The 144,179-nt window shown below is 43.1% G+C and overlaps 2 long non-coding RNA genes and 1 pseudogene across 2 annotated transcripts; 1 reads left to right on the forward strand and 2 right to left on the reverse strand.

Moving 5' to 3' along the window:
* Positions 1-30,735: 30,735 nt before the first annotated feature.
* LOC113598664 (uncharacterized) lies at positions 30,736-76,901 on the forward strand. The gene is made up of 4 exons (XR_008298315.1): positions 30,736-30,849; positions 32,453-32,609; positions 69,193-69,266; positions 74,320-76,901. It is a non-coding gene; the product is annotated as an uncharacterized LOC113598664 (long non-coding RNA).
* LOC113598663 (uncharacterized) lies at positions 54,412-79,882 on the reverse strand. The gene is made up of 3 exons (XR_003419319.2): positions 79,753-79,882; positions 61,664-61,739; positions 54,412-54,732 (listed from the first exon to the last, which is right to left on the reverse strand). It is a non-coding gene; the product is annotated as an uncharacterized LOC113598663 (long non-coding RNA).
* LOC113598662 (protein BEX5-like) lies at positions 73,511-74,355 on the reverse strand (annotated as a pseudogene).
* Positions 79,883-144,179: the final 64,297 nt, after the last annotated feature.

Here is a 144,179-nt window from a genome sequence, read left to right on the forward strand (position 1 = left end):
ATTATTGGGTAAACATTAAACCAGAATGTGATACATCAGTTAAAGAGATTGCAAAGACAGAAAGAAATCTCACTGTCATGTAATAAAGGGATCCAACCCATTTCATTAGGTGGATTTTGCAATTTGGAATCAGGTAACCAGTAGGCCCTTCTCTTCCCAGGACATCAGGAGATTAGGTGTTATCTTCCCTGATCATTACCTTTCAAAGAGATGGCCCCCAGTTCTGGAGAAAACATTCCTGAGTTGCTAGAGACTGGCCGGAGATTTGTATTTTTGAAAAGGCCAAAGAAAGAAGTTGTGAGAGAAAGGGGACAGGAGAAAGAGTCTCTTCCCTTGTTTTCAACAGGGGGAATTACACTTCTTAAATTGATTTGCTCTTATACATGCTGTCTATAAAAAGAAGATGGTAATAATAATGGTATTTACTCCTTAGAGCTGTTGTAAGGATTATATGGGTTAGAACATGTATACGGTTATTAGATTAATTAAACTGGGGACCGTTAGACTGGTGGCTCTAATGCATAAACACCCCCAAATCTAACCCTGTAAATGCTTCAGGGTTACTAAATGGAAATGCCAAGGACAACCAACCGCAGCCAGTCAGCTGGACTTTAAGCTACAGGCAATCAAATAATTTCTTTCTTTCTTTTTTTTTTTTTTCTTTCCTATCTTCTCTGTATAAGTCTTTCCCATAGTTCTAGTCTGGAGCATGCTCCTGGACACTTCAGATTTGAGGCTGCCCAGTTGGAATTAGTTTTTGCTTAAATAAATTCTTAAAAATCTCAAATTATGCCCAGTTCATCTTTTACCAAAGTTTAGACCCATGTGCAGCACTCAGTAAATGTTTGCTGCTTTAAGACCTTGTGATAGGCAGAAGTTTAAGCTGGCCCCAAGATTGCCACCCCTGGTACACACTTCTTGTATAATTCCCTCTCCTTGAGTGTAGGCAGAACCTCTGAACACGAGGGCACATCCCTCTCATGATGAGGTTACTGATCATCTGGCTTTGAGTTAACTAAAAAGGGGATTATTCGGTGGGTCTGACTAAATCACACAGGCCCATTACAACTGGATCTAGATGTCAGGGACAAAAACAAAACAAAACAAAACAAAAAACAACATCAGAACAATTCAAGGTGACAGAGGGCCTATGGAGGAGGCCACATGGCAAAGAACTACAGAGGGCCTCTAGGAGCCAAGAATAACCCTGGCAGACAACCAGCAAGAGAACAGAGGCCTCAGTCCTACAACCATAAGGAACTGAATTTGCCAGCAATCATATCAACTTGGGGAAAAGGACCCTGACCCACAGAAATGCAGCCTGGCCAATCCTTTACTTCAGTTTGTGAAACCCTGAGCAGAGAAGACCTAGCTCAGGTGGGCCTGGACTTCTGATCTATAGAGACTGTAGGGGTAATAACTAATTGTTGTTTGAAGCCACTCAATTTGCATAATTTGTTACGAGCAATAGGAAACTAATACAATCCTCAAAAAAAAAAAAAAGAAGTAACATTTCACTCTGATGTCACCGATTTAAGTGTCAGAGGAAGGACCTGACCTAGAGCCACCTCTGTCACAAGTTATATGTAAGCAACACCCGAAGTCTGTTTTGGAGGAAGAAAACCTATGAAAAAATGCACTAAACAAACTGACCAGGTGTGAGGCTTTAGGCGAGTCCCTTCAGCTTGGTTTCCCTTCTGTAAAGTTTGTTGTAAGTGGAACCAGATGGCTGCTGTGTTTACTGCTCTTCTGAATTCTCTCAGAATTCCAAACAGTGAGTGCAGAAGAAACAGGGGTGGCTTTGTAATAGGGACCATTTCGTGGCTGAGCAAAGTGGACTGAACATTCTAGCTCCCTTCTAACAAGTGCGCTCTGAGTTCCTGACAGTGTAGATGGGGATTCATTGTGGCAAGCCTCCAAACATGTAGTGGGTTTGGCTCAAAAATATCTTATTTATAGACACTTCTTTCTCTTAGAAGTTTAAATTACTTGAAATACATGTAATTAATCTTTGATTCATTCTTAAGAATAAAGAGGAGCTTTACCTGAAGGTTCTGGAAAACTACTGACAGGCCCAGGAACACGCTCGGGTGCTAGCCAACTCCAAGCAGACAGGAGACTCATATGAAGGTCTTTGGTTTTGGTGGGGGCTCTGAATGGGTTAAAATGAAGACAGCCTAATCTCCACTGAGCTCTCCCAAACATTCTGACTGGGAAGGTGCTGGCATGGGTCCCGGGAATTTGTGTTCTTAGCGAGCACCTACAATGATTCTGAAAGCAGATGGTCTGTGGAACCCTCAAGGAAGTATCACAAGTAGTAAATTAGAGGTTACTAGAGTATCAGAGAGCAGAATCCAACTCCTGTCACTGAACAAAAAAAAATTTCAGTGAAGAAATTATGGAGGAATGGGCAGTGTAAGACTTGCAACAGTGAGAAGCCATCACCACCTACAGGCGGGCTGATGGATCAAGGGGACTGTCACTAAATCCCACTGCGTGATGGGAGCTGATGAGGAAGCCCCCTCCTCCCCCGCCCCGGAGAGGCTGTGGTCAAAGAGGAATGTAGCAACTTGCTAGAGACTCTGCATGGAAGTAAGGACGGTGCAGGGAGGGAGGAAGTGAAATCCAACTGGAAGCCAGCAGCAAGAATCCTGAACGCGTCGTCTCAGGAATTCAAGGGCACAGAACAGGGGAGAGAGGTAGTAAGTGGATAGTATTGGCAGGAGAAGCGATGAAAGATAATCAGCATGTTCTAAATCTCAAGGACAAGATCACAGACATGAAGAATGGCTGGACAATTACAGGAGTGAGTAATTCATCAAAATGAAGCCGTCGATACCACGAAGAGAATCAGTTACAGGAGATGGCCCAGGCCAAGTGCCTGGGACTCATCAGGGGATGTGGAGTAAGAGGAAAGAAGATGGTCTGGCTGGGCTCTGCTGCTTGGGTGCCTGAAAAGTTCATCTGTTGCAGTCAAGACCGAAAACAGCAATAATTACATTTGAATGCACTGGAGCAGCCTTCCAGGGACATTCAGACTGAGTGGCATCATCAGCTTGCAGACAACCATCCAGTGTCTTCCTTTGCTAACATTGCCAAAGCTCACTGCTGCCCTCTGCATAAAACAAGTCAATGTAACTCACATTTAGAGCACTCATAAACGGCCTTGTCATCATGATTAATGAATGAGGGATTTTCTATTTTTCTCACTAGGTTATGACCACAATTGAACAAATTAAAAAACTATGGGTGTGTGTGTGTGTGTGTGTGTGTGTGTGTATAATTGGACCATATATTTCAGCTCATAGTACAGCTGAGATATACTGAGAGAAAGGAATTTCCTTATCTTCTAATTAAACTGGCACTCTTCCCAAGCCCCCACCCATTGGTAAGTAACTGGGAGAAAAGCTAACTGTTCAATCTGATTTAAAACCCTAGTAATTTAAAGAGTCTCTTAGGCCATCTCAAGTCACTACTGGATAAAGCTGCCCAGTGGCTCAGTTAGCCTGGCTTTCCCCACCATGTTACAATCTAGATGAAATGGAAGAGTCTGGGTGTACTCTTGGAAAAGAGCATGGCTTACTGGTTCCCTGTTGTGTTGGTGGGGTACAGACAGACCCCTGACCTCCTGAAGGCTCATGCGTCCTACTGGCAGGAATCTGCACATCTCCAGGGGGCAGCCTCTGTCCAGGTAGTTCTGTTGCCCTCCAGAGCTGAAAGCTGCAGCTGGAGAACTCTGGCTCTCTCAAGTTTGTTTTCAAGAGTATGTCCTTCCTTCCTTCTTCTTTTCTTTTTCCTGGTTTTTTTTTTTAAAGTTTTTTTTTATTTTTTTATTTTTTTGTTTTGAGAGTGAAGGGGAGAGAGAGAGAGAGAGAGAGAGAGAAAGCACACATGCAAGTGTGAGCAGGGGAGGGGCAGAGAGAGAAGGAGAGAAAGAATCCCAAGCAGGCTCCATGCTGTCAGCACAGAGCCTGACGCGGGGTTTGAACCCACGAAACGTGAGATCGTGACCTGAGCCAAAATCAAGAGCTGGACACTTACCCGACTAAGCCACTCGGGTGGCTCAGGACTTGCAGAGTGAGGAACAGGAACATTTCCTACTCACTGACTCTGCTTCTCTTCAATTCTGAAGAGCTACAGAACCCTGAGTTTCTGATGTTTTTCCTTAAGCTTCTTGGCCCGGTTGTCTACTTGCAGCCTTTGCTGGAGGGTCACCTTGCTTTGCCACAGCCGGCCCGTGGCAGGTCCTCTGGCTCTAAACTCAGCATCCTGTGAGGAAAGAGAAAAGGGAGATTCCAGATTGCCAGCTAGACCTTTCCTGTCTACTCATGACCTTCCCCCCTCGTAAATACCTGGATGACCATGATGTGTCCGCGTAGGCCTCCTGTCCTAGGAACTTCTTCAGATCCAAGTGGGCAGGTTGAGCAGCCCCTTACTTGAATGATACCTTCGACTTATCTAAAATATATGTAGTCAATCCTCATTATTTGCTGCTTTTATATTTGTGAATTTGCCTAATCACTAAAACTTGTTTTAACCCCCAAATCAGCCTCTTACACATCCATGGCTGTTTGCAGAGTGGTGAGAAATTTGAGTTGCCTGTTTTGCCCCTTCTCAGCTGGGGTCAAATAGGGTGACACCCGGTCTTACTTCAGGACTCACACTGTCAGCAAGTATTCCTTACATGACCTATTTGGTGCTCAACTTTTCGCATTTTTGTGCTTTGTGTTGGTGATTTTGCTGTTGACAGTGGCCCCTTGAGGACAGTGTTGACGTGCTGTGGATGGCTCCTAAGAGTGAGAAGGCTGCGAAGTGCCTTATGGAGAAATCATAGGTGACAAGGGCTGAATGTTAGTGTCTTCCAAAAGTTATATGCTGAAGCCCTAATCTCCCGTGTGTCTCTATTTGAAGATGGCACATCTAAGAAGGTAATCAAGGTCAAATGAGGTCTTACGGGTGGGCCCTGATTGTTATAAAAAGAGATGAAGGGGGCGCCTGGGTGGCGCAGTCGGTTAAGCGTCCGACTTCAGCCAGGTCATGATCTCGCGGTCCGTGAGCCTGGAGCCTGTTTCCGATTCTGTGTCTCCCTCTCTCTCTGCCCCTCCCCCGTTCATGCTCTGTCTCTCTCTGTCCCAAAAATAAAAATAAACGCTGAAAAAAAAAATAAAATAAAAATTAAAAAAAAAAATAAAAAGAGATGAGGGCTTTCTCTTGTGCACTGTACTCGGGCGAAAGGCTAAGTGAGGGCAAAGTGTCCATCTAAAACCAGGAAGAAAGCTTCCACCAGAAACCTACCATAACCTTGGTCTTTGACTTTCCTGCTTCCAGTACCGTGGGAAATTCAATTTCTTTAAGCTACTCAGTCTGTGGTATTTTGTTACGGCAGCCTGAGTAGAAGCCTGAGATCACCAAGACGGCAATGTGTCAGACTAGCTTCCTCCAGGCGTGTTTTACAGAACCGTTGTCTGTGAGTTCAGTGTTAATGAGCCAATGGTGTCTATTAAATAAGGTGTTCTTAAACAAATAGATACCCACATAAAACAGGGTTATATGTTGATTATTTAATGAAGTAAAAACTTCTGCTCTGTGATAGATGCTGTCAAGACAATGAGAAGATAAGCCACAAAGTGGGAGAAAGATTTGCAAAAGACATTAACTGACAAAGGGCTAATATCCAAAATATACCAACAACTCTTAAAACTCAACGACAAGGGAATGAACAACCTGATTTAAAAATGGACAAAAGACCTGGACGCCTCGGCAAAGAAGGTATGTGGAGGACAAACAAGCCTATGGAAAGATACTCCACGGGTTATGGCATTAAGGAAATGCAAACCAAAACAACCATGAAGGACTACCACATGCCTATTAGAATGGCCCAAATACAGGACAGTGACACCATCAAATGCTGGCGTAGATGTGGAGCTATAGGAACTCTCATTCACTGCTGGTGGAAATGCGAAATGGTGCAGCCGCTGTGGAAGACAGCTTGGCAGTTTCTCATAAAGCTGAAGCTACTCTTACCATACAATTTAGTGGTTACACTCCTTAGTATTTACTCAGATGAGTTGAAAACTTACATCCACACAAAACCCTGCACGTTGGCTGTTTATAGCAGCTGTATTCATAATTACCAAAACTTGGTAACCAAGTTGTCCTTCAGTAGGAGAATAAATACATAAACTGTGTATTCATTAGTCTGCTCCAGCTGCTATGACAAAATACCCCAGACTGGATGGCTTACACACAGATGTTTTTGCCACAGTTCTGGAGGCTAGAAACCCAGGATCAAAGTGCTGGAAAATTTGCTTGCTGGTGAGAGATTTCTTCCTGGCTTGCAGATGGCCAGCTTCTCGTTTTGTCTTCACATGGCTCTTCTTCTGTGTGAGCATGTCTCTGTTTCTTATAAGGACAGTCCCATCGATTGGGGCCCCACCTTTATGACCTCCTGACCTTGGTTAGCCTTAATTACCTTTGTAACGGCCTTGCCTCCAAGTGCTGTCATATGGGGGTTAGAGTTTCAACATATGAATTTCACGGCGGGGGCGGGGGAACATAATTCAGTCCATTACCCTGAGGTCTATCCAGACAATAAAATAGTATTCAGCATTAAAAAGAAATGTGCTATCAAACCAAGAAAAGACAGGGTGGAGGGGAGACTGAAATATATATTACTAAGTGAAAAAAGCCAATCTGAAAAGACGACAGGCTGTATGATTCCAACTATATGAGATTCTGGCAAAGGCAGAACTATGAAGGCAGTGAAAGACGAGTGGTTGCCAGGGGGTCGGGGCAGGGAGATTTTTAGGCAATGAAACGTTTCTGTATGATCCTATAATGGTGGATATGTGTCATTGTTTGTCAAAACCCAGGGAATGTACAATACCAGGGGTGAGCTCTAATATAAACTGTGGACTTCGGATGATTCTGATGTATCAATATAGCTTCATCGATTGTAACAAGTGTACCACTTTGGTGGGGGATGGTCATAGTCCAGGAGACTATGAGTTTGTGGGGTGGGGGGGAGGAATATGGGAGCATTCTGTACTTTCTGCTTTCTGCTCAATTTTGCTGTGCACCTAAAACTGCCCTAAAAGAAACCTACTTGAAAGGAAAAAAGACGCCAGGAGGGGCAAATGGGACACTCATCTGCCTATCGACCTCCCGCACCTTCCTTCCTCCTTTTCTTCTTCCTACTTCTCTGGGGTCAGAGACAGACCCCTTCCCCGCCACACAAACTGGCCTTCGCTAACCAACTTCCTGTTTTTGAAGTACTTTATGTAAAACTCTGGGATCTAGTTGGCCAGGCAGGCTCATTACTAGGCTATCGGGTAAAGACACGGGGACAATCCTTTCTCAAAATGTCGAGCAAGTTTGTAAAGCTAAGGTTACACGGCAAACCCCTATCATGCAAGGCTGGAAGGTGATTATTGTCTCAGCTCTCTTTGAATTCCTTCCCTACTGAACTCCCTAATCTCCTGCCCCTCCCCACTGCCTTCCTCCTCTCTGGATATTCCAGGCCAATGGAGAAAAAAACTGACCTACTGAGAAGGCAGAAAGAGCAAAGTTCATTAATCGTTTGTAACAGGTTGTCCCTGTTTCTCTTGAAAGCCTCATAGCACAGAGCTCCGCACCTTGAACGTGATAGGTGTTCGGTGACAGACGACGCCTGAGTCAGAAGCTGTCAAATAAGAGCCACCGTATGGTTGCCCCGCCTTCAGACTGCAGGCGTTGATTTATATCGTTTCCCTTCCTTCTTCCTCCTTTGATTGTCACACCTTGGTGATCCTATAACCAATATCCCCTTAAGGATAAAGACCCCCAAATGCACAGCCATCTTGGCAACACCTTTCCTATTTTAATTCTCGGGCACTGCCTCTTCCGTGAGCTACCAGCTCTCAAGGAGAGCTTTCTGCTTTAAGGTTTTCATCAAATATCTTCACATACTTCCTTTCACAATGTGGATGGCACTTCAGTAGGTGCCCCTAACAACTTGAAAGGAGAGCGCCCTGTATGGCTTAAATGAAGGAATGGGCACGTTAGAGGCGCCTGAGGGGCTCAGTCAGTTAGGCATCCAGCTTCGGCTCGGGTCATGATCTCATGGTTCGCGGGTTTGAGCCCCGCATCAGGCTTTCTGCTGTCCACACAGAGCCCGCTTCAGGTCCTCTGTCCCCTCTGTGTCTGCCCCTTCCCCAGCGCACGTGCACGCGCTCTTTCATGCTCTCTCTCAAAAATAAACATTACAAAAAAAGAAGAAGAAGAAAGAAAGAAATCAGCATGTCAGACCAGCACAGCCATAGAAAGTAACTCTGTTGAATGCCTGTTGATAAACTTAAGGGAAAGTAGAAAAAAGAAATGTCAAGGAGGAAAGGCATTAACCAGCATGGACCCCGAGAAAAAGTAGACTCGCAAAGGCGTGTGTCCCAGAAGAAGGTACTCTCTCCGTGACGATGTATTTGGTCTGTCTGGCGGGTGTATCTCTGGTATGCAGGTGGGTAAAACAGACTGCAGAACCCAATGCTACTGTGCTCCCGTTACCTTGGTTGTTGCCCATGCCCGCCAGACAGTTTGGTGATAGTATAGCTTGGACTACTCAGGCCACCACGAATACCACACTCTAAATTATCATTCTAGCTTTGTACATCATGTCTTCCAGGCTTTGTTTAAATGAGTCAGCATAGGGGCGCCTGGGTGGCTCAGTCGGTTGAGCGACTTCAGCTCAGGTCACAATCTCGCGGTCCGGGAGTTCGAGCCCCGCGTCGGGCTCTGGGCTGATGGCTCGGAGCCTGGAGCCTGCTTCCGATTCTGTGTCTCCCTCTCTCTCTGCCCCTCCCCCGTTCATGCTCTGTCTCTCTCTGTCTCAAAAATAAATAAATGTTAAAAAAAAAAAAATGAAATGAGTCAGCATCTCAAGTCTGGCCAACCCTGGGACACTTACAAAATCATTTCTGCCCCCCAAGACGGTGAACCAGATTTGGGGAAGTGGTGAGTTCTCCAAGGTAAGTGCTGACTTGTGGGGTCCGTCTGGGGGCCAGTCTCCATCCACATCACTCTCTAGAGATTCTCTACCCTGGGGCGCCTGGGTGGCTCGGTTGATTGAGTGGCTGGCTTCGGCTCAGGTCACGATGTCACGGTTCGGGAGCTCAAGCCCCACGTCGGGCTCCGTGCTGACAGCTCGGAGCCTGGAGCCGGCTTCGGATTCTGTGTCTCCCTCTCTCTCTCTGCGCCTCCCCCGCTCACGCTCTGTCTCTCTCAAAAATAAAATGAAAACATTAAAAAGAAAAAGAAGAGTTATCTGTTATAAAGATTCTCTACCCTGCTTCAGCCTGTTTGGGCTAAGCAACAATTCTTGGGTAATGCACGAGAATGATATTTCCTTTGCTAGATGATTAGAGTGCTTCTCACCGCTGGTTGGAAATACCCGGGGGGCCTTGTTATCCCACAATACTGGACACTTCTGCTTCTGGTGAGACAAAGCTCTTAAGAGCAGTGTTTGTAAAACATTGAGTAAATTCATTAAAAATTTACCAATACTATTACAACTTCAGGCCAAAAGTTTCTGGGAAGTTTGGGTTTAAGAGGAACTTCTACCCCATTGCCACCCCTCCCACCCTGTTTCCCTGTCTAGATCACCCTGGGGGCTGAAGGCTGGTAACGTGGGATTTCTTTTCTAAGTTCTGTTGTTATTGCCTTGTACCAAACAGCAGTGGCATTAGTCAAAGGAGTGGGCTGAAGCTGTTTCACTTCGAGAGCTGGCGGAGGCTGCCATTTCTACCATCAAATTGTACCTATTAATGAGTTTAAAATATGCCTGAGGTCTTGGTGGACTGCCTTGGCCATTTTCTAGCAACTTGTCTTCATTTCTGGACACGTACCAGTGCCCTGCCTACGTTTCCTTTACCCTGGCACCATGAGAACACTCGTACAGAAAGCAGGCTAACTGTTTTCGTTTCTGGAAAAACAGCGCATCATAGCACCATAGCAGCAAAAGTTAACCATGCACGTTTTAAACAGGATTTGGTTTGGAATGTGATAGTGACCCTATAACAAGCTATCAATACTGAGGGGTCCTTCATTTATTATATAACTCAAGTCTGCCTTCTCCTTTTTTTTTTTTTTTTTGATGTTTATTTATTTTTGAGAGAGAGAGAGAATCGAGAGCAGACTCCAGACTCTGAGTTGTCAGCACAGAGCCCGACACAAGGGCTTGAATCCACAAACTGTGAGATTATGACCTGAGCCGAAGTTGGATGCTTAACCAACTGAACCATCCAGGTGCCCCTCAAGTCAGCCGCATTCTTAATATTATGGCTCTGGTTGTGACGTTCAGCCATTCTCCCCAGAGACTTTAGCCGGCCCATTTCTTGTTTTATGCTAGAAATCAGGACCCTATTACATGGATTTCCTTCTGTGATGTAGATGACAATCCAATCCCACGAAAATTGTGAAAACGATCGGAAAAGCTAAATCGTATCTACCTAGCAACTGGCTGTAAACTCTTGTATATTTATAAACAAAAAGTAGCATTTTCAAGAACATTATGTGACAAGTCCTAGCTAGGAAATTTGACATGGCCTGGAGCCATTTTAATAATGGATGTCCGATGTACTCAAACACATACATATTTATACGGGTCAACGTTAGCATTTGGTTAATTAAGAAGTTTTGCCTTATCAATCTCTTTGTCACTTCAGTGGGGAGCTGGCACACAGCAACTTCTCTTAGTTCTGGGCTAGTTATTTGTTCATTTTATTCTTGCTGCCAGTACCCCTATTTCAAACTTCCAGGAGGTCTGAAAGATCTACCAGTTATCAATGCTCCCAAAGATGGGGATTAGAGTGGGGTTCCCTTCCCCTCTCCCTCCACTCCTAATAACCCATCGGTTACTCCAGGACCAGATCCCAGCTCACCGTCAGGGTAATGTTGAAGGTAGTGGTGATATCGATGCACATCTTATTTTTAAGGAAATGCTGAACATCACTGGGGAAAAAGCAGCCGACAACAACCCTTTTATGTTCACAGCTGCTGCCACCTGCAATACCATTAATGTTTAGTCTGATAATTTTCCTAGGCAGGGAAAATCACTTGCCTTCCTCTTCTGTAAGGCACCTAATGCACTGTGCCAAGAGGAGACTTTTTTCCTGCTTTATGAAGTGAATGTATTTACTTATCCTTATTTTACGTAGCTTTAAAAGTTCTTTCTCCAGTCTTCATGGGAATATATGTTTATGAGAGATTGGACCTATTTAATTAGCTCATAAAATGGTACAGAATTTATCATTTCAAAGCTAAGGTTTCATATCAGATGCCTCCTGAAGATTAAGTAATTTTATGCTTGGTGTACTTAAAAAATAAAACTTTATTTTAGGCAATACAAGGGATTTTTAGAAGACGTAAATGTTTTCAGAACAGGCAAGATTAGATTTTTATCCAATATACGGTCTGACAAATGAAACACCTTACATGTTTTCCTAGCCAAAGGCTTACCCAACAGTATAAGTAAGCAAAACAGTGCATGATACCTTTTTTATTGATAGATAGATTTAAAATTTATTTCTGACTTTTGGTTCAGTTCAGAACATGATCAACAGCTTCGGGCCAGCATTTCTAGGCGCAAACTAAATTCTGCTGCAATGAGAGAAAATGAACTTGGGTTTCAGATTAAATTTTATATCTTTGAGTTTTCAGACCGAATGTATGGGTCTAAGAACGAACAGTTCATTTGTCTGCCTCTCTATAACCAGTCTCAAGAAGACTGAGAGGGAGAGGGAGTTGGAAATGATTAAATGGACTCAGTTTTGATTAGTGAGTCAGAGGTCTCAGAAGTCAAATTCAGATCCCCAGCTGAAAGCCATAGGCTGGCGTAGAAGCCAGATCAGATCAGATCAGTCCAGATCTCTGTATTGTTCATCTGGCTGTGTGATAGGCACGCTCTCCACCCTTGACTCAGCCTCAGACGGGGAGACTAGTGTTTCTCATAGGACACAATGCTAGCCCAAATTCTGAAACATGGGGAAAAAAAAAAGAAACAATTCATGCCAGCTTGTTTGGTTTGGGGAACCATTATTGAATATTTAGGATTAGGCATGATATGATATTTGAATGATAACATGTTACGGATCAAAGGAGTAGATATAGTCAATATTAGTCTAGTACTCAATCTCTATATAAGTGACAGTTTAAAAAAAACAAGACGTTCTGTGATTTCTGCCAAGCTCAGTGGTTTGTAACATCTGGCAAGAAGTAGCCCACGTGATTCCAAAACTTGGAATATCACATACGACCACTTAAAAGAAGTAGCTTGCGAAGAAGATGTTTAAGAAGCAGAGGTAGGTAGCTTCTGGGTTTTACAAATAGTTCTACACGGAAGAATGAACAGAAGCAAACCAGAAAGGCTGCTGGTGAGGCAGAGCCCAGGATAGCTTCTACTGCCTGCATATGTCTGCAGCAACACAGGGCATGAACCAACTTCTACTTGGAGAAGCCCGGCCCTGGCTGCTGTCTTTGGCAGGGAAACTGCCAGAGAGATTCTGCCTAGCCTGCTCCTTGGCATTGGTTTGCTGAGCAAGAGGTTTAGGCTCAAGAGAGATGACCAATGAAATGCAGTAAAGTCTGCGATCTTTTGCCATGGGGCCAATACTCAGAGAAAACAGGGCTGTCTTTCCAAGTAGGAAACTGTCTGGGCACCATCTGGGACAGTTTTTGAGGTCCTTCCGCTCTCCATTCTGGCTTCTGGCTGCTGGTGGCAGCCCTGTGTTCTCTCAGGCTGCAGGCTGCAGAGGAACTGCCAGACATAACTAGTTCAGACTGGGTCTGAATTCCCCCAGGAAGTACAGCATTGAGTGTGTGTGTATGTATGTGTTAGGGGAGGGGTGAGGAGGAAGCAGTTATTACCCATCGATATGCCTGAAAGACCTGGTTCCTGGAAAAAAAAAAAAAAAAAGGAATAGGATGGCTTGTCATTTGGGAACTTGGAGAGAGAAATTCTCACTTTGTAGCAAAGCACTGGGCTGTAAATTATGCACGGGTGAGAAATGTGCTTTCCTGCAGCTCTATATGGGTAGTGGTATTTAATAGAGAGAACACAGAAGGCTACATTCTTCTTATTGTTGACTGAATTTCTGTGTTGTAAATATGTAAATATGTACAAATATGTACGTGATGTTGGAAAATAAGCCTTAGCAGAGGAAGTGAAAGTGAAGAAGGGGGTGCTTCCTTTGGAGCAGAATGGTGGGAGGCAGGCAAATGAGCCACCCATCTTCTACCGCCATTAACACACACACACATGCAAATATAAACACAAACATGCATCATTGTCCAAGTGTCTACCTCCCCTATACCACCATCAACATACTTGGTTCATAAGAACCCAAGATTACATGAATATGTCCTTCAAGCTTACAGTTTAATATTCCTCATGATTATTCATTTTATTTGCAATAAAATTCACACATGTTGAACTCAATGAATTTTGGTAAAAAAAAGAAAACTTCCAAGTAACGACCATATCAAGATATAGACCATTTCTATCACCCTGAGAAGTTTTCTATGCTCTCTTGTACTCAGTCTCTCCACCTTACCCCAAGAACCAGGCAGCCATTGATCTACTTTCAGTCTGTGTAAATCAGATTTGCCTATTCTCGATTTCCATATAAATAGAATTATACAGTGTGTACCTCTTCATGTCGTTTACATAGCATGATGCTTTCAAAATGTTAAGATCCATGTTGCCACTTAAATGAGTAGTTCATTGCTTTTTGCTGCAGATTAATACTCCATTGAATGGATATACCACAATTTATCCACTCACCTCTTGATGAACATTTGTGTTGCTTTCAGTTTGGGGCTATTGTGAATGAAGCTTATATGAATATTAGTATTCCAGTGTTGTGTGGACATACATTTTCATTTCTTTTAGATAAATACAAAACAATAATAATAATAATGATAATAATTGTGGGTTATTTGATTTCATTGATTTTACTATGTTGCTTCTGCATTTTCTATTGTGTTAATTTCTGCTCTTTATGATTTCCTTATAATTACTTTGGATTCAATTTACTCTTTGTTTTCTAGCTCACAAGGTAAAAATTTAGAGAACTGAACTTGAGAATTTTCTTATTTTCTACTCCCAAGCTTTCTTAAGATATTATTGATATATAACATTGCAAATTTAAGGTGTACGATGTGATGATTAGATACATGCATACATTGAAAGAATTTTCTTATTTTCTAATGTAAGCAAATAAAACTACAACTTTCCTGTTAGAGACCACTTTGACTTTACCTCGCAAATTTTGATACACAGTGTATACACAATAGTGAAGGACCATAAAAATGACCATGCAAACTGAAATCCTGCAAAGTGATCTTAATAATCAATGGAAAAATTCCAACCATTCTGTGACCTTTAAGATTTTTTTGTCATGGCATTAGAAACTCTGCTACAACTGTGTAGGAAAATGAAAAAAAAAAGTAATGAAACTAATATTTATTGAGTACACTGTAATTTTAACCCTTGGAAGCATTAAACTGTTTATAGTGAAACGCTTTGAGGATTAAAGTGTTTCCTTCTTTATAAAAAACTTAGGAAGTGGATACAGACTTTCAGTTTGGGAAATGAAAAAGTTCTGGAGACGGATGGTTGGCGATGGTTGTACAACAATGAGAATGTACCTAATGCCACTGAACTGTCCCCCTGAGGTGAAATAATGAATTTTGTATTATTTATATATTGCTACGATTGACAGAAAAAGCAAATCAAAAGAGTTTGAACGGTGTTTGCTGCCTTGTCATTGTATAATTTATGACGAGGAGTGATCACTTTTTCTATGCCTCTGTGAATTGTCATTCTCAGAACTTTATAAGTTTGATTCAGCTTCCAACATTTGATATTTTGCACCTTCAATGGTATGAAATATCCAAGAGTCCTTTAATGTAACATTATTTGCCAGGATCCCTTCCTCTGGGGCATCTTTATCCTTTCCATTGTAAGTACATTCCTCATTTATGTCACTTTCACTACATTCCTCGGACTATAAATCTAGAATCTCTCAAAAAGCTGCAATATTAAGATTCCCACATTAGCGATTTCTTCTCTAATCCCATTTGCATTTGATTCAAATTATGCTTCCAACATGACCACATTTTGTTTGTTTGATGTACTTTTATCTCTGTTGGCCGGTTCCTTCTTTGGGTCGTCCATTTTTGTAAAATGTCATGTGATTTATCAGGGGGGACCAAGAAGGAAACAGCATTACTCTGTGTGTGTGCACTGAGTAATAGAGGCACAGCCATAAATCACCAAAGAATTTTGGAAGAAGTGATGTGATTGGCCACTGATCATTTGCATAGTGATTCATGGACTGATAATCTAACAATGAAGTTTATTGAATTACTTACAGTTAATAAACTATGATAACTGAAATGTGGTAACTGAAATGGGAACCATGTTGATGAGGGACCAGTATTATTTATGGTAGCTGAAATCTGTGCATATGAGAACCTGTGCAATGCAAGGATTGCCTGTACTATGTTCTTTCTTTTGACCCATGAGTTATTCAAAAGTGTGTTTCATTTCCAAATATTTGGAGTATTTTCCAGATATCATTTTATATTGCCTTTTATTTTAACTCCATTTTGAGCAAAGGACATAGTCTATATAATTTAAAACCTTTTAAAGGTATTGAGATTTGTTTTATGGCCTAGCATATGGTCTATATTGGCTAATGTTCCTTGTGCACTTGAAAAAACTATGAATTCTGCTGTTATTCAATGTAACGTTCTATTAGGTCAAGTTGGATTATGGCACTGTTAAGGTTTCTAGAACTTTAATGTTTTCTTTTTTAAAAATTTTTTTTTAACGTTTATTTATTTTTGAGACAGAGAGAGACAAAGCATGAATGGGGGAGGGTCAGAGAGAGGGAGATACAGAATCTGAAACAGGCTCCAGGCTCTGAGCTGTCAGCCCAGAGCCCGACGCGGGGCTCGAACTCACGGACCGCGAGATCATGACCTGAGCCCAAGTCAGCCGCTTAACCGACTGAGCCACCCAGGTGCCCCGAACTATTATGTTTTCTATTGACTTTTTCTGTCAAGTGCTGAAAGAGAAGTATTGAAATCTTCAACTGTGGATTTGAATGTTTCAATTCTCAGTCCATCAGTTATTCTTTCACATATTTGGAAGCCGTTGTTTTAAAATTCCTATATGCTAATTTCATTATCTGTGAGGACTCTTTCCAGTGACTGAGTTTCCTCCTGGTTTTAGGTTTTGTTGCTTTGTTTTGCCTATCTAATGACTTTTCATTGAGTGCTACAGGTTATGAATGTTGTGCTGCTGGGTGTTTAGATTTTGTTGTCTTCCTTTAAAGAATGTTGAATATTATTTAGTAGAAAATTACTTGTCATCGATTTGATTTCAGACACTATCTTTGAGCTTTATTAGAAAGGATATAAAGTAGTTTTTAATCTAGAGATAATTTAGTCTCGCTCCTGAGACATGACCGTTCTGTGGTCTCTACTGAATGCACTGGGTATTCAGTGAGGCCTCTTCACCCCAGCTGGTAAGAACTCAACTTTCTCCCAGATCTTTATTAGCTCAGGAAATTGTTCAGCTTATAGTATTCAAGCACCTGTTCTAATAGCAACCCAACCTACCCTGCATAGATTAGTATTCAGACAAGGGGTGTTAGTATTCAGGTTTAAGGGCATCCTTGAAGCTGTAGTTTAACCTCTTTTTCTCTGGAGCTTTGACAGATACCTCAGTCTTCCCAATCTCCTACATCTGTCTCCTCTATTCAGAGAGACCACTGCCTGAATTCCCCCTTCCTGTGGTTTGAAAATTGCTTCCATGCAAAAATCTGGAAGAATCAGAGGGTCACCTGGTTTGTTTCTTTTCTCTCAGTGGCATCTAATATTTATAGGATAAAGTTCTGGCTCCTTTACATAGTGGCATTGTAAGTAGATTTATTTTTCCTCCCCAGTGTTTCAGACTTTTTCCTCAGTAGCCTTTATATTATGAAGACCCAACCCCAGGGAAGAAGAAAACATAAACAGTTGAATAAACTGTTTCAACAGTTGAATAAACTGTTCAACAACAGTTGAATAAACAACAAATAAAAACTTTGCTCAGCATTGAATTTAGATGCTAAACTTGGTTAGAAGACAAGAGTCTTAGAAATCAGGCTTTCAGGAGACAGAGTTTCCTGAGAAATCCCACAGTTTGCTTTCTACTTGTCAAGAACTAAACTTAGAGGGTTTACTACAAAGTAGATCATAGATCTGGGGAAAATGTGGGATAGGAGGAAGTTCCCTTCTCACAGTAGAAGAAAAGCCCTGATGAGGTTGGGTCGGGGGATAATGGGGAGAAGGCCAGGAAAGAGGAGAATCCTCTGGCTTCTTGCATCAGGGTCAGAACCTGGGGTGGTAGTGGGGGTAAGGGAATGCAGGCAGTTGTGAGGGAACGGGAGAATGTTCTAGAACTTTGTTTTCCCAGGGATACCTAGAGAGAATGCAGTCCTTCCAGACAAGCAGGTAGTGGGACTGATGTTCTACCTGCATGCCTGGGTGACTGAGGGAAGGGCGAGGAGAGTGAACCTCATAACAGCCTTACGGAGCTCTGCACACTTGGGCAAAGTCAGAGAGCAGTACCCAGGTTCCGAGGTAGAAGAGTGTGAGGTCACCGAAAGGGTCGGCTGCTAGAGTCTGATAATGCCCAGGGCGTCAGACCCCAATACCTTCATAGATCTTGGCACCCTGTGACAAGGACCGTCACGTTGCACAGCAGCAAAAGCCACCAGTAAAGAGGTTTACACCTGGAGAGGATGCAGGTGAGTCTGCAGTGCGTAGGGGACAGGAGAGTCACCTTCCTTAATACAGGACAACATATGATTCCTGTCCCTCCCCCTAAAAATTAGAAAAGAGTCCGCGAAGAGGGATGTGGAGAAGAATCTCTCAGTAACCAGGTATTTACTCTTAAGAGGATTATGTCTGAGCTGGACAGTGACGGAGATAAAATATGTGACTTTGGATGAAAAAACCTTACATTGAGCTGAGCAATGTGGAAAAGGAAAGACTCTTCCTCCACCCTCTTAGGTTTTTAGCTCTTCTTGCAAATTAGACTAACAAAAAACACCAACAAAAGACAAATCAGACTGACAAAAGACACCAACAGTTCATGCAAATTTTACCTGCCATAGGAGCCTTCCCAGAAGACAAAGACCCAGAGAAAGAAATAGGTCCTGGAGCTTACATATCACCTTAACAAAGAACAGTAAAGTGGTGGAGATGGGACAAAACAAAGGAAAGAAGTTTTGGGCTTCTGGGGGTGGTAAATTGTGACAAAGTGACTAGGAAGTATCTGAGGATAACTAATGGACAATCAGGGTTATTTTAGTTAGGTTTATTTGTACGGACGTATCTTGGCATGGACTCCCCATCTCCAGTCACAAGAATGTTCTCTTCCTGGTACAGCAAGGGTACCTTTTTTGCTGGAAATTTAGCTTGGATTTTAGCCAGGTGAGGCGGGGTCAGAGAGTCCTTCCTGCCCCTGCTGTTTCTAAATTGCCTTCAGCTCAAAATAGTCACTATGCCAAAGTGGGATATTTTGGGGTATTCTGATCCCCTTCAGGTACATTGAATATAATGGAACAAAGTCTCTGCTCCAGGTCGAATGTGAGACTTTCGGCAGCGAGTCAATTTTAGAAATAAAATCGATTATGTTCCTGCACGTATCTGCCTTGTAACTGCTCGATTTTTACCTATTATAAAGGTCAAAAATAACACAAGCAAAGCACTCTTTGTGATGTAGTGCTTCTTACCACCTGTCCTTTAGTCTCCAGTATCACTAAACTGCTGCCTACCATTGTCTTTGGTTGACCGGTGTCACCACTCTGTGATCTGCGTCTGCTACCCACAGTAGTAGTCCGTTCTTCAAAGGCTGGAAACAGATCTCACTCACCCTGGCATTCCCAGAACCTAGCCCAACGTGTCTGCTGGGTGACTGAAAAAGACCTAAATACCTTCCTCTGGAAACTTGTCCTAGGACCTGAGATTCTTCCGCCGGAAACTCTGCACTGAGTTATAGGGCAAACTCCTTAGTGCTCATTATTCCATTGTTAGGTGTGATAGTGCCTTATCACAAATAAATTCAGCTGAGTAGGGCTGGAGACCAGGGCTCCACAGGAAGGAAATAAATGAAAAGGGGCTCTATGGGGCACTGAAGGGAAGACGGTTTCTCTGGAGCAGCCAGGGTAAGGCTGCTTAAGGAAGCTCAGGGCAGCGTGAAGAAACTGAAGCGACTGGTAGGGAGTGGGAGGTGGGGTAAGGATGGCTTCATGGACATGTGACCAATACATTTGCACAGGCCCCCACACTTAAGAGACCCCATCTTGCTTTAATCCTTTACTACGTCCATTTCGAAAGACTTAATAATGTTTACTTTAAAAAAATTTTTTTTTTGACGTATTTTTGAGAGACAGAGACAGAGCACGAGCAGGGGAGGCACAGAGAGAGAAGGAAACACAGAATCCGAAGCAGGCTCCAGGCTCTGAGTGGTCAGCACAGAGCCCGACGCGGGGCTCGAACTCACGAACCGGGAGATCATGACCTGAGCTGAAGTCGGACGCTCAACCGACTGAGCCACCCGGGCGCCCCAATACTTAATAATTTTTAAACAAAGGACATTGTGTTTTCATTTTGCATTGGACCCCCTAAATTACGTATCTGGTCCTGGTTGAGGGATACCAAATGGAAGGAAAGAGCACAGAGAGAGAAGACGAGAAGAGGCATAAGAGGCGTTATTCCACCTTCGTGGCCTGAGGTCAAGCTACCAGCCAGTGAGATGGCCAGGAGGGCTGAAGCGGCAGAGAAACTTGAGTGGCCACCCACCAGTGTTTCATGTGTCTCATACTTAGAGGTGGGCTTCTGAGCCATCGGAACCCATGGGACTCTCTCACTTGCTTCATTTAGTCCTGGGTTTACAGCCCCTTTTCCTGCGGTGGCACTTCCGTAACACCTTCCAGGTTGTATCACTGGTGGCTCAGGCTTCCTTCCTTTGAAGGACACCCAAGAGTTGGATGTCGTTTGCTGTCATTCTCAGTGACCTTAGTGACACTCGAGGAGGTAGCCAGACACAAAGGTTCCAAAGACTGGAGTGTATGTCAAGAAACAGTGATGGGAGTGATGCTGGAGATCATATGATAAATTAATCATTAAGCCGGGCATCTTCATTTTTTTTTTGTTTTTTGAATAATCAGTGGTTACAGCCTGCTGAGAAAACAATCACAATCATTACTAGCGTATCTGAGAACCTGTAAAACACGCTCCTGGTTGACACACTGCGGTCAGGAGTGGGCCCCTATCCCTTTTGCATAATTTGAGACGAAAGATGACAATCTGATGTATCTAATGCATTTCCTCAGTGAATTCATCATTAGCGTTATCATCTTCCTTTCCAGGTGAGAGTTCTTCACGTACAACTCGGCAGACACTTGTGTCTTTATGTGTCTTTTTTTCTTTCCTTCAGTACAGCCCGGACCGAAAACTGATTGAATGCCGCATTCTTCATCTATAGCTAAACTAGAAAATGACAAGCCTTGCCCAAAGGAAAGTCCCCTCTTTGTCATTTTTATGAACATCTTTATAAGCCTTTAATGTATTTGGCTTCTGTGCTAGACTTAAAGCAAATCTGAAGATAATCCTTGTCCTCAGGGCAGAAATATTATATCTAGAACACACAGGAGGACACACACAAATACCTCCTCACTGCTGAGGGGAAGCTGTCAACTGCAGATACAGAATACCCGGGAGTGGTGTTATAGAAATCTATTACGCTACAAACATAATGCACTGAAGATCAAATGAGCTTTTAGTTTGAATCTGAAGGAGCAAGACAGGGACTGCGATTTTGCTAATGTTCAAATTAAGCCACGAGACGTCCGAGTGACCTAAGTGAGAACACAGCACTGATGGCCGAGGGGAACTCCTATTCATCGCTTATGTAGTGCTTTGCGCCATGTCCTTGCGAACAGTCTCCGATTTAGTCTGTACTAAACAGGTCGCATCACTGGCACTGAATTGATACCTGTTTAATGGTAAAGAATACAAATTTAAATCCTGTGCTCTCAAATAGAAATGTCATTTGGGCTATTTTATTTTATTTTTGGTTTATTTTATTTGAAGGAGACAGAGAGAGCACGCGCGCATGAGTGGGGGAGAGCGGCAGAGGGAGAAAGAGAGAAAGAATCCTAAGCAGGCTCCATGCCCAGGGCAGAGCCTGACACAGGGCTTGATCCCATGACCCTGGGATCACAACCTGGGCCAAAATCAAGAGTCTGAAGCTTAATGGACTGAGCCACTCAGGAGCCTCTGGGCTCTTTTTGTCCTGTAGAAATCATTAAGTAAATGTCACCAGAATGAATGATGTCTTCTTTCATCAGCCTTCTCCAGTCACTATCTCCCTCTGCTCAGGGTCCCTCCCTTTAGATGGCAAGGGAGGAGGAGGTCGCTGCAGGGTTGCTCCAACCTGGAGTTGGGTCTTCGTTGTCCAAAGAGGTAACTGGACACATCAATGCTTAGAAGCTGTTTTATCCATCCTCTCCCACCCCAATAGGATGGTCTTTTAGCTTTGGCTTAAACAGTACAGGAAAAGATAACTCACCATTTCCTGGAATAGCCTATTCAACTTTTGAAATAAACATTTTAAGAGAGTTATTCCATATGTTGAATTAAATATCTGTCTCTCTTTTTAATTCCTATACACTGGCTTTCAACTTCTGGAGGGCATTCTATATCCTTTATATCTTTCTTTTGTAAATGTTTGTTTATTTGGGGGGGGGGGAAGACAGAGAATCCCAAGCAGGCTGTGCACTGTCAGCGCAAAGCACGACACGAGGCTCGATCCCCCAAACTATGAGATCATGACCTGAGCCGAAATCAAGAATCAGATGCTTAACCATCTGGGCTACCCAGGTGCCCCTCTGCTTTATATCTCTAGCCCTGAGCACTGGCCTGACAAAAAACAATGTTTGTGTAACAGTGGAAAACTGGAAAGGGTCCAGGTTATGAATAAGCGGGGAAGTTGGGATGCTGTACCAGTCACAGAGATGATGCTTAGAACAAGAGGTGCAGATTGTGGGGGAGGCTGAAAAGTTTGGGTTTGATAACATTGGTAATCCCAGTTATGAATCACAAACTGGAAAAGTCCAGTAGGCTATGAGGATTGAGAAGAAAGGGACAAAAACTAAGGAACAGATTAAATCATTCACGACAAGCCTATAGTGATAGGAGAGAAAAATGAGAGAATTTTAGTCCAACTGCAGTCATGTTAATAGGTTACAAATAAGTTAACAGGGTTATGACATTATATTAGTTAATGAGATAAAGGATATGTAATAAGATGAAGGATGCTGTTATGCTAGCAAATCAGTGAGAAAGAGCTGAAATGTAAAATCTGCATGAATGACTGATGTGGAAGTAAAATAGAGCCTAAGTGGGAGAAAGAGTAGGTGTTAGCAGCAGTTGGCCTGAACCTGACGTCTAGCTGCATGATGGACATTAGCAGGTTATGAGATGATGAGAGTTACATCCTCATATTTCACAGATGATAATAATTTGCTTGAAGTGAGAGAGAGAGAAAGAGAGAGAGAAAGCTGTTAAGGTGGGATTTCTTTGACTCTTGCGCTTTATTGCTTCCCTGAGATGTCATGCTATTTTCCTGGAACTGGAGTCAGAACACCCTGGAAAGGCATCAGTTGACAGGATTTAGGAAACGTCTACTGATTTGCAATAAGCCTGGCTCAGTGCCTGGCCTGGTATGAGCAATTGGATGGATGGATGGAAGGATAGTATCCATCCTTTTAAGGATGTCTCTTAAGGCTTTTAAGATTGTCAAAGAATTAAAATATGGACTTAATGATCATTTCCCATCACTCAGATAGCCCTTTGGACCGAGCCACAGATCTTTAGTAAGCATCCTGGGGAGAGGGACTCCAAATAAAATCTCAAGGACAGTTCTCAAAAATGATGCAGGCCTGGAGAACATGGCTTTGCATCTTTTCATGTGAATGAGGCTGGCACTCAAGTTGGGGAGAAGGGTTTTTCTCATTTTATCAACGTTCAGACCCTGGCAACTTTGGCTTAGCGTTCCCTGCACACGAACACTGCAGGTTCTTAGAGTCTTTGGCTCAGTTTGTCACCTTTTCTTCTACAGAGCATTGATGAGGGATAAATCAGAGGGCCATTACTGGCAGGTGGTCGTAGTGTCTCTGGAAGGTGACTTCACAGAGTTGCAAAATGTACACATTACTTCCAAAATATGCAAAGAACATATAACTTCCATTCCTAGAACTGATTTGAACTTTCACAAGAGTCCCCGCTCCTTGGTAGTAGATACCGGGAAAAATTGTGAAAGTCTTTGAAAAGGGCAAAAAAGATAAGTATCCTATTTAGTAAACTCTTCTAGGTTACATCTGCCTTTCGTTGACCTTGAGCTACTTTACAACTCTGGCAAACTGTAGAACACCAATGACAATGCTTATGTTTTTTGCAAGTTGTGTCTGGTGGAGAGGCACTTACCTATTGCCCTGTAGATGTTGACCAATTTTTGGCATTCGTTTCATTCGGTATTCATATTCATCAGTCTTCCTGATGGCCTGTACTTGTGTGTGTGAATTCTCTTTTAAATCAGCTGTAAAATCTTGCCAGTTTCCTTATAACTTGAGTTAATAAAATCTTTCACATGGGAGAATCATAGTTTTATCCTTTAAAAATAATCTTCTAACATAAAGGGAAACTGACTAAGCTTGACGTTTTATGACATTGCTACTTCTGGCTTAGGCTGTTTTAGGCAGCTGCTCAGTCTTTTTTTATATCACGTTCCACCTCTTGCTCCTTGCCATCTTGAAAGCACATCATCTTGATGTGAGGGGGACAAGGCACATATGACTTGTGGTGGGGGAGGAGAGACAAGATCTGAGGGCCACGTGGTGTCTGTGTGGTCATTTGTCCACCATCCTGTCATCTCTCACAGAAGACTGTGGACCCAGTCGTATACTCTGTCTTCATCCTTAACACAGGTCTTTGTGTCCCTCTACATGGCACATGGAAACTTCTAGTTGCAGTGCATGTTTGGGTAGTCCGTGAGAAATGTGGAGTGCCATCCTTTATTTATTTACCAGTTCTGTGGTGTGGTTCCTTCTCCATGCTGACATGACTATATCCCAGACCCAGAATGATCTCAGTCTTTCCTATTCTCATGTGTGTATTTCTACCATTAAAGCATTGACGTCTAAGTCTGAACCTTCTGCCCTTCCTCTGTCTTTCTTCCCCTTCCTATCATCCATGAAGACCAAATGAACAGGCATTCTACTTCCTCTTGCTGTTTGATAGACCCTTCCCCCACACCGTGCCCTCTGAAGTGTCACTCACTCTCCCCCTTTTTCCCCTGAACTGTCATGACAGAATGGTCGTTCTATGCATGACATATGGAGAAAGGGAATGAAAAACCCATTGATTTAGTAGCTTCAAAACATCATCACTCTTGTATAGGATGTTGGGGTTCTCAAAACCAGAAACCATCACTGAAAAACAGCCCGTTGAAGAGAGAAAATGTGGAAACCAGAAAATAGATGAGAAGGTTGCTTGAACAAGGACAGCACTCTCTGGGACACCACCTGTGAGCTTGAATAATGCAATATCTTTATAAATACATTGGCATAAAAGGCAATCATTTTGAACCACCATCAAAAAAAGTATCACTTTTATTTTGGGACTTTATGCTTCTATAAACCCATAGTGGCCCCTAGGGATAACTGCATTTAAAAAAATCTGCTTTCAAACCACATGCTTAATAATAGCTTTAGGAAATTTGCCAAGAGTAAACATTAACTCACTCATCTGTATAACTCAGTTTCTACCTTCTCTACTTTCAAAAAGAGAAAACACACATTTTAATACTTCAACTTTTTTCAACTCCTCCTATTGCCCCTAACACCAAAAAAAAAGTGTGAACCAATAATTTTAATATTATATGGATTCTCAAAAGGCAAATTATATTCTCAAGAAGTATGAATTTCCATGAGCTTTTGACTACTCAGAAGAAGTATGAATTTAGATGCAATGTGTTGAGAAGGCTCTAAGATTTCTGGAGTGTATCTTTTTCTTTTCCTCTAAAGCCAGGGCATATATTGTGACCATGGGACAGCAGTTTTTGGCTGTGGGCAGGAGCTATGACAGCACATCCTCAGACAATTCTGTCCGTATGTGCAGGTTAAATGACTCCTTATAGAATTTGACAGAAAAAAAAAAAAAGGTTGTGACAATGGAAATACATAATTGAGACAGTATATGATTCTTCAGTGTAACATAATCAGGATTAACCCAGATATAATTTCCTATGAATTATGTGACCTTATAAAATAAACTTTTATACACGCACACACACACACTTAGTCATCCTGGAAATAAGTGCTTGGCTGTCTCTTCATGTAGAATATACATGTGGGACTCATTCTCAGAGGAAGTCCGTGGCTAATGGTTCATACCATTTTTTTTTATATGCTTCTTACCATTAATGGTAGACAGAGACACAAAAGTACTAGTTCCTCAGTAGCTCATGCTGAACCAACAAGCTCAGTCCCGGTCCTATAAAATATATACAAATTTATCTTTATTGATTATATCCACATATGTTCATATATATCACATACACAACTGTCTCTCCATATAAAAACAGTAATTCAGAAATCTTTCTTATTTGAAAACATGGAATATCTGTCGTCATCCTCTCACATTTATGAGAACCCACTCTCTGAGCCAAAGATGGAAAGGACGGAAACCCCGTGATCCAGGAGAATGTATTCTAGTTGGACATTGGCTTATTCTCATGGAATTTGGGTCAATGCATATTTTTTTTATTTTTAAATTTTTTTTAATGTTTACTTATTTTTGAGAGGGAGAGACAGAGTGTGAGCAGGGGAGGGGCAGAGAGAGAGGGGGGGAGATACAGAATCCGAAGCAGGCTCCAGGCTCTGAGCTGTTAGTACAGAGCCCGATGCAGGGCTTGAACTCATGAGCCATGGGATCATGAACTGAGCCGAAGTCGGATGCTTAACAGATTGAGCCACCCAGGCGCCCCTGGGTCAATACATATTTGTAGTTCTTTGACCTCAGATCTCTGATCCACTGCACCAAATACAAAATAATCTCAGCCCATAGGCCCTGGGTGAGCTCTGTCTTCTGGAAGCCATGTTGGGATCGCTGATGTTTTGCAGTCATCATAAATCGCTTTCCTTTTTGAGACTCTTTGTCAATTCTGTCGAGTACACTCACTCTCCACAGCTCACTGCTTTGTATGCCAGAGGATGCCGACTCTAATTGTCTGTTCCTCACCCAACGATGTCTTTACCACTTGCCAAACTTAAGAAGCGCTCAATTTGACCTCCCATGAGAACTCTAAATGTCACGGTCCTTATTTTCTCAAACACTGAGTTGCTTCAGTGTCATCTTCAGGGAAACTCCGTGAACTCCCCGCTGATCACATTGATATTAGTGTTGGTGATGGTGGCCCCTGTTATGGCTGTTGTTCGGCTGTCATGAGACCAGGGTCCACTGCGGCTGAACACTCCTCCTTAGACAGCCTCATGTTGAATCCACAGGAGATGTAGAAGCAAACAGGTGAAGGAAGCCCCGGATTTGGACACATATGCTACCGACCTTTGGGACCCATATCACTTCAGGTGTAGGGAGTATCTGTCTCCTGACGATACTTCAGACCTAGAGTTGTCTTGGATGACTGGTCAACTGTGGTGGAGGGGGAAGAAACAAAACAAAACACCTTTTCTCAGTCCTCCTAGGTTTTCTGGCCCCAAACCTGCAAATTAGAGTGACACTAAGACAAAAACAGAGTTTATTGAGGTGTGCATGGCACCTACATGTGGGAGCATCCGTGATGAGTCACTCAGAGGGGTGGTTGGAACTGGGCTTCTCTAGCATCTTCATAAAGAACGATAACTTTGTAGAGAAGAGATAGGATGAAGGAAAAAGGGTTTAGGCGATTAGGGGTGGCAAACTGTGGTGAGGTAAGTTTTTTCTTGTGTCTGCTTCTTCCCAGCTGCCTTCAGCTTAAAATAGTCCTTAGGTCAAAGTGGCAGATTTGGGCACGGCATATTCTGATCTCCTGCACCACCGAGGAGGAGGCAAGCAGCGTAAGGACAGTTCTGTTTTGTTCTGAGTTTTACGCGAGAAGCACAAACTCCAGTGGGAGAAGGAAATGAAGGTGTTGCCTTGAAGATTTCTGCTCTTGTGTTGGCAGGCCATGTAGACAGCATGACGCTGACTAGCATTCACCGAACGTTTGCCACTTGCCAGGGCCTGTACTCAGGACTTGATACGCATTAGATCACTTAATCCTCAAAATAACCCTTGAAGGCACTACCGTTCTCAATTCTTTTTGTGGATGAGCCCCTGGAGCTGCAAATGAATTCATTTGTCCAGGGTCCAGCGTTGGGGATGGTGCTAGGCTTAGAACCCTGATGGTCCCTGCATGAAAGCCCAGGCAGGTAAGGCTCCCAGAGCATGGTGTCACGGGCACTATTTACAGCCCCTTTGTGGGCACCGGTCAACAGGGCAAACTTGCAGGACTGTGACCAGTCCCGTGCAGGGAACCGCAAGGTGGAACTCAGGTATGCCAGACTCCAGAACCCGCTTCCTTCTTGTCAGCTCCGCACTGCCCCTCCGTGAGAAGCCTCAGCCCTTCTTGTGGTGATGTCCTTCCAGACTTGGAAGTGGCAGCCATCTTAAGCATGATACTACCCCCTTCCTCCTCTCAGCTTAGGATACTGATGATGTGTTTGCTACGGGTTGTTCTCCTTTGCCACCCCTCCCCCCGTTGTCCTCTATACACGATCTGTACTTGCTTGTTTCCATCTTGACATCCTTCCACTGAGCTCCTGACTTAAGCCCTACTGAGTCTTGTGTTCCGGGCACCTAGCACGGCCTGGCACGGAGCGTGCTCTGAGGACGCAGCTGGTGACCGAGGAAGGAATGACAGTGGATCACGTGTTGCCCTCCCAGATACCGGCTGTGGTCATAAACGTGATAAACTAGAGGAGGGACTGAGGGTGATGTGTCGAGGGAAAACCTTGGACCCTGGGGCATCTCTGATCGTCTCCCGCCTCAGAGAGGCGTTCTCTAGAAAAGCAGTCAGGAAACCTCCTTGTAGGGGCCTGACGCTGGTGCAGCCGCGCAAACAGAAGGGGTCTCATGGCTGTTTTGTGTCCCAGAGCGACTCTGGCTGCAGCAACTCCTCAGGCAGGGCAGGTGCCGGCCTTCTCCCGCTCTCTGGCTTCCCCACCACCGTCAGACCCTTTTCCTTCTGTAGAAAGAGCATAATAGTAGGAGTCCAGAAAGAAAAGTCTATCCACACACCCCTGGCTCGCTGTGGGAAATTAGAAGTCACTGTGTGCTTCCCTGAGCATTCATTCTGTCACCTCTACAGTGGAAATTGTCATCTACAGCCTGCCTACCCCATCAGGTTCTACAGATGAGAAAAGACTGTAAAAATGAAAGTCCTTTGTAAACCAAAGCGCTCTGCTTGTCTAAGGTATTAGCCCCGTCTGCACACTCAGTCTTCCCAGGGTGGTTTCGGTGCACAGACGCACCTCTGGTACATCTCAGGAGATTCCTGCCAGACCTGGTACTCAGGTGCCATTTACTTGTCCCCGGGTTCTAAGACACCCTAGGAGATTCTCCTTATGTAAAGCCTCTTCTAAAATCTGTCTCTCTGAGGCTTCCAGTTTTTGGCATCCGTAAAATGAGCGTCTGATGTGACTCTAGGCCTGTAAGTAAAAACCACATCCCTCTTATCTCTGTTCTGAGAAGGAGGTCAAGTTACAACTCCTGTGAGAAGGGAACTTCTTGGTTCCTGTTCTCGCTGAGGCATAAACTGCTAAACCACCCCCAGAGGTACATGATGGGGCTAACCAAGGGGGTCACCCCGGTAACACACATGCAAAAGAGCAGGTGGCTGCATTGCCGTTCAGTGATTTGGGAGCAGAGAAAGCAATTCCTTTACGACAGTGCGGGGCGAAGGGGCCTGGAAGAAAGGGCCCGGGAGGCTAGAGAAGGGGCGGGAAGCGAGAGGAGAGAGAGGACGGGGACGCCGAGCCAGGAGGGAGGCTTGATGGTGTCGTGGGGCCTGTCTGGGCTGGGATCCTGGGAGCAGTCAGTCAGCAGAAGGGAGCGTGGCTGCTCGGGTTCTGCTTGTGCCCGTTTTACTCCCGATTCCCGTTAGTAGGGACTTCCTCTCACTGCTTTTTCTGCCTTTAGGTGTCATGTTTCAACTGTATAAAAATTGATATATTTTTTTTTTGGCTAGTGGGATGGGAGGCAAGCAGAAGCATCCTTGCTCCAAATGGAGGCTCTACTGCGAAGAAGGCTCACGCTACGTGTTACCACCTTTGGGTTCTCTGGGTGGGGAGAGGTTGTTGGAAGAGCGCTAACTCGTCCAGAAAGTGCAAGCCTCACCAGCTATGTGTTTGACAAGGGCTTTGTTATCCGTCCCCGTCCCTGGGAACCTGAGATTGCACTGTGTTTGGTTCATTATTTCTCCTTGGCCCAGTATAAGGCCCTAGGCTGCGATGAGGTCTCTGACCCTGAAGCCAGTCTGAAGACGTAGAAGAAAAAGAAAAAAAACCCGCTAATATTTCAATTTTATGAGGGGTTTTGGAAAGTTCTAAACCAACGACTGATTTTTATTTTTTATTTTTTTCACAAAAGGGATTGAATCTCAGAGAAAGGACTGTCACATAAGGCTGAACAGGTTGTTGACTGCTCAGTTCTAGGGTCATTAGAGACTTTTTTTCCCCCCCACTGGGGTTAGGACAGTGTCCTGAGGAAGGGAAGCCTCTGCCTGGTGTGCCTGGGGACACCGTGGGGACTAGAAGCTGTGTTGCTCCGGGGGAAAAAAACATCAGCTTATTCAAGTATTAAAAAGATGGGAAACATTCCCTACACACTGCCTTCTTCTTAGCTGGCTGAGGTCGTTCAGACTAGGCTTTAGTAACATTTACTAAGAATTTTCTACATAGGTACCATTGTCATCCCCATTTCACACCTGGGGAAAAGGAGATGCAAAGAGACCAAGCAATTTTCTAAAGGTTACGCAGCTAGAAAACGGCAGAACCCTAATTTGAACCTAGGTAGTCTGGCTCGAACGCCTACAGGCTTAATCGCCTGGGTTATCAAGACCGTATCTTCGTCTTAGTAAGGGCATCATTAACCCAGAGGAGCCTCTGGTGAAATAAGTGGGGAGGAATGTGGATAATCCCCGAGGACTCCTGCCTTATTCTAAATTGTCCGGCAAAGAGAATACAATAAGGAGGCATGTGGGACTGTACCCCTTACCCTCACTGCCTTACTTGTTGCTCCAGACTTGGTCTTGCTTTCATGTTTTGTAAGCACGGCCATAGTATCAGTGAATATAGAGGTTTCCCCCCTTACACTCAGTTTGCTTACAATGCTGGACATAATAGTTCTGTATAAATAACTACTGAGTCTCCAAAGTGCCTTCACACTGATTTCCGCATTTGAACTTTCATAACAACCTAGGTAAGGAGAGCATTCTTATGCCACATTACAAACAGGAAACTGAAGCTCAGAGAATTTCCAGGGGGACGGAGGTCAAGGTAGTTCTCAGTCCTGGTGTTTTGGTTCTTAATTCTATGTTCTTTATACTATATTCTGTAAGGACATCAATACTGATGGGTATGTGTATACGTGACAATATGAGCGTTTTAAATTTTATTTTGATTGAAAACTGTAGTTTTGAAGAACACAAGTGAGGATCTCTGGGTGAGTTTTGTCATGTTTCTGGGGGTAACGCAGGTCCAGCCTGTGGGGACTTGTTGGTGACACTGGCTTTGGGGTGATTTGACATTGCTGCCATCAGGACCCACCGGGAAGTGAAATTTCCCACTCCACCTAGTCATTGATCTTATGTGCTTATGTGACCATTTCCCCCAATTGCAAGGCGCATTATTTTGCAGCCCTGGTGGGACCTTTGTGAAATTTCCCCATTTTCTCTCAAGGCATTTCAGGTTAGTCATTACCCTGTGCATTGACTTTTGTGATTGCATATACATTGTTCTCAATAGCACTAAGAGAAATTTCCACAGAGGAAGCCTGCAGCCAGACGGCAAATGCCTGCAATGCCCGGGCATGCGAGTGACTAAGCAGTCAAGATGTGTTTAAAGTATAATCTTCAAGCAGGAACTTGAAACTCCCTGGAGACTTCCATGTCTGTGCTATTTCTGCACACCCCTCCAATTTGCTATGGTCATTTTCGTTAAAAAGCTGGAAGGCTTAATATTAGAAAGCACACATATTATTAGGGATGAAAAAGCAAACGTTGTTACCTTCCCAGTTGGCAGTGTCTTGATCATTAACTGATCTTCCCCCTCACCCCCCTCAATTTTACGAAATGCGCTTGGCTGCCTACTTTTTGTCTCACATCCAACCACATATTCCTGAAAAAACACACAAACAAAAATGCCATGTAGTCCTTTCATAACGTCATTTCTTCTCCAAGAATTCATTGGATTGGGGCTCATTTGTACTCCAGTGGAAGATGTCCAAGGAAACTTCCAGAGAATTCAGGAAATGCTGTTTTCGTTACTAAAGAAATACTAATTCAGCATTACGTGTTTTTTGTTTGAAGTGATTTATACATTATTTAGTCACCATAAAAGAGCATGTTTCTTCTCTGACAAGGACGCCTCTTTGTGACCCAGAGTAAATCACTTAAGGTATCTCCCTCCAAAGTCCTCAGCTGCAAAAAAAAAAAAAAAAAAAGAAAAAAGAAAAAAAAAAAGGTGCCAGGCATGTTGAATTGATTATGTGATAAGGAAGGTGACTGAGTTCTTGGGTATAACATATCCTGAATCTCAAAAGCCATATACGTACAACATAATTAGTAATACTCTGTAGCATTTGGTGTAACCTAGCGAATTAATGACCTTGAATTATTATGACTCATCTGCTGCATTGTTTTCAGTAAAGTCATTCTCAAAAATGAAAGTAACATGAAATAAAGCGTTGGCCCAACATTTTGACCACATAGCAAACTGAAAGAGGACTAAAGGAAAAATCTTCTTCGGTGGTGGATGTGGTTTCAGTAGACACAAAATAACCAAAAGGGCAATAGGCAGGGAAGACATTCTAAGTGCCTGCGAGACTCCACTTCCTCGGAGAGCCCCACTTTGCCCAACTTATGCAAGTCCTATGAGGTGGACCAGCTTATCTGCGCGGACACGCAGAAAACCCTGAGGAGGCATGGGTGGGAAATCTTTGGGGGAAGAGAAGTGCCAGGGACCAGGAAAGGAAATGATTTTAGAATCCAATATGCTGAGGAGAGGAGCTGATGCCTTAGGGCAAAACTTTTGTTTTCTTCCTTCAGAGCTTGATGTATCCATCAAGTTCATCCATCAAGTTCATGACGAGCAACCCCCGAACTCAGTCGCGTGCTCCATGGACCCGAATATCCTGTACTCTTGCATCTAGGCAACGATTCTTCTTCAAAAAGGAGATTTAAAACCCAGAACGCATTGAGCATGGTGAGTGAAAACAAACAACACAAAGTGTTCTGTAGCAGCCCTGTGACCCACTGTTAAGGGAACCAAAACCCACAAGCACAAGACACGAGTCATTATGAGGCAAACAACAGTCGGTGACCTCAGAAGCTATTCTTGTGTAGCGGCAGCTGGCCCACTGCCCACTGCTGTGAATGACCCACCATGCTCAGTGCCTGTTCTTGCTTCCCTAGCTCTTGTCACGAGTGGGGAAAGCATGTGGGTGTGCACATATGTTTGCTTTGTGTATTAATTCCAATTTCTTCCTCATGTTGTACGTCAGGAATGAGAAATAGTCTAGGAAGCGTTCCTGAAACCCAACTCTGCCCACCCTCCCACACATACAGAGTAAATCAAGAGAGACATCAAGTATAAAATATTAATACTTGTTAAAATCCAAGAGACTTGTGTGGAGAAGAATATTCATTACCATTTGCACTTTGTTGAGGGTCTAATGTATTCACCTTATTTATTTCAAATTAACTTCTTTGTGTTCTTTTTAGAGAGAGAGAGTGCAAGCGGGGAGAGAATCTTAAGCTCCAGGCTCAGTGCCCAGCCCAAGGCAGGGCTCGAGGCCATGACCCTGGGATGATGACCTGAGTGGAAATCAAGAGTTGGACACTAGCCACCGACAGAGCCACCCAGGTGCCCCTAAAATTAACAAGTAGCATTCCTTTAAATATTCACATACTGGGGCGCCTGGGTGGCTCAGTCGGTTAAGCATCCGACTTCGGCTCAGGTCACGATCTAGCGGTCCCTGAGTTCGAGCCCCACGTAGGGCTCTGTGCTGACAGTTTAGGGCCTGGAGCCTGTTTCGGATTCTGTGTCTGCCTCTTTTTCTGGCTCTCTCCCATTCATGCTCTGTCTCTCTCTGTCTCAAAAATAAATAAACGTTAAAAAAAATTAAAAAAAAATATTCACATACTTACTGTCCAAATAAATAAAAATATAACTCCTTCACCTGTTACACATTGATTATGAGCTTAAATGTATCTAAAATCACATGTCAGGTCTATCAAATTTTCTTAGTAACTCTTTGTAGTAGGCTTATTTTTGACCACCCAAAGATTTCAGGTCCTAATTCCTAGAACCTAAATGTAACCTTGCAAAGAAAAAGGATCTTTGCTGACTTAGTTGAATGTCTTGATACAGGGAGATTATCATGGATTATCTGGCTGGGACTTAATCCAATCACAAGTGTCCTTATAGGGGAAAGACAGTGGGAGAGCTGACAGACACACAGAAGAGGAGGAGCCCATGTGACCACAGTGGCAGAGATTGGAGTGATGTGGTTACGTGTCAAGGAATGCCTAGAGCCAGCAGAAGCTGGAGGGGGCAAGGGCTACATCGTCTCCTAGAGGTCCTGGAGGCAGCCAGACCTTGATTTCAGACTTCTGTCCTCCTCCAGAACTGTAAGCGAACCCATTTCTATTGTTTTAAGTTTGTGGCGATTTGTCATGCAGACACAGGAAACTAATATACTATTTACCACCTTAGGAAGCAAACAGCACAACGCAAAATGTCACTGTGGTTACAAAACTATTTAAAAACCTTCTCGTTATTCCTGATTTAAAAAGTTCAGTGGATTTGATGTTGCTTCTTAATCTTATTATTTAAGGTTTTTAAGAAGTCTGCCTTCCTAGGTTCTCAGCCATTGTACTGTCCCAAAGATTTCCAGATCAATGGAAACTTTCTTCACTTGGGTGGGTCCTTGAACCTGGTTGTACAGCCCATGGTGATTCAAACCTGAGCCACTCTTCAGACTGAGATCCTTCTGTGGCAGTGCTCTCTGGTTTCATCCGAGGAGCTTAATCACCCTTCCTATTGAGTTTAGTGGGAGGGGGTTCCTATTCTTTCCTTTCTCTTTCTCTTTTCTCTCTTTCTTTCTTTCTTCCTTCCTTTCTTTTCTTTCTTTCTTTCTTTCTTTCTTTCTTTCTTTCTTTCTTTCTTTTTTCTTTTTTGCAACCTGAGGTCTTTAAATTCTTATTGCCTATAACTATAATATAATGACATCATCTATAGGATGACTATATATGTCTTACAGGTACTTCATTATGCTAGTAAGGAAAATCCAGCAGATTCATTTTCTTGGGTAGGCAGTTAGCTCTCTTTTTAATGATCTGAGAATGCCCCTGTTTTTTGTTTTTTGCTTTTTGTTTCAACTTTTTTTAATGTCTATTTATTTTTGAGGGAGAGAGAGAGCGCGAGCGGGGCAGGGGCAGAGAGAGAGGGAGACACAGAATCCGAAGCAGCCTCCAGGCTCTGAGCTGTCGGCACAGAGCCTGACATGGGGCTCAAACCCATCAACCGTGAGATCATGACCCGAGCTGAAGCCGGACGCTCAGCCAGCTGAGCCACCAGGCACCCCTTGCCCCCGTTGAGATTGTTCCTGAGCTGATTATTATACATGCCTCCTTGCTCTCAACCATTTCTACCTAGTGGTTGGGTGAGACCAGGGGCAGTGAGTGATCCTTTTCCTGCCACTGATACAGCTCCAGGACTCCCTGAAAGGTCTACAGTTTTATCCTCCTGGTCCTCGTTACCCTCCTACGCAGTCACTAAAGATGTAAACATACTCCACTGTATATATGCACCACCCGCAAGGGGCGGGGGGGGGGGGGATTGGGTCTGTGACTGGAGGCCTTTCTCCTGCTCTGCATTCTCAGTGTGTGGACTCTGCTTGTGGGTCTTGCTTCATGGATTACAGATGTCTTGCTCCAGATGTTGTGCAGGAAGAAGCACGATGGGCAACTGTGCCCTGTGGCTACCCCTCCGTCATGAAGGCAAAAGCTTTCCCAAAATGTGCTCCCCCAACAGAGCAGACTTCCCAGTACCTCTCACTGGCCAAAAGTTTGTCATATGACCTGCTGGTTTCAAAGGAGACCGGGCACGGGTGTTTAGAGTTTCTAGTCTCTACTTGAGTAAGGCGAGCAAGGAGGGAAGGGTTGGGAAGGGTGATGGGTTAGCCAGCTTCCCACCTGCCGCACAGCTTCTCTGTGCATGTTGGCTTTATGCTTCTCTCTATAGACAGACCTCCTTCTTCTGCTTCATCATTTGTTTGGCTAAAAATGTCCACCTTAGCTCTAGAGAAGCCCCCAGCCCAGAGGCCTGCTTCTCAGTTTGTGATTTGTGGCATTCCCGTCTTAGACTCACTGGGGATACTTGCTAAAAGTATCCTGTAGGGGCGTCTGGGTGGTTCAGTCGGTTGAGCTTCTGACTCCGGCTCAGGTCACGATCTCGCGGTCCATGAGTTCGAGCCCCACGTCGGGCTCTGTGCTGATAGCTCAGAGCCTGGAGCTTGTTTCGGATTCTGTGTCTCCCTCTCTCTCTGGCCCTCCCCCCTCTCATGCTCTGTCTCTCTCTGTCTCAAAAATGAATAAACATTAAAAATAAAAAAAAATTTTTTTTAAAGTATCCTGTGCTTCAAACCTGCTGCAGATACACCCTGAAGATCACAGATCCTGAAGATCAAGTATTTTTCAGCTCCAGACCCAAAGATATGGTTTTAGAGCTTGGGAATCTCACATGATTCTTATGTACATTAAACTTTGAGAGCCAATGAACTAGAGTCCTTGTGTCCCAGTTCCAGACCCGTGGGAGAGGGCTCCAGGTTGGCCTGTTTGGGTTCTGTATGTATAACCCTTCATCCAATCAGTCAAGGGTGCCATTAGAAGGCAGGCGGGCTCAGGGCCCACGGCACCGACCTCCCATCAGTGACCTTAGGAATAATCTCTCTAGGGAGCATGGGCGGGGCAAGAAAGGTGACTCTGTGAACTTCTCCGCTGTGGGGCTCCCCGTTCCCAGCAGGCAATTTCTCCTTTCATGGGAGCCCTCTGCTGACCTCAGGTACGCGTCTCACCCAGCAGGTTTCTGCTTATGAGGCTCTGGCACTGCCTCTGGCCCAGCGTCCCACCCTCCCCTCTGTGCTGTGGAGGCCAGCTCACCTCCCCTCCTCCCTAACCATTGCCTCATCATTCCTGGCCTCACTCATTGTCGCTCAACTTTGAAATGCCATGCAGCTTTCAGCCGGTGTATCGTAACTCAGGCCACGCAGCCATTTCCAAATGTACAGCTGCAAATCAAATATGAAGAAGTGTAACATTTTGAATTCTTGTGTGATTAAACTCAGCTCAGTTCCATTTGTCAACTTCATTTGTCCTGATAACTGATAACCTAAAGCTGTTAATAGTTCCACATTAAAGTAGCTCCTTACTTCCAGTTTAAGATGTTGCTTCTTTTTGTAAGGAGGCAGTCATAGTCAGAGTTTCCCCCCCTTTTATGCCCTAGGAGTGACCTCAGTGTGTAGGGGGCTTAGAAATAATCTGGGTTTGGGGGTGCCTGGGTGGTGCAGTCGGTTAAGCATCTGACTTTGGCTCAGGTCATGATCTCACGGTCCGTGAGTTCAAGTCCCGTGTCGGGCTCTGTGGTGACAGCTCAGAGCCGGGAGCCTGCTTCGGATTCTGGGTCTCCCTCTCTCTCTGTCTCTCCCCCGCTGCTCATGCTCTCTCTGTCTCTCTCAGTCAAAGATAAATAAACATTAAAAGTAATAATAATAATAATAATCTGGGATTTTATGCAGTCCTTTGCCTTTGACGGCCACTGTGCAGTCATGCTCTGGGCTCTGGAGAACTATGGCTTGCATCCTTAAGGCATCTCCCCTCCTGCCTGGCCTTTGATGTGGAAGGCTAGCTGTGCTGTTGAGGACTCTGGGCTCTGACCTGACCCCCATCAACCATGAAGCCAACACTGCTGTGTCCTCCTGCCCTGCTCCTAGACCTCTCGTGACTTACCAGCTCCCATACTCCCTCTACACCCCTGCCTGGGTATTCAAAACTCTCAATTGCCTCTCCTTATTCTTCAGTGCCATGCAGGACTTTGCAAGGCTGTGCTAAGGCCTGTCTGCTCAGACACATCCCCCCATCATTGCCTGTCTGGATCCAAGAGCCAAACTGCTTCAACGTCTTTCAAATTCAAAGCTTTTCTATGAGACTCGCTGTCCTCTTGGGCTCTGCCTTGGAAGGTGCTTTTGGAAGTCTCTTAAACCTAACAAGTGTCTTTTACCACGTTCCACATAAGGTCTGACCGCCAGAGGGACCAGATTTTGCCATCAGTTACGTTATTCTTATTAAGTACCCTGTCTTAATCATCTCTGAATCTCTTCCTCTGGCTCACTGGTAAATCTTCATTTCCTTTTTGGATGGAAAGGTAGATACATCGACTGGCATTCCTTACTATTCTGTGGAAGTTAGTCCAAACCAAGTGCTCGTTCCACCAAACTTGGTTCTTGATCCCGAAAGCTCAGCTCTTAGAATTCCATGGAACCCATTTGTTTGTTTGTTTGTTTGTTTATTTTGAGAAATCTAGTTCTTATAAGTAAGTAGCCCTTTGGCTTTCAGATGATTGTGCATGCTGTGCGTTTAAGAAACCCAGTTAGAAATTTCACAAACTCCTTTGACTTGGGATGATTTGTTCTCCCCTGAGAGTAGTTCACCTAGAAGGTGTCACCAGTGCTGGCAACATGTAGGAGAAAAGCAACCAAGAGCGCAGATCAAAATGCACACACACTGTTGTCCCTTTCACGCAGTCAGTTACATTGCCTTTGCCTGTGTCTCATGTGTGTTAAGCGAGTCGCTCATAAACTAGATGCTCCCTGATGGCAGCACCGGGATCCTACCAGAGAAGAACAGAGGAGTCTAACTCAAATCAGTTTGTCGTAATGCCTGCCAGGCCAGCTTGGATAGCATTGGATGTGTCAAGAAAAATAAAACTCCGTGGGTGTTTCTCTCTCTCTTTTTTCCTTCCAGAAGAAGGGATTTTAACTACACCTATCCCAAGATGTGAACCAGTGAAGCAGCACTTTATCTAGAATCAAGGACACTGTGCTTGCTGTATGGGTTTTGTCGGTATGGAAACCGTGTTTCTGATACTGCAACGGAATCATCACTTGCTTCTATCACGTTTTGCTGACCACAGGCAAATCATAGTTTTACTGAGCCAACCCTTGTGTGTCAATAAGAGTAGCTTAAGAGTCAGTTACATAAAAGTTTTCAAGATCTAATTTCCTGAAAACCAGTGAATATCTCTTGTTATTGGGCTCAAACTTTTTTTTCAATTTAGCAAAACTGAATTGGACACTTCACATGATGCACTTTACATTATACCTGATACAAATATTATCTCCCAGGAGTGCTCCTGATCTCCAGCCTGTGTGTCTACCTGTCTCCTTGGCATCTCTACTTATATGTTCGACGATCCTGACATCAACCATGCCAACCCTCCTCTTTACTGTCATAATAATGGCATTACTGTTCAGTCTGTGGCTCAAGTCTAGGATCTGGGAATCAACCCAGATCTCTTTCATTCCTTCACATCAATTCCTTGGAAGTCAGCTCTCCCTCCCAAATAGAGCCTTAATCCAACCACATCTCACCCCCTCTACTGCTACTAGGCTAGTCCAAGAAGCCACTGTGTCTTAACTGAACTGCTCCAATAGCCTCCTAACTGGTCTGCTTGCTTTCCACCCTCTCTCCACCCACAGACACTCCCCTTCATTCTTCATACATCACACAGAATCCTCTTTTTAAAGACTATATTTAATAATATCACTCACCCTCCCATTTAAGTCCCTCCCATAATTTCCTACTATAATTAGAATAAAATACAAACTTTGTTAGGGCCCAAGGACTTCCCTGAGATCGTCCTGCCAATATCTTGGATCTAATCTTGTACCCCTTGTCCCATCACTCATTGGCCTTTAATTTGTCTCTGGAGAATGCAAAATTTGTTCTCGTTTCACAGCTTTTCTTTTTGCCATTTCCTTTGGTTGGAATGCTTTTTCTCAAGATCTCAACATACTCCAGCTTCCTTTTTCATCAGAAAAGACTCAGAGACGATGTGACCTCTTTAGAGAATCCTTCCCTGACTACTTAGCTAGACTAACTACCCTTTGCTGCAAGATACCTTCTATTACTCTGATATTTTTTTAATAGGAAATATCACTCCCTGAATCTCCCTCCTACCTCTCCTTCTTCCCTCTCTCCTTGTCTTCCTCCCTTCCTTCTCCTCCTTCTTCATTGGCTATTTGATCCCACCACAACGCACATGTCACCAAAACAAAGATCTCTTCCATTCGTCACCGTAATTTTAGCACCTAGAATAGTGTCTGGAGCATTGTAGGTGCTCACTGTAAATACCATTTATTGAGTGACTTCTGTGTACCCGGCACTGTTGTAGTTTCCTTAGACATCTATCCCTATTTCTCAAAGCAAGCTTTCAAAGATTTAAATGTGAATAAGTTGAAGCACAGAGAAGTGATGTGACACAGTTAGTGTTAAACTAAGTTGAATCCAGGTCTATCTGATTTCAAACTCCATGCTTTAAAAACAATTTTTTTTTAATTCAACATTGCTTCACTCTACTTGATTTTCAGGTTCCACATTGGTGACCAAGCATCATTGTGTTTGTTTTTCATATTTGATTTTGCCAAATGATTGCCTTTATACAGCTACTGATATCTGGTGTCATTTTGGCTAAGATTGATATGAATACATTTGTGCATCTTTTGGATTATTTGCCTTCAAAGGTACAAGACAATTTTTAATCAAATACAATGACACTGATGTTAACTCGTATGGAAATGAATTTTTTTTCTGAGATATTAGTAGATATTAATAATTGTAATTTATCTTCCTTAATCGATTTCTTTGGGGCTGGCTCTTTTACAGAGAGGATATCAGCTTGTATACTTGCTTCCTCCTTTCTCCACGTAGTTTTTAATTTTCAATTTCAATGCATACAGAGCATCAACTTACAGACGTCAGGTCCTTTTTTTAAAAAAAAATGGGTGTGGGTAGCGAGAGGAGGTAAGAGTATCAACCAAAATGAGCACGTGCATTTGGAAGCGTCCTGGCAACCGAGAGATGTCATTCTGAACGTCGTAAAGACAAACAACAAGGGTGGGAGAAATGCCTGTGGTGAGTCAGGAGGACAGCGAGCACGGGGCTGACTGGACCGAGGGCAGGCGTTCCTGACTGGGGTTTCGTGTACCAGGTGTACCTTTACGTCCCTACGTGCTGGGGCAAATCCAGACGCTGCCGAGGATGACCCGAGATTGGTGGGGCCAAGTGCAGATTTCGGTCCACAGACCTCCTCCTGCCCCTCTCCCTGCCTTCAAATACCCATAGACTCCCCAGTATCTTCTCAGTTTACTGCTTTCTGCCACAAGCCGGGGGACGATACCCGGGAGCCCGGGTCCCAGCAGCCCAGTGGTGCCTGAATTAGCTGTTGTTATCTCTTGAGGGGAAGGGGCACCAGAAAACATTGAATGAGGAAATATGCAAGACCTAAGACTCAGTCTTTAGTTTGAATAAAACTATGAGGCCACACCATGGGCTCCCCAGGTACCCCCACTCCAGCTTCTTGACCATACAGCTGACCCATTTCCTTTGCCATCTGTCTTCCTTCTTTAAGGTCATCTTCTTGGGACCAGATCGCACTCCTTTCCCTGCGCTTCCTGAGGCTACTGTGAGCTACCCTCGCCCTGTCCTAACCCACCCACCCATCAGCCTGTCCTGACTCTCTCAGGTTCCTGTCGCTTGGGACCTCGTATCTCCAGCCTTGTCTCTTTCTGTCAGTGCATGAAAGGAAATCAGCCTGCCCATCTGTACTTTTTCAGTGAAGCCCACCTTCCTTTTACACCATGCCACTCCCATCCTTGCCATTAGGTTTTAAAAACATAAAAACTAGTTCCCTACCATCAACAACGCTTACGCACCTCCCCGATCAGCAAATATTAAAGGTCTACTGAAGTGGGGTTTCAGCGCCCTTTGCCAAAGAAATTTTATTTCATGCATAGGGTATGATGCAAAAAGAAAAAAAAAAAAGAGTGTGGATAGTTCCCTATCTCTACTTTACAGTTTCAAAGCCTCAAGAAGTTAAAATTTACCTATATTTGGTGCTCAGTCTATACTGACAGAAACTCTGCACCATCGAAAAGTGTTGCAAACCGTGAAGTTCTGCTCAAAGAGGTTTTTCTTTTTTCCTCCAGGTAGTTAGGTCAGATAATAACCTAACAAAAATATTTAACTACTTTCATTTTTATCTATTGAAAGTAAACGCCAATGTGTATTGATCTGCTGTGTTAAAGAGTGTATGCGAATAATTATAGTTCCTATGTAGTAACTTTAAATTGTATAATTTTTTAGTTCCAAAAGGAAAAAAAAAAGTTGTTTAAAAGTTAATAGAAAGGGTAAAATTCACCCTACGTAAGTTATTTTCTATATTTCTAGACATTTCGGGTGACAGGCTTTTTAAAAAAAATGTCATAAAAGTGTTGTGAAAGAATATTTTTATATTTCATGAATCTTGATTATTTTTACAGTGTCACAGTGTATCATATTGCATGGTTGGAAGCAATGTATTTGTTATGTAAAACAAGGCTATATTTTCCAGAGTAATATCTCTATTAAGCACAAATATAATTTCCCTCAGCAAGTCCAGAGAACATTCTGGTAGGTTAGTCTGCTTTTTGTCATACCTTGATGAGCATTTTCCTAGGACAGTAAATATTCCTTGAAAACCTGATGTGTGATGACTGTATACTACGTGATTAAACACTGTTCCTGATTTTGTTGCTGTCTCATGAGATTTGGGTTGTTTCTTATCTTTCCATATTAAAAAAAATAGCATTATGATTTCTTGAGTTCTTTTTTAACGTTTATATCTTTTTGAGAGACAGAGAGCCAGAGCCTGAGCAGGGTGAGGGGCAGAGAGAGGGAGACACAGAATCCGAAGCAGGCTCCAGGCTCTGAGCTGTCCACGCAGAGAGCGACACGGGGCTCGAAGCCGCAAACTGCAAGATCTTGACATGAGCTGAAGTCAGACGTTCAACCCACTGAGCCACCCAGGCGCCCCAAGACCAAGTTTGGGGGTTTTAGATTTCCTGACAGATTTAGCCTACTGCTTCTTTACTTCCTGGCTAAGAGCTGGGCCATCTGACCACAACTGGGTCAGGATGGGTAGAAACAGGAACAGCTGGGCACTGAGTGGCCAAGGCCAAGCTGGAGGGGAGGTCCAGCTACTTTCCTTGATTACTCTTCCGCTCCGGGCCTATTTTTCCCATTGGGTAACGATTCTCCCCCTTCTTCCTTAGATCAGTCCTCATCTGGTACTACCGTTTGATAGTACCAGATGGTTCCTTTCAGTTCCAGTTCTCAAATTTCTCTTCAAGTAGCTGCATAGACAACTGTGATATTGTGATTTATAATAAGAAATGGACATTTAGTCTTTGACCCCATTCCAGACACAGAGCTCATAAAACTCTAGGAATTTTTAAAGCGTGAAAGTGATAGAGTTGTCGTTTGTTATGTTAATGCGGGGGTGTTTGGCAAGCACCTCAGGATGGGAGCAGGTTGCCTGGGGAACCAACCAACTTAGCAATGAGAAGTTTGGAACTCAGTCCTATTGGCTCTGACCTCCAGTGAGGGGAGAGAGGCTAGAACCAATGGCCAATGATTTAATCAGTCATGCCTTTGTAATGAAGCCTCCATAAAAACCCAAAAGGACATGGCTCAGAGAGTGTCGGTGTTGGTGAACACACATAGATTTGAGGAGAGTGGTGTGCCTGGAGAGTTCATGGAAGCTCTATGCCCTTTCCCCATACCTTGCTTCATGCGTCTGTTCCATCTGGCTGTCCCTGAGTTATGTTCTTTCATAAGAAACCAGTAGTCTAGTAAGTAAGATATTTCTGAGTTCTGTGACCTGCTCTAGCAAATCAATTGAACCCAAGGATGAGGTTGTTGGAACCCCCAATCTGTGGCCAGGCAGAAGCACAGGTGACAACCTGACAACCCAAGTGGGGATGGGCGGAGTCTTGTAGAACTGAATCTTTAACCTGTGCAATCTGACACCGCTTCCAGGCAGACAGCATCAGACTTGAGTTGAATCGCAGGACACCTAGCTGGTGTCCTACAGAGAACTGCTCGGTGACATGGGGAAGAAAGCCACACGCTAAAATCAGTTGGAATCAGAATCTTAACAACCTAGACTTGTTTCAGCACCACAGTCCCTGTTGGGCTTTCACGTTCCACCCCCAGAACTGGATCCTGACCTGGCACCTGGTTCCTGCTCTCTGCCAAGAGCTTCTGGATACCTACTAACCCTGTCTGCCTCCCAGACCTGGGAGTTTCTTCACAGTGCCTCCATCACTGTAATCAACTCCTGTATGCTAGGGTTCCTTCTCCAAATGTCCTTTCTCTGAAAAGCAGAGCTCTCTTCTAGTGTCTGCAACTGTATCCATTCTGTAAGTACTTGCCCCATGCCCGTGATGAGGGCCAGCTCCTCCTGTTACGAATCATCCCTTCTAATCCTGGCTCCTCTTTACTCTGTTGTCCTGTGACCCTGCCTCTCTGTGCCTCTACTGCATCGTTATGTGGAGATAATAACAGCGCTTGCCTCCTAGAGTTAGGAGATGGCAGTAAATTAACATGCGCAAACAGCTCAGAAAGTTGCTCTATACTTCAGTGTTTAATGCATCTTAGCTCCATACTTAAGTGTTTAATGCATCTTAGCTTTATTATCTTAGCAAATTTCTCTCCAAGCTCGCTTATCACCAGGGATGAAATTCAGGCTGCTCTTTCCTTGAAGTCCCACTACAGGGACAAAGTGAGGCAGGGGAAAGTTCTTGGACTGCTGCTTCTCTTTCTAGGACATCACAAATGGCCCAACAGCCCTCCTGCCAAATTCAGAGCCAGCAGTCAATAGTATTTCCCTTTTATCTTTTTTAAAACAAGGTCCTAGGGGCGCCTGGGTGGCTCAGTCGGCTAAACGTCCGACTTAGGCTCAGGTCATGATCTTATCCGTGAGTTCGAGCCCCACATCGGACTCTGTTGTTGCCAGCTCAGAGCCTGAAGCCTGCTTCAGATTCTGTGGCTCCATCTCTCTCTGACCCTCCCCCGTTCACGCTCTGTCTCTCTCTGTCTCAAAAATAAATATTAAAAAAAAATAAAAAATAAATAAATAAAACAAGTCCTTAAAAGAAATATTGACTTCTGAATTGTACACAATAGGGCTCTAATGGGTGTTTGTTAAAGGGAGCATTCCATGTGTAGAAAGGGCTTGCTTTGAGCTGTATCTCTTTTAGTCTCATGTTCCAGGCTCAATGTGAGGTAAGACGAGGCTGGGAAAAGTATGTCAAAATTCAGTGTGTTATATAACTCTCAAGAGGTGGACCACAGAAAACTGAATGCTGACAAATTCATAGAAACAGAATAGAATGGTGGTTGCCAGGGCCTGAGGGTGGGGGAAATGGAGAGACATTGGTCAAAGCGTACAAATGTTTAGCTTTAAGATGATTAAGTTCTGGGGCTCAGTATTCACTGTGGTGACTATAGTTAATAATATGTATCGTATACTTGAAAAGTTGCTAAGAGAGATCTTAAACGTTCTTACCACACAGAAAAAAAAAATTGTAATACTGTCAGGTGATGGATGTGCTAACTAAATCTTACCATGGTCGTCATTTTGCAGCATACATGGGTATCAAATCATAATACTGAACACCTTACACTTACACATTATATGTCAATTCTATATCTCACGAAAGCTGGGAGATCGAGGAAGGTGTGCTAAGAATGCTTCACAGGTGGGCCAGCAAGTTGTGATCCAATTTCCGAATTTATTGATTGCAAAATCAGTTTCTTTGTGTAACGTCTTTTAGTGACCGGTTCTCATTTCTGACTTGTTTCACCTTGGTTAGAGCCTATGAATCCTTCATATGTGTGCTTAAAGTCTTGTGCTGAATGAGAAAAAAAAAAAAAAAAGCTTGCCGCTGGAAGATTCTAAAAATGGGCGGGAGAGATCCTTCAAGTATATATTAAGCATGATTGGAAGTCCCACAATGCAGGTGACACGAATTGGAAATAACAAGGAAGCGTGTCAAGTGGAAAAACCATGGGTTAATTCTAATCTTCCCATTGTGCCAGCTCTGAGGCGTCACCAGAAATAGCTGTGGGTCCTGGAAGCTGTGGTCATAGTCTGAATATGCCATGAACACGGGAGGAAATGGGGATGAGGAGGCCGGTTATGCCTCATTCCCTTCCAGCCCCCCTTACGTACACAGGAAGTAATAGCCAGGACTGTCATCTTTTAGGACAAAGGATGATGATGTAAAAAGAGTCTGAAACATAAAGATTGCAGATGATCATCCATAAGTCATGTAAACTGACTGCTTGACCCTTCATCTGATTTACTTTTTAAACCTGAACATCTCATTGTGTGACTTCCTTGCCTGTATATCCCCTTCTGTGCCCTGAGAATGAGACACACTCTTTTTCCCCAGCTAGTCTTCGGGGACCCCGAGTTATTTTTGAATGGTTCTAAATCCAGTTTAAACACAGAAAAAGGGAAGGTCTTAGAAAACAAGTATTTTTGTTTGGTTTCCTTTTTTACAAAAATAGAATACATCAAGGTAAGCTAAACAATGGACTTAAGAGATCCCTTTCAGATCATGTTCATTCTGATAACGTAAAAGTTGGCGACTCTTATGCCCTCACTTTGATGCTGATGTTTGTACATGTAATAATACATTTAAATAGTTGGTGTTTGTTAGCTATTCTTATGCATAATTTCATCAACCACTTTTTAAAAACATATTTTCCCTTACATTTGGAACATCTTTCACTAACCATCAAGTTAATAAATTGAAGGTTTTGAAGTTTTCTTCATAAATGTCATTAAATTTTAAATAATTGCTTTCATATATACATCCCTTTAGGATTTTCAGAATACTATTAAAATAGTTGCTTTTGATAGATATCGTATTCAAGGCAGTAGCACCTAATGTGTTTTTAACATCTGAATTCTTGCGGAGTAATTTTCTGGATTATTTCCCTTTCATTCCTTTGAGAATTTATACAGGCAACCCGTGCTTTGTATGTGTTGTGTTAACTGCAACTCATTTGTATCGGAACCGTGAGGAGTGAGGGCTGCTTTATGTTTGTTTGTTTGTTTGTTTGAACCTCATCAGGGTTCAAACATCACTTTTGGGAGACTAGAACACCTTGGTATTCTGATAGTAGTGTCGTTTTTCTCTAAAATTATTGAGAAATTATTGAGATTGCCTTTTACAGACGTATATTTCCTCTGTTAGTACCAGCCGCTGGCGATGCTTCCAGTGCAGGACAAACACAAAAGGATCTCTGTGCAGCTCAATGTTCCCACCAAGTTGTTCGGCTAGAATTCTGGTCCTTGGTCCAGTTCTTCCCAGCGTTCATGAAAAGAGCAAGGAGAATCCCCTAAGTGACCCGTTGTGTCCCACATGGTCTTGCGGGTTCCCAGCCACTGATGTAGCAGCCAACTATTTTCAAGGAGTCTGGTGAACCTGTACCACTATCCCCAGACCCTCCTTAGCAGTAACCTGACACCCGTGTCAGCATGTGCCCCAAACTCACCCATGCTCGACTCCCTAGTTCCCCCCATCCCTGGCCCTTGGCAATTTATTCATCTGTACTGAGAAAAATGGAAGATACTATTAGTGTGTACCTCATAGGGTTGTTTCAAGGGGGTAATGAAATGCCTACAGTGCACTTTGTGTTTTGCAAACACACAGTAATTATTCAGTGTTAGCACTTATTATTGTCCCATAGAGGATAATTCTGAGGCTTGAAGCCCTACTCTTAGGAGACATTAACTTTCACTTTTCAAGAGCCTTTGAAGCCTCCATTCTAATCTGACCTGGGCCACTGTATCAGTTTCCTGTAGCTGCTGTAACAAATTACCATAAATTTGGTGGCTTAAATTAGCATGGATTGATTACCTTATAGTCTGGAGGTCAGAAGTCCAACAATCCAGGAGCCAGTAGGGCTGCGTTCCTCCAGAAGGCTCGAGGGGAGAACCCATTTCCCTTCCTTGTTCAGCTTCTAGAGGCTCTGATCTTCCTTGGTTTGTGGCCCTTTCCTTCATCTTCAAAGCCAACAGCACAGCATCTTCACATGTCCTCCTTTGTCTCTGTGCACCTGCTACCATGATCCTATCTCTTGACCTATGACCCTGACACTGCTGCTTTTCTCTTCTCGGGAACACTGGGCCCACCTTGATAGCATGATAATCACCCCATCTCTCCATCACAAGATCACAGGTTTGGAACATGAGGATGTAGCCATAATTGGGGGTCCATTATTCCACCTACTAGTGCCACTTTTCAGATTTAATCTGATTTCTCATTTTTAATATAACCCAAATACTAGGTGACACTGAAGTGTTGAACTCAGCCAACTCAACTCTCAAAGCCATTCCTTGCTAGGGTTGTTTACACATTATCAGGTATCAGAAAGATCCAGACAAGAACTCTGGCAGATGTTGTGAGTTGGCTGATCCATCACCCATTTCTAACACTTTTCTCCTTTTATTTCCTCTACTCAAAAGTCTAGGGGTACCTGGGTGGCTCAGTTGGTTAAGCATCCAACTCTTAATCTCAGCTCAGGTCATGATCTCACGGTTTGTGAGTTTGACCCTGCATCAGACTCTCTGCTGTCAGTATGGAGCCCACTCCATATACTCTGTCCCATTTCATGCTCTCTCTCTCTCTCTCTCTCTCTAAAAAATAATAAATAAATATTTTTTAAAAAGTCCATACTTCCTTGGAATGGCCAAGCAGCACAGTTTTTGCCAATCAGATATAAGTAAAAATCTGTTGTGAATTTTGAGAAACTTTGCTTGCATCATTAAAAAGGACATATATCTCCCTTTTGGGGGATGTAAATCTGATAGTTGGAGCTTCAGCAGCCATCTTGTAATTATGAGGAAAAAGCAGGGCTAGGGAATCACAGAAACATTGGCCCTTCCATTGTTGCATTACTGACACAACTTCAGTAACCACACTAGCAACTTCTGTTATGTAAGAATAAGTCAACTCATATTTTGTCTAGCCACTGTATTTAGGTTCTCTGTTACTCGTGGTTGACCAAACATAATACCAGCTTAAAAAAATTACCTAGCCTAACCATAAATGCCTCATCCCGCAGAAGCCATATGGAAACCTGACAACAGTGGGAATAAACACTAATAATATTATAATGGATAATGAACTTATGCTATTATATGATGATTTTTAGACTTATTAATGGAAAACCCCTCTTTTGAGTGAAATGAATAACTTCACAGAACCAGAATCAAATTGTTGGCTAATGTAAGCTGGCCAAGGAGACCTTGCCAAGTATTTTTCTTTTCAAAAACATCTCCCATTCTTGCTTTTAATCTTAGCTCCTGCTTGTCCTTAAACTCCTTATTTCTGTAATAAATGATAATTTTCTGCCTCTGTTTATACTAGACTTGGTTTACTTATTTTCTCACTAGTGTTTTTTTGGGGGGTCGTTGAATTTTGTTCCTTTCAGTTCTGAAACGTCAAGGTTCTGTATCACTGCAGAAGAAAAACCTTTGTTTTTAAAAGCTAAAATACTTCTCTCAGAGGGGTTTTCCAGAAGAACTGAGTGGTGTACTCAGGAGTGCAAATTAGAGGGAAACCCCTTAGCTTCTCTTATCCCCCAATGGCAGCCAGTTTCCATGAAGCGTTGATTACAGACTCCATAAAAGTATGTGCCCATCTTCTGACCTCTGAAGACACAGACAATAAGCCAGAAGGATGCATAATCAGCAGCATGTATATAGGATTATGTGGAATGTGGGATGCTTAGTGAGAACCAGAAAAAGTAGAGAGAAGGTAAGAGAAAGAGGTTCAGTTGTTAGCCGGTCTTAGCAGAAGATTTAGTCTTTATAGAAAACTCTACAGTCTTATCTGAAACACATTAGTGGTGCATCTGGATGACTCAGTGGGTCGGGCTCACAACTCTTGATTTCGGCTTGGGCCATGGTCCTAAGGTTGTGGGACTGAGTCCCGCATAGCGTGGAGCCCTCTTAAGATTCTCTCTTTCTTCCTCTGCCCCTCTCCTCCACTTGTGCTCGCTCTTTATCTTTAAAAAAAAAAAAAAAATTAAAAGTAAGTAAATAAATAAAGTAAAACACGTTAGTTAAATTATTAGAACTGTTCCCAATGTAATTCTTTAATGCTAGAAAACTCGTAGAAAATTCTATAATTTTAGGTATTTCTACCCTGAAATACATACATATATACATATACATATGTGTGTGTGTGTGTGTGTGTGTGTGTGTAATTTTAAGATGCTGTAGATTTTATAAAGCACCATCAATTTAAATGCAGCTTTTGTGTGTGTAAGGAAAAAAAGCAAATCACCTTGAATGGACAAACCAATTCTTACACAGACTACTTTCGGAGAGACTTAAAGTATGCAAAGCAAAGATTTTGGTCTTTGAAGGAAAGTCATTCTTTTGGCTCCTTCAGGAGAGATCCGAGCTCAGATTCCTCACTTGGAATGTGAGGAATGGGGGTGGGGTGTTGGGGGGTTGCTAGGGAGAAAGGCCAGGAGAATTATGAGAAAAAAAGATCAGATCCCAACTTGGTAGATACTTACAACAAATGTAAAACTTGGTTGTCTTCAGAGAACAATAGAATTTCCTGAACAGGTTTTACTTATCCTGGTTCATTTGAAGATATTGTGAAAAGATGAAGACCTTTTATGGCTCATGGGAAAACACCCAGGATAATCAGGAATGTAAGTTTGGGTTCTAACTTTACAACTAATTTATGGTGTGACAGGAGCACATTATTTAAGCTTCCTGGCCTATAATATTCTTTTGGAAAGTTAACACAATAGACCTTTGGTCTCCCACAAAATATCGGAGCCACCGGGAGCATAGAGATGGATTTCTTCAGGATTATACAGTGAGTTATGGGCTGGAGTGAGACAGGGGAGGTCCCCCCCTTGCAACAGAGTGGCCTCAAGGCCTTGGCTGGTGAAATGCAACTACTGGGGCCGGGGGCAGCAGGTGCTGGGGGCAGGAGATGGCACCAGACACCTACCACCAATCTTCGAGCTCCTTAAAGACAGCCCACCAGGCAAAGGGGCTGATGAGGAGTGAGGGCAAAACCCTGGGAAGACCATGAAGACTAGCAGAGGCTGGGGGCGCCTGGGCGGCTCAGTCGGTTAAGCATCCGACTCCTGATTTCGGTTCAGGTCACCGTCTCACCATTTGTGAGTTTGAGCCCTGCATGGAGCTCTGCGCTGCCAGCGTAGAGCCTGCTTGGGAATCTCTGTCTCCCTTGCTCTCTGCCCCTCGCTCTCTCTCTCTCTCAAAAATAAACATTAAAAGAAAGAAAAAAAAAAAACTAGCAGAGGCTGAAAGTAGTGAAGCACCTCCCTTTCCAAACTGCGTGACAAGGACAGGTGGTGAAAGCCAAGTGGTCAGTTTGTCTCTGCCTTTAAGCCTTAGTTTCCTGCCTATCCTGTCTTCATGGTTTGCTCTGAGGCACCAGTAAGCATGTTAACCTCATCCAGTCTGCTATGTGATAGAGCAGTGTGCAAGGAGAGTTTTAAGATTGCAAAGTGGCCAAAATGTGAGAAAATATAACAAACTGAATGTAGGAGGGGTGTGTGGAATCTACATATGCAAATGGAATGAATCTTAAAATAGCAAAGAGGGGTACCTGTGTGGCTCAGTCCGTTAAGCATCTGACTTTGGCTCAGGTCTGACTTCAGCTCAGATCATGATCTCACAGTTCATGGGTTCGAGCCCTGCATCTGACTGCTATCAGCACAGAGCCTGCTTCAGATCCTCTGTCCCCTTCTCTCTCTACCCCTTCCCCACTTGTTCTCTCTCTCTCTCTTTCAAAAAATAAATAAACCTTTCAAAATAAAATAGAAGAATTATGGAGAAGAAAGATTTATCATAGAACACAAGCTTATCAGTGTCCCATGCCAAGCAATCAACGGTGATCACATGTTTTCTACTTACAAATAAATAGACTTAAGAAGGATCCTTTAGAACATAATCTAATCATAGAACAGGACCTTTTGTTCTCATTCTAGAATGGTGTTTGTTCAAAATATAGGTCACACTCACAAGTGTGTCATAAAATCAATTAGTGGGTCATGCGTAGCAACTTTTCTCTCTGATAGAGTAAAGTAGAAGATATCGGATTATATCACACAAAGTAAGTTCTGTGAACTTGAGTTTCAGGTGGGTGTGTGCTTGTGTGTGCTGGGGCATGATGTAAAATATAGTTTTTACTATGGGAAACTGTCAATAAAAATTAAAAAAAAAAGATCCTGGTGTGACATTACATGAGGCTTTCAGAAATTTGGGGGCAAACTCTGAGTTATGGGTTGAATTGTACTCCTCAAAAATATACATTGAAGCCCTAACCCCCAAGACGTATGAATGTGACCGTGTTTATATATAGTGTCTTTGCAGACCTAACATAGGTTGATACAGTAGGGAACAATTTAAACATAACGGGGATTTCACATTTGATTATGTACAATTTATTCTGGAAGAAACCCTAAAAGAGTGCATAAAACTGCACTGGCAGAATCGAACTGCGTAAGAAAACTCAAACTACAGGCACGCACCTCAGACACCTACCTGAGCCACATCAGTTCACTGTGTATTAGGATCCGTCCTCATTCGTGTCTGTCATTGCACCTTACCTGACTGATTTCAGAAAACTTTCTTTCTATAACATGACACTAACTCCCAAGCTACAACCCCTTTCACAAGCAAAGTTCATCTTTGTCAAGGTAAAGTACCGTGTTTATTGTAGTATTCATGCGTGTCTTATCCATTTCACGTGTGTGAAACTGTGCTACTGTTTTTAGCAGGCTCTCCTTTTTGTAAATGCACCAATGACGTGTGTGAGTTTTGCGCCCCAGTCACATTTGTCACTTAAGCCCCGTGGTTGTCACTGTGGGATTTTGCAGGGCACGGTGATTTTTAGGAATGCTATGTTGTGTCATAGCAGAACTGAGTGTATGGTATTAAAACTGTGATAATGGATGAGATCATCCAGTGGGTGAGTAGAGAAGAGGGCAAGGGTTGAGTCCAGGGGCACTCCAGCCTTAACAGATAGAAAGGAGGAGCCAGTGAAGGAACCATTTTGTGAGATAGGAAGAAACTCAAGAGACATGGTGTTCTAGAAGCCAAGTGAAGGCAGTGTTTCAAGGAAAGGTCTAATCAATTGCATCCAGTGCTGCAGAGAAATCAAGAAACAAGAGCACTGACTGAGAAGTCACCACTGAATTTAGTAATTTGGTGGCAGAGTGGGGAAAAGCCTAACTGGAGAGAATATATTTTTTGAATAATCATGAAATAAATTTTATTTGATTTTAACACAAGTCTTTTTCAAGTGAGTTCTGCCACTAACATGCACATTTATGTCTTGTATGGTGTCTCATAGAGCAAGTTCTGCTTACAATTTTTAGTATCGCTATGGAGTCCCTCCTAAAGGTCTGACAGTGGGGCAGAAGCACTGTTTAAGGGAGCAGATTCTACAATTAAGACAGACTTTGTTGTACATTTCAGTGTCACTACTTACTAGTGATCTGACGTAAGCCTTACTTCAGATTTGCAAAGTGAGGTTCATATCCTACCGTGGTCATTGTCAGGACTGGGTAAGGGAAGTGCTTAGCATGGCATCTGACATAAGGATGCCTCATAAATGCTATTATTAATGTTTTTTTTTTACAATGATCTATGTAATGTTTGGCCTTGAATTTACAATGAAGTTGGGGGGATAAGACACAAAAAAATTAAATAAGCATAAATGAATAGAACCAAAGTAACCAGGGAAAGTGATACTTCCAACAGGACTGAAAGGAGGAAGAGCAGTGAGAAGGGTCCCCTGGGCTTGCTGTGCACTGCTACTCTGTAAAACCATAGCCACATGTCCTTGGTTGGTCCTCATACCACACTGTGATGAGGCATTCTCCCCAGCCCAAGCGTGAGAAGACCAACACTCTAGTAGGCTCATACCCTCCTCCAGGTCCCCGGTTAACAGGAGTGAGTGAGCTCATCTCAAATCCACGCTTGCGGAGACAGAGTGGAGCAGCAGAGAGGTACGGGGCTACGTCTCCACTCTCCGCCATATGCAAACACTAACAAGACAACAAAACAAAACCTGTGGCAAGCAAAGCTTCATTTTAGCCTGATATTTCCTCTAAAGAACGACATCTAAGAAACAAACCCAAGGGAAGCCTGTGGCATATTCTTACCCTGGACCTTTTCTTCTTCTGGTAGGGTTAATCATATGGTGGAGCAGAGTTCCAGGGAAGGCACGGAAGGAGGACAGGTGGAAATGAACAGCAAGTGTGTATAAAGGGGTGCTTACAGGAGACAAACACCGTGGTGTCTATTTCCCAACCTGGCTGATCCACACATTTACTCTGCAGTGGACGGTGTACCTGTAGTCCTGGTTGCTGTGTGGCTCCTGTTGGGGTAACTAATGGGGGGGGGCAGGTATTTGGATTTTAGGATATCTCCAGACTAGTTGAGCCTCTCAACTCAAGCTGGCAGAACATGGGTGACTGGTGCCCTGCAGCGTGTGGTTCAAGGAGTGGCTTATATCTCTCTCCTCTCATTGGCCATTAAGGGTTCTTAAAGTGCTTCCTTAAGCAGAGAGTAGAGTCTAACTGGAAAAGATAGGCTGTGCCCCTGGGCATCATGTTAGCTAATTGTGAAGCTAGACGCTCAGTCTCCCCATGTACTCTCAGTGGGTAAAGGCCATGGCCTTGAAGGATAAACCCATGACAGGTATGTTTTGATGGGCCGAGGGAAAATGGAACATGAAACTTTGTAGAGCTCCGTGGGACTTGGAAGGAGAGCCTTGATCAAGGTGTGTACTAGTTTCCCAAGGCTGTCATAACAAATGACCACAACTGGGTGACCTAACCTACAGAAATTTATTCTCTCACAGTTCTGGAGGAGGCTAGAAATGTGAGATCAGGTGTCGGCAGGGTGGGTTCCTTCTGGGCGTTCGGAGAGAGAATCTGTTCCATGCCTCTCTCCTATCTGCTGGTGGATGGCTGGAAATCTTTGGTTTCCCTTGGCTTATAGGTGTATCTCTCTGCCTTCATATTCCAAGGCTGTTTCTCCCGCATCTCTGTGTCTGTGTCGTTTCCTCTCTTCTTACAAGGACATCAGTGATATTGGATTAAAGCCCTGTCCTACTCCATAATGATCTCATCTTAACAATGATCTATATCTGCAAAAAAAACCCATTTCGAAATAGGGTGACATTCTGAGATTCCAAAAAAGAATATAAATGTTCCAGCCCTTACAAGAGGGGAGCATAAAACCATTAGGAGTTACTGTCTGTGAGAGAACAGAGAGGAAAGGAGAAGAAGGAGTCTCTGAAGGAAGGCTTGAAAGGACACAGAATACCAGTGAAGCAGGACAGAGTTATAATAGGAAGCACATGTACCATTTGGGGCAGCAGAGATTTTAAAGAAGGAACCATTTACAGTCAGCGGTGGGGTTAAGTAAAAACAAACAAAACAAGAGGGTGACGAAGAGCTCCAGAGCTAGCACAAGCAGGACGCCATTTCCACTAGCCCTCTTGCCCTCCTCCTTCCTCCCACTACCACAGAGAAGGGTTCCATGCGGGCTTCTACCAGCTTCTCTGCCGCTGACCTGCTCTGCGATGCCTCTCTTATCCTGTGCTGAGGTTTCTCCGATGCAGCGGCTGGGCTGCCTGGCACTCAGGTATGCCCAGCCTGGAGATGGGGAGTTAGTGCTAGGGTGCCACCCTTGAGGAGGGGGGAGTGGAAGCCAGTTGATGCCCACTTCTCTATTTCTTCCCTAGCTGACTGCTCTGGGATACATTCCATAAGATTCCTCAGAAGATTCTGAGGGATTGAGCACCAACTGACAACAGCGGTGGCCAATTCAAGAATTTATCCTTGTGTTGGGGTTTACTTCCTTCGCCTTCACTCGCCCCGCCTCTCACAACTGCCCCCTGAGATACATGTTCAAGCAAACACACAGGTACGCAGCCTTCATTTCAGGCTCTTCTCTAAGGGAACCCCAGGCTGAGCAACCACTGTCAGCCAGCGAATTCAAGGAGGTTGAGGGATTTCTTGGAAACAGTGAGAGAAAAGGGGGGTGGGACGGGAGGGAAGGATGGAGAGAGAGAAAGGGAGAACAGAGGAGGAAGAGAGGAAGAGAGAGGGAGGAGGAGAGAGAGGAGAGAGACAGAAAGAGAGCTGAAGCCGAAGAAGGCAAACTGTAGTCCTCTGAGCAGGAATACAGTCTCTGCCAACCCTCAGGCCAGTGGGCAGCTGGGAGGAAAAATACAAAGTACAAGCGCCTGCCACCTACTGCCCCCTGCCAGAGACTTCTGTGGCTGAACCAATTCCCAGAGGGGGAGGAAGGGTCAGCCTTCATGCAGTTCATAGAGGTCAGCCTCCCAGGGCACAGAATAGGTGAGAAGGATAGGAGATAGAACTGGAAGCAGAATTGCCAGCACAACCACGTCTGCCCACACCCCAGTTTTCTCTCCTGACAGAAGAGAAATTCTTACAGAATTGGCCACAACATCGATATCTTCACAAAGCTGTCTTTTCAAAGTGGTAAATACTTCTAGGATGAGGTTGCTCTTGCAACCACGCAGAAATAACGTGTTGGCTACACATAATTTTGGTTTATCGCCATTGAGCATAATCGTCATAATAAACGCGGTCATCATCTGGATTTAGCAGCCTCGTTTGTATGAAGACAAGTGTGAACCTGCATTCAGAACATCCCCTGGTTCAAAGCTGAGCGCTGCTACTAACAAAAATTGGGCCCTAGAACGAGTTTCCTTAACCCTCCGAGTCTCGGTGTCCTCATCTGCAAAATAGGATTAAAATATCTACCCCACCTCACAAAATTTTTGTGGGGATTCAGTGAAAGAAGATATTGCAAATGGTGGCAAATGGACTTCGCTTGGGAGCAAAGAAGAAGGGACTTCTTGTCACAGGGCTCATCCTCAGCTGTGTTGAAAAAAACGTTCCATGAGAAGCTATGACTTACGTGTTAAGGAAAGAATGTACTCTGTCTCAGGTGTAATTCATCTTGTATCTAAAAATGCATGATTCTATGAAATACAGCATACTTATTTCTCTCTCTCTCTTTTGTCCTTTGAGGAAAGTATACCCATTTCTTTTGAAGTAGCACTACTATATAAAGGAAACGCACCTTTCTTGCCTTGTAAACAATTTTTCCCATTATTTTGTTCCTCTTTCCCAAACAGGACTTTTTTAGTGGGAATGAAGATAGAAGAAAAAGAGTTTAATGAAAAGACAAACATGGATACAAATTTATGATCATACTCACCTTCTTTTTTTTAAAAAAAAAGGAAAAATAATGAAGTTAAAGCAAATTGGATCACAAAGAAAAAATCAGATGTATTATGAAAATAATAATGTTTATGTTTTCTCTCTGGATTATGTAGTCATTAAACCATATATTTCATTTGTTGACTATTTTGCGGTTATCACTCTGTTTATAAAAATGATTGCCAATTTCAAGCCTCATTCCAGAGAATGAGCCAGAGGGCATTGGGATAGGTGCGCACTAATCCTAAAACTGTGTTTGAACATGAGAGCTGGTTCTCCTTAGCAGGACTCAGGTGTTACAACCAAGGCTTAAGCCACAACAGAATTAGAAAACTATCCTTACATGGAAATCTTTTCTCAGAGGGCATATATTTTGAATCTCTGTTTTCAATGAACAGAGCAAGCAGGGGCTGTGAAATGCATTTTCAGTTGGGGAGAGGGAAAGGGGCTTGTGGAAGGTGGCTAGTTAAGGGATGAATTAAATCTTTCCTTTAAAAAAAATAAATCAGAAAATCCATGTTTGGACCAGGCATTAGGAATACTATAGCCTTTGGTGCTCGGTCAATGGGAAATTTTAATCATAGATCCTTGGGAAATTGACCAGACTACTCATTGTCCCACAGTAGATGTCAAGTATCTACCTGTCATAGAATTTCCTCCACCTGTTAGAATTTGGATGCCACTCTTTGGGGAGAGGTGGGCCTCAGGTAGCACTCTCTCAGATGGTGCAAGTGCAGGGTGGGTTCTTGGCAGTGAGCATCTCCTTGTATTTTGCCTCTTATGTGCCTTGCTGTCCTCACCCTAGTGTTAGCCCTGAGAGGCACCCGACAAGGTCTGAGGGGTCTGAGAGTTAGTCAATATAACAATTCGGGCATCTCCCAGGCACGTGCAGATCTGGGAGAGCACACTGGCTTGGGTGCTGCAAGAGCTCCAGTAAAGAGAAAATGCTGGTTGCTATGCCTCAACCTCAGTCAGCTGTGTAAAGTGACAGTTTACTCCTCTGACCAAAATGTATCTAGAATGTTAGAAAGCACCTGTGCCTGATGCATCTCCCAAAGTCAGTCTAGGCTGGTCTGCCTGCCTGTGTGAGCAGCTGAGAATGTATTTTCAAAGCTGTCTAGTGACTATTGCTCAAGTGGCTTACAGATGTCTGGGTTGGTCCTCTGGTAGATTCTCTCTGGAGCATTCTCTCTAATTCTGACCTTCTATCCCTACTCCAGGGATCTTGAGACCCACCTCTCTATTCTGTTTGGGGATGTGGCAATGACAGTTGATATTCTTCTGGTCAGAATGCCCAGATGCTGGTTCTCAGCTGTGTCTTCTCCATTGTAGGGGATGAAATTGTTCTTGGAAGAGTTTTAGGACCTGATGTCCTCACTTATTGGATTTTGCATATTTAGACAAAGATTTTCCTTATGATTCCCAGATATGGCTCCTTCTCCTCTACTCCCCAAAGCACCTGGCTAATATCTGTTTATTGCTTTCTCTGCCCTGTATCCACAGTGCCTAGTGTATACATCTTGGCCTCACCAGACTATGGGTCCCACAAGTCCAAGGACAATGTCTTATTTAGCTCTGATTCTCCACAGCAGGTAATCCAGCACCTGAGGGTTGAGATGTGTCCCAGAAAGAATTCTTAAATGAATCAATGGGTAAATAATTGAATTTATTACTCTGGAAGGGAATTCATCAAAAATTTTGCTTCTTTTTTAAGTATTTTTTAAAAATTTATTTATTTTTGAGAGAGAGAATGCGAGCAGAGGAAGAGAGAGAGAGGGAGCCACAGAATCTGAAGCAGGTTCCAGGCTCTGAGTTGTCAGCACAGAGACTGACACGGGGCTCAAACTCAAGAACCATGAGATCATGACCTGAGCTGAAGTCAGACCTGAGCCACCCAGGCACCCCCAAAATTTTTGCTCCTAATTGGACAGAAAAGTATTCTTCTTGGTTCTCAAGCTTCTCTGTACTCATCAAAGTACTGCATTTGGAAGGTGTTGTGGTAACTGAGTGATGGCCAGAGGAAGCATGAAAACAGATGCTGGAAAGAAACATTACTGTGAGTCAAGCTTAGGTATTTGTTTAGATAATAAGGGGTAATGCCAGAGTTAGTAATGAGGGAGACTAGACACTTTAAAAAGTACAAAATGAAGAAATAATTGCTAGTTGGGATCCTGCTGCTTTAGAATGTCCGTGAAAATGTTTAGCAAATTGTATTTATGTGGGATCAGATCCCTAGACTCTATTATTCCAAATATATTGTAAAATTGTTATGACTCAGGATCGCGTATCCATGTGGTTGATCCAGGAATGTCATGATGTGATAGAATGATTCCTCAACGTGCCCCTCTACCATTGTCTGGTAGGTTGTTTTTGAATGAGGCATTTAAATTATAGATCAATTTTTGTATAGAAAACAAACAGAATAGGGTAAGTGATGCCTATGATCTTTCCAATCTCTAAAATGTTACAATTTTATACTTTTAGGTGGTTTTGAAAAAGACACAATTATTCAGAGTGCTCTTTATGGGGGAAAAAAAAGATCCATACATACTCTTTTCCGTGAATATAATTTAAATATTTCAATGTAATATGGTATATGTTCAATGACTCATTTGAAAATATTAATATTTTAATAAAGAATATGTTAATGAAATCTCAAAATGTATGAACCGTTTAATTAATTTTTAACCTTTTTTTAAGTTTATTTTTGAGACGGAATGGGGAGAGAGGCAGAGAGAGGATCTCAAGCAGTCTCTGTGCTGTCAGTGCAGAGCCCGATGTAGGGCCTGATCCCACTAACGGTGAGATCATGACCGGAGCTGAAACCAAAAGTCGGATGCTTAACCGACTAAGCTACCCAGGTACCCAAAAACATGTTTGTTTGTTTTTTTTAATGTTTACCTACTTTTGACAAAGAGCAGGGGAGGGGCAGAAAGAGAGAGGGAGACACAGGATCTGAAGTAGGGGCTTTGCTGACAGCAGAGAGCCCAATGAGGGGCTGGAGCCCACGAATTGTGAGACCACGACTTGAGCTGAAGTCAGATGCTTAACCAACTGAGCCACCCAGGCACCCCTGGACTCTTTCTTAACACAGTATCTGCATTTTTCTCAAAAACAAAACAAAAATACTTTCTACTTGAAACTCCACATCATGATGATATTCCCCTTACAGTTTGCTGAATGACATTTTGTTAGGGCTGATAGGAGGGGGTTACTCCCACAGTCCTGGAGTCATAGAAGCTGCCTGATGGGAAAAGTGATATGCATGTCACAGAGCATAAGTAGGGAAAGGATGGGAGGGGAAGAGTCATCCCTCATATTTGACTCCTTCCACAGTAATTTTCTTCCTACCACCACTTCTGTGGAGCCAGAGGAAGCACAAACGAGACAGAAGTGACTTACTTATGTATTACACACAAATTGGAAACCAACGGTTGCCCTATCCTTTCTGGCTCCAATTATTTCCCCAGCGCTCCCAGTTGTGAAATGGGGTGACCTTACATCAGACCCAGAAGAATTTTGGCACCAGCTTAAAGCTCCTGATGAAAATAGAATTCTTTTTGCTTTACAAAAGTATATTAATTATGTATATAAAATAATTCTTTATGGTCTGACTTGAGCATTAAATCCCATCGATGCATCACATGCTACATTCTTTGGTTCAGCAAAAGTGTGTTAAAAAATGAGATTTTGCAACTTTCTAAGTGGGTTTAATAATGAGGAAGGTGGTAAGGGCTGGCTTTTCTCTGGTTTAAATTAAAACAGTTTCTGATAAAGACAAACCAAACTTCCCTCCTCTGTGTTTCTCTTCTTTTTTTTTTTTTTTTTTAAAGTTTATTTATTTTTGAGAGAGACAGAGACAGCGCAAGTCGGGGAGAGGCAGGGAGAGAAAAAGGCAGAATCCCAAGCAGGCTCCCCACTGTCAGCATGGAGCCTGATATGGCGGCTCAAACTCATGAAACCATGAGATTATGACCTGGGCCGAAACCGAGATTCGAACACTTAACTGACTGAGCCACCCAGGTGCCCCCATGTTTCTCCTCTTTCATAGCTTTGGGTCCTTCCAAAATATCTATCATCTCAGAATAGGGTAAGATGTCTTGAGAATGCCCTACACAGAGGAAACCACCTTTTTGGTGGTGCATTCATGATCGCCATGCAAAGATATTTCTATGGGGTGAGGTCTCCTTGATTGAAACCATAATCTTATGTTCTTTCCTATCTCTGATTAGCCACAATTCATTTCCAGGGAATTGTGCAACCGATCCAGGATTTTATTTCAGAGAGAGCCTGGGCTATGCATATATTCTTTGTGGACACATTGGCCCTGAAATCCCAGAAAGTCCAGAGATGAGTCATCGGCAATATGGTTGCCCTGGTACACGAAACTGTGATCAAAGTCGTGTTATCTGGTGTGTTATCAGAGTGTAGATGAGGTGTAGGTGGCAGATGGAGGAAGAAGGCGATTTGACGAATGACAGCTATTAAATTGAAACCAGGGAGGAGCAGCTCTCAACTGTGGGCCAATCTATACCACCATGTGAGGAGGGACGCTGTGTTGGCAGTAACAAGCTGGCAGGGTCAAGGAAATGAAGTCCTTTGGAAGTGTCAAGGTTGGCCAGAGTTCCCTCCGAGTAATAAAATCTTTACTGCACTGTCAGTGCTCATTGGAGACAGAAAGGAGATGTTGAGTCAGTGCCCAGAGAAAAGCAGAATCAATTCTGTACACACTTTTGGCTAACACAGACCATCCCTGAATGCATAGCCAGCCCCCTGCTTGAGAAAAATCACACCTGCGCCTCTACCTCTCCGACTTACTTGTATCTTCTACCAACTTCATGACGAGTTTGGTTTCTTCATCTTGTAACACAATGTATTTTTCTCCTTTATTTCTCTGGCGGAGAAAAATACGGAGAATTAGAAAGAAAAGGAGTATCTCCACTTTTCCTTCAGATGCAGTCCTAACGCTGCTCTTGAAAAAGGCAAGCGTGGAAAAAAAAAAAAAAAAAGTACCCAGCCTGTGCAAGTTTTTGTTTTAGTTTTGTCGTCTTCGTGGATGTGTTTAATAGCGAGGTACTTTGTGCGGGCTTGCAAAGTCACCGTATTGGGCGGAAGGAAACTTGTACTGCTCTTCCCTAGGTTGGTCCTGTCCAGCTGAGGAAGGGCACACTGTTAGGAGAGGCATAATGACACTCACACCTTCTTGTGAGTTCCATTACTGTCACTAGCTACTCCTTCAGCTCTAGGCTATCTTTCAAATGCGTGCTCAAACACAGCCTTCTCAGAAATCCTTTTTTCATACATATTCGCTACTGTCCCACCCTCACCCCCAAGGAATCACTTTCCTTGCACTATTTCTAGACTTTGTGCATATCTCACTCTACTGAAACCATTGATCTACCTTGTTTTCATGTCTCTCACACGAGAGTGTGAACCCCTACGGGGAATAGATGCTATCTTGCCTAACAGTGAAAGGCAAATAGTAGGGACCAAATAAATGTATGTTTGACTGACTGACTGGCTGCAGTCCTTACCATGGGGCACACAGGCAGGGCAGGAGCTTACTGTTCTCTGAGTACAGGATCTATCACACCAATATTTTATTTATTTTCTGGCTCGGTACATTTCCCTTAAAGCCAGTTCCGGTCTATTGTGAAATGTCTTTCTCATGAGCCGCTTCCCCCTCCATCATGTTAACACATATACACACATAGTCCAGGCAGAAGGTTTCTTTGTGGATGGGGAAATGAAAATACCATATTGCATTAGTTCTAAAACAGAGATTTTTTTTTCACCTTTTGAATTGAAATTAGGGAGTTTTTGCCAATCGATGGCATCTTACAGCTATGATTGGCAGTGCTTTTTGGAATCAGACCCAAAATGATGCATCTTTCAATGATGGCTTCTTAGATTTGTTAAAATATTGTACTTATGGAAAAAGCTGTACCAGGGGCCAAGCCAGCCAGAATTTATATGGTAAATTCTGGATATGTTCCGAATGCTACATTAAAAACAAACCAAAAACCGACTTTTCCAGAATAAAGTGAGAGGATCAGACTTAAGGATCAGCAAGCAAGGATCATGTGACACTCATGGTTACATCTCTGGCATCTGATCTAGTACGTGCCTGGAACATATACATACTTACTGCATAAAGTTAATTGATAATAGTTTTGAGTATCCACTCTGTTTTAGTCAGTGGATTTTAAGTGCTTTTTATGTTTAAGCTCATTTAATACTCAGGATATCACTCTGTGTGGGACCATGATCCCCATTTTTCAGATGCATAGAGTGAGGCTGAGGGCCGGAAGGTAATGTGCCCTATGTGCTATAAAGAGTACGCGGCAAAGCTATGGCTGGACCCCAGCTTCATTTGCCATCAAAAGCCATGCTTTTGTGCTCTATGCAGTGCTTTCGTCCCAGTAAATATTGATTTTGAATAAGTGATATTTCTACTGGTGGTCATTTGCTTGGTCAGTTGTCAGTTCTCAACTTTCTGTCCAAATTGTCCACTTTCCTGGGCCCCATATACTCCACTAGTCATCAAATGACTATCCTGGATCTAACATTTTGATGAATATTGTTTGGTGTAATAAACAGTCCATTGGAAAAATATTTCCTTTATTTAATGATTATAGGCAAAATCCTATCAAAACCCAAATGCTCTAAGAGCCATTTGTGATTATGATGTGGTTGTATTTCACAAACGCAATATTGCGGAGGTAAGATAAATTCATTTTGGGGGTGCCTGGGTGGCTCAGTGGGTTAAGCATCTGACTCTTGATTTCAGCTCTGGTCATGATCTCACGGTTTGTAAGATCAGGCCCCAAGTTGGGCTCTTCATTGACAGTGTGGAGCCTGCTTGGGATTTTCTCTCTTTCTCTCTCTCTCTCTCTCTCTCTCTCTCTCTCTCTCTCCCACACACACTCTTGCTCATGCTCACTCTCTCTCTCAAATAAATAAACTTAAAAAAAATTTTCAAGAAAAAGTCATTTTGTAAGTAGTAGGAAAAAAAAAACCCCACAATCTCTCTTTCGTAGGATTGCCATCCTTGAGGTCGTGTAGAAAAAAATTAAATTCGGTGGGCTTTGATTGATGTCATCTTTAGGGCCTGAGACCTGTTTTTCTGACACCGAGACACTCAAGCATAATATTAAGAAAATCCTGAGGAAATTCACTTCAGGTACAAAAGATTCTGCTAGACCACCGTTTCCTCTTTGTAGTCATTGCAGAGCTCAGAATGAAGGGTGGTGCCCTGGCCTGGCCACCATGCTGGGCAATGGAAGAAGCACGGGTCTAGGACCAAGCTCAAATGTGCACCCGTTTCTTGGAGGGCCTGTTCAAACACAGATTGGGTCCAGCAAATGGCTACCTGTTGTATCCATTTTGTTTGTTTGTTTTTGAGAAAGAGACGGACAGACAAACAGAGCCTGAGTTGGGGAGGGGCAGAGAGAGAGGGAGACACAGAATCCAAAGCAGGCTCCAGGCTCTCAGCTGGCAGCACAGAGCCCAGTATGGGCTCGAACCCACTAATTGTGAGATCATGACCTGAGCCCAAGTCGACACTTAACCCACTGAGCCAGCCACGTGCCCCTGTTGTATCCATTTTCTAAGACTTGTGTGAAAAGAAATGAAACTAACATGTTTGCAAATTACTTAAAAACCTATTATTGTTGGTATTACTAATATTATTGTGAAAGAAGCTATAGATTTATGTCACCCCAGACAGCAGCTGGCAGAATTTTTGAGTTATACAAGGCCGAGGGGTAAAAGTTCAGATAATTCAAAATGAATGTTGTGCCCTAAAATAGCACATAGGGGCCTTGGGAGCCAGCCTGGAATATAAGCGGTAAGGACACGGGCTCTGTTCTACTCATATGTGTTCAAATCCTGTTTCCCGTCTGGAAAATCGGAATGGGAGCAGTTACCTTGCAGGCTTGCCGAGAGGGCTATTTAAGAGAATGCATTTAAAGAAGCAGCACATGGGGCGCCTGGGTGGCTCAGTCGGTTAAGTGTCCGACTTCAGCTCAGGTCATGATCTCACGGTTCATGGGTTCGAGCCCCGCATCCGTCTCTGTGCTGACAGCTCAGGGCCTGGAGCCTGCTTCAGAATCTGTGTCTTCCTCTCTTTGCCCCTCCCCCACTGATGCTCACTCTCTCTCTCAAAAATAAACAAACATTTAAAAATTAAAATAATAATAATAAATAAAGAAGCAGCACAGTGCCTGCCATACAGTAGGCACTCTGTAAATATTGGCCAATATTTAGATTTCAGGTTGGTAACACAGCCATTAAGCTGTTCCATGGAAGCAGCCAGTTCCTTGATCCTGAAAGTCCATATTCTAACTACGCTGCTTTGAACAAGCAGTTGGACTCACTGACCTCTAAGGTTACTTCCAACTAAGACTCTGATGTCAGCACAAAGCAGGCAAATCTGGCCAGTTGCCAGCAACCAGGACTGTTTTCCTCAGTCTATAACCGACAGCTTTACCACTCACGTCTTGGCCCTGCCCCATCCCATAATCGTCAAGCAGACTTTCTGGAACTCCCTAGCAGGCAAAGCACTAACAATAGAAAACTTAAAATGACACAAAGACTGGTGTTCACAGCTCTTCACTTCCCCCCCTTGGGTTATGTGACAATTGAATCAAGTCTAAACCAGAGAACGTGTGACAGTGCAATGAGCTCTTCACGAACAAATGCCAGATAAGCTTCAGCAATGTGCTCCGGGTGGGTGGAACTTCCAGGCTTGCAAAACCCTGTAGTTGATGGAGGCAACAACTGGAGCACAATTGCTGACCAAGTCGTGGAACCTGATGCCGTGTCATGGGGCTGGAATGCGGCTCGTGGTACCCTGTTGGGCAGACTTTCCTTTTATACCTCATGCAGATTAGAAGTTATTCACTGAGGCTGTATGTCTTCTTGCACAGCACAGGGACCAACACTCTGCCCATTCAACCTGACATCACAAGTGATATGGGCGGGTAGGGCGTCCTTGAACATGCAAGCCCATTTCAGTGATGGCAAGTGACTGATTCAACAAACTTGGGAGAGAATTTGCTCAGTTTCCATCACTCTCTTTCTCACTGGGTTTAGGGTGACTGGGTGGGTCACGGGACAGGCAAGGAAAGATGACGGTAAAACATTTCAGTTTGATCTGACAGCATTAGTTGCCTCTTCTGACATTCCTTGGACAGCAAATACAAAAAATATAATTCTTTACGGGAATGCCTATTTTAAAATCTTTTTCCTAATTTTAAGTTGGGAGTGAGAGCATTTTTTTTTCTTAAGGAAATATTTCATATGATTGACAGATGATGCACTATCCATTTTTTAGACAATTTTTTTTTTTCCCGACTCCTGGTAAACCTTTAACTTTTCTGTTTCTCTCTGCATCTGGGTCCCAGTTACCTCCAATTCTGAGAACTTTTTCTCACTTTCTTCAAAGCTCTCAGCCTCTAGAGTACTGACTTCCTTTCCATATGATTCATTGGCAGCCTTCACGGTGACTTCCACATTCATAATCTTCCAGTCAGACGAGCACTGTTTTCATTCTATCTCAGCCACACCCCAGCAAGGCCATGTCTTACACTTGGCCACAACTCAGATATGCTTCACTTCCAGGATGGCAAATTCTGAAATCCCTCTTTTTTTCTCAAAGCCCATTCCTTCCTCTCTCCCTCTCCCCCTCTGCTTTTCCTTTCATCTCCGTTGAGACCTCTAGCTCATGATGCTTACCTACTCTACCTATCCATCACCTGGATTTGGTTTCATTGCAGCAACCTGAACCCATTGGCTTATCACATCAATTCAGCATCACCCATGATTCCCTCTGTGATACCCTTTCCATTCTTGCTGGCTCTCTAGAGAGCACTTGCAGGGATCTCCCACCTGGTCTCTCTTTCTTCCAATCTGCTCTGTTCTAATCCATATTAGTTACCCCTTCTAAAATGCTCATCCTGATTTTAAAGCCCTGAGAAAACTTGTGTAACTCTTACCCTCCACAACCTTCTAGTTTTTCTTCCAAATCTTGCTCATGCTTTTTTTTCATCTCCACCGGAAAGATACCGTCTATTGTATTAAAGTCCATCTCAAATAACACGTCTGATTCATCCACCTTCATTTGGTCACTTCTTAATGTTATGTTTCTTTGCTAGCGGCAATGGTCTGCATATTTATCTCCTTGCAGTGTGATTCAGGCTAAGGCACATGAGCGCTGGATTTAGAGAGAGATCCAGATGAAGACCCCAGCTGTACTACTTACTGTATGTATTAGTTTTAAGATCTTGGGCGAGTCTTTCCATTTGCCAAGACCACACTTCCTCCTCCAAAAAGGGGATAGTACCACCTACTTGGTGGGATGGTAATAATGATTCAATTAGAACAAAAGACTGCCATATAAGAGTCACTCAAGAAATATTATTTCTTCCATTCTTCCCCATTCCTTGTGTCTTTGAAGTAGAAGACCACGTCTTACTCATTTTGTTTCCCTTGAAATGTCAACAGAGTTTGGCCTTTCATGGGCCATAAGTAAATAGTCACTGAATTCCCATGTCTATATCATGCGTCCTTTTTTGTTGTGAAGGTTGGAGCTCCAGAGACAATGCATTTTTTTATCTGCATTCCGTTTCCTACTTAATTTTGGTATGTTTATTTACTTTGTTATTTTTTTAAGTAGGCTCCTTGCCCAGTATGGAGCCCAATGCAGGGCTTGAACTCATGACACTGAGATCAAGACCTGAGCTGAGATCAAGAGTAGGACGCTTAACTGACTGAGCCACCCAGGCACCCCCATTTTGATAAGTTTAAAGCAGAATATTCTTTTTGTCTTAATTTTTAAATGTTTATTTATTTTTGAGAAAGAGAGACAGAGAGTGAGCAGGGGAGGGGCAGAGAGAGAGAGGGAGACACAGAATCTGAAGCAGGTGCCAGGCTCCAAGCTGTCAGCACAGAGCCTGATGCAGGGCTCGAACTCACGAACCGTGAGATCATGACCTGAGCTGAAGTCAGATGCTTAACCAACTGAGCCACCCAGGTGCCCCTAAAGCAGAATATTCCTTATATGCTGAGCAGACACTTAATTATACCAAATTTCCCTACCGTGGATAATTCTATCTGCTCTATTGAGAAAGACCTGTGGCTAGGTGCCCTATGTCTGGCCTGGAGTAAGGAGACTTTTGTGTTTGTGTGAAGAAAGCTCAGTCATAATAATGATATCTGAGAATCTTCCTCTTGGGGTGATTGACTCAGCATGATCCAGTATGGTTGTGACCCATCATGCCCTCTCCCACATGTGGAGCTAATATGAAATGAGTTGGGAAAACTGATTCACATCCTCCTATGCAGAGGGACCCTGTTACAAAAATCTAATAATACTACAGAATTCCTGGCAAAATAAGTGCTTCCCTGGGGAAAGGCAAGGCTCCCGGCTCAATGCTTATTAAAGGTATTGTGATGTAGTAGAAAGCTCATTGACCTTGGATTGGAAAGGCCTTCACTCGATCTCAGCTCTACCACATATTAGCTGTGGAACCTCATATAGGTTACTTGGGCCTCTCTTGTCTGTACGATGATAGCACACTACATCACAAGTTGTCATGACACACCTGGAAGCAAGCACCCAGTGGCATGCACGGCATAACCAGAAAGAACAACTGACAAACGCTAGTAAAAACATCAAAGAGCATAGAGAGATTTTTCATTTAAAAAAGACCTAGCACCATTTGTAGACGTAAGTAGGACCTATTGTGCTGTCAGCGACTACCCATGTGCATGGTTCATGTGTCAACTTGGCTGGGCTTTGATGCCGAGACATTCAGCCAAACACCAGTCTAGATGTCACTGTGAAGGTATATTTTAGCTTTTACATCAGTAGACTTGGAGGAAAGCAGATTTACTCCCCATTGCGTGTAGGCGTTGTCCAATCTGTCAAGACCTTAAGAAGAAAAGATTGAGGAATTCTACTGGCAGGCTGCTTTCAGACTAGAGCTCCCATGTCAGTTCTTCCCTGGTCTCCAGCCTGCTGACCTGCTCTGCAGATTTGGGACTTGCCAGACCTCACAACTGTGTGAGCCAGTTCCTTAAAATAAATCTCTATGTAGATACACCTCCTATCGGTTCTATTTCTCTTACACAGCCCGCCCTGTTCACTAGGTGGTCATTAAGTGTCAGGAACTATATCCAACTCATCTTTATATCCTCAGCACCTAGCCCAGTGCCAGATATATGGTAAATATTCATGCTTATTGAGCTGAAAAAGAATAGCTCGCATTCATATACTATTTTGTAAAAATCGTTACACTAATCGATGGCTCTACTTAGTTCTTCATTCTTCAAATATTTTTCAGATGACCACGCTTAATGCTGATGGTGCAGAAAGACAAGACAGAATGGCTCTTCTCTGGCAGTTGTTTAACGGTGGGTTGGAGTGAATGGGGCTGGTGCATAAATGGAGGGTAAAACTGGACACTTGGGACCCAGCGTATCCAGGCGAGAGAGCATGAGCTCCTGGTGTAAAGCAGGGGCAACTGGAAGAAAGAGGAAGGGATGAATTCAAGAGAGAACTAGGATATGGAAATAGTGAGAAACAGGAGAGCAAGGTGTCTCCCATGACTCCCGGTTTCTGTCTGAGAAGACGTGGGAGGAGCAGAATTTCTCATCAGCTCATCTGATCCTAACATTCGTCAACATCACAAAACACAACCCCTTCCTTCGAGGGATGCAGACACTGAGGCTGAGAGGGAACAGATCAACTGCTCCAAGCCTCATAAATCAGGAGCTGGCAGAGTTGGTATCAGAATCGCAGGCCATACCGTCTGGCTATGATGCCCTCTCTTCAGCTTCCATTATGCAGCCTGGCAAACCCCCTGGGCAGTGAGGAGTCAGGAAGGGCCTTGGAGCATCCCTGTGACTTCTCTATGGTATCACCTCACTCCCTTGAGTGGTCAGATAGCAAACCAGCCTGCCGCCCTATCTGGATGTACAACTGAACTTCATAAACGACCCAGGAGTCATTCACTTCCTTTCCAAGAAGCTACAGAGAGTGAAGCAGATTTGCTGTGCTTTCAGTTGGTTGTCCTAGATGGGAAAAGGAGGGACATTTATTTGCAGTCAGAGAGGGAGAATGTGAATTGGTAAAAACGAAAGTACATTTTCCCCCAAAGCGTGAGGTCATCCTCTTCCTATTTTTAATTCAGAAGTGCCCTACATGGAATCAGTGTTCCCTTTCAAGTAAATGACAACATTTGACTGGTTGTCCTTCAAAGCCTGCCCACCCATCCCCTTCCTGCTCTCTCTGCTGACCACAGTTATTAACCCCGGCAGCATGAATCAAGGAATTCTAGCAACCTGAGCCCTCTCCGTAACCTGGCAGTTGTCCAGCAACTGGTAAGGAGAGAATTGCTTTCTCTTTCTTGCTCTGAGATGGACCTGGAAGCGGGAACCAGGAACCCAAACCCACCTCTGGTCTCCCACATCATTTTCCAAGTCCCTCTTTGTCTGCCTCTCAGCTCTCATTGTCTTGACTGTCTTAACATGGCCCCTAAGTTGAGGTGACCCACAGACTGCTAACCTGTCTTCGAGGGCACCTGTTCACGTAGCTTGACCTTTGCCTGGGTCTCAGTTTCTGATTTTTTTTTTTCTTTTTTGACAATGCTGCTGCCCCCAGACCAGGTGGGCTCATGTTTAATTCATCTCAGGGCTAATTCTAGCCAGGTTAGGGAAGGGGCATGGCAACTTTGGCCTCTCACCCCAGGCCTTCCTGCTGTCATGGTGACTAAGGAATGGTGGGGGACAATGGTTTGTGTCCCCCTCCCTGCCCCAAGTTTGGGGCAGTCATGCCAGCCTCCAGCACCTGTTCCCAAAGAGCATCCTCATAGGACACACTAATGGCAGAAACACAGGTGCGAGGCCAGTGGGAAAGAGGCATGGAGATGCCTTGCAAGCAGGCAAGGAGAAACATGCAAGCATCAGGATGCTCCTTTCCCTCACTTGCAAGGGTCAGGATTGATCCTAATACCTGGTATATGCCGGTTATTCCACTATCTTCCAGGTGGGCACACCAAGACTGACGTCCCACAGCAGAGAGGTCCAGTGCCTCTGAGTCTTCGCTCCTGCTGTTCCCTCCGTGTGACTTGTGCTGCCTTCTTATCATTACCTCAGTTTCTGAATTCTTATCTAAGCCCTCCAGGACACTTATTTTTCCAGCACCTCCCCCCACTCCCTGTCTTGCAGGACTGCCCTCCCGTTAACCACTTAGCACAGTGGCAGAGTGGTTACCAGGTGATTCAAGTGGAATTTAGAGCTCTGCAAAACACAAGTGCTCAACAGGTGTCAGGTCTTTTGACTCCTGCTTGACTCTGAGCCTTGCTCATCCTGGAGGTTTACTTCATGCACCATTTGGGACATCTTCAAACTGGGGTTTCAGGCAGCCCTCGCCATCCTAGAATGAGTCTCGGATGGGGGGCTAAATCTGAGGTCGGCTGGGCTCTGACCCAACACCTGACTTATTCCAGTGGGAGGGTAGTTCTAAGGCCAGGCCTCGGCCCCTACCCCCACCCCAGCCAAGTTCAGCTGTGATTTGAGAATCATGACTTCCTGGGTCTCAAGGGGATGGCAATCAGATCTTTGCCAGATGGCGAGGCAGCTGGATGCTACTTTTGCATAAAATCACTACAGAGTCTGTAACCATTAGAACTACCATTTTCATGGAAGCCAGCTCAACCTTGTTAATTGAGCAAATTTGGAGCAGCTCCAAACATCCATCCAGTTGATGAAATTGGTGCTCTCCAAGCATGCCACATCATTTTGAGTCCAAATTCAAAGTTTAATCTCCATTGGTGGTTTCCTGAGAATTGTCGTCCTGAGCATTGGGAGACGGCACAGGAAATATCGACGATCACCCCTTCATCATCAGATTGTGATTTGTGAACTAACATTCCTGGCCAGAAAAAGTTGGAAGAGGCTAAAACTGTCTCTTAGCTCACATTTTTTTTGCAATTTAAAATCAATGATATAATTAGATTTCCGTATCCTACTGCTTAATCCTTTGTTTAGATTTCATGCTTTCAATTATTCGTAACACCTTGGGTTTCCAGTTTGGGCAATTAAGAGTTGCCACCTTGCACAGGAGACTCCCGATGTCCCTGGTGGAAGGTCACGGTGATGCCTAGGAGCCTAGGCTGAGTCCCACTCCACTGGCTTCCAGAGCTCTGCTTGCCCTTGGGTGTTTGCTGTCGGCTGGGCTGTGTTGCATAAGGTCAGAGCCTGGAGCTGCCACATCCACAGCTCTGTCCCCAGCACTGACTCAGTGCCTGGCACTCGGAAACTGCAGAATAAATATTTATTGAGTGAATGCCTCGAGAGCAATCAGCGGCTGTGTAATGGAGTTCTCTGTCCTTTTCTACAGCAAATGGATCTCAAAGGTCAGGAATGAGAAGATGAAAACGGAATTGAAGCAGATTAAATCAAGGCACAACACTGTCACCCATGGTACATGTACATCTGCACCCAGGGTTCTGCTCAGAGAACCCTCACAGAGCTTCTTTCTCTCTGCGCCACCTTTTTAAAATCTTTATTTATTTGCAGGGAGGGGGGGCAGAGAGACAAAGGGGGAGACCCAGAATCCAAAGCAGGCTCCAGGCTCTGAGCTGTCAACACAGAGCCTGATGCAGGGCTTAAACTCATGAACCGTGAGATCATGACCTGAGCCAAAGTCGGCCACTTGACCAACCGAGCCACCCAGGTGCCCCTCTCTCTGCTTTTAAAAGAAAACTGGACAGTCTCCTGAAGTTCCAAAGTCGAGTGGAAAAAAAAAGAAAAGCAGTGGAGAGAGGGGAGTTCAGAAGGAAAAGTCCAAACACCCTCTTCCCTATAGTAATATTAAAAACAGTAAAAACAATAAGGCTAAATTGTATGCAAGCACTTTCCATGTGTCAGGAACTGTACTGTACATTTATTATTTTATTAATCTTCGCAACAAGCTTATGAGACAGATATTATTATCATGCCTATTTGTGGATGAAAAATAGGAGCTTGAAGAATTTGAATAATTTGCTGAAGCTGGTAGTTAGGGAAGCTGGAATCCACCCCAGGTTTGTCTGAGTTTAGCCACAGCCACATAAATGTTGTGTCTTTGTCCTTTGCTGGTTTCAGTATTTAAGAACAATGTGCAAGTCTCATGAGTTGTTTCACTCAGAACACCTGGCTCAGGGTCATGCATATCATGTGAAGATAGTAAATATTTGTTGATTTGGAAGTAGAGATAGTCAAAAGGCACTAGGATAGGGTTATCACACTTGAAAATAAGCACACATGAAAGGAAATTCCAAAGCCAACCAAGGGAAAGCAGTGGTAAGTGGTCTTGCAGCTCACAAAAGACACAATGTATCATTAAAGGTGTTTGGAATTCTTAGCATTAAGTCAAAAGAGTATTTTAAAGTGGCTCCAATGTGTCTCCCTGCTTAAGTTTTTCTTTCCATTGGTTGTATGGACTGAATTGTGTCCCCCTGAAATTTATATGTTGAAGTCTCACCCTCAACGTGACTCTATTTGCAAACGGAGAATTCAGGGAGGTAATTCAGGTTCAGTAAGATAGAAGGGTGGGACCCTAATGCAATAAGAAGAGGAAATACACCTCTCTCTCTCTCTCTCTTTTTTTAGATTACTTTTTAAACTGCTTTATTACCTTTACAGCATGTAATAAACATCTTTTCCTGCAAGTTGATGAAACTTCCCTGCTGACAGAAAAACTTCCAGAGTAAGGCAAAATGGAATCTCTAATCAGAAAAATGACATAACACCATAGGTTCACATCAAGAAAATGCAACTTCGGGAAGCAGGGGGGTTATTATTACTAATCTCAGCATTGGAGGCATAAGGCAAAACTCATCATGATGGTCACGGTGAGGGGGATCTCCTATAAGAATGGGCAAACTGTACCTCAACTGAAGCTCCCTGATTTCCTCCTTAGCTGCCTCATGTCATCCGTGAAAAGTTCCGTATCATCTGTGTCTCCATCTGTCATGTCAACGTTATTGACAAGCTTGTTGGGCATATCCTCTCTACCATCATGGGCAGGTGGGGCCAAATCCACTCTAATATTTCCTCCAGGCTCCTGGCCTTCACCACCTCCCAAAGGGTGGGCTTCTTCTTCATTCTGCACTGGAGCCTGCCTTTCTCCTTCTCTTTCCCGGAGGACATTTTCCATGTTGAAACTTTTTTCCTGCTTACTTTTCCTGCAGGGATCCAACAGAGTCTTTCTCTCTTAGCCTTGAAATCTGCTGTGCCAATGGACCTGAATTTCTTGAATGCAAATGGACGACTTGCTGGGCGGGGGAGTCAAAACCACTTGCTGGATGGTGACGTGGTTTATTTATAAGGAATTTCAACATGGCTGGGACCCAACAGCTCACTCTCCTTTCTCTGCCCACCATTTTTATCAACACCTCTCTTTTTCTCTCTGCTTAAACACAGAGAAGGACATGTGAGGAGACAGTAAGAAGATTGGTCATCTACAAGAAAAAGCGAGGTCTCACCAGGAACTGAATTTTCTAGCACCTTGATCTTGGACTTTCAGCCTCCAGAATGGTGACAGAATACATTTATGTTGCTGAAACCTCCCAGTCAGTGGTACTTATTATGACAGTCTAAGCAGACTAATATAACAGACCACCCTACATTGTGTTATCAGAATTATATGCATACAACAATAAACTCATCTCATGCTTTAAAAATCTTCAAGGTCCCCCATTGACTTGTAAGTCCAAACTCTTTAGCTTGGAACCTGAGGCCATCCTCCGTGTCACTCTTGTAGCAGCCTGCCCAGGCTGCAGTCCTTTACCACCTTGTTTTTAGCAAACATTCAGCGATTTTGCTGTCCTCAAGACACATCTGGCATTTTCTGAAGATGCAGTGAAGAAGGGCGGTGCCTTGGGGGGCGGGGGGCACATGAGTTGCATGTTAGGGGACAGCAGGATGTGACGGAGAGGAGCCATGTTGCAGACACGGTTATTTCCTGCCTTTCTTCCTTGTCAACAGTCCTCACTGAGTTTGGGGGACATGATAGGCCCAGGTGCTGAGTGAATACTAATGCATAAGCTAGGAGTTAGCAAGCTTGTTTCATAAAGGGCCAGGTGAAGGTAAACATTTTAGGCTTTATGGGCCATCTGGTCTTTGTTACAGCTCAGCCTTTCTAGCATGAAAGAGGTCATACGTCCTACATAAACAAATGAGCATGGCTGTGTTCCAATAAAACTTTATTTCTAATAGCCAGTGGGTTAGATTTGGCCTGTGGGCCATGGTTTTTCAGCCAGTTCCCGATGTGCCAATCCCTGAGCACTGACATTGTTGATCTGAGTCAAATCTGGAACTGCTTTCAGATTTTCCTGTGATATGAAAGCGGGAAAATTGCATTTTTTAAAAGTCTTGCTGTTGAAATTGTAGGTTTTAAACCAATAGAATCAGCACCACCTGGGAGCTTGTTAGGAATGCAGAATCTGGGCCTGGGTGGCTCAGTCGGTTAAGTGTCCAGCTTCAGCTCAGGTCATGATCTCATGCCTCATGGGTTTGATATCCACATTGGGCTGTGCGCTGACAGCGCAGAGCCTGGAACCTGCTTTGGATTCTGTGTCTCCCTCTCTCTCTCTGCTCCTCCCCCACTTGTGCCCTGTCTCACACACTCGCTCTCTCTCTCAAAAACAAATAAACTTAAAAAAAATGCAGAATCTCAGGCCTCACTTCAGACCTCCTAAATCAGAATGTGCATTTTAATAAGAAGCTCTGGTGATTGGAAGATACATCACAGCTTGAGAAGCACTGGTTGAAGCCACTGTTGATGGAACGTTCTATTCCTTGCAGCTGAAAGCATTCCTAACTTACACCAACAAGCAGGAACCACATCATGAACAATCTTATATACTTTGCTAAGGACTTTGATGTTTTAAGCAGGGAGTGAGAGGATACATTTTTTGGGCATAGGTCTTCTTTCTTACGGAACAATGAACTCCTAAAAGATACAGCGTGTACCAAAGAAACAACTCCTGTAACTGGTTCTACGCTACAAAGCCCACCAAGTAGGCCCTCCACCACTGGCGCACCGTCTGATGGAATTCAAAAGCAGTTTCTTCTGTAAGACCTGTTCTCCTGTCTATAACCCACTGCTCTGGGACCTGGAAGGATGCTCTGCTTCTGGTATATTCTTAGGGCTCAAAAGTGGCTGTGGGCTGTAACTCTGGGATTACAGTTTGGAACCTGAGTCTGTGACCTGCAGTTATTTACATTCAACACTGCCACCACTCAGCTTGGTTCATTTACTCTCTGAATGTGTACTCACCTCTTCCCTAAGACTATAAGCTACTTCACTGGAGGCTATCATATTTTCGGATTTTTGCATTCCTTCCACAAGTGAAAAATGAGAGTCAAAGATCTAAATATTATCAACTCTTCTGCAAGCTAAGTCTTATTTATATTCTTTATGTTGAAGCTCCAGCACAACCCAGGAATTCTTTGATAAAGAATTAAGTACAAACATTTGCTTTTAGGGCTGCCCCATTTATCAAGTCACTACATCCTCCTGTGGTTTGTTTATGAAGTGCTACAATCCAAACACACACCACCTACAGCCCACTTGCACAGTATGTGTGCCTGTGCTAACACGTGAATAGCACATCATAGTCAGATTTGTATAAACAGCACCTCGCTTCATCCACAAAAGACCCTAGGAATGGGTAAATTAATATCCCCATATTACCGATAACGAAACTGAGGTACAAAGTATGGATGTACCTAGTGTAAGATCACACAGCTAGAAATCTGGTGGCAGTAGGAGAGGGGTGAGAATCCAAACCCAGAGTCTGTGCTCTGAACTGCTAAGCATTGTTCCCATGAACAGAGCTCTGGTAAGTCAAAGGCCAACGTCTCATTGCCTTATTTTCTTTCCACCTGCAGGCATCTTCAGCTAGGATTTACATGTGATAAATAATTTATCCTAAGCCCAGAGACAATGAAAATAAAGTGTTAGAGCCACTGACTCCACGGTCAAGTTCGGTGAATGACAATGTCCATATTTACCCTTCCTCAGTAGGAGCTAATGAGTTCATCTATCAGTATTAAATCTGAGGAAGTACTTTATTTATTTATATTTTTGAGAGAGAGCAGGGGAGAGTGTGTGAGTGTGAGCAGGGGAAGGGTAGACAGAGGGAGACAGAGGATCCAAAGTAGGCCCCGTGCTGTGAGCTCAGAGCCCGATGCGGGGCTCAAACTCACGACCCTGAGATCAGGACCTGAGCCGAAATCAAGAGTTGGCCGCTTAACCAAGTAAGCCAGCCAGGTGCCCCAATCCCCATAACTGGGGAAATACCTTTAACATCAAGTTAGGAGGGATTACTTTTTCTTTCTCTTAGCAGTTAAATTAGAGTAGAAAGTTTTTCGCCATCGTTTAAGAGTCTACAGGAAAGATTGTGGAAGGAGTGCCTGCAAATACAATCTTATTAATCTGTCTAAATTCCAGAGGCTTTCTGGCAAAGCCTGTGACCACATCCAAACAGTTAAAGTAAAGCACAGAACATGAAGCCTAGAGGTGGTGGTTTATCTCCGGATTATTCTGATCGTTGGTCCCAATTCCTGTAAGAATTCAGCTCGTGGCTTCCCCTGGCTCTGCCATTTTCTAAATCAATATGACCTCAGAAAAGGCACGGATCATCTCCAACAAAGGCTTTTCCTCTCCAGGAGATTAGAGCAATGACTTTGTGCCGAGCAAGTTAACACCAGAGGATGTGTGCCTTATGTGTGCCTTAAGATTTCATAATTGTACCTAAAGATTGCTTTCTTCACTCCTGACATCCGTTTTGGCCTCTTCCCCACTCTTTCTCTTGTCTCTCTTCCTTTTCCTGTCTTTTGTTCCTCGTCTGCCATCACCCAGTTGCTCAGACTGGGAACCCGGAACTATTTTTTTTCTGAATGCAATGAATAACCAGTCCTGCAGATGAGACCTCCAAAGTAGATTTCACAGCTACTTCCCTTCTTCTTTACGACTTTCCTCCAGTCCAGCCATCGTCATTTCTCCATGTGAATGTCAACCCCTGGAGACACCTGGTGATACCACCTGGACTGCTGCAGGGCCTTTCATTCAACTCCTGCTGCTCACTCCTCCTCAGCCATCCTTTCTTCATACAAAGTCAAAGTGGCATGCCCCACTCCATTGTCCGGTTGGCCTCAGAATACCATCCAAATCCATGTGGGATCTGGCTTTTCTCCAGCCTCAATGAGACCTCTCACTGCACACTAGCCAGACCAAGCTTCCAACTGTTCTTGCAGTGGGCCAAGTTCTTCTCCATTTCACAGACTTCTCTTCTGTTTTTGGCTCTGCAAGAAATCCCCCCACTTACCTACACACCCATCACATCCTTTAGGTCTTTGCTCAAATATGACTTCCTTCAAGAGGCCTTTCTAAACTTACACGCCAGCTTCCTATGCTCTTCACCCTTGTCTCCCTAGAATTCTTCATAGAATTCCTTTGTGTTTGTACATTTATGTATTTATCTCTGGCCTTTCGCGACAGATTGTAACCACCATGAGGTCATGGACCATAACCTTTTGGTTGATGACTCAGCATTGGGTCAGGTCTATGGTAGGTAAGGCCTTGGTTATTATTTGTCGAGTAAGCAAATCAACATAATCTGCAATACATGCACATCTCATGAACTACAAAATGGGTGTGTCTCTGGAAAACAAAAGAAGAAGTTCATGGGTTCTCAAAGATAAATGATAATTTAGTGGTGAGCTCTGGTGGGCCACCCACACATTAATACAAGACTTGATTCTGTGAAATGAATAACAGTAATGGAAATATTAGTATGTTTGAGGAAGCATGTGGGAAAATCACTTTAAAAAAGATGTCGAGGGGCACCTGGGTGGCTCAGTTGGTTAAGTGTCTGACTTCAACTCAGGTCATGATCTCACAGTTCGTGGGTTCGAGCCCCGTGCTGGGCTCTGTGCTGACAGCTCATAGCCTAGAGCCTGCTTTGGATTCTGTCTCTGCTTGTCTCTCTGTCCCTCTCTCTCTCTCTCTCAAAAATAAATAATAAACCATTTTTGAAAAAAGAAAAGAAGATGTTGATGTATATACCAATATCTAGCACAAACACAAACATTTTTATGATGATTTGCTCCAGCAATGTCACATGTGTGCATTCCAGTGACATAATCCAACTTCCTCCATGCTACTAGTGGAGCAGAAGCAAGTGTGAGATATCGACCCTCCCAGACCTACGACATGAGATTTTTCTAGCCTAGGAAAATTGCCCACGTGTCAGGGGTACTCTTATATACACAGCCATTATAGCCAGAACATTGGACATCTCTTCCTCTGGGTACCAGTGTCTGGAACAAAACAGTTTAAGGCACGAAGCTAACGTTAATTTTACCTACTTGTTCACATATAAACATGTTAGTGGTTAAAGAGAAGAATATGAAAATCCTAGACTTAAAATTAACCCTTTACTACCAAGTAACATTTCCCATAGCATTCCTCAATAATGTTATTTTTCAATGCATAGCCCATTTTCTAAGTACTTTTATATCTAATGTAACCTGATTCTGGCCGGAGACTCTGGAAACCCTATTTTCCCTGTGCCACCTCCCTGTAGGGTTCTGCCCAAAGGGATCCTGGAGAGAGGCGGGAAGGCAGGAGCGGGGCGAAGGGACTTGGTCCCCCCAGTTTGCTTCTTGCCCCTGGCAGCACCAGCGGCTCTTCACTCAGGCAGTGGCCCTTGGTTCCAACCTCCAGCATCTTCCACTGCCCCACGCAGCCTCGTTGCTCCCACCCAGGAAGGTCAGCAAGGTACGGGCAGTGCTCCCTCTTCGAGGGTTTTAAATGCCACTTTATAACCCCACAAAGCTGTCTTACTCACTTGAAGATAGGGTCATACTGCAGCAATTTTGCGAGGTGCAGCGAGCGGGTATCTAATCCAGTGACTGCTAGAAGCAGGAACGAAACATGGTTTCCAACTGCGCAATGCGCGTGCGCAGAGAGGGCCCCGCGACGCCCGTCCGCCCGCAACGTGACCACGGAGCGGCTGCAGCCGTTTCCCGCTACGCAATGCGCATGCGCAGAGATGGACCGGCGATGCCAGTCTGCCCGCAACGTGACCACGGAGCTGCCTGGGGAGCTGCCTGCCGGCCAGACACGGCTTCGGAGCCCAGCGCGCCTGTCCCACGGTGAGCTGCAGGTGCCATAAATCTCCCGCCGCGCTTCTCCGCAAAAACTACTGGGAGATTTTGCAAGTGCAGCGCACAAGTGTGCGTGAGGGTACCGGACTAGCATAGCCGTAGTCAGTTTTTAAGGCGGTTATCCCGCTGATTCCAGATGAACTGACAAGAGCACGGAGTTCAGGGGGAGATTTCAAAGACAATTGTGGATTCTGGGAAATAGGGCCATAGGACTTCTAAGGGTTTGTGAACCCCGATTGTATTTATTAAGTGCTTGTGCAGCGCTTACCCTGTCAGCACTGCTCTGAGCACTTTACAACTCTCGGCTTAGTTATCCTCCTAAGCATGTCATGAGGTGGGTACCCGCTGGCATCCCCCTCCCCACGTGTCCTTCCCTTCCGCCCCCTCCTCGTGCAGCCCACTCCCCACACCCCCTCTTCACACGCTCTTCCCCGTGCGCCCCCACCCGGTGTACCCCCCTTTCCCATGCCCCCTTCTCCCTGCACCCCCTCCCTCCGCGCACCCCCCCTCCCTATATACTCCTCTCTGTAAATTCTTCTCAGGGGGTGAAAGAAACAGCGTCAGCTTAGAAACATGACCTAGCTTCAAGTGATTCCTGGCTGGAACAGCTCACTTCCCGTGTGACTTCGGGCAGGTTATTGAAGTTTCAGCCCCTTCCTTAGTAAAATGATACTACTCCCCAGTTTTCTGCTCCCACAGCTAATGGCATCTCCATCCCAGGGACCGAGGCCTAAAGCCTGGGATGCAAGAAGGACTCCTCTCTTTCTCACTCCCACCCCCAATCCAGTACCGAACCCTGTCGGTTCTACTTCCAAAACGTCTAGAATCTCGTCACTTCTCATTACCTCTGCTGCTACCTCCTTGTGGGAGCCACCGTCATTTTTGCCTGGGTCACTACAGTTCTCTCCCAACCGGCCGCCATGCTCTGTCCCTGTTCCTGTCCACTCGGTGCAGCCAGACTGATCCTGTGAAAATGTTCATTGAACCACTCCCGTATCCAAAAATCTCCAATGGAAAGCATTTTAGAGTGAAAGCCAACGGTGTTACAAGGACATGGCGGGCCTTGTAGGGATGCCCCTGCCACCTGTCACCTTGTCCCCCCACAGGCCAGCGCACTCCTGGCTGGCCACACCGGCCTCCTTGCTGTTTGGCTGCTCCTGTTTCCAGAGCTTGCCAGTAAAGCTTGCGGCTGGACTCCTTGCACGTCTGGTTCCCGTGTCTGCAATCCGCTTCCTCAGGATTTCTGCCTGTCTTGCTCTCCTGAGTCCTTCAAGTCTTTGCTCCGCTGTCGCATTCTCACTCAGACCTTTCCTGATCACTCTATTTGAAGTCCTCCCCCTCCCCTCTTTGCTCTATTTCTGATGCTGTAGCACTTTTCATCCTTGTCACATGGGAAATTATTTCATGGCCACGACAGCCTCTAAATCCACAACTAGGCAAGCTCTCCTGGAAAGGCTCGCAGATCCAATTAGGATGATTGAATCACATGGTTTATTAAATCAATTGAAACTCACACAAAGAATGATGGGGTTCCTTTACATGCTTCACACAGCACATGGTTAGAAAAACCATAGTACCTGGGTCCACAGCGACACCGATACTCAAGATGTCTGTTTCTCTCTCTCTCCCTCACTACCGCACCCTGATAGTTACCAGGGCCAGGGTTGACTTTGATCATGGGGTCTCAGCAGACAGACGGGGTGTTTGGAAGTATTACATGGCCCTGGCTGTTGCTTGTCAACCAGCCTTCTGAGCAGCAAGGATTTTGTGTTCTTTGGGCAAAGGTCACTTAGGGCCAGAACACATTACCTAGCTGTGTGGCCAAATTAAGAACTCACGAATACTGAGTATCGTTCGCGTATTTTAGTATCGTGACTATCAGGTATCCTGGCCCTGCTGTTTCTTTGTATCTGTGTTCTACTTCATCTTTCTAACACACCTCGCTTACCACTAATTTTCTCATTTATATATGCTCACATATGAGTTCCCTCCGTATCAGTTGTTTTCTTCTACTGCTGAATTGAATATCCTAAACAACATGGCAGATGCACCTTACAGCCTTCCAATGGGTCTCATGGTTTGGCTCTTTATTTTGTTTATCATCTGTCTCACCCAACTGGGACAGACGTGCCATGAACAGAGAATTTGTCATCTGTGTTTCTCAACCAATGTGTCTCAGCACCTGCACGTGCACCTGGTACAAAGTAAAGACTTAAAAACTGAAGGTGGAAATACGGATACAATTCTGAAAACCATGACGATAAAGTGAAACAAGGTGTGAACTGCACTAGAACGGGAGGGACAGTGAGTTGGAAGAGGAAGAGATGAAGAAAGTGAAAGCCAGGTCCCGCAGCCCCTGTCCTGCCGGATGCCAATCCCTCTCCCGGCTGGGGTGTGGGCGTCATCGTGCTTATTCTGAAACTGGGGACATCGCCTCCCCTGGAAATGGTCACATTTATTTCTTTGCTCTCCAAGTGGCTTTTCCTTTGCCCACCTCACTCTCAGTCACACTAGCTGTAATCATGCATCTTGAAGTAATTCAATGAAGCAACTGTCCCAGTTGTCCTGAGACTTCAAAGCCATTGTGACGACTGGTACTTAAAGCCGTCGAGGTATTGCAGGTATTGCAGCCTCGAGCGCCCAGGGCCATAGGCCTCGTGTTAGAATGTTCTGCCGTTATAACAAAATACTACAGACTGGGTGGCTTACGCAAGAGACATTTGTTCTTCACGGTTCTGGAGGCTGGGAGGTTCAAGATCAGTGTGCTGACTGATACGGTTCTGGTGAGGACTCTCTTCCCGGTGTGTGCTCCTCGCTGTGTGCTCACATGGTCTTTCCTGTGTGTGTGCAGCGGGGAGCTCTCTCCCTTTGCCTATAAGGCCATCAGCCCTGTTGGATTAGGGCCCCACCCATATGGCCTCATTTCATCTTAATCACCTCCTAAAGACTCTGTCTCCAAATACAGTCACATTGGGAGTCAAGACTTCAACATAGGAATTTGTGGGGGCACTGAGTTCAGGCCATAGAAGGCCTGATTTCTGCTGAGCAAAGTATCTTTTTTGATGTTACTTATCAACTTAAAAATTATGCATTTCCTGTGAAATCCACAGTTAATCCTTTGCAACTCCTGTCCTGCTTCACCCATTTCATTGCCTACTTCCTTTAGAGATTTAAGTTTTGATCCTTGGCCTATAGGTTTAGCCAGCAGCTAGATTTTCCCAGAATGAAATTTAGGACATACGACATCACAAGTATGAATGTGCTTATGGATGAATACGACAAAATGCCTGAGGTTAGGATTGTTCTGGAAAAGCATGGATATATGTATAACAGTGATGATAAATGATAAATGACAATTCTCTGTTTCTATACCCCAGTGGTTTGGGGAGAGCTTAATTTAGCTTGCTGTTTAATGCCTCTCACATTCAACCAAAATCTACTTGTTAAATTAAATTTTTGGATAGCGAGGAGCTTATCGGTGTTGGACTATAGAAAATACACAGGTTGACAGCTGACACAGCTTTCCGCGGCAGAATTTGTCAAGTTTTCTTTGGCCATGATCCAAAGCAAGAAATTAAACCTTAGAACTCTGTATACAGAGATGCACCCTGATCTATTCTAATTCGAATTCTCTTCTCTTTTCTATTCTATTCTTCTACAATGCCTGTTATGGCTTACCTAGTTGGTTTCCAAAACAGGAGTCAATTGCAACTGATATTTTAAAAAACACTGTCCTAGTGGACCAGTCCACTAGGCTTTGGTTTCCTTTTTGCTAAGAAATATTTTGGTTAACCTGAAGGTTTTTTCTGTTTGTTTTTTTTTTTTTTTTTTTTTTTTTTGCTGTTGTTGTTGTTGTTAAAATACATATAGATACTAGTCTTGGCTAGAATCTGGAGAAAATGATTTCATCCTCTTGGACACTTGTCTCCTGAAACTTTTTTGGCCACAGATCAGAAATTTTCGGAACTGGAAGTGGTCAGGTCAGTATGCATCACTCGAATTCTTGTGCTCATGTGAAAGCTCCCAGTGTCTGGTAATAGGGACCCTAGAGAGGTAAATCACAAAAATGGGTTTTTCTGACTTTTGACTTTTCTGAACATAACTAGTCTTCAACTTAGTTTGCTAACAGCCTACTTGCCAAGATCTCATTCTCCCTTAAATAGCTCACAGTGTGGTTTTTGTTTTATTTTGTCTCTCATTTCCTCCCTGTTTTTTCCAGGTCACAGTACCACTGTTGACTTGGTGATTGTGGTTTGAGGTCACCAAGAAGCTTAATCTAGTGAGGGAGGACAAAAACCCCAAGATTTTATTGCACACTCAAATCTCCATCTGATGACAAGGAGAGCTTCAGAGGAGCTCAAGAACTTGTAGAATTTTCAGTGGACTTACCTAGAGAAAATTAAGGTTGAATCCGCTAGTTGGTGAAGAAAGGTGGATCACGTGCTGCCATCTATGGGCGATACTGTGAAACAGCAGAGTTTAAGTGTTGGCAATTTTTAATGCCACTTGTTTTTACAAAATCCTGTTTTGAAGGGGACTATAATTAGTTTCACTTATTTTCCAATATTTTATTTCCCAGGCAGCTTGGCTTCAAGCTAAAGCATCTGTAGATGGGAATGACCCATCTTTCACCCTCATGAAGCTCGCCTGTAAAGTAGACCAAAGGGAAGGGGGAGTTCCCAGTCCGTCTCATTACTGTCCAAGTCGCCACACTTCCCCTTGAGGACGGTTTGAGGGGAGGCGAGACTGTCTGCTTCTGTCAGAGAGATTTCAAAGAACATACTGTTCCCGTGCTTTAGATCTTTCTGATTGCTTCATGGGTCTCCTGAGATGACCAAATGTTATGTGCAAAAGGCAGCTTTAAAGCAAAACAAAATATTCCCGCCCTCTTTGGAAGCGTGTTGATTCTAAACACTGCACCATTGTGAATAGGTTTATTTATTAGTGAGGGAAACCAGACATCAGGGCCCTGCTGCTTCCATATTTAAAGGGTCCCTGTTCATTAAAAAAAAAAAAAAATGAAGACATACCCAAGTAGAGTTAACAAAATTGTACATCCGGAATGTTTACACTGGAATATCATTATCATTCTTACGGAAAAACGCAATGCAATTTGTGTTAACCATTACATAAGTGTAAGATTTATTTCCAATATTAATTCATAAAGCACTATAGCAATAGAATGAATTGCTATTGCCATGGAATGCAAATTTAAAGCAGAGGGCTAAGCCCTTAACTCAATACAAGGATACATCAGTGAACAGAGCACACTAAAATCCCTGACTCTAGAGCGTACGTTCTAGTGGAGAGGGAGGGGATACACAGTGGATAGATTAAGTTAACTGTGTATATAGCATGGGAAATAAGTGCTATAGAAAAAATAGGGTGCAAGGAATGGAGATCGGGAATGTGTGTGGGGTTGAAGGTTGTAGTTTTGAGTCGTGCAGTCATGGTACTCCTTGTGGAGCTGGCATTTGAGCAGGGACTTACAGTTCCTGATGAGTTAGCCATGTGGGTATAAGAAGGAGCATTCCAGACAGGGGAAACGAGCAGCTTGTGCAAAGGCCCTGAGGCAGTATTCTGAGGTGTGTGTGTGGGGTGGGGGAATGGGGACTAAGCGGAAATGAAGTTGGAGAGAAATGCTGGGAGGGTGGCTTGGGGTGGCTCGTGGGCTTTTACTTTTTCACTTTGGCTTTTATTCGTGAGTGCAATGGGGAAATCATTGAAGGCTTTGAGCAAATGAGGAATATAATCTGATATAGCTTTTAGAAGAATTATGCTAGCTGCTAGTTTGGAAACAGGCCGTTGGGAGTGAGGGCAGACACCAGGCATGGTTAAGAGATGAGTGGAGTAGCCCAGGAGGGGGATTCTGGGGCTCGCACTGGGCTCACAGGGGAGGTGATAAGAAGACACCTGATTCTGGATATAATCTGAAGATGGAACCAACAAGGTTTATGGATGTAGATCTGTTGTGAGAAGTGAGAAAGGGAGGGGCAAGGATGACCCGAGGCTGTGGGCCTGAGCACTGGAAGTTTGAGCTGGCGTCAACGAAAATGGGGAGGACTGAGCATAAAGTAAGTTTCTGGGAACATACCACAGCTTCTCTTGGTCCTTTCAGGGGGTTTTGGGGATATATGAACAGCCTCACTGGGTCATACAATCAAGAGTCTAAATTTACAGCTTTTTGGGACACCTAGATGGCTTAGTAGGTTAAGTGGCTGACTCCTGATTGCAGCTTAGGTCATGATTTCACCGTTTGTAAGAGCCAGCCCCCTGTCCGTGAGATCGTGCCCCGTGTCAGACTCTGTGCTGACAGCATGGAGCCTCCTTGGGATTATCTCTCTCTCTCTGCCCCTCCTCCTGCTCCTGCATGAGCTCTCTCTCTCAAAATAAATAAATAAACATTTTTTTAAGTTGTTTTTTTGTTTGTTTTTTTTTGTTTTTGTTTGTTTTTTTTTTTTTAGTAAATAAATCGACAGCTTTTTGGCTGCAAAGGCTTCCTCTGTGAGAAGGCCTTCCTAACCCCATCTTCACAGAAAGTCTCCCCGGTTCCATCATGACTAGCAGGTGTCCTTCGTAGACTCCTTCACACTTTGTACTTCTTCACACTGTACACTGTAGTTATGATTTTATATTTGTGTGATTATTTGCTTAATTTCTATTTCCCTTACAAGGCTCTAAGTGCCATGCGTATGGGGAGTGTGTCTGTTTCTCCTTCCAATCCCATTCCCGCCTGCTCAACAGGCCTGGCACATGATAATCTTCCAAGAAATATTAGTTGAAGAAAGGATAGATCACAGTGAGATTTTAGGGGCCTTACAAGACGCTCAGGAGTCCAGAATTTTTAAGCCCTCGAACTGTCCAACTACCCTCAGTTTATTTAACTACCCAGACTGCTTTAGGTCATGGACTTTTAGGTGCTAAACACAGGCAGTAGTGGAGTGGGCCCTGTTCTAAGAGGCGGCTGTTCTGGGAGGGGGAAGGCACAGGGCCTGGGTACATGCATCCTGAAGGAACAAATTTGCTTTGCCTACCTTGCCTCTGTGCCCCAGCCATTTGCTCTCGTTCCTTCTCCTGCGGCATGGTCTGGATAGTTTGCTCACCAACGATTCCACTGTTGGAGGTGTCAAGGGGGAAGGGCACAAGCTGACTCTGCCCCCCCCCCCCCATGGTCCTGCTCCCAGGGCAACATGGACCTGGCCTGGGCTCCGGGTCACTTATGCTTCTTCCCATGGATTTTGGAGCCAGAGAGAAGATGGGAGGTCCATAGACTCCCAATAAGGAACATACCTCCTCGCTCTCCTCTGTCTCAAAGTTCACACCTTCCTTATTTTCCACACTGTATGTTACAGGTCCTCTGACTCTTAATTTCCTTCTCACTCCCAGATTTACTCTAAGGCAGGGTTTTTGAACTTCAACACTATCGACATCTGGGGCTGGATAAGTCTTTATTGTGGCTTGGGGGACAGTTGTGTGGTGTACAATGTTTAGCAGCATCTCTGGGCTTTATGCTACAGGTGTCAACAACACTTTCTTTCTCAGTTGTGACAGCCAAAAATGTCTCCAGACATTGCTAACTGTCACCTGGGGGGTAACATTAACCCCAGTAGACAGCACTGGTCTAATGTGTGGCTATATTTTGTAGAATGCCTTGTGACCCCCTGCTCTGGAAGGCCTCACTGCTCTTGCCCTCCCTTGACCCATCTCCTCAAGTAATCCTGTTCTGTTGATGATGCTCGATCAGAAGGATGGTTCTGGCCTCTCTCTCCACCAACCACTTCATCCTGCAGCCCTCAGAGCTGCCCTTATAATCTTCCACATCCCAGCTTTCTGATGGGTTTTGGAAGCAAGGGTAGTGCTGCTCTTTTAGACGTTGTCTGAACCTTCACCCCTGTAATAATCATGTTTTTATTGTCTGTATTCAGTATTTCCCTTGTTAACTTAAGAAATGATTTTTTGTTGATTATAATACTGATGATGGAAAGCTCACAAAAGTTGTTAGATGCCAAAATAATCTTTGGCAGAAAAGCCTGGGAAACTCCCGAGTCAGTGGGAAAATTACTGGGTTTTGTACGATATGACAAGCCATCACGAATCCTGGGAAGGGGGTTGTTAGCTGGTCTGCAAATGGGGAAACTGATGAAACACAATTTGTTATGAATAGTTACATGAAATGTGTGGTTCAGTAGAGATAGAAACAGATCTCAGCTTTCCAGACTATAATCGGAGAAAGAGGAGCTCGGAGAAACTTAGAGCCCAAGGGCCCTCCAGAAATCAACAGAAGTCCCTCATTCAGGAAATAACAGAACATCGGGCCAAGAGAATAATTGCTTTGCCCAAGGGATGTAAATAGCACTGGAGTCTAGATTTGAACTCAGATCTCTCAGTTCTCTGTTCTGAATTGTTGTGATGTTTCCTCAATCCACAGCAAAATGAGAAAAATCAGGACAATTTAGAAAGGTTTTTGTAAATGTGAATTACTTAGATTCTAAAAACTGTCCTTTATCTTGAGATGTATGCCCTTTAGGCCCTTCTACGTGTGTGTGTGTGTGTGTGTGTGTGTGTGTGTGTGTGTGAGAGAGAGAGAGAGAGAGAGAGAGAGAAAGAGAGAGAGAGAGAGAGGGAGAGAATGTTGTCTCTACTAATAAATAGTGGCTCTAGATGTATTTGGAGTTTTGGGGGTTTTCTTAATTCCCTTATTTTGGCAATTCCAAAGCAATTTACCATACCACCCCTTTAAAACAACAACAACAAAAATCTGGGAAGCACTGACATAGAGTCCTTGTATCCAGAGAACAGTTGAGTTTCTTAGGTTTTCCTGGAGTGCAGGGCAGGGTATACAGGCCTATTGGGTGAAAGAAAATGAAGCCCCCCAGGTGGGCAATCCCTATAAACAATGCTGTCCAACAACCCAGACCTGGCCTTCTCTGGAATCACCCTTCTTCCTTCCCTTCACCCCCTCTCAGTGGATCAGAACTTTCTGGAGTCCTTCAGCAAGACTCCTGACATGGCGCCCCTCTGGGCCACCAAGATGGCTGTATCAGGTCTGACCAGACTCTTCCGTGTATCTGGCTGGAGTGCGTGTGCTTTGGACTCTGGGCCACCCCTTGTTCTTTCTGGCTGTGACTTCCTCTAGAATGCAAAAGGTTTAGGATATTAGTTCTCCAATTTTCTTAAGCCCTCTGCTTGAGAAAAGACTACCAAAATCCAGGGAAAAACTTTGTGATCCTTCTAGATGTCGTACAATAACTTCCCCTTTGTATCCTTCGCCTCTAGCTCGTTCCTGCCCCTGGGAAATGGGGTGGGGGGGGCGGGGAAAGTTACCAGAAAAGCTTCATCAGGCTTGACTCCCCACCAAAATGTCCTGGAGTACCAGGTTGACCCGACTATTCAGATTCCACATTTACATCTTAACAGAGGTTTCTGAAAATGCCAAACAATTACTCTCAAGAGGTGAATGAAATGGCAGGCTGGCCGCCCACCCCCCACCAGGCCGCAGTTAGCTGGGGATCAGCGCACCATAAGCCTGTGAGTGTCCTTCAAATCATGCGGCCTCAGCCGCCAACCAGCACAGAAGGAAGGATATGAAAGGTTTTAAAAGAGGAAGGTGAAGGCGGCATGTCTCTGAGATCTGCAAGTTTTCAAAGGAAAAGGAAACCGAAAAAGGAAAGAAATACGTGGTCACCATTTATCTCTATAGCCTCATCGTCGAGTTGAATTTCTATCCACCCATCCCACTGTGTAAGGGGCCAGATAGCTCTTCCCTGGGTAGACTGTTCTAGTAAAGTGACATCTGGGCAAGGATGAAGCTGCCTTTATAGATCGGCTATTACTTAGACTGCTGCAGGTGGTCTCACATGCCCCCCCACCACCACCCCAGGAAAACGAATGCAACCCCAGGAAGCAGCAGCTGCGAGAGGGGAGAAGGGAGCTAGCAATTATTGAGCAGCTTCGTGAGGGAGGCCACACTGAGGAGCTGTGCATGTGCTTTTCTCATTTTATCTTCCTGGCAATCTCACGGCGGGAGTATGATTACCCTCACTTCACACATGAGGGGATGGCTGCATAGAGAAGTTAGGTAACTTGCCCCGTCACAGGGCTCAAGGAGGACAGAACCCACGTGCAGACCCAGACCTTCCTATCTCCAATCTTCGCACAAGATGCGGGGCATCTGGTCATCCAATGCATTGGAGAAATGGGGAAGGGGACTGTGGTTTCTGAGCCATGTTGGGACACAGAGAGATTCAGGATGGAAATACTCCATTGGAGCCCATGCAAAGGTGGACGTTTGATGAGAGTGTATTTCTAACAGTTCCTGGAGTCAAGAAACATGTAAAATTGTTTGCATGATGTCTTTGTTACAGAACTACTCCCTAGTTGCCTCATAATTCCATTTCAGATCATTATTATCAACTAGTGTCAGAGATATACACGTTTAAAGGTAGAAAAAAGTAATGTCGACATTTTTAAAAAGACATCAAATCTTCGGGAGCCAACATGGGCCATTTTGTGACAGCTCAGGAAATCCGCTGGCTTCTGCTTCGGATCTGAAGATTGTTTACATTCCAGTGGAATTCCTGGGAAAGTCCAGACCTCTCGGTGTTTTGAAAACAATGGCTTATGGAGATCAACCTCCCAGCTGCAGCCTCTGGGCAGGAGGGAAGGGCCAAGAGGGTCCCTCTGGGCGGTGGATGGCAGGTTTGCCTCTGGTAGGCAGACTCCTGCCCGATGAGCCACAGCTGGGTTCAGAAGATCATTGCTACACCCCTGGTCCCCAATGGCCATAAGTGCTGATAATTCCTACACATTTCCAGAGTCGCAGCCTTTCCTGGACAGACTAAATACTTCTAAGGTGCAGCTACCTTTTGTTCCCTAAGTGGTCCTGGAATTGGAACCAACCGTAGTTTACCTTCAGCGGCACTAAATCCTTCCTTCTACAGAAGAGGAAACTGAGGCCCTGAGGAATGTAATACATTTGTTAAAAATTATATCGTTGGAGCCAAGCTTTATTTGTTTATTCACCACATATTAATCAAACTCTGTACTATGTGTAGGGAAAGAGCATCATCTAAACTCACAGTGTCTGTTAGTAAAGGAGGGATGGAGAAGGTCTATGGTGCAGTTTTGTTTAGTTATTCTGTATTTATATAGTGAAGGGAACCTGAATATCCGTGTCATGTTCATTGTAACTATGAGAGGCCAAATAGGAAATATCGTCCCTCATGCCAGGGTTGATTCACGGATGGTCTGGTCAAGCGGATGTGAAGGGAAATTTGCTGTGCGTTTTGGGAACGATTTTTCTTCCCCAAAGGTTGTCATCTGTGGATGCAAAGCATTGAACCAGGGGCCAGCCTCTTGACACACGGTGGCCAACAGAGAAGAGAGGTGGAGAAAAAAAAAAACCTAAGACCCTGAGGACATCATGGGACTACTGAAAAACAAACTGGGAGGCCCCGCAACGTTTGGTGATGTGTGAGCTAATAAAATTATTGATGAAACCCGTTGAGTTGAATTTTCTCCTACTTGCAACTGAAAGCATCCTTCAACGATACTTGAAGTTTTAGGGGCCAGGTCATGACTAGAGTTTCCATCTAAGGAGTTTTGTTTTCTCTTAAGGCAGTGGGGGGATGGGAGATTTGAAGACGGTGAAGAATCTGAAAGCAGCACCTTAAGGAAAATCAGAAGGACGCTAAGGGACCTAAGACATGACGGCAGCAACCTCCCCACTCAGGTCACCTCTCTCCAGCTGTGCTCAGCAGCCCCAGAACAGCCCGGGATAAGACAGGTCATTACAGGGAGCAAGGTTTGGGGTTTTTCCAGGTGGGTGCTGCTCCTTGCCTTCCTCTTTATTATCTTCCAGACATCAGTTCAGCTCAATATTAACACATGTCTACCATGTACGAGCCACTCCTAAGTTTCCATAAAACTAGAAGAATATTCTTGTGACTTCCAGGTTGGCCCAGATAAATTCAGAAGCTCTCACCCCAGATCTCTGACTTCATGGCATTAAATGATCTTCAACTGGGGCGCCTAGGTGGCTCAGTCGGTTGAGCACCCGACTTCAGCTCAGGTCATGATCTCATGGTCCATGAGTTCGAGCCCTGCATCGGGCTCTGTGCTGACAACTCAGAGCCTGGAGCTTGCTTCAGATTCTGTGTCTCCTCTCTCTGCACCTCCCCTGCTCACACTCTGTCTCTCTCTCTCAAAAATAAATAAACATTAAAAAAAATTTTTTTTAAATGATCTTTGACTGTGAGATTATATATTGTCAAAATGGAAAAAAAAAGAAAAAAGTCACATGAAAAAGAAAATGTCTCTGCAGGCTATTTTTAAATGTCTTTGGGTTAAAAGCAAAGGCAAATGGTGATCAGATGCCTTAGGTTTACTTTAAAAACACAAGACCGCCCAGTGTGGATACACTCATTCATTTATTCCGTACTCCAGCACTGAGTGTCCCCCAGGAAATGAGTTTGGGTGTTATGAACACCGGCTTGCTTTTTTGGAAGTCAAATGGAGGAAACAGTTAAAAGCTAATATTTACAGCAAAATCCAGAATTTACTCATGGCAAAGGGAGTCGTAAGGGCAGTGCCAGCTCCTCTTTGGATCAGAGGTGGGATAGGTCTGGTATATGGCCAGGGAGGTTTGTACAGGAGTCCTAGTAGACATTCTATAGGTGGGAAGGGTCGGCGGCACATTTTGTGCGGCAGAAGCCTGCCTGAAGGCCAGGGACCCGGAGAAGCCTGGCCTGTTTGGGGGCTGCTAGTAGTGTTCTGGTGCTGGAACCAGGAGGGGAGTTTAGGAGGACAAAGATCAGGGTCATTTGAGAAGCTTAGATTCTGCTGGAAAGAGGGAGCCACTGAGGGGCTAAGGAAGGCAGGTAATGCCGTCAGATTTATTTCTGGGAAAAGCAACCTGTGATAGCACAGAGGCTGAAGGGGGCACAGGGTCTGAAGAGTAAGGGAAAAACAGGCAAGTGTTTCGACTCGTGAGATAGGCATTATAACAGGAATAGAATTCAAATTTTAAAACAGAATAGAGCCTGGCGTTTAAGGAACAGAGTCTATAGACCATCACATTTGGATTTACAAGTTCAAAGCTTATTTCCGAATCCTTTGTCAAGTTGGAATAGGCCTTGTGCTTTCTTGGACTGCTGATGCCTGGCAGACATACAGTCCAGTGACCAAAAGAAATTTTTGAATAAGATTACGTTAATCCTTGAGTTAAGTGATTTAAGCCACGCACCCTCCCCCCCAACAACAAAAAACCTGTGAAAAAGATCCAAATGCACAACCAAAACCACTCCTACAACAGTTCCTTTTCGTCTGAAACATGCTTCCCACACACTCTGCCTCCAGCCTGTGCTAAATCTCTCCATCCTCAGCCCCATATCGCTCGTCTCTCTTGACCATTCCATGCCCTCCCTCTGCATCTGCTTCTATCACGTCTCCTATCAGAGAGACCCCATCTTTGAGGGGTTGGGAAAGCTGGAGAGGGAGGGGATAGCACCAGTGATGAATAGATCCTGGGAGAACAGGAGAAGGCTGGGGTTACTCCCACGTTAATGATTTCTGAGCCAGCATGGTACTTTCTGTCTTTAAACTTGTATTGTTTTGTCAGACTTCAGTCATCAATATGGAATAAAAATTGAGACAATTATCTGAGTAATTCTGAAAAAGGGAAGAGAGTTCAGCTTGAATCATTCATTGATATTTTTCTTCTTCTTCTTCTTTTTAATAGACTTTATTTTCTAGAGCAGCTTACAGCACATTTATTTTAACAGAGCAGAAACGAGCACTCAACGTTCAGGAAAGTTCTGACTTAAGCAGAACCTTGCTACAAAAGATTTTATGGGTCACAAAATTTCCTCAGAAACAAACTGTGAAATGACCTTAATGCTACCCTATGGGCTTCATTGGATTCATTGACATGATGATTATAGTGCAGCTTGAAGCTAAGATTCATTGAGATTTAAGTCTGTGCCAGGCCAGTTCTGAGGGCTCTACTTGTATTAATTCACTTACTTCTCACAACCACCCAAGTATTGTCATTTTGTAGCTGAAAACCTAGGGAACTCAGCTAGTAATTGGTGGAGCGAGTGAGGGCTCAAATCCAAGGCTCTGAGCTGTCAGCACAGAGCCCGATGCGGGGCTCGAACTCACAAGCCGCGAGATCATGACCTGAGCCGAAGTTGGACGCTTAACCGACTTAGCCACCCAGGTGCCCCCAAAGCCCAATTTTAACCACTAATTTCGCTGGTCTTGTGCAGGAATGTTGAACTTGTATTTATCCCTGGGACGTGCCCTCTTGGGTAGAAGCATAAGGAATATGGGGTCTGCGTGCTAAGGTGCTGTGTAACTCAGGAGGTTAAGCCATGAGATACGAAGGGAAGGAGACTGGAGGTCCTGGATGGTAAATGCAGCTTATGAATCCCGTTATCTAGAGTCAGAGCATTTCTGTCTTATATTACTTCTGTTAAGTACTCTTCTAGAAGAGTTTGAGGCACTAGGCCCTGTTTTTTGCATAGACAAGAATGTAAAGGAGAGAATAATGCTACCAGAGGCTATTGCTGCCAGAGGCTATTGTGATCCAGTGAGGATTAAAAGAAACTTCCCAAGAAGAGGAACAAGTCAGAGCTAGAGTCCAGTTGTGTCTTCGGATGTAGGATGTTTATTCCACTGCTAATATTAGAATGTCTGGATATATCCTTATAACATGACTGGGGATGGGAGATGGGGGGTAAGCAAGTTGGGTTTTTTTTTGTTTTTTGATTTTTTTCAAAAGGCACAGTATAGCCACCAGAAACTAAAAAGGGTTTTGTGCAATGAAAAACAAGGCCTAAAGCTGCTAAGCTATGAGACTCTGTATCTCCTCCACTCACTACCTCTCTTCAGCGCTCTCATGTTAATATTAAGATTCACATTAATGCTCTCAATGTCTTCTGTTTGTCTTTCCTTTCCTGAGTCACTGGTCCCATGCATCACTAAACTGTCCAGTGTAGTGGCCCTTGGGTATGCACGGCTGGTCATAAACTTCCCATCAGCCTAATATAAAGTAAATACTCCATAAAAGTCAATAAATTCATAAGCAACATCAAAACAACATGAGAAAGAAAGAATGAACATTGAACAATCAGCTCAAAATGGCTTTCCCAAAGTTTTTCTAAGTATCCTAAAAATATCAGGGGGTGGGGAAAATTATTTCCTGTCTTTCTCATCGCCAAGGGATTTTCTCTCATACGCAGCTCATTGGCAGCGGCTTCCCCGACTTTCTGAGACCAAGTAGCCGCAAGCGTAGACCAAAGAGCATACACTGAAGGTAAGAGACAACTTTAATCAGGCATAGGCAGTCCCAGAGTCTTCCCTCAGTGGGGATAAAGAGACTGAAAGCATCTCCGCTCCAACTCCAAGGCATTCCCTTCTGCCTTCATATTTCTTGGAGCGGAGTTTCTCAGGCATATTTTCACCCACACAAAGATACTGACGTTTGTTCTTGACCTTTCTACTTCAGTTCTTTCCAAGTGAGTTTCCACATTTTTACTGCTGTGAGATACCGGGCTTATCATTCTGCTTCCATCTATTCTGGTCACCACTTGGCATGGGATGGTGGGGAGTTCCATGCCCGTTTCCTACAAGGCTCTGGTGTGTTGCCACCTCAGTTCAACTGATGTAGCCCTTGAACAAAACATTCCATCCAGCTTTGACCTTTGTCCACTGATTCAGTGTGCCTTCCTCTACCTCCTAAAATTTGAGCATGGAACTATTTCCTTGTTTTGTAGACATTCGAGCCACCACAGATGAAAGGTCTGTCTCCACATCTGTGCTGCCGAATAAATATGGAGTTCTAATATGCCGTTATTGATACCTTCCAAACAACATATGAGCTTGGCCGTCTAGTGTTGTGGGGGAAAAGCCCCCCAAACACAAAATATGACTCAAAGAGACTGAAGAGTGAATGAAAACGAGGAAGGCACTCTGATGTGGGAGATAGGTTCATCAGTAGAAATGGAATTCACACTTTAAAAATACAATGGACCCTGGCATTTTGGAAACAGAACATATAGAGCATTACATTTCAAATTGCAAACTTGAGAAGTCACTTCTGGATCCTTGACCAAACTGGAGTCCATTTTGTGTCTTCTGGGAAGGGTGACATTGTTGCCAAAATACAGTCTAGTGACCAAGACCTTTTGAATCTTTGCTTAAAACTGCAAACTGAGGGGGCGCCTGGGTGGCTCAGTCGGTTAAGCGGCCGACTTCGGCTCAGGTCATGATCTCGCAGTCCGTGAGTTCGAGCCCCGCGTCGGGCTGTGTGCTGACAGCTCAGAGCCTGGAGCCTGTTTCAGATTCTGTGTCTCCCTCTCTCTGACCCTCCCCCGTTCATGCTTTGTCTCTCTCTGTCTCAAAAATAAATAAACGTTAAAAAAAAATTAAAAAAAAAAAACTGTAAATTGAGGGGCACCTGGGTGGCTCAGTCAGTTAAGCATCTGACTCCTAATTTCTGCTCAGGTCATGATCTCATGGTTCCTGAATTCAAACCCAGTACAGAGCCTGTGTGGGATTCTGTCTCTCTCCCTCTCTCTCTACCCCTTCCTTGCTCATTCTCTCTCTCTCTCTATCTCAAAATAAATATAAATAAACTTTTAAAAAGCATGTAAATTGTGTGGGGCTGGCGTGCAGAGACTTGCCTTAAAGATATTTGATAGAGAATCTGCAAACAAAAAAAGCTCATTAAAAATCTCATCTTTCTTCAAAGGTCACTTTACATTGGCACTTAATCAGGCAAAACCAAGCATACCTCCTCTTGGAATGACCAGAAAGGATATATAGGAGATATCTATCTATCTATCTATCTATCTATCTATCTATCTCATCTATCATCATATATATAGATATACATATATGATGGATATAATATGTCCAGCAGTGGATAAGGCCTGACTTAAAAAAAAATATCCAGGGGCGCCTGGGTGGCTCAGTCGGTTGAGCATCTGACTTCAGCTCAGGTCATGAACTCACGGTCCATGAGTTCAAGCCCCACGTCGGGCTCTGTGCTGACAGCTCAGAGCCTGGACCCTGTTTCAGATTCTGTGTCTCCCTCTCTCTCTGACCCTCCCCCACTCATGCTCTGTCTCTCTCTGTCTCAAAAATAAATACACGTTAAAAAAATTTTTTTAATAAATAAATAAAAATATTTAAAAAATTCCAGAGAAACAAACTTGGGTTAATAATGAAGTTTAGAGTGGCCTTATTTCAACAGGCTGTCTCTCAAGACTGAAGGACTTGCTGAGTGATGGGAGCATGTGCTCCCTACCTGTGTTTCCTACTTCCTTCCCTGTCACCTGGGTGAGGCACACTCAGGCCAGAAATGGATAAGAATATTTTGCCCAATGGGGAGGTTTAGTTCAAGGCATCTTAGGAGAGGTGGCCTAAGCTGTCCAGATCAGCCCCACCTTAAAGAAGACACAGCAATAGGTAGAAAATGAACCAGAGAATGAGTAAAGACAAAGTGAGATATGTAGTAATGGATATTTAATGCAAATGGTTATCCCCATTCAAACCCAAAAGTATAGACATTTTTAACTGGAGGAAGTAAGGAAAGTCAAAGAAGCATTTGAGGAAGTGAAAGGTTTCGGCTTAGCCCTGAATCTGGAAATGAAGGAGCACTAGTGATTATGAGGAGTGCCACCCAAAATTGCTGACCTCAAATTGGTCCCTCTTTATTCCAGACATTGTTGAAGGAACCCTGGTTTAGCTTCTCCATTACAGTTTTCCATCCAGATTCCTCAGAGTTCTCCAGAATGAGAAAAAAAGTATGCCTGTCGTGTAAAAGATGATGTTGCAGCACGGGAAGATAAACATAAGAAGAGCTAAATCCAAGGAGCTGAAAATGTTTTCCATTTTCTTTTTTTTAAGTGTTAATAGTTATGAACACCTGACCAGATGGAGAAAATGACCCGGGTGGCAAAAGCAGCCGAGGCAAGATGTGGCAAGGATGGGGGATTTCTGCTATACAGACAGCTAGATTCAGCCAAGCTAACAGCCAAGCCTGGTAAGTCTTTGACTTACCTGGCTGGACGTTGAGTCCAAGCCAAAGGAACAGAAAACTAGGAGAGGAACTTCTACCTTGAATGAATTATGAAAAACGAGTGAGAACAGGTTAGTGAACTGAAGTAAGAAGGCTAAGAGCAAAGAGCATACACATCTTCTGAGTTCACAAGACACTTAAAATACATCATCTCATTTACCCATCTTGCTGACTGTAAGATGTAATGTGGCCTCATGAGGTAAGGCGTGAGTATCTCCACTTGGCCTCAGAGAGATTAAGGAACTGGCCCGTGGTCACCCAGTTAGTTTGAGTGGGTGCAAGCATGGAGGAGAGCCCTGACTCAGAGTTCAAGCCTCCTCCACTATCACATTGCTTCCTTGAGAACCTTGAGAAAAAAATATCCAAGTCCCCTGAAGAGTGTCAGGCATCTGAACTACATCTGGGAAAACACTTCAGAAAGAATTCAGTTAAAGGCTGGTGTGGGCCTATGACTTCAATCACAAACACGAAGTGACATAAAATGTTTGGGTGACAAACAATCTCTGCAAATAACCCAGCCTGAGTAAAGCTGGAGAGGTCAGCAAAGGATTGATGTGACTCTCAAGGAGCTCAGCTCAGATTTTAGAAAGATACAGAGAAAAGGTAGAAAAACTCCCAGTTAGGGAGAAACACACAAGTGAGGTTACATCCAGCATCTGGAATACCGAAGTTTGGCAAGAACTTAGTCTGGCGAAAAGTGCTGAATTGCAAAGTGGTGGGGGAGGGGGGCATCTGGGGCTGTACTCAAAGCAGGAAGTAGGACAAGGAAGGCAAAGACCTGTTCCAGAAGCAGATGGTGCAGTGTCAATAGGAAACTTGGAGAAAAACAAACTGTTCTACTCCTATTTCACTTCCATTGTCTTCATCAACGAGAGTAATCTTCAGACCTGCAATGTTGAACCAAACTCTGGTAAAAGACTTGAAACCCAGCTGCCTTAAGTAAGCTTAAGTCTCTTGGCTTAGATTAAAGAACTGCCTGAGAGAAGTCTCCAGAAAGATCACACTGCTATATTAATCTGAGACAGTGAAGAAATCGCACAGGCCTCACAAAAGTGGGGTTCAGCATATGCAATTTTGATCTTCAAACAGGAGGAAAGTGAAGTCCATGAACCATTATCTGGCAAGCTTGCCCAGGACAGATCAGGAATCAGTGTAGATTCACCACAAATGAGCCATGCTGGACTCACTTCATTTATTCGTAGAGTTCTTACTTGAATAGACCAATTGAAGGCTGTTGGCAAAGAATATAATAGTCTTTAATACCCTTGAAGATGAAAAGGAAAATTGGGGGCTAAAATATTATCAATTAAGTACATTTCTAACTGATAAGGGGCCATAGCCAGGGAAATGCTGCTCATAAAACCGTGTAATCCTGGAGAGAGGTCTCCAGGAGCTTTCATCCTCCACCTTATCCTATTATCCATTTCTGTTTCAATTAATATGGGTTCAGCTGGCCTCTTAAGTAAAGTTTCAGATGACTGAAGATTGAGAAGGATGACAAACACTAGATGTCAGATTAGAGTTCAAAAAGAACTTGACGGGCTAGAACAATGAATCCAACAAAGAAACATGCAAATATGGTTAACACTTGGATTCCAAGGTGAGCTTCACAGATGTGCAAGTCCAAACAGTAGCATATGCAAAGAATACCTCTGGGGATTTTGTCGACTCAAAATGAATGAAGAGTATGAAGGAGGTGCCAAAACTTAGACTGTCATCTCTGGTTGCATTAGTAGAATACAGTCCCTAGGACGATGAAGTTAACAGTCTCTCTGTTCTGCTCAGGTTTGACTGCACTTCACGAAGGGTGTTCAGTTCTGGGTGCACTCTCCAAAAAGGATAGCGACTATTGGGAGCATGGCCAGAAAAGAGGAATGGAGATAGGAAATGAGAAACAATTAAAGGAACTGAAAATTTGGCCTGGAGAAGAAAAGGTGATAAAGAATAGGGTTTCTTCTCTATAGTCCTAGAAGGTGGAACCAAGGCCAGCTACGTAGACTTTGGGCAAATTGTCAGGAAAAATGTTCTAATAACTATAGATGCTCAGCACACAAGTGGTCTGGCTCACAAAGCTGGGTGCTTCCCCTCACTCTTACTCTTGAAATACAGGTTGGACAATCACTTGCCAAGGAGGAGGAGACAAGAGATTCTTGTCTGAAGGTTACATCAGCCCTGGTGGCTGCTCATCTAGCCTTTATCTTGAACACTTCTTGGGAGAGATCACCACCTAATGATATCGCCTAAACATTTAAATAAGAGCTTATTAAATATCGCTTTCACTTTTTAGATTACTACAGAGCCTCAATAACTGCTATAATGCTTTTCAGAATTTGGAAATGTCCCTTGGATTGGATCTAGGATGAATTCCTCCCTCCATTTTTTTGCTGCAGCTCCTCACTCACCCCATCATCTCTTGCCCAGAATACAGCAATTCTTTCCTGAATATACTCTCCCAGACTTTATTTTTATGTCCCCTTCAATGTTCACTCCCCACGCTGTCCACCGTATTCTTTCTTAAAAATGTATTTTTTCAAGTCAGTACCATCTGTAAGATCTTTCATGACGCATTTTCTTCAACAAATTCCTGGCATAATAAGGTGAGGTAGAAGGGAAGGGAGATGATTGGCTACTGTGTAATCAAAGAGACTTAAAAGGCCTAACCACAAAATGCAGGATTTGGACCTTGCTTAGAAATTGATTGGTACACAACTACTCCAGATGTTTTTATACGTCATGATAGAAATCTTTGGATTCATTTCTTAAGCTCCCCCACCCCCGACCACCACCACACAAGAAACCATCCCATTTTACCTTTCCCAATAAGCAATCTAACACACATAGTCCCTATCTTTATAAAAAGATGCAGACTGGAAGCACTAATCGAACTCATCCATCTGACTGATCACTTGAGAACACAGTGGAAGAGGTGACCATCTGCATGGGCCATTGCCCTATAGTGATCTATCCCAATTAAGACACAGTCTTTCAGTAGAGAAGTGGTATGGTCCACTCTTGGTTATCTGCTAATAGATGGAAGCTGATGCAAATGTAATTAATTGATGAATACTTTGCCTAGTGTGTTCTACTCTCTTAACAATGTCTAAAGACCTGGCTATAAAAGAGTCTTAAACAGCAGGGAGATAAGAAGCAGGCTTTGAGAAATGTCTGGGAGAAGATTTGGTGGTGAACTTGGAATCTTGAATTCTTTTTCTTTTGACAACTGTTCCTAAATTACTTCTTCTAAATTATTTATCCTGAGCTAATAGCTTTATCCTCCCCCCCAGGAAGGTTTATATTGGAATTTTCTCTCTACAGGTGACTGAAATTATGATGTTTAAGTTCTGGAGCTGTGGGATGGTTCTCCAAGTACCCAAGAGGCAGAAGAGACTATAAAACAGGTGGCTTGAGAGAAGCAGAGGGAGATATGGAAAGGGAAGCCTTGGGGCTTTCTTAACCTTGTTACGGTGGCTTCCAGAAGCCTGGTTGCCTCTTGGAGTTCTTAAGATACACCTTTATTCTTATAATAAACTCTCCCTTATTGGCAATAGAAACTAAAAGAAAAACTAAAGTGAGACCTGATCATTAACATCTTCCAAGCTCTTACTTCTATGAAAACTCTCCTGATTACATTAGCCCGAGCAAAGCTATCTTCCCAATCCATATGGATATTTATCATCTCCTCCACTCACTGAACTTTTCCGTGAACTGCTTGAATTGTAAGTTATACTTATATATCCGCAAGTAGGATAGACATTATTTGAGCGAAGGAATTAATGTCTTTTGCTCTTTTGTATTCCCTACTGCACTAAGCAAAGCATATGGTAGACCCCCCAATAAGTATTTATTGATTTATGAGACTCATTCATCCCCAGCAGTTCAAACTCTCCTGTTGTCAAGTAATTGAAATCACCCTGACTTGGGATAAAACAATAGAGCTTACATAGGCAAAAAAAATTTTAAAAATGGGACACTTAGTAATAACTGCAGGGGGGATCCTAGATTACATGCCATTTTAGGAACAGTTTTAAAAGACCCCCAAAAGAGTGTGTAAGCCTGGATTGGTCACCCTAAGATGTTAACATAGTAAGCCAGCTTAACAAATGTAATTAGTTGGGGCCCACTCACGCGTGCTATATAATTTGCCTAGTGAGTTGCCTTATTTTCATGTGTTGACAGTTATCTATGCTGAGCTTTTCCCTATTTACATCACCCAGAAAAATAAAGAACTTATTGTACGAGTACAGGTTTGGGGAAGTCTTGACTTGGCAGGCAGTCTCCTGTTGTGAAAAAGATTTAGGGGCTTTAACTGAGTTCGCGCTTAATGTGAGTCAAGGGCTTGCTTTAATTCTTTAAAAGACTCGTGCAATCTTAGACCAACCTAGGCAAAGAATCACGTTAACTGGGAGTCGGGTATTTTGGTTTTCTAGAAGTCCAATCGCTTGCATGGTGTTGGATTTTTGCTATCTCAAATCATCCAAGGTCTCTCCTTTGACCCCATTAGTGACCCCTTAAATAGTCCCTTCCACATAGCACAGCTCACTCATTAGGAAACTCTTTAGTATTTTAAGCTTTATCTACTATCTATTTTTCTGGCTTTTCCACCTATAGAGCTTAATTCTACCCAGTGACTCACATAAACCAAATCTCACTCTCCTCCTTCATTGTAATGGGAACATGTCTATCATACCCCCCCACACACCCCCAGCCCTGGACTTAACATCTCCCCTGTTCTCTCTTTTTCTTTAAGACTTTATTTTTTGGAGCAGTTTTAGGTTTACAACAGAATTGAGAGGACAGCACAGAGATTTCTTATATACTCTTGCCCCCGACACATGAATAGCCTCCCCCACTATCAACGTTCCCCGCCAGAGAGGTACATCTGTTATAACTGATGAACCTACACTGACACATCAGAATCATCCAAGGTCCATAGTTTACTTTGAGTCCACTGTTGTTGTTATACATTCTATAGGTTTGGACAAATACATGTCCATCAGGTAATGGATATCATAATACCATCCAGAATATTTTCACTGCTCTAAAAATCCTCTGTGTTCTGCCTACTCATCTCCCCGCTGCCCCTTCCCTCCTAACCCCCCCAGAAATTACCAATCTTTTTACCGTCTCCATAATTTTGTCTTTTCTAGAATGTAGTATATAGTTGGGATAATGAAGTATGTGGTCTTTCCACTTAGTTATATGCATTTAAGCCTCATCCCTGTCTTTTCATGGCTTGATAGCCCATTTCTTTTTAGTGTTAACTAACATTCCATTGTTTGGAGGTACCACAGATTATGTATCCATTTACCTTCAGAAATACATCTTGGTCGCTTCTAAGTTAGGAATAAAGCTGCTATAAAAATCCATATGCAGGTGCTTGTGTGGATATAAGTTTTTTAACTCCTGTGAGTGAATACCAAGGAGTATGATGGCTAGATCGTATGGTAAGACTATGTTCCCTCTTGTGACAGACCACCAAACTATGCTCCAAAGTGGCTGTATCATTTTTCATTCCCAGCAGCAATGCACGAGAGTTTCTATCGTTCCGCATCCTTGGCAGCACTTGGTGTTGTTGTTGGTCTCGACTTCAGCCATTTTATTTTATTTTATTTATTTTTTAATTGATTGTCAAGTTGGCTAACATAGAGTGTATACAGAGCGCTCTTGGTCTTGGGAGTAGATTCCTGTGGTTCATCGCTTACATACGATACCCAGTGCTCATCCCAACCAGCTCCCTCCTCAATGCCCATCACCCATTTTCCCCTCCCCCCGGCCCCCCCTCCCTCAACCCTCAGTTTGTTCTTTGTATTTAAGAGTCTCTTATGGTTTGCCTCTCTCCTTCTCTGTGTGTAACTATTTTTTCCCCTTCCCTTCCCCCATGGTCATTTTAATAGGTGTGTGGTAGTATTCCAGTTCTCCTAAAGAATTCTCTAAGCCAAGCAATTTCCAGGTCCCCCACTGTTCTGCTTGCCATTCTTACAAAGCTCTATTTTATGAAGAAACTGAGGTTCAGAGAAATGTTATTTGCTCAAAATAAAAAAAAAAACTGGTCAGCATCAGAGCTGAAATTTGTACTCATTGTTATTTGCAATAAATTGAATCACACTGTAGTGATTTTTTGTTTTACTGTGAATGGTGCTATACTGTAAAACATCAGGAATTACAGTCTATAGAAAGAAGGTCAGACAATGTCTAAAATTTCTGTATCATTCAGATGAAAGCATACCTGCCATGAGACCGAAAGGACTGAACAGATTTGAAAGGAATCAGTATTGTTTCTGTTTTTAAGTTAATGAAAATGATTGTTTTTGAAGAATATGCTAAGTTTATGCTAAGCATAAGAATGGAATATGCTTCTCTTATGCTAAAATATGCTGAGCTTTCCCAGAGTTAAGAAATCCAAAGCAGATAATAAGCATATCAAATTTTTAACATCTGATGCTCAGATTTAAGATGGTCATACATATCCCCTGTATACTTGGGAACTTGTTTTTTTATCTGAACTTTCTCAAGAATATAAACAATGTGTATAGTCCTGAGAAATAGCTTCATACTATACTTCATTTTTATTTAAGAGAGCAAAATGCGTGTAGTGATCGACACTTGCGTTTATTGTAACCGTTAAGCTTTATGAATCGTCAAGTAAACTTTACCAAGAATCCTGGAAATGAGTGATTCTGATTTGACTGATTTCTCCCTGAGGTTAGTTCTAGGTCACTGTATTCTGAGCCTTTATGCCGCTTAGTCATGATGGGAATTATAGTTGACCTGGATTTCCCCATTGACATTTCCACTCGATTAGCCCTGAAATATAAAGTGTATGAATTCTGTTTCATTCTAAACTTAAGTAGCAGGAAACTTCTGCTTTTCTTCCCAAACACTCCTTCAAATTTATAGAAGTCAGAAGTCCCAGTAGAATCACACAACAGATGTTTCTGGCATATGATTCATTCACCCATAGGGGCTCTGTGGCCACCAGGATAGGAATTTTTCATAGGTTGCCCAGTACCGCTTAACAAATTAGAGCCACTAACTAATTCAAACTAATTGGACAAAGAACAGTGTGAATTAATACAATCCTTTAATCATATAGTTAAGAAAACTTTTTAACTGTGATAATTTCACACTTGGAGAAAAATTATAAGAATAATTCATGAAAATTCACATCTTTTTAGCCAGATTTCCAAATTGTTTATATTTGTGCCACATTTGTTTTATCATTCTCTTTATTTGTGCATGTTTTTATTCTTTATTTTTTTTCCTGAGCATTTTGAGGGGTTATTCTTCTATACTTCCCTTTACCTCATATTACTTTCTGAGAATTTCCTAAGAACAAGGGCATTTTCTTTCATAATCACAGTACAGTCATCAAGTGTGGGACATTTAACATTGATGCAATAGTTTTATCTAATCTACCATTCATATTTTTTCAATTACCCTAATAATGTTCTTTATAACATTTTTTCCCCCAGGATCTAATACAGGACCATGTACCACATGTAGTTGTCTTTTTAGTTTCTTTAAATCTGGAACAGTTCTGCAGTCTTAGTCTTTTCTTTGCCTTTCATGACAAAGGCTAATAATTTTATAGAATGTTTCTCCATTTTGGTTTGCTGATGTCTCCTTGTGATTAGGTTCAGGCTACACATCCCTTGCCAGAAAACTACGTAAATGTTGATGTGTCCTCTCAGATATTCTAAGTATGAGATATCTATTTGCCCCTCATTCTTGATGTCAGTGTTGATCACTTGATTAGACTGTTATCCATTTTCTCCATTGTAGTTCCTATTTTCTCCCTTGCAGCTAGTAAGCAATTAGCAGGGAGGAGACCCTTTAGGCCCGTCCAAATATCCTACTCTTCATTATACTTTCCTTCCCAAACTTGATGATTTTTGCCCTAATCAATATCTGCTATGATGGTTGTAAAAGGTTGATGTGACATGTCCACCCGGTCCCTCCACATTTATTAGTAGGTGTTATTCAATAAGAAATGCCTTCTCTCTCTCTCTCTCCACCCCCCGCTTCGTTACCCCCTCTCCCTCCCTTTCATCTATCTAGCTATTATTAATACAGATCTATAGGTTCCAGTTTTATTCCAGGGGCTATAATCCATTCCTGTCACTGTTCATTTTAACACTAAAGTTGTCTCTGATTTGGCAGTTTGGTGCCCCTTTAAGCCGGCTCCTGGATGCTTTTAACATGCTCCCATAATTTTTTTTTTTTTAATGTTTATTTATTTTTGAGAGAGAGAGAGAGAGAGAGAGAGAGAACGGGAGTCCGGGAAAGGCAGAGAGACAGGGAGACACAGAATCTGAAGCAGGCTCCAGGCTCTGAGCTGTCAGCACAGAGCCCGACGCGGGCCTCAAACCCATGAACTGTGAAATCATGACCTGAGCCGAAGTCGGTCACTTAACCGACTGAGCCACCCAGGCGCCCCACTCCCATAATTATCTTTAAAACACTTTCATGGTTTCTAGTTCAAACAAGCTGTTCCAGACTCCTCATGTACCTTCCCTGCCCAGTACCAGACTTGGCCATTTCTTCAAGGACCTCTGCTTCCTTTTAATGGGAAATTGTATTTAGAAACCGAGGTCTTAGCCCTACATCTTCTCATTGCTACTGGGGTGACTTTGTCTCTGGGCCCTTTCAGGGGACAAAGCTGGGAAACTATAGGTGCGCATGCACATACACACTCACACAGACACACACATGGTGGTTGTGTGTGTGTGTGTATATATATATATGTGTGTGTGTATATATATATATATATATATATACACATATATATATAATAGAAATATTATATATATATATATATATATATATATATAATAGAAATTCTGACATTGCACTGGTGCCATCAATATCCATCCTGCTCTATGAGGTCCTTCACTGCCGTCCTCTGCTCCATCGTTTTATCTCCTTTCTTCTACAGTGAGAATGTTGACCTCCAACACCATCAACACACTGACTCATCTTCCCAGGGCTAGACCCCACACAAAATCATCTCAAAAGTGCTGTACCCAAATCACCCAAATTCTATTGCTTACCAAATAGAATCAAAGGAAATTAAGATGTATTTGCTGTGGTTCTTCACTTTTCCTCAGAGTAACAGTATACGTTCAAAGTACTGTGGTCTCAAGTGACTTGAATTTGTTCTTCCCCTGCCACCCCTTTCAACGGCGTCACGGTACCTACCCATCTCCTGAAGGCTCACTCACAGAAGTGCTGCTTCGTTCCCTCTCACATCCCTGGTTCCCCTTCACCTCTGGTAGGTAACCATTTTCATTGCTTGCTGGTTTTTCCTTCCTGTGTTTCTTGTCCCCCCAATAAGCAGATTCATGTGTTCTCTTACTTCTTTTTGTTACATAAAAGGTAGTGTATTGTAAGTACTCTATTCTTGCAATTTGTTTTTAAAAAAAACTTAAAGTTGGGGCGCCTGGGTGGCTCAGTCAGGTAAGCATCTGACTTATGCTCAGGTCATGATCTCATGGTTCATGAGTTCGAGCCCCATGTTGGGCTGTGTGCTGACAGCTCAGAGCCTGGAGCCTGCTTCGGATTCTGTGTCTTCCTCTCTGTCTGCCCCTCCCCTGCTCACACTCTGTCTCTCTCTCTCTCTCTTAAAAACAAATAAACATTTAAAAAAAAAGTAATGTCTCTGGAGTTTGTAATAGGATGATGATGATGATGATGATAGTGATATACTACTCCATTGGGTGAAGTACTCCTAGGAGTTCAGGCCGTTCTCAATATTTTGTTATTGCAAATAATGCTGCAATTAAGAACATTGTACCGTGTATTTTCATAATTCAAAGGTTTACTTTCATGGTAAATTCCTAGAGGGAGGATTCCTGTGCTTTTGTTAGATACTGACAAATTCCCTCTCATGGGAGTGAATCATTTTGTATCTCCACCATCAAGATACGTGAGTGCATATTTCCTTATAGTCTTGTCAATAATGTGCATTGTCAAGCTTTTGACTGTTTGCCAATCTGATGGGTGAGAAATTGTATCTCTGTGCGGTTTCAGTTTAAATTCCTTATGAGTGAGGCCATGCTTTTATCTTTTCTGGGGATGGTTCTTGTCTTTGCCCATTTTAAAACAAGATTTTCAGTGTTTCCTCAAATTTTCAAAGTTCTTTATATATTAGTTATATATATTATATTATATATAGTTGCATATATATTAGTTATATATATATATATATACTATATATACTATATATCTATATATATCTATATATATACTATATATATCTATATATATATATATAGATATAGATAGGGGTGCCTGGGTGATTCAGTCGGGTAAGCATCCAACTTCAGTTCAGGTCATGACCTCATGGTTCATGAGTTCAAGGCCCGCATCAGGCTCTGTGCTGACAGCTCAGAGCCTGGAGCCTGCTTCAGATTCTGTGTCTCCCTCTCTCTCTACCCCTCCCCTGCTGGTGCTATGTCTCTATCTGTCAAAAATAAGATAGATAAACATTAAAAAAAAAGATATAGATATATATTAACCCATTATCTGTGATAAGTATTTTCTACCAATTTGTTATTTGTCCCTTACTTTGCTTATGGTTTTTGCCATTTAAAAGCATTTTACCAGTCAAATGTGTTAAGCACTTCTCTTGCATCTGGATTTGGGGTGATAATTAGAAATCTTACACCTACACTTAAAGTTTGGAAGCATTCATTCATGTTTTCTTTTACTATTTGTATATTTACATTTTTTTTTTTTTTTACATTTACAACTCCAATCCATTTGGAGCTTATTCTTGTATACCTAAGGAATGGATATGCTTTTACCTGTGGAATCTAAAAACTCCAAACTCATAAAAATAGAGTAGCATGATGGTTACCAGAGATTGGGAGGTGAAAGAGTTGAGGATCCATGGTTCAAGGGTAAACTGGGAACTAGCAGATAAAGAAATACTGAGGAACAAATGTACAGATAGGGATTAGAGTCAACAACGTTGTATTATAAAACTTCAAAGTTGCTTAGAGTCTAGATCTTTATTGTTCCCATCCCCTCACACACAAAATGATGATTATGTGATATGACACAGGTGTTAGCTAATGCTGCAGTGGTAATCATATAACAATATATAAATGTATCAAATCAATGCATTGTGCACCTTAAAGTTACACAACGTTATACATCAATTATACTTCGATTTAACAATTAAAAAAATTAAAAAAAATTAAAAACCTCAAAAAAAATGGACATAATTTTATCTTTTCTCCCCCAAATGCTTCAGTACCTTTAAAAAGTCCATTGGTATCCCCAGAGGTTTAAGATACCATCATCGTCATATTCTAGATTACCGTGTGAAATGGGTCTGTCTGTGGACTTTGTATTTTATTCCGTCTGTTCACGTAACAGTGCCACACTGTTTCCAACATAAGGGCTTTATGTTTTAATATCTGGCTAATCTCTCCATCCCTCCACTTTCCTCCCACACCATAGCTCTTCCTTTTCAGTGTTTTCCTGGCAAGTTTGTTTTTCCACATGGACTCCAGTAGTAACCTGTCCAGCTACAAAAGAAAAAAAGCTTCTTTTGTTGGAATTGCATTCAATCTATAAATTGTTTTAGGGAGAACTGACATCTAAATACCATTGAAACATTCTTTTTTTTTTTTTTTTCTTTTTAAGCTTATTTATTTATTTTGAGGAGGGGCGGGGCAGAGAGAGGGAGAGAGAGAATCCCACTCAGGCTCCGCATGGTCGGTGCAGAGCCGGACGTGGGGCATGAACCCACGAACAGAATTGTTGAGGTCATGACCTGAGCCAAAACCAAGAGTCTGACGCTCAACCAATTCAGCCACCCAGGCGCCCTGAGGAATAGCTTTGAAATGAATGAAAATGGCTTGCATTGTGTTACAGGGTATATTTAGAAATGTACCACTCTCAGAGAGTCGTGGTCTTCTCCAGCCTCAAGTATGAACACCCAGGCAGACTGAACTACATTAGCTATTTGAATCAATTACCGCTCTTATGGATGCAGTAATATTGACGAAAAAGGATCATGTGTTGTAGGAAAGACTCTGAAATCAGAAAGACTTGACTTGAACAAGTTGGGGACAGAGAGATATATAGAATCCAGTCAGAAAGCTAGAACCTGACGCCAGACAGGACAATAAAAGGAGACGATTAGAATTCCTATTCCCCCATCTCCCAGCCCACGCCCAAGAAAGGAAAAAAAAAAAGAAAAGAAAAAAAAAACCCACCCTGTTTATATGATGTCGTATAATCACACATGAAACAAAGGAAAGTGCTGAAAGGGACCTTATGCAACAACCCCAAGGCAATCTGAGACACTGAAGAGACAGCATGTTTCACATTCCCCTGGTGTGAAGGCATTAGAGTCACTTTACAACCTGGGTTCAGCCAACACACCAGTTCCGTCTCCTCCTTTCCCACGACAGACCAACACATTATTAGAAATTTTTTTTTTTTTTTTGGTTACATGTAACAGAAATTAAACAAACCCGTCAACACAAAAAGGGCATTAAGAAAACTCATGGAATCCAAGGAAGAGGTCAAACTCCCCAACCCCTGGAATATCCAGGAACTTCCAAAATGGGAAGTTCCATCCGAGGCCATTAACGTGGCTCAGCTTCCCAACAAGCCTTAGTTCTAAATTCCAAAATCTTGAGAAGAATCCAAAAGACCCAACCAGTATTTCCCTTAGACTCGGGCATGGCAGCCCTCTGCCCTGGGCTCCAGGCTGCCGGAGGTCCCGCACCGCACAAAACGTGAGACCTGAGCACACTAAAGGACATGCGGTCTATCCCTGGGATCCCGCTTGGTGTGGGGAAGATTTGAGTAGCTCTTGCATGTAGGAAAGCGAGAGGACTGCTTAGCTTGTCAAATCCTTCTTCCCAGGTACCTCAGATAAAATAGATCTCTCTAAAACGAAACGCTGTTTCCCAGGAGCGTTGACCATCTTGGTCTCATCTCTCTTCAGGCCACCATTTGTGGTTCCTGAGGCACTCCTGATTTGCCACTGTTAGGAACAGTGGTCTATAGCAATAGAGCCACGCAGAGGCAACACTTTGCAATGCTGAGCAATTCACATTACTTTAAAACTTGCATCAATGTAGATCTGTAACATCACTTAAGCATAGTACTGTCTTCCCACTGGCAACTATTTGCACATTGGATGGGTAAAGCGCAGTTTTATTTTTATAGAAGGTTAAGAATTCAATAAAGTCACAAAACTTTTTAAATTGGCTATGATTTAATTAATTTTGATTAAAATTATGACACCAAATTAATTACAGTTTGTGTCTTGCTTTTGAATTTGTATAGATGATTTAGAACACTTTAAAAAGAACTTTCGGGGGAAAACTTATGTTTTACAAGTTTTTTCTTTAATGTGTATTTATTTTTGAGAAAGAAAGAGACAGAGTGAGAGCAGGGGTGGTGCAGACACACACACACACACACACACACACACAGAATCCCAAGCAGGCTCCAGGCTCTGAGCTGTCAGCACAGAGCCCAACGCAGGGCTCAAACTCACAAGCCGAGAGATCATGACCCGAGCCGCAGTTAGACGCTTAACTGACTGAGCCACCCAGGCACCCCTGTTCTATAAGTTTTATAAGAATACTTCTAAGCTATCCTATGTCTAGTTATTTTTTTTACATGTATTTTGTTGCAATTTTGGATGAAAATATGATAAAATTACATTTCATTTTTAATTCTTTGGGTCTTAGGAATAACTACAAGTCAAAATTATGAAAGAAGTAAAAAATATAAAAGCAAATTCAAAATAGAAACTAGAAATAAAAAACTTGCAAAAAACTTTCCTTAAAACTCTAAAATTCATTGGGGCGCCTGGGTGGCGCAGTCGGTTAAGCGTCCGACTTCAGCCAGGTCACAATTTCGCGGTCAGTGAGTTCGAGCCCCGCGTCAGGCTCTGGGCTGATGGCTCAAAGCCTGGAGCCTGTTTCCAATTCTGTGTCTCCCTGTCTCTCTGCCCCTCCCCCGTTCATGCTCTGTCTCTCTCTGTCCCAAAAATAAATAAATGTTGAAAAAAAAATTTAAAAAAAACTCTAAAATTCACATTAAAATTGAGAACATATGTTAAATAATTCACATAAAACTTTTGAATGAGATATTACAAATATATTTATTGAAGCTTTAATAACTGATCAAAACAAGAAAATGAACAGGAACTTTGTTCCAGTCAAATCCAGAACTTGAATGCATCAGATGGGATTCTTGCAACTAAAGAATATTCAAGAATTCATATTGGTAAAAATGAAGATTCTTTACTAAGTGAAGATTTGCAAAGATAATGACTCACATCAACACCACCACCCAGAAACACCAAATGCAACTCCATGTTTCCATTTAAAAGATGAAAAACTGACATCCCTGAATCTGCCAATTGGATGTGAAAGAGGAAATCTCTGGGGCTTTACTGTTTATTAATCATGATATTGGGAAATGATCCAGGCAGCTTTTTGACAGTGTGAGAATGTTTCTTGCAAAACTTACTCTGATGCAAAAAAATTGTTTTGAGATTACATTGCTTGAACTGCGCAGAGAATTTAATATTTTATTTTGTATCAAAATTCTTTCAACAGGAAAAGGAATCTGTGGAAACTGGCTTTTATATTCTAATTTCAAAGACAAGCGGTTATGTTCCTTCTGTCAAAGGCTTCACATCCAATCTTCATGATTAACTTTACAATGAAGGTGTTTGTTGCTGTTGTTGTTTTTAATGTTTATTTTTGAGAGAGAGAGAGAGAGAGAGAGAGAGAGAGTGAGAGCACCAGAGAGGCACAGAATCCAAAGCAGGCTCTAGGCTCTGAGTTAATGACATGGGGCTCCAACTCACAAGCCGTGAGATCATGACCTGAGCTGAAGTTGGATGCTTAACCGACTGAGCCACCTAGGCGCCCCAAGGTATTTGTTGTTAAAAACACTTAAGGTCACAATCAAAAGAATACAAAATGTCTGTTGTGCATAAATATACAAACATGCACAAAACAAAACGTGCGAGAACTTTTTGTTTAAACAGCAAAAAATTGGTACTATTTAGCAAAGAAATTAACACTGATATAGGATGTTAGTATGGTATGTGCATTTTTTTTTAAGTTTACTTATTTATCTATTTAGAGGTGGGGGAAGGGGCAGAGAGAGAGGGAGAGAGAATCCTAAGCAGGCTCTGGCAGCGTAGAGCCCAGTGCAGGGCTCAAACCCATGAACCCTAAGGTCATGACAAGCCAAAACCAAGAGTGGGACACTTAACTAACTGAGCCATCCAAGCACCTCAGCCTGGTGTTTTTAATCTTTTTTTTAATGTTTATTTAGTTTTGAGAGACAGAGCACGAGCAGGGGAGGGGTGGAGAAAGAGGGAGAGACAGAATCCAAAGCAGGCTCTGGGCTCTGAGCTGTCAGGACAGAGCCCGACGCGGGGCTCGAACCCATGAACTGTGAGATCATGACCTGAGCTGAAGTTGGACACTTAACCGACTGAGCCACCCAGGCACCCCAGTATTATTCTTTTAAACACACCATGCTGGAGGTGTGGCTCAGTCGGTTGAGTGTCCAACTTCAGCTCAGGTCATGATCCCACAGTTCGTGGATTCGAGCCCCGCGTCGGGCTCTGTGCTGACAGCTCAGAGCCCGGAGCCTGCTTCGGATTCTGTGTCACCCTCTTTCTCCGCCCCTCCCCTGCTCTCGCTCTCTCTGTCTCTCAAAAGTAAGTAAACATCTAAAAAGAAATTTAATTAAAAAAATAATACTATGCATTCAATATGTACCCTGAGCTTTTCATAGCAAAAACAAGTACAACATTTACCGAAAGTAATTTAAAGAAAACTTCTAATTTTATTGCAGATGATTTAGAAATTTTATGCCATAGATCATGATGAATGAACATGTAAGCTTAATAAAAAAAGAAGAAACTCAAAAGAGGTTTTAAAATCTTGTATGTATGATAAAGTGGGAAAGATTATCCCCCAAATCAAAATCTAACAGTACGACGTTCAATGACATTGTTATCAGAAACAAAATTCATGTTGAAAATAATTTTATTGTAGGAATTTTGAACTACCAAAATAAAAAACACGAAAACTGAAATTAAAGACTGTTTAATTTGTTTTATATATTTTGGAAAGGGTGTGAGTTTTAAATGAAGGCGTTAAAAAAAACACCACTTTCTGCTTATGACTTACAGTGGCTGTGGTTTGCACAGTCCCACCTTGCTCTCTGAGTAGGCAGTATTGTTTTGGACCCCATGTGCCAATGTTAAATCACACCTTTTGTTAAAAACAAACAAATAAAAATCAATAACACAATTTTCCGTGTTAGGTATTAATCTGAAAGATTTTCAAGGCAAATCTATGAAAATGGCATCATCATGGTTGGCTTAAAAAGCAAGTATGCAAACCAGAATTTGGCCCAAATTCTAGGAGAATTCATGGTACCACATAGCGGCACAGTGTGAATTTATCACTTGAGATGTCATTTGTACTGTGTCAGTAGCTCAGTAGTGATGACATTCCGTGGAACAATTTGATTACGATAATAAATATTTTCTGGGCCCGCCCTTCAAATATAACCTCACCACTGCATGCAATGAGAATGTCAGCAGTTAAATTCTGTCAGCAATTAGATTTCATTTAGGCAAAATGTATGAGGTACCCAAGAAGAGGAAAGCAAACTAACTGGAAGATTCGAAATAAGAAGAAATCAATCTTTGAGGAAGAATGAATTAATCTTAAATTTGGCTGTTTGGTATGTACTACAATTTGCTACTAACCATGTTAGCAAAAGCTTATAAGAAACTCAAAAGAAGTATTTGGACCACTGTTAAATAATCAATAGTATATATATTTTTAATTTAGAGACAATGTTTGGTTTTTTTTCCCCTGAGTTGAAACGGCACATAAGCTAAACAACAAAAGTAGCACTCCAGTAATGAAAAGGGAAATTGAGCATGTTTATCCACGAAAGAGAGGATTCCTGTACCTCCAGCCTCCAAACCAATTTCTATACAGATTATTTTCTCAACATATTATAGGTTCAGTTATAGTCTTGATTAAAGAGAGAGTTCAATAAGTTGAGCAAAAAGTTAATTGCTATTTTCATCTTTTATACCATTACAACGTGGAAATTTTGTAAAGAAGAAAATCTTAAGAGCTATCCTATGGATCTTGCGGTAAGAGACCATGAACATTATACAAGTGATAGTCACATGTAAAATTAAAGTAGTATATTATAATAGGGGTGCCTGGGTGGCTCAGTCGGTTGAGTGTCTGACTCTTGATTTTGGCTCAGGTCATGATCCCAGGGTCGTGGGATTGAACCCTGCATGGGGCTCTGTGCTGAGCCTGGAGCCTGCTTGGGATTCTCTCTCTCTCTCTCTCTCTCTCTCTCTCTTTCTCCCCCTCCCTCTCCGCCCCTCTCCTCTGCTCATGCTCTCTCTAAAAATAATAATAAAATTTTTTAAAATAATAAACAATAGTTTATACTAGATTCTTTGATTATGGTAATTTATTACATGTAGCTCCATTACAATGATTAAACACCATATGTATGGCAATTATATTGCAATTTTTTTCAAGTTAAAAAATCATATGTAACTTTTATTATTTATTCTCAATCTGACTATTGCTTTAAGATTTTGTCAATAATTCCTGTTGCTAATGCCTCCAGAGAGTAAAGTTGAGCCAAACTGAAACTAATTAAAACAGAACTATAATGATGCAAAAAATATCATGCATTACTGCTGATAGAATACAAATTTTGTGAAAATCTGAATCATAACAACATATCATTAACTTGAATAAAATCGAAGGAAAGAAAAATATATTTTATGAAACGAACATGTATTAAATCATTAATTTATGTGTCATTTTATTGATCATCCAAACATAGCTGGTCCATCAACTAAATGTATTGACATGCATAATAGTACCCAGTACAATTGTCTCTAATTTTTGCCAACACTCAATTGTATAAAGATTGTAGCTTTTATATACATGTGTATCTTTAAAATGCTATTGGTATGAAGGTATGTATCTGTTCTTTTTTTTTAATGTTTATTTTATTTTTGAGAAAGAGAGAGAGAGAGACAGAGCATGGTTGGGGAAGGGCAGAGAAAGAGGGAGACACAGAATCTGAAGCAGGCTCTAGGCTCTGATCTGTCAGTACAGAGCCCGACGAGGGGCTCAAACCCATGAGCCATGAGATCATGACCTGAGCCAAAGTTGGACGCATCACCGACTGAGCCACCCATGCCCCGCGAGTATGTATCTATTCTAATAGGTGAGGATAGGGGAAGATGTCATATAATATAAGCATGGTTACCAGGGGACCAACCCAGTACATCTGGGAGCATTTCCCAGAACGAGTGAGGTCATTGTAAGCTAATACGATACCCTCAATAAGTTCATTTCATTTTGTGCTAGACATTTTGGTGTCCCTATTTTTTCATTCATGCTATGTATTCTGCCTGGAGTGTCCTCATCCATGTTCTCTGCCTGGAAAACTTTCTATCCTTCAAGTTCCAGTTAGAGTGAACTCCTGGGAGGCTTCCCTATCCCTCGTTCACATGGTTTGTCCTGTATCCCTTTGATATATCTCTATTATACCTCTCCTCTTGGTGTATCAAGTATTTTCTGCATGCTGGTCCAGGCCAACAAAGCATAAGCTTTTCACGAATAACGACCACGACTTTTTCATGTTTGCTGCCCTGACATCTAGCTCAGAGCCTTATACATAGAATGTACTTAAACATTAATTGAATGAATGCATGAATTCACAGATAGATTAGACTTCTGACAATTTCAGAGAATATGTACTCATATTACATATTACTATTTTCTTTCATATATTGACATCAAAGATTGTAGTCTTCGATATAGTTCCTTTACATCTTAATGTATCAGGAGGAGTTTTCTCAGCCCATTGACATCAAAATTAAAAATGCTTTACATTCTTGTTCCTGCTAAATGTTAACAATATCCGAGCCTAAGTAAGTTATGGGTCAAATGAGACATGTGAGGTTTCAGAATTTGATGAGCCTTTTTCTAATTGAGTTTTTAAATGACAATTGCAGTAATGCTAATCATAACAGATGAAAACAACACAAAAGGCTGTAAAATAAAAAATGAAAATCCCTTGCCTTCTCTCTATATTCCAGGAGGGAACTACATTTAACAGTTTTCTGGGTTTCCTTCCAGATACCCAGGTATTTTTGACTTTTTTTTTTTTTTACACACATACAACCACTCACAGGTCATTCTTTTTTTTTTTTTTTTTTCTTTTTCTTTCCTTTCCGATTTTTTTCCCCAGCCAAACTGGGATTGCTGTCCCTACTGTTCTACAACTTGTTTTCATCTCATAAAATTGTTGTAGTGTGGACACCCCACTAGACAGTCTTTTAAGAGTGCTCTTCAAGATATTTCGATATTGCATAGCAAGATATTTTAAGAGTTTTGAATATGCAATTATAGGCACTTAATGGAAACAGCACTCTATTATTTCAACTGAACCTCACACAGAAATCTCATATTTGTTTTCTTGGACAGTCTCTTGAAATGTTGGTGTGGTCTTGAAATTCCTGATTATCAAAGCTCAAGTCTCACTGTGACATCACTCGGGAAGTCCAGGCTTATCCAACTTTTCCATGGGCAGAAATTGCCCTGGGGATTTCAGATTCACCTCATTTGGAAAATTCAGAAAATTATGTAGAAGTCCCATCAAGAAAACCTTTGATTTAAAAGCTAATTAAGAGTCATTTATTAACTTTCTCATACATTTTTTTAAAGGGACATATGTACATATAAGCATTTCTTTTAAATATAAAAAAGGCTCAGGGATCAAAATCACTTTTCTTCCCCAATTAGTTTGGCAAAGAGTTAAGCCACAGTAAACAAGCTACCATATTTCTAAATAAATATGGGATATTCAGTTTCATTTAGAAGTTTTTTTCAGTATTTTATTTTGGTTTGCTTGAGGTCAAATTACAATTTCAACCAAAATTATAATCTTTTTACCAAAGATTATTTGGTCCATTTCATTCACATTAAACAAATATAGTTTCTCAAGTGTATTTCTCAGGTATATTTTAGGATGTAGGCGAGATAAACGTTTCCCTCGACCCTTTTACGGTCCCTAGCTGGGCATGAAAATTAAATCGACAAAGATTAACAAGAGAAAAACATACAGATTTTACTGAATTTGTGCAGGCATACAGAAACCTTCACAAGAAGATGAAAACCTGAAGAAGTGACCAGAGCAGGAAATTTTCATATCGTATAGACAAAGAAATAATAAATTTGTGAAGGATCCAGAAGACAAAGAGGTTTGGGCTAGGGATCGTAAAATGAAGAAGAAATAACAAGGTTTGTTTATACAGCTTTCTCAGCCCAATTCCCTGTGTTTGGTGATAAGGATGTCTCCCTTCCTCCTGGTGGTGGGAGCTTGCACATAGGAGATTTATCTCCTGCTTTCAGAGGAACAAGGTGGGTAGAGAGAGGTCAGAGTGACCTTCCTGCTTCTGCTGTTTTCTCAAATTCCTTCAGCCTAAGATATTCAGTGTGGCAAGGTGCCATATTTGGGGGATAGCATGTTCTGAACCCCATCAAGGGCAACCTGTGAGGTGTCTCCCCCAATAATTCAGAAACTAGCTATGACCCCCCCCCCATTCCCCCCTCAGAATTAAACTATGAAGACAAGACAGTATGGACCATAACAGAAAGAAGAAAAGTTTGACTGAAAATATTAGCACATCTAAAGGAAGAACGTGTTACATAAAAGCTTTGCCATCCTTCACCTTCTCCCCAGGGAAAGATAAGGAAGGGCCTAGGAGCAGTGGAAGGAAAGGAAAAGAGTAAGGGTCGAAGGCCAACTCGAGGGGATCTATCCTGGCCTGATGCTCTCAAACATGGGAATCACCAGCTATCTTGCTCTCGTTGTCTATTTCTGTGCTTGCCCAGCTAACTCAGATCGTCAGTCATCCGCGATCCTGCTGAGAAAGTACAAATTAGCTTGGACTGAGAAAGTAAACATATGGCCAGCCATTCATCAAGTTGGGCTAACAGACACGAGAGAGCCAGCTGCAAAGTTTATGGGAAACAACATTCCTCCCAAGGACATGCCGCAGCTGTAAAGTGTCATGCAACCTTCTTGTTGGAGTGACCACTGCTTCTTTATTCACTGAGAAGCATTCTTCTCTAATATCATAGGTATCAGAAATATTGTGGTTGGAATTAATCAGTAAGGAGGAAGCAGTCCATTTTGCCTAGAGGATCTCAGTCATTTTGATACAGCGAAGCTGCCTCGATTTCCAACCCAGATGCGAGGGGTGTCTGGACACAATATTCCACATCTATCTGAACTTTGTTGTGTCCAGAGAAACAGTGCTGCAGTTCCACATCATAGTCCAAACTCGATGGTGAGCCTTTCCTCACAGCCCTGAACTTAATGTGCACCTTAATTCCACTGTTTCGCATATCCTGTAATAACTCAGCTCTGCCTTCAATGGCTGAGATGTTTCATAGTTCCTCTGGAGTCCAGCCTCTCACATTACAGTGCTTTTACATTGTGAGAAATGTGATTTTTTTTTTTTTTTTTTTTAGATGTCAGATCTGTTCCTGTTGGTCTTGGGCTGATGAGCTAAGACGTCCCGTAGGTCTGCCATAGTAGAGAATGTTCCATGGGAGCATTCATATTTCTCACCGCATGTTAGTTCTTTTTAGCTTCTTAAAATTTCAGTTCTTGCCCATTAGTGAGTCTAGCCCAGGAGATAGATCTGTTATTAGGAAACAAGAAAATGAATTTTTAATCCTGCGTCACAGCTAAGGGCCTCCCTATAGCATCAAATTAGTCACAAACAAGCAGCTTGTGGGTATGTTAGAAGATAGCCCCAGAGACCATCTTGTATGAACAAGACCTCTAACTTCTGCACATTCCAGATTGTTCCCGTTTCTTTTGATAACCATAACGTTACCTACAGACGTACTTTGGCTCACTAAGCTTCAGAGACTTGACAGAATTTTTGTCGAGGAAGTATGAGAATCGACACTTTAAATTTTTTTTGGAGCGGGGGAAGTACTTTATGTTTTGGAAATCAATTCATTAAAAAGCAGTTTTAAACAGAGAAAGTGATTTGCAAAGCATTCTTCCTTCCAGGTTTTCTCCAAATATGAGATCTCTCAGAGTGGTTTTTTGTTTTTGTTTTTTGTTTTTTTTGAGAGAGAGAGAGAGTGAGCACATGCATTGGCGAAAGGCAGGGGGAGAGGGAGAGAAAAGAGAATCTCAAGCAGGCTCCTTGCCCACCACAGATTCCACCCTGGGGCTTGATCTCATGACCTGAGATCATGACTGGAGGCAAAATCAAAAGTTGGCTGCTTAACTAAGCACCTGAGCCACACAGACGCCCCTGGATTTTTTTCAAACTGGCCTCTGCTGAGTGCTTTGGTTCTGTGGAGGCGTTGCAGGGGCTGCTGTGGGGCTGATATGAGCCCTGGCTTTACACTAAGCAGCTTATCCAAGAGTTTGCCTGAATAATATGCTTAGCTAGTGAAAAATAAAGTTTAGAAATCACTGCCTTAGAGCCTTTGATAACCATCCATCCAGTTTGTAAAGTAGGGTGCACTGGTTTTAGAATCACAGGAGCCATCAATGCTCCCAGTTGCCGTTTTTGGGGGGGGCGGAATGTGCTTCTTGAGAATTTTGGCTTTGAATAAGCGGTTGGGAGCTGACTGGGCTTAGAGCTCAGCTCAAATCTTTCTGACCTACTTAAGTTGGCTTGCAAGAAAAACAAGATACCAGAGTGAAGTTCCATTTCTATCCAACAGAGGGCAGTAGTGCAAATGTTAACTTGGACATGAGAGAGCCCCGAAGGATGGAGGGCTGAGGACAGGCTTGGTCTATTTAGATTTGCCCAGAATAAAGCAGGTAACCACATTGTTTTGAACACTTCCCAGAACCTGGGCTCATTCTTTTCTTACCTTTCATCCATCAGTCTTCTAACAAAGCTGGGGTCCTTTTTGTTTTCGAAGTGAGCATTCTGCCTTTGAGAGCCAGGTTAGTAGCTATTCAGGAGGCCCCTGGACTCTGATGGGCCCGGAAGCCCTGATGTGATTGCTCTCTCCTGGGCTCTGGGAAGCCTGGAACTTCTCTGGAAGACCGGTAGGGGACTGGGCGGGCCCTTGCACGTGGTGTGACCAGCTCACACTGTTTAAACCTCTGAGCTCCAGCTCAGCCCTGAAACTAGCATGGAATTTGCACAGCTGGTGATCTCCATCTAACAACAGAGAGCGTCATCAGCTAAACAACCTGTTTGTGTGTTTCAACTGTAAAATATCCTGGAACACAAAAACAAAATTCAAAACTTTTTTTTCTAACATTGACATCATGCTTTAATTTGACCCATTTCTTCTAAAAGCACTCCATAAGAAAGCGAAAAGCTTTCTCAAATACATCCGGCAGGTCAGGCTTTCTTCTCTTTGGCTTAGGACTGTATCAATGCCTCCTACTAGTGCCCAGTGTATATTCCTGAGCACACTGCTGCCCTCAACAAAGCTGGGGTCCTGGTAGCAACTGAGAAGTGACAGAAGGGATAGTGGGAAAGTAACTAACAGCACATGCCACAAAGCTATAGAATTCCTCTAGCATAAAGTGAATCACATGAATCAATGGTGGCATAAAAATAATTTTTTAGTTGTTGTTAATATCATGGGGATTACTCACTAATTCGACAGATATTTATTTTAATTTTTTTTAACATTTATTTATTTTCAAGAGACAGAGACAGAGTGCCAGTGGGGGGGGGGGGGGGGGGCGGGGGCAGAGAGAAAGGGAGACACAGAATCCGAAGCAGGCTCCAGGCTCTGAGCTATCAGCGCAGAGCCCGATGCGGGGCTCAAACCCACTGACTGTGAGATCATGACCTGAGCTGAAGTCGGACACTTAACCGACTGAGCCACCCAGGTGCACCTTCAACAAATATTTTTTAAACATCTGAAATGTTCTAAGTCTATGAATTCTACTTTGACCCATTTTGATTGTGGATTCCAGACAATCTAACTGAATTCAACCATGAAGATATGTCTTGCTACCCTTTGATGGTATACTACATTGGTCAAACCAGACGATCATTTGGAAAGTCATGATGGATGAAATAAAACACACGCATAAACAAAGATGTGAAGTAATCAGGTTAAAACAGTTTCCCCATTTACTGGGTCAATTAAAGACCAAAAAGCCTTTTTTAAAAACAAATTGTCTTGAGACTGAGATTCAAGGTTAAAAGGAAAGGACTTTCTCCCTCGTAATCTTTGGCGGTGAAACAAAGGGATGGGTTGGAATTTCACAGAATTAATATGATAGCTCTTGTTCTCTGATCACTAATGAATAACCTGGATGAAATAAACCTCTCTTCTTTGCCAAGGTGCTTTTCATCCCTTTTGATGAACTAATAATCATTTACCTACAGCAATGCAGACTTATTGGCACAGAAATGTGATTCATATTCAGAAAGAACAGCGCATTAAAAATAGGAACAGCAAGGAGGGGACTAAACAGATGGTGTTCCAGGACCGTCAGCTCTCTCTGACGTACAAATTTAATCCTCTATTGTCATAACCGTCAAGGGACTATCCAAATCCTTGATTTTACTGGAATTCAGTTGTATTGACTGTTCACAAATAAATGGGTCATTGGCTGAAGATGAAAAATCTTTTGTACTATGGTGAAGACTTTTACTATGAAGTACCTTTATCAGGATTCAATCTGCCTCAGAGATTAGAATAGTAGGAAAGAGCAATAGAAAATTACCAAAGAGGCCAGGATTCCAGATTTCACTCTCATTGTTATCTGAATCTCTGGCTCGATTAAGTCTCTCACAGATGCGCTATGATTGGAGGGTAAAGGGTCATTTCCCACAAACCCCTGTCCAGTCTTACAGTGCTCTTATCACTGGAGTCCTTGATGGAGGGTGGAGTCTGGGGCCAGAAGAGTTCAAGGGGGTGGGGGGTGACAAGTCACCAAGTGAGCTTTTTAAAGATACCGGTGTCTGACCCCTGACTACTTAGTGAATTCGGTCAGTTTCATCATCTAAAAGGATACTAATTTTAAAGACAATTATAAATTCATTAATTGATTGAAACATAGACTCCTTGGGTCGCCTGGGTGGCTCAGTAGGTTAAGCATTTGACTTCGGCTCAGGTCATGATCTCACAGTTCGCGTGTTCTAGCCCCACATGGGGCTCTGTGCTGACAGCTCGGAGCCTGGAGCCTGCTTCAGATTCTGTCTCCCTCTCTCTGCCCCTTCCCCACTCATGCTCTGTCTCTCTCTCTCTCTCTCTCAAAAATAAATAAACATTAAAAATATTTTTTTTTAAATAGAAAGAAACATAGACTCCGTTAAGTATATAGCCCCCTTCTATAACATCCCTGGAAAGCAGTTATGAAAATATTGAATGCCAGCACCCACAGGAATTTAATCATTTCCCAAAGTAACTCATTTAATTTTCTAGCAAATGTAATTGTTTGGGATATTTTAAATAAACATGTATTTTTTTAAATAAACATGTTCTTATTTAAATTAAAACGTTTAATTTTAAATAAACATGCTTTTTAAATTTTTAAATAAACATGTATTTTATTTTCTTATTTTAAATAAACATGTATTTCTGTGTAACTCATACAATGGTCTAAGCTCTGCCCTCTGCAGACAGGAAAAATAATTCTTACCCTCCCACATCACGGTCTTTTGGTTGTTTGAAGGCACCTGTCTACCTCTCTTAATTAAACCCTGGATCTTTCTTTAATCATTCTTCAGATAGTTGAGTTTCAGATCCCATCACCATCCTAGATGGATCTGTAAGGAAAAAGCTCCTAAAAGTCAATATTTAATTTAAACATGGTAGTTCTCAACACCATCCCCAGAATTTTGATTTCATAGTCCTGGATTGGGACCCAGACATTGGTAGTTTTTAATTCTCCCCCAAAGATTCTAATTTCATCAGGGGCTGAGAAGACTGTGCTCCTTCCCTGAACTTAGCACCTCTGGTGTGAAGAGCTGCGACCGGCCGATAAAATAGCTGCTTTCCTGGTTCTGGACACCAACGTTCTGTTGACACAACCTATGTCATATACGGGATTTTAGTGACAGTTATATACACTCTGGGCTCAGACCAGGTTTAAAGTTAACACAAAGGCTTATGTATTCGTCTGGTAAGTTTCTGTTAACTTACACCTTCCTGGTTCTATAGAAATGGAGTTGATTTTTGGACCTAAGTCCAGAAATTTTGTTTTTACTTCTTGCCTGTCACTGTATTATTAGTAATAACAACGGAAATAGTATTTGAGTGTAACCGTGTGCTAAACATGGCACTAAATCCATAGTCTTTTTTTTTTCTGCCCATAATTTTACTTTGCAAAAGGCATAAAAATGCTAATATCTGCTGTTAGCATACAAATGTTTAATTAACAAGAGTGCAAATTGATAAAGATCAACACTTGAATATGAAACTTAATTCCAAGTTTTAGAAAAAGTGGACTGAATTTCAACAAACTTAATTAAAATGTCATCCACTCTTTGGAAATACAAATGCTACTGGACAGGCTGTTGCTGTTTGTTGCTCACCTGAGGTTTTTTTGTTCCTCGGTTTTAATCCATTATCTTGATTGAATCTCACTGCAGTCCTGTGGGAAAGAGATTATTGCTAACCCCATTTTACAGGTGAGAAAATTGAGATTTGGATAGATTGAATTGGTTCCCTTACTCCAGTCTATTAAAACCATTTTAGGGTTCCAATTCTATCAGAATCTATCAGATTCTGTCTTTATATCCCTACCACAAATGTAGATTTTCTTCAACACTCACAAATGTGATCTGGGCACCATATAAATCCCCTTAAGATAGTTGTAAAACTGTGGAGCAGGAGGGAGCGTCGGTGCTGAGTCTTTCCACTAGAGACCTCCATCCAGGATGCATTAACCAGCATGGTAGCGCTATATCGCTGCAAACAACTATGAATCCATTAACAGGGACACATCTTTCCCTTTTGTCTGCAAGGATGTCATGGGACCCTTGGTCAAAACCATGCCAAAATCTGTATTCACTGTTCCTATTTCTCTCGTAAACCCATCAATTAAGGAAATGAGCACTGTCCAGATGGACTTGTTCTAATGAACCAGATGCTGTCTCCAGAAAGCAGCACACGTCTCCCAGGGATCACCATGTCACTACATCACGGACCATCCTTTTAATACATCACCCTAGGATTTTATCTAGTACTAACATCATTTTGCTGATCCACAGTTTCCTGAGACCAAATCAGTATGTTATATGCGCTTCTTTTTCTTTTCTGGATACTTTCCTTGCTCTCTCTGACTGCTCAAAGATCATGATAGGTAGTTAAGAAACCTCCTCTCTGTTCCCATCCTCATTTGCCCGAGTCAGAGAAACCTGACCCCCTCTGCTTGGTGACATGCCATCCGCTTCACCTCTTCTGTAAACTACCCACAAATCTTGGACTTCCATTGACCTGCCCTTCCCCCTCTGAAAAGCCTTCACTGCAGACAACACCACACTTGGGCTATTCTGCCATCTCTCTGAAACCTATCAACATTACCTCACTTGCCCCGGGCAGTGGGCAGATTTCTTCCTTGTTCTTCTTGCTCAAATAAAACTCAAAACCCCTCCTGTAATTTCCCTTTGTATTTTCCTAATATTGAGTTTTGTATCCTTTTCGAGTCCTAGCTCATTCTGGGCGGTAGCCTTCCTGATACCTTAAGCTCATAATTGTGTGCTAAATGCAAGTTTAACCCCAAACTATGAATGCAAGGCTAACAAGTCACATATCAATTCCAGCATCAAGAGGAAATATGTTATGTGTCCAATCTTTCTCGTTTTACGAGCAGGTCGACCACCTCTACACCAAATTCAAATTCCATCATATATGAAAGCACTCTTCTCAGAACTTTCTCGTTAGGCGTGTATCGTCTTTCTTTATGTGCAGAGAAGCAGGTACCCTAGACGCTTAGAGAAGCTAAAGAGTGATGAGGGTCATGGATCCCCCGCATAGAGTCTGATGCTGAGTTGAGGCCTCTTTGCGGCCATCCCAGCTGATTCTCAGATAAGCTGTCAAAGACAATGGTCTCCAGCCCTGTTCAGTGTCTGATTGGTGTCAGCGCTAACAAGAGTGACGCTATTCTTCCAGGAGCCTGCAGCATTAATAAGAAACTCTATAGGCCACTGTGGTATGTCAAAGACTCAGGAAAAGCCTACTCTCTTTACTGGGAAGTGCTTTGTTCCAGAAGATGATATTAACAATTACTAATATTTTTGAAACCCTCTTATCACCAGCCAAGCCCAAGTTTTTTGGAACGGTGAGTCACTTCAGGCTCGCTTTTGGAGGCCAAAGAGTTGAAAGGTCTTCAATCAATGAGGAGGCTACTTACTACTCAAGGACTTTGGATAGTCAGTAGAGAGACTGATTATTTCAGTAGACTGTGGCTTCCAATCTCCGAATAGAAGGTTAGCCAGTTGCACACCACGATCAGCAAGGTCCCTTCCACGGCAGATACGATTTTAAGCCACATGCTCCCAGAGTTATGGTTGCCCACAAAATGTCCTCTCCCCGTCTCTCTGCCGTCCCCACACTGCCCCATCCCTGACCTATATAAGCCTGCATGTGGCATGCAGACAGTCTCCCTCTCCCACTTTGTCTTGTCATGGCATTATGCGGTCACCCACAGGAGAGGTACTCCTCATTCGCATGCCTGCCTCCAAATCTGGGCATGAAAATTTGCTCTGCTCTCTGTGGGGCCAGTGACAGGGCCATGGCTCTGCCCAGGCATTCTGGTCTTTAGTTAAGGGATCAGACATCTTTTTTCTTTTCTTTTTTTCAACTGACCCGTCACCTGAGCAAACGACAGAATCTTACCTGCACCCAGAAATTCCCTTCCTGCCCTCTTCCAACCTTCCCCACTTCCCTCAACAAGGATCAGCAGCACCCTGGCCTCCCAGCATAGCTTGCCTGACCTGTTCTTGAACTCGGTCTAGATGGACTCATAGAGCTGACACACTTTGGCACCTCACTTCTTTTTCAGCTGTGTCTGTGAGATCCACTCATGCGGTTGCATGAAGTCATCAATTGTTTACTCTCATTGGTGGATCATGTTCTATTTGATGACTACTCTCGATTTCTTTGTCCTCTCTACTGTTGGTGTACATTGGGTGGTTTCCAGTTTGGGGACTATTACAAATAGCGCTCGCTGCTTTTAAGACTTCAGGCTTTGGTGATCATCTGTACCCATTTCTGTTGGGTAAACATTCAGGAATAGAATTGCTAAGTCACAGGGTATGCACGTGTCCTGCCTTACTAAATACTGTTTGCTTGTTGTCATTTCCTCCTCCGCCTCCTCCTCTTTCTTCCTCTCTTCTTCCTCCTTTTTTTCTTCTTTTTCAAGCATATATTTAACAACATATAAAAAACAAACGAACAAAAACCCGTCTACTGGCCTTACATCCCTATGTTTACAGATAAAGGATAAACCTTCACCAGCTTGATTGCCAGAAATGAAGAGACCTGAAGCTGTTCCCTAGCTTTTTCTGGGAGTTCTCAACGAGGCTTTTGCTCCATTGTGCCTGATTTATCATCTTGAAACTCCCAGGAGAAGGAAGCTCTGGACCCGGCTCTCTAGGGTGCCCACCTCTGTGACCCAGAAGGGACAGGATGTGCTGCTTTGCTGCTCAGTAGAACTGGACAGTCACTACCCTCCGTGGCCCACTGCACAGCGGAGACCAGGAGTATTTGCATATGTGGTGTAACATGACAGGCAGGGGCTCCTGGGTGGCTCAGTCAGTGAAGCAGCCAACTTCAGCTCAGGTCATGATCTCTTAGTGAATTTGAGCCCCCGATCGGGCTCTCTGCCGACAGCCCAGGTCCTGGAGGCTGCTTCGGATTGTGTGTGTCCTTCTCTCTCTGCCTGTCCCCTGTTCATGCTCTGTCTCTCTCTCTCTCAAAAATAAATACACATTAAAAAGTAATTTTAAAAATCTACTTTATACATGACGGGAAATACCACACAGAGCATAACTCACATTATTATCACTAGGTGTGGCGTCTCTCTGGGAGCCCGACCAGCCCAGGCTCGTCCTTCCCCTTGTAGAGCTGCCTCCCTGCCTGCCTCCCCTACCCCTGCCCCCGAGGGCCTGGAGAGCTGGCTCCTTCCACTAAAATACTGCTGTGTTCTTCCCGTCATTGGCCTGGCACATTTTTTTATGCCAGCATAAGGGTCACCCTTGCTTATCCTGATTGTACAGAGGAAAATTCAGCTAAAGGGTCTATCTCTCTCTCTATCTCTCTATCTCTCTATCTATTGGCATCCAAAGACCCTGAGCCTGAACCTGAACGTGCCATCCACCCTGTTGTTACGGGCTGACTTTGAGTATGTCACTCAACTCCTGGTTTCTCACCTTCCTCTCTGTAAATTCAGATTACTAATAATTGCCAGCTCTCAGGATGCATCTGGAGAGCCTAAGAAATGATACAAGTGAAGTGTTTCAAACCCAGGCTGGCAGACGCTCAGCACGGACACGTTAGCTAGAATGACCTCATTCTAACTAACTTCTCAGAGGCATCTGCGGTCACGTTGTGGTCATTTTGGTGCCCACAGCCTGTCCTCAACTGGTGTGGATTGACTTCAGATTTGTGTTGTGGGCTATTCTTAGGAAAAAGGGGAGAGGAAGAGTCTGCCCTGGATGTAAATTCAACTCTGGTAGGAATGGTTTCTAATGGTCCAGGGGCAAATTTTCTTCAGCTTTACAAAATGTTAGAGCGTGGTCCCAGTCAGTGGACCCCTCATTACATACAAATGGGTGAGAGAAGAAAGAACGGCAGAGACAGAGACAGAGAGACAGAGAGACGAGACAGAGGTTGTTGCAACAGCTTAATAACTACAAAGGGGTCCAATGAAAGGAGCCTGGGCAGAAGAGATGGCTTGGTGGAAGCCAGCCTGGAGGACAAAGGATGGGTCTGGCTGACCTGGTTTAGCATCTGGGCCACATTACTTACTAGTTCTGTGTTCTTGAACTTTGCCTTTTCCTATCTGTAGAATGAAGATAGTCTTATCTTCCTGAGAGGATTGCTTTGTGACTTAGGTTAACGTATATAAACTATCTAGCCTAGCAAATCTAAAGGCCTCATAAATGGCACGTATTATTATTTGGAATTGTACCCACTCACCCCCCCCCCCCACACACACACATGCACAGAATCCCCCTAATGAGAATGGAAAACAGCAATGTTGCTAATCACATGTGATATTTCTAGTAGAACTTATAATTTTTTTTTAATGTTTATTTCTGAGACAGAGAGAGACAGAGCATGAGTGGGGGAGGGGCAGAGAGAGAGGGAGACACAAAATCCAAAGCAGGCTCCAGGCTCTGAGCCGTCAGCACAGAGCCCGACGCGGGGCTCGAACGCACGGACCGCGAGATCGTGACCTGAGCCGAAGTCGGTCGCTCAACCGACTGAGCCACCCAGGTGCCCCTAGCAGAATTTAAACGATACTTTCTATGGGACGTGGATAAGACCAAGTACACAGTGTTTCAGAGAGACTTTTGGAAAGACAGAGATACTTTTAAATCATCTGGTTCTCTACAGTTTGGTGACCGTCCCCCCCCCCCCCCCCTTTGGGGTCTCATAGTCCATGACTCATGCCAATATACCTTAACAAAAATAACACAGTCATATAGCACTTACTATGTGTCGGGCAACCTTCTAAGCCCTTTGCATGTATTAACTCAAGGGACTGCCACAGTGAGCCCGTGAAATACAGTGATGGTATCCCCATCTTACGGCTGGAGAGAGCGAGTCACACGAGGATCAAACGTCCTGCCCAGGCTACACAGCTGATAGATGGGAGTGCTCCCTCTCACCCTCACCCTCCTGCCGCACTGGATGGCAAAAGAGGGCACGTCCCTGTGGCAGTGTTCTCAGTGCCTCCCCAGTGGCTCGGGGTTTGCACTGAAAAGGTTGCCCCTAGCGCTCACTCAGCCCTGCAGATTGGTGGTTTGTAGGGTGAAGTCATTTCCATTAAGGTGCGTGGTCTGAAAAATTCCTGCTGGAGGAATCTTTTCAGGGTGGTGGACTGTATATTCTTTCAGTCCCGCATCTTCTCTCTTTCTCTTTTCCTCCCCCTTTCCCCCATCCCTCTCTTTCCTTCTATTTTCTTTCTAAAAGTGGTATAAGGGATTTTGAGATTTTTTTTTTTTTTTTTTTTTGCTTTATTCCAGAGAGAATGGCCGCCATGGTTAAGAATTTTCTATGGCTAGGCACCGTCGCATGCTTTGCAGGGGTTACCTCGTCTGCTCCTCCCGGCAGCCCCTTCTGAGGCAAACACTTAGATCAGTCTCACTTTACAAAGGAGGAACTGGAAACTTCGGTCCAGTTCCTTGTCAATGACCACAGTAACCGAGTGCAGTTCAGGACAGAACCGGAACTGTGGACCCCAAAGGCCTCGCTGGGCACCACCCCACTTTACTCGAAAACCTGCGCAGAATCAGAGCCAGAGAAAAAGCCTTCCTGTCTCACAGGAGCTGTTTATCAGCAGGTTTCCATGCTGCATTACCAACTACAGGCTTATTCTAGACCCGCCTGTGTACAGCTCACCCCCCACCACCAAGGTGTGTGGTCTTCTTAATATCACCTGCCAGAAAAATGCCATGTGGCAAAATAGTCTTTTAGGAAACTTACGTTTTTTTTTTTTTTCAACATTTATTTTTGGGACAGAGAGAGACAGAGCATGAATGGGGGAGGGGCAGAGAGAGAGAGAGAGGGAGACACAGAATCGGAAACAGGCTCCAGGCTCCGAGCCATCAGCCCAGAGCCCGACGCGGGGCTCGAACTCACGGACCGCGAGATCGTGACCTGGCTGAAGTCGGACGCTTAACCGACTGCGCCACCCAGGCGCCCCAGAACCTTATGTTTTAATAGCAGAATCTTTCCAAGTAGATGTAAGTTTCAATTTATTGGCAAGGAAATATGTCCATAATATATATTGTTCAGTGAACAAAGTAAGTGATGAAAAAGTATGCCTACTATGGTTCTGTTTTTATAAAAATACAGCAAAACAACATATATATATGTATATATGTATATATATACGTATATATATACATATATATGTATATATGTATATATGTATATATATACGTATATATATACATATATGTATATATATACGTGTATATATATACATATATATATATATGTTTTAATTCTGGGAGGATATACACCTTAACTTTCACGGTACTTTCACTGGTTTGTAGGATTAAGAATGATTAAGAATAATTTTTTATTCTCTTTATCTTTTATTGTTGTTTTATACCTTTGTACTTGGAAATAAAAGGCAGTTTCCATTTTGGAAACAAAGTACATGCAAGGAAATTAGGTGGGGGAAGGAGGTATTATTAAAGAAAAAAAAAGAGTCTTTTGGAAACTTTTTTTTCTGATTTAAATCAAATGGGAAAATCTGCATAAGTATACGGGTACATATGGTGGAGATATATCTATATATCTGTATCTATTTAGATATAGATATATAGATATAGATATAGATATAGATAATGTGTGGGTCACTGTCAGTGGCTGGTGGGTATATAAAGGCTGGGGAGATTGTATATATCTATGTCAAAAAGACTGGTAATGAGCATATCAGGACAGAGAAAATTCCTCACCTACAGGATGACACGACTCAGCTGTCCCCAGCAGGTGTGACTTTGCTGTGTGTGGCTCCCCGCCCCCCCTCTTGGTCCACTTTCCACAGCTGTCATGTCATGGCACTTTCCACAGCTGAGACCAGCCCCACATCCACCTTCCCCACTCTCCCATCTCTCTGAACGCCCATTCTCCCTCCACACCCCGCACCTCGGAAGGGAAAATTTTAGCAGCTGACATCCCACGGTGCAGTCTTGGCTCACTGCTAGTGTAGGCTTCCCCTGCATGGTTTCTGGTGCCATCCGGCCACAGGACTGAGCCCTGAGGCCATAGAAAATGCGGGGAGTGCCCTGTATGGTAGAATCCTAGACTTCCGGATAATTAAGACCAGTGCGTCCCAAACTTGAATGTGTACAAATGCATCTGGGCAGATGCTGACAGAGCCCGGGACTGCATGCTTCACGGGCTCCCTGGTGAGGCTGATGCTCTTGGTTTGAGCAACAGGCATCAAACCCTCCTGGAGGCTGTCCGGGGGTGGGGGAGGGGGGGAAGCCATCAGAAGTGCTGGTTAGAATAGTCCACCTTTGTAAAACTCCCATTCTGATTTCATTGCACAGGGCAGGATCTCTTACATTGTGTGGATGTTAGGAGAGGTACGGCCTGCGGGAAATGGAAACCTTTGAGGGGGTTTATTTATAAAAGGAGAATTTTTCAAGGATGTATGTGTGGGGCCTAAGGAGCCGTATAAGTCCAGAGAGGTACTTGGTAGTGACAGAGCTGTGTACCCCCCAGCACCTAAAGGGACAGCATGAGGGGTGGGCCTCACCAAACTGGGAAGGAAAGGGTCGTGCAGCATCAGCTGTCTTGAGAGGAGCAGTGGCTTCCGTTTGAGAGACAGCCTCTGTCTCTCTCAGAGAGACAGAGAGAGAGAGAGGAGGAGGAATCCTTGATCTCTCTCCCTTCCTCCAGTCTCCTGCCAGTTCCCCCACTGGCGGAGACTCTGGATGGGGTCCGAGGCTTCCCTTCCGTTAGAAAAGCCTGAATGAGGAAGAACCACAGGGGATGTAAAGAGAAACCAAAAAAAAAAAAAAAGTAGAAGAAAAAGAAAAATCTAGAAGAAAAGAATAAAAAACAGGCCCAAGTCATTCTCTTCTACATTTATCAACAATTGGAGACACTTTGGGGAAAACAAATGGGAACACACAACAATCCTCCCCTAGGGAAGTATACGGATGATTACTAAATGCAGCATGAGAGAGAGGGTATATCTTTTAGGGTGTTTGTTTGTTTGTTTGTTTGTTTGAAACAACAGAAACAATCCCTGGTTAATTGAAGCAAAAAGTGATTTGCTTTAAGGACATTGGTGACCTTCACAATGGCTAAAGCCCTGCCCAGGAACCAATTAGCCTTTATTTATAGAGAAGAATTATTTTTCATATCATGTGTCAAATTAAATCATATTAGCCATAATGTAGTGAAAAGATTTCTATTTTAGGCATGTTTTGAGGACTTCCAAGTTAAATTCAAGGATTTGGGGACTGTGACGTCAAGACTGATCAGGATACCATCTAATAAGTAAGAAACTCCTTAAAGTAGAAGGAGAATTCAGGCAAAAGTTGTCTTCAAAGACCCAGTGAGTGGCCTTTTGGGTTGTTTCACAGGGTGTCCAGGGACTTGGATTTGTCAGGGCCACAGGTGTGAAATGGACCTATTCATGATGGTTGAGCTCATGATAAACACACTTTACGTGGTCACCTGCCCCTATGGGCCACACACCTGGTCAGGAGGCAGGGACTCAGGGTAGGGGTCAGAGCGGAGAAAGGGCTTACCTGGTGTCACAACCCAAGGTAGAGACTAGAGTTCAGAACTCCATCCTCAAAAGTCAATTGGGAGGAGTCTGGGCCGAAGGCAGCGTTAGAACTGGGCTGTACGCTGAGGGGTGACAAGTATGGGTAGATTTCGGGACTGGCCAGAGCCCCAGACCTTTTGTCCGCCTTGTAAGTTAGGGTGTTCAGGTCCTGCCACTGACTGGCCCAGTGCCCTTACTTCGACAAGGTTGCTGGAGCTACCTTTCTGGAAAATGAGAACAAAACATCCTACTTTAGAGGGTTTTGGTGAGGGTGAAATGAGATGATGCATGTGAAGTTTCTAATGTATCATACGTATCGTTTAATATTTAGACTCGTTTTGTTAATATCCTGTCGGTTTTATGTTAAGGTTAATCTACCTCCTCTTTACAGGAAACTTGGAGAATTAACTCACAACTGTATTAAGTGACAGGCCAGAACTTAAACTTTTTAAAGTATAATTCCACCTTGACTGTGTTCATTTCTCTTCACATAGTTGTTCCTAATATTTAACAGCGTACTTGGGACACGGGGCATTTTATGTCACTCAAAAGAATTGAAAGTAAAAATGCATAACAATATTAATTCATTTTAGATGTTATACTCAGACTGCATTTTTTAGTTATAAAGGCGGTGTATTGTTTTTGCAGTGAACTTAGGAGGAGTATTTCATTTTGTTAGATCGCAATCACAAGGCAGCTGTTTTTCAGAATTTAGTTCTTGGCCAAGCCTATATTAGCAGAATGAAACAAAGGAAAGCAGAATAATTCCTAAGAAATCAACTGTCACTTGTCCTTTGATGTTTTTTTTTTAACGGAGCATAAATTAAGGAGGTAAACGCCAATTAAACACACAGCTACGTCAGAACCACCGTGGTTTGGATCCTAAGGATCATTTGCTAGTCATGTGACCTGGGATAAGTTTCTTACCTTTTCTGAGCCTCAGTGTCCTCCCCTATTAGAGAAAGAAATGAAGCAAGATTCTTCTGAGGGTACAGTGTATGTAAAGTCCATTTTATGTGGTCATAATAAATGCACATTTAATGGCAGTTTTATTACTTTTATTTTAAAGATATAAAGCATTTAAAGGCTATATGCTGTCATTAGCTAGACTCTTATTCTTGTACTTAAAAAAATAGAATCACAGGGCTAAGAGGACTCTCTAGATTTTAAATCCATTTTCCTGTCCTTTGCCAAGCATCCTCAGAAAAAATGAGTCATTTTCTATACTATTCTGGAAGGTTCTAGGGAAGGAGGTAAAAAACTTTATACGTTCATACGTCACTACACACTTTACAATTTTTAAAAAGTCAAGTTTCCTTTTTATGAATCTCTTCTTCACTTCATATTATAACACCTATTATCTCTCATTCAAATTGTCCTTTTTTGGGGGACCTGGGTGGCTTAGTTGGTGGAGTGCCCAACTCCTGACTTCGGCTCAGATCATGATGTCACTGTTCATAAGATTGAGCCCCGTGTGGGGCCCTGCACCAACAGCATGGAACCTGCTTGGGATTCTCTCTCTCCCTCTCTTTTCTGCCCCTCCCCTGCACACATGCATGTGGGCACTGGCACTCTCTCGCACTCTCAAAATAAATAAATGAACATTAAAAAAAATTATCTTTTTTATTTAGAAATAATCATCATAGTTCATACGAAGGTAGCGCTTTAGAGTTTTCCAAATGTCTCCAAGTACAATATTTGTCTCCTTAAAAAGATTTATTTATTTACTTATTTATTCATTTTGAGAGAGAGGAAGTACACACACTGGCATGAGCAGAGCGAGGAGAGAGAGAGAACTCCAAGCAGGCTCTGCGTGCTGTCAGTGCAGAGCCTGACGTGAGGCTTGAACCAACAAACCACGAGATCGCGACCCGAGCCAAAATCAAGAGTTGGATGCTCAGTCGCCGGAGCCACGCAGGCGCCCCTCATGTACGGCATTTCATTTGACCTTTGTCCCCGGTGAGGAAGCCACAGTAGATAGTTCTAGAACCATATCTGGATTAAAGTTCTAAACTTGAGGATTGTCCTGCCCCCCAACTGCCTCATTACAGAGACGCAGATCCTGTGCATGACTCCACCGGATCTGGTACCAAAACAAACCACCACCACCACCAAGGTCCTGAAGTGAACTGGAAAGGAAGAAAAAAAATGTGACTAAAAGATCAAGACCACCTTTTATTCAAGATATTACAATAAGCTTTACACAGAAAGGAATATAAAACGGAAAGGCAATGAATGCGGAGTTTTGAATTTTAAGAATATTTGCAAAACATTTGGAGTTACTAACAGTATGGAAAGTAGCACTGCAGAGTTTTTTAAAAGTTGAAAAGGGATGAGAATATTAACATTGGGAGGGTTTTGTTTCCCATTTACCATCAGTCATTCGCCCCTGGAATGCATTTTTCTGCAAAGCGAGAGTAAATCGGTAACACTTTCCAGGTGACCAGCAGAGGGCAGTATCTGCCAACAAAACAGAGGCCATGCCTGGGCAGCTCAGGGACCACACTGCTCGGGTCTCCTGGAGTCCAGGGTGTCATCTAGTACAACAGCGTTGGTGACAACAGTAACAAAAAAAGTTAATACAAACGAAGGCAGAAAGGAAATAAGACAAAAAAAAAATTTCGACATGAAAGAATAGGAAGAAACTATTTCAGAAACACCTGTGTCAGGCTCTGAGCTAAATGCTACAAGGAGCAAGACAAAATCCCTGCGTTGAAGCACAGGAGGTAAGAAACCAAGCTCCGCTCCACCTCGCTGCATTCTTTGTGGCCTGCTTGCCTCTTAGTAAAATAAATACGTGGTATCAGATGGCTACGCAAGGACCCATTCGGTGCCCGGATACTCCAGCTCTTCGATGGTAGCAGCCCAGTACAAAGGCAAGTTTAAGTAGTCAGGATGAAAGAGAAGGCCAAAAGTGCCAGTGTGTTCTATGCATGCCTAACCTAGGTACCTACATATGCACAATGTATTTCTATTGTTCATTCAGATAGAATGTGGATACACCTTTCACTAACTATTATCTCAAGGATCTGCAGAAATCGTATACTCATGAATATAGAATAAAAAAAAATGTTATACCGACCTTTTTTATTGTTCATTTGAGTATTTTCTACCCCCGTGGCCTCCATATTCATAGTAGGTGGAGATGGCAGAGCCTGGGGTAGGCAAGAAGGAGCGGGGGGCTTGGGTGGGGTCGACATACCCAAAGGTGGAGAAAAACTTACAACTATTGTAGTTAGAAGAAACCATAATATCCCCAGATGAGGAAGATACGGCTTCTGGCTTAGGGAGTCGAAGCACGAAGGGTGTTTGAGATGGGTCTTGTGTGTTGTGATGGTGGCAGAGAGTGGGATGGAGATGTGATGGGTGTGAGGGGAGTTTTAGTTGGAGGAAACATGGAGGCAGAGGACGGCCATTTCCAACGGGGCATCTCAAGGCACCAGGAGGCGGCAGGATGGAGAAGGGGAGGTGTGCAGGAAGAAAAGGCTGGGAAGGACAAAAGTTGGGAGAGGGAGGAGGGGAGCAGAGCCTGGAGGGTCTTGAACGCCATGTTGAAGAGTTTGGCTTATGTAGGCTTAGTTTTTTATGCTCCACCTTAGTCAAAAGACTTGGACTGTATTCTGTAAACCAAGGGACGATGAACATGACAGAGCATTTATGTTTAGATTCTGTATGCATGCACATGTTTTTTTGAAAGACGTTACTTTTTTAGAGCCATTTTAGTTCACAGCACAATTGATGGGAAGGAACAGGTTCCCTTGTATCCCCTCCCCACACACATGCGTAGCCTCCCCACTAGCAACAACCCCTGCCAGAGAGGTACGTTTGTTCCCACTGAGGAGCCTAGACTGACACGCGGTGATCACCTGAAGTCTGTAGTGTTCCTTAGGGTTCACTCTTGGTGTCGTACATTCTAAAGGCTCGGACGAATGTGCAATGACATGTATCCAGCATTACAGTGTCATACGGATGATTGTCACTGCCCTGAAACTCCTCTAGGCTCTGCCTGTTCATCCCTCCCCCTGCCCACCCCCTGGCAACCACTGATCTTTTCACTGTCTCCATAGTTTTGCTTTTTCCAGAATGTCGTATAGTTGGGATCATACAGTATGTAGACTTTCCGTGTTGGCTTCCTTCACTTAGTAATACGCATTTCAGGTCCTTCCGTGTCCTCGTGTCTCGATAGCTCATTTCTGGTTAGTGCTGAATAATGCTCCATTGTCTGGAAGGACCACAGTTTATTTACCCATTCACCTCCTACAGGACATCTTGGTTGTTTCCAAATTTCGGCAGTTATGAATAAAGCTGCTGTAAACCTTTGTGCGCAGGTTTTTATGGTGTATGTGTGTGTTTTGTGTGTGTGTCGATGCAAGCGTGACGCCGTGGCCCGGTGGCTGCTTCTATGGGCTCAGAGCCACTACCTCCCTGGTAAAGAGGCCGAGGATGAGGACACCAAATATCTAAACCATGTAAAACCCAGATAGCTGATCAGAATATGAGCGTGACAGGAACTGACCACGTAGGGAGACAAGAGGCAGTTATTTTCCTTTTCTTTTTTTAAGTTTATTTATTTATTTTGGTGGGGGGAGGGGAAGAGAGAGAAAGAGAGAGAATCCCAAGCAGGCTCCGCGCTGTCAGCACAGAGCCTGATGTGGGGCTCAAACTCACGAACCCTCATGACGTGAGCCGAAGTCAAGATTCGGATGCTTAACCCACTGAGCCATCCAGGCGCCCCAGGTGTCTTTTCTGAGAGAGACCTTCATTAGGAGACGCTGGCACCCGTGAGACTTTCAGCCACAAGCCGCCGCAGCAAGGCAATGAGGCCTCGTTTTCCTCCTGCCGCCTTACAGACCGTGTGGAAAGCGGTTTCTTCCACTGACATACGTGTGTCCTGTTCTAACCTTCTGGTGCTGCAACCCACATCAATAATCATTTCAGAGATGTTAGGTTATTATGAACAATAAGATGTTTTCCCCTAAAAATAAGTTTCTCTGTGTTTTTCACGTGAGAGATAGGCAAGATGATTTGTTGGGGACTCAGGTAAATGGTGTCAGGAAAACATGAGGAGAGAAAAAAGTTTGTCTGCACCTGAGTGGTACTAAACCATTTTAGCTGGAGGATCATCTGGGAATTTGAACGGAACATTTGGAGGTATCCAAGGTCATATGTAACAGGGGAAATGCAGCTTTAAAAAACACTACATTTGTTCCTCTCCATCACTCAGTCTTTGAATACGTTGCCAGTCGAGTGGATTTTAATGATTTTGGTAACAGACCCTTTCAAAACTTTCAAAACTTTGAGTTTCAAAGCTCAAAACTTTTGAAAACGAGCTAACAACCCTCATCACAAAACAAAACAAAAACAAAAACAAAAACCCACATGTATCTAACAAGATACATTCCTTTTCAGAGGGATTTATCAAAGCTGAAGCACAGACTCAGTTTCGGGGGTCCTTGCTTCAGACTTTTAGAAATAACAAACCACTGTATTTAGTCTCCCTAAAATGTCCCCTCCCCATGTTATACTTCATCTTCCATTTCTTTTTTTATTTTTTTTATTATTTTTTTAGTATGAAATTTATTGTCAAATTGGTTTCCATACAACACCCAGTGCTCATCCCAACAGGTGCCCTCCTCAGTGCCCATCCCCCACCCCCGTCCCTCCCACCCCCCCCCCCATCACCCCTCAGTTTGTTCTGTTTTTAAGAGCTCTTCCATTTCTATATCTAAGACAGTGGTCATTGCCTAACCAGGTGATGATTTTGAAGCCCCAAGTCTTGTGGCCTGTGATCTTATATACACATGTGGTTATTCTGCCTAATCCCAGAGGCTGCTGGGAAAGGAGATTTTTGAAAGCCTTCTTCCTTCATACAAACAAAAAATAGGATTGTTTTTTCATAAAGAAAACTTGCAGTCAAATTCCATTTTTGTCTTTTATTTTCTGATGTTTTTAAGGCTCTGGCAAGAGTGGACTGAGACTACTTCAGACACAAGTGGCTTAATGAAGTGCCAGCTTTATTGAAGTCGCATTTTATTTCTTTTTTATTTATTTGTTTAAGTAGGCTCCGTGCCCAACGTGGGGCTTGAACTCACGAACCTGAGGCCAAGAGTCACATGCTCTACCAACGGAGCCAGTCAGGTGCCCTGCTTTACTAAAGCTTTAAACAAGAAGCCCACTGCCCCGTGCTCTGGAGGCAGGATGGCAGAGTTTGCACGTGCTTCGGGGCGGTTTGTCAGGTTGCTCAGCAGGGGTCTCCCCTTGATCACCAGCACATATGGCTCCCCTTTCACACCGCGTACAAGTGCCAGGCGCTCTGCTAGGAGCGCCAAGAAAGAGACTCATTTCCCCTTCCCAACAACCTGAAGAAATACAGAAATGTTGTTTTGCCAATTTTAGAAATAAGGAAACTGAGGTGCAGAATGATGAGCTAGGTGCCCAAGAGCTCTCAGTGGTAAAGCCAGGATTTATTTTCAAGTAGCCTCATTTTCACAGTCTGTACACTTGACCTCTACACCATACTGCCTCTTACATATAGCCATTATTATAAAAAGCAATGACCTCAGACAGTAATGCAGTAACTCTCTATCCTCCCTCTTGGGGGGTATCTGCAACTGTGGCCCAGGAATTTTCCCAGCTCCCCTGGCCCTTAAAGGATGACTCTTTCTCTCTCTCCCTCCCTCTCCCTTTCCCTCCCAGCCCCTCTGCAACACACACCCTTATCCCCTCCCCTTCTCACTCTCTCTCTTTCTCTGTGCGTGTGTGTCACGGGGCCATCACACAAATGCAACTCAGCCGTACAGTTGTACCTTTGTCCACTTAGGCCCAGCATCTAGGTTCACGGAAAGCAGCAAGCCCCAAACTTGCGACTCATGCCCTTTCCATCGGAGGTGCAATAGTCACTCAAATTTGTTTTCACCGTGGAAACAAGTCAGAAATCTCACCGCCTCTTTCTTTTTTCCACAGCTGATAGAAGGTAGGTATTTAGAGTTTGCAAACATAAACAGAAAAAAAAACTCCCATGTGGATTTTTTCGCCTTCCAAAGATTGCTTGGGTTTCATTTTTGTTGTCATTCATTCGTTTTGTTTTCCAGAGATGTGTATTTCGTGTTTCCAATTGTCCCTCTTGGTCAGTTTTTCTAAATAATATTTTTTTAGGTTTATACTTCCAAACTTCTGATTCTTCTCTTTCTTTGAGACTAAAAATACTTAAACTAAAACTCCCTCATGTTTAAAAGACTCTTGGATTTCAAGACTTTGTCTTTATAGAGTTAACTAGATCATTCTTAAAACCGACACCATATACGGTAGTCTAACTCAATGCAGGTGTTTTGACTGGTTCACTGCTTTGAAAATTAGCCGAAACACCACTAGCATTTAAAGAAATCAATATCCCAGGTCCTTCTTCATCTCTAAACCCGGAGTGGTACCTGGACCAAGGCCGTGTCCTCATGTCTCACTGGTCAATGACTACCTGGCAATTGTCCATAATAGTTTCTCCTGTAAAGTATAACTGATGACTAAGAAAGGGGACAAAATAGCTAAGACATGAAAATATTCTCTCCTTAATAATAATGTTATGTCCTTAGTTAATTTTCAAGGTGGAAACAGTGCGACTTTCTAAATATCAGCATTCTAGATCCATATGGAAAAAAAATCTCCAAATTTAATGATAATTATTTAACATATATTTTGTTCTTTTTTTCTTGATGCAGCATGTATGTTGAGGTCACAGTATGTGAACAGATGGAATATAAGACAGGGGCCAACTAATTAACATTAAAGACAAGGAACCCATTGTCTTCTAGAACTCCTATCCATCTACCTTCATTTCTGTCACCATGGTACCTAGTGGCTCAATTATGGAGTGTTGTGAATAAACAATTAAACAAAATCCACTTCATGTAATACTGCTGCATAGTGTTCAAGAAGCTGGGCTTGAATGTTTTCCAAATCACTGAAACCTTCCCAATAATTTCCCTTGTTAAACTTCCCCTTATAGGGGAGATGAGACTGCAGGGATTTTCGTGTAAATTGTTTACTTTACGGATGAGTAGAGTGAAAACTGGTGTATTTTAAATTGCATTATGGGTATTCTCGTGGTTTCTAGTTCTGAGGGCCGACTCTAGAATGCCTCAGAGGGTTGTGCCCACAAAGCGTTTTGATAAGCTTTTATTAGATGTAGCATTCTACATCTGTTGGGGGAGAGCAGGGTTTTTCCCAGGTGTGGAGTCGCTCCTGCCTCTTCCCGGAGCAGTCACTTCCTGATAAAATCGGGCAGAAGAACACCAGAAGATTCTGAGCAGCATAAAAGTTCTCAAATGTGACCTGGGAATTCTTCTTTGAGTTTCTCGGGCAGCCTGTGGTGGGAGAGCACTGAAAGTCGACCCACTTCAGTGAGCATATGATCCAGCAATCTCACTGCTGGATATATTTCCAGAAGAATTCAAAGCAGGACCCCAATTACCCACAGTAACCAAGAAGTGAAGGCAGCCTCAGTGTCCATCAATGGATGAGTGGATTTAAAAAATGTCTCACATGCATTCAGTGGAATAGTACTCATCCTTAAAAAAGAGAGAGAGAGATCCTGTCAACATGCCACAATAGGGATGAACCTCGAGGACACTAAGCTGAGTAGAATAAATCAGTCCCAAAAGACAACCATTGCATGACTTCACTCATAAGAGGTGTCTAAAGTAGTCAGACTCGCAGAAAGAGAAAGTAGAATGGTGTTGCCAGGAGCTTGGTGTGGGGCGCTGGGAGGAGTTGTTTAATGGGTATGAGTTTCAGTTTTGCAAGATGAAAAAGCTGTAGAGAGCTGTTGCATAACGACGTGGATAGACTTAACACCACTGAACTACACGCTTAAAATTATTAAGATGGTAACTTTTCTTATGTGTTTTTTACAATATTAAAAAAATAGATGGGGCGCCTGGGTGGCTCAGTCGGTTAAGTGTCCAACTTCGACTCAGGCCATGATCTCATGGTTTGTGAGTTCGAGCCCTGCGTCAGGCTCTGCACTGACAGCTCAGAGCGTGGAGCCTGTTTCGGATTCTGTGTCTCCCTCTCTGCCCCACCCCCACTCACATTCTCTCTCTCTCTCTCTCTCTCTCTCTGTCTCAAAATTAAGTAAAAACATTTAAAAAATTTAAAAAAAACATAGATGCTTTTGTGCCTTCTCCTTGAACTGATGGATTTTAATGACCTCAGTTGCTAGTGTAGAGGGAACACAAGTGAGGTAATTCTGTTGAGAGAAAGCCATTCTCCAAGTAAAACTACTCACACTGCAGTTGACCAATGGGTACAACGATTCCAAAACCTATATCCCAGAGCACTCCTGCGCCACCCAATTGCTTTGAGAGCTACCATGGCCTGCCTGGAAACTTTTAGGGCGTCTCCGAGTTCACGTGTGGAGAAAAGCAAAAAGTGATACGAGTAAAGATGTATCAACAAACCAACAAACATGCTCCAAGTAGGGGAGGCGCTTCTAGGAGAAAGTATTTCTTCAGGGTAGTCAGCCTAGCAATAGTTTCCCCACATGTCCCCAAACTGACAGGACTCGATACCCGGAGAGGACAATAAATGAATCACTCACATCATAGAAGAAAGTGAAGTCGAGGAAGGTGAGGACCGACTTACTCAAGAACCTCCAGAGAAAAGATTCAAAACGAGAACATCAGTGTAAGACTCCTAGTCTCAGTGGTAATTTTAGACAAGATCCTTTCTTGAGTGCAATGTGATAGGAAAGGCCAATATTAACACACACACACACACACTTCACCAGAGCTGCTCTGCTTGAAATGACAACAGGGGTAGCGGGGTGGTGGTGGTGTCATTTCCTCCCTCCACACTTCATAGCCTCTCCACACCTCACCCCTGCCCCTCAGCACCCAAAGCACATCTGCCGATGCCTAGGACACTGTGGGGGTACACTATGAAGACCCCTGCACCGTACTCTCCTTTTCGCTTTATGCGTCCACCATAACATGTACAGACTACTTTGTGATTTCTGCGTACATGTCTTCGGGAAGAAAGCTCATGAAAATAATACCTACCGTATATTCAGCACTTACTATGTACTGGTTTGCATGCTAAGTTGCTTTATGACCATTTTTAAATTTAATCCACCCTCCGAAAGTTATTGTTTTACCCTATTTTATAGGGGAAAGAAATAAAGTCTGCATCATTTAAATAGTCTGCTTAGGCCAACGTCCGATAAGTGGCAGAGCTGCATTCAAGTTCAGTTACGACTGAAGGCCTGCGCTTCTAACCCAGCAGCAATCCAGATTGTGACTGAATCATCTCTCGATGCACATCACCCAGGAAAAGATAAGTAATATATGTTGTATATATGTATGCATGCATACATGCATATGTGTATACTATGTATATATGCTTATATATACACATATAATAATGTCAAGTATTGGGGTGCCTGGGTGGCTCAGTCAGTTAAGCAACTGACTTCAGCTC

Source organism: Acinonyx jubatus, chromosome B2, assembly GCF_027475565.1.
Source record: "Acinonyx jubatus isolate Ajub_Pintada_27869175 chromosome B2, VMU_Ajub_asm_v1.0, whole genome shotgun sequence".
NCBI lineage: Eukaryota > Metazoa > Chordata > Mammalia > Carnivora > Felidae > Acinonyx > Acinonyx jubatus.